General features: G+C 43.4%; 2 protein-coding genes across 5 annotated transcripts; both read right to left on the bottom strand.

Annotated features, from left to right (window-relative positions):
- Window positions 1–1050: 1050 nt before the first annotated feature.
- RNF175 (ring finger protein 175) lies at window positions 1051–68180 on the bottom strand. 4 transcript variants are annotated; one of them, XM_086346225.1, is made up of 9 exons: window positions 66856–68180; window positions 56818–56855; window positions 53434–53575; window positions 28617–28771; window positions 15387–15494; window positions 12055–12175; window positions 7373–7506; window positions 3787–3888; window positions 1051–1567 (listed from the first exon to the last, which is right to left on the bottom strand). In XM_086346225.1, exons 1-9 carry the CDS (start codon window positions 66904–66906, stop codon window positions 1447–1449), a joined length of 972 nt encoding a protein of 323 aa, XP_086202351.1. In that variant the 5' UTR covers window positions 66907–68180; the 3' UTR covers window positions 1051–1446. The 4 variants fall into 4 exon arrangements, with proteins under 4 accessions (XP_086202351.1, XP_086202352.1, XP_086202353.1 ...); XM_086346226.1 differs by lacking the exon at window positions 3787–3888; XM_086346227.1 differs by lacking the exons at window positions 53434–53575; window positions 56818–56855.
- A 41100-nt stretch (window positions 68181–109280) lies between these two features.
- SFRP2 (secreted frizzled related protein 2) lies at window positions 109281–117858 on the bottom strand. Its single transcript, XM_086346223.1, has 3 exons — window positions 117112–117858; window positions 114653–114733; window positions 109281–110461 (listed from the first exon to the last, which is right to left on the bottom strand). The coding sequence occupies exons 1-3, from the start codon at window positions 117608–117610 to the stop codon at window positions 110157–110159; spliced, it is 885 nt and encodes a 294-aa protein (XP_086202349.1). The 5' UTR covers window positions 117611–117858; the 3' UTR covers window positions 109281–110156.
- Window positions 117859–121896: the final 4038 nt, after the last annotated feature.

Raw genomic sequence — 121896 nt, 5'->3', positions numbered from 1 at the left:
TTTTTTAAATTTATTAAGTACAATTGATTTATAGTGTTGAGTTAATTTCTGCTGCACAGCAAAGTGATTCATTTATACATATGTGTCCATTCTTTTTCACATTCTTTTCCATTATGATTTATCACAGAATACTGAATATAGTTCCCTGTGCTACACAGTAGGAAGTTGTTGTTTATCCTTTCTATATATAATAGTCTGCATCTGCTAATCCCAAACTCCCAATCCAACAGTCACCTGGCCCCCCTCCGCACTGGCAACTCCAAGTCTGTTCTGTCTGGGAGTCTTTCTGTTTCATAGATCAGTTCATTTGTGGCATATTTTAGATTCCACGTATAAGTGATATCAGGATATTTGTCTTTCTGATTTACTTCACTCAGTAGGATAATCTAGGTCACCTATGTTGCTGCAACGTGTTGCCCGTGTTTTGGCAATAGACGTGTTTCCTTTTTACTTCATTCAAGTGTAATGTCGTCAAGTGTTGCAGATGTCTGGTGTGATGTATAGTGGTGACTATTTAGTAAATGACCAGTAATTTAAAATGAATTAATTTGAGGGAGTTAAACGTGGTAATACCATTCTTAGGTTAATTTGTTCTGACTTCTCAGTTCTGTTCATTTTTTCTCTCTTGTTGGATTGGTTCATTTGTTCAGCAGATATTTATTAGTGCCTCTTATGTGTCAGATGGTGCCCAAGTGCTGCAAAGATAGTAGGGAACAAAACATAAAATCCTCTGTGTTCATGGAGAGGAAGAAAGACAGTAGACAAATGAGTCTATGATGTGATTTCAGGTGTTGAAAAGGGCTGGGATGGAAGCGAAAACAGTATGGCCATGGAAAGAGTGTGTGTGTTTACGTGTAAACAGGTGGCCCCGAAGAAGAGAGGGGTGCGCTCCCTCAGTCACCCGTGCGTGGGCTGAGTGTGCAGCAGCCCCAGCGGACCCCGCGCGGCTCTGGCCCATTGTATGGACAGCAGCACCCGGTGCTAACGGAAGGGCTCAGTGGTACCAAAGCTGCCGCGGGGTAACAAGAACAGAGACCAGAAAAGACCGTGTCCTTAAACCATAGATTTAATGACTCTACTTCTTTGAAGATGTTCAACCGATAAGACGGCATTTGTTATAACTCAATAAAATTGTATGTGAGAAGCACTTTGCAGACCTCTGAAACCCATCCCAGGTGAGATCACTGTAAGCCAAGCTCGGGATGGGATGTCCACGGTGGGTGGTACCAGAAGTGCCACAAGCCCAGATGAGACAGTGGTTGTAACCGGAAGGATGCAAGGCCTCTGTGTTTATTCCACTGCTCAGCTTCTGCTTAAATTCTTTCCACACAGACCCAGTGCCAGCTTTTATTCAGTCCTCTGAATTCTTGGGATCTCTAAAAATTAAAAGAGTGTTAGAAAATATTTCCACATGCAGTACATCGCTTCTGGGGTAAGCGTGCCATGTTATTCCAGCCCTAGTGAATAGGTAATGCCTTGGACGATCCCGATGACCACGGGTTGCCAGGCCACCAGGTAACGAAGCCAGTCCAGGATCTGTCCGTATAGAAAGTGTGTGCGCTCCCAGCTGAATCTCAGTTAAGGAGGTTGCACTACATCTAGCCACATAGCAGAAATAGTCACTGTTATTTATACTACATCTGATTTCTAAAAGTAAAACGGTCTACAATAAAATCCCCAAATACAATCCCAAAGAAGAATAAAAGGTAAGGGTCACATACTGAAAGAAAGAGGAAGCGGGGGATGATGAACGTGGAAAACGAAGGACGATGAAAACTACCGTTGAGCGAGCAAAAACAGCTCTGGGCTATTCTGCCCTCGTTCATCAGAGGGAACTCACTGCATGTTAAAAAGGAAGGCATTAGTTCACTGATAATACATATCCTATCCTGGTCCCTTGGCTAGACTGTGCTGAGGGAACTTCATACGTAGTATCTCTATTAGCCGTGTTATACACGGAAAGGCAGACTTTTCATACGTATCGTTTATCTTACACTGAATCTCAATGAGGAGTGCATGTGTTTCTTTAGCTGCCTTGGAAGAATGATGCTTGTTGTTAGATGCTCCATTCAGAAACACAGTTCTGTATTTCACAGAAAAAAAAGTACATGTAATATTCAAAAGTTTATTCTCTCAAGACCGTTTCGTTCTCTCAAAGAAATCAATTGTCTTTTATTATTTAAATGATCGTTAAGGTGACATTTATGACCACATTATCACCCATTTTATGACAAAGACGCATATACTGAGGTTTCACAAGTGAGTTACTAGTCGAAAGCTGTTCTGGCTCAGCCTAGTGAGGAGAGAATGTGCATGACGGCCTTCTGCCGGGGCTGGGGCTGTTCTTGGCCAGGTTCTGAGACAAAAGCCAGCTGGGAGGGAGCTGAGTGGGTTCTCTGTGCCGGGGTGTGGCTCTGAGACCCAGGGCCCACCTGCGCTGCCGCCCCTGCGGCTCTACTGACAAGTCCTTCCTTACCTGCAGCTCTCAGCCACGGCGGCGCTTCTGCAGATAGCCACTGGTGAACCTGCACAGTGAGGGTTGGTGAAGAGTCAAGGGAGCAGGGATGGGGGATCTCCTTTAGCACTGTGAAAGTCGGGTGACTGGAACTTAGAAGGAATACGGTAAGTCCCCTGCGTATGAGTGAGTTCCGTTCAGAGAGTGCTTTCATAAGTCCAACAAAGTTATCTAGGTACCCAACTAACATCATCATCTACATACTGTACTTTTCACACAAATAACACATAAAAATCAAGCAAACAAAAAATGACACATTTTTAATCTTATGAAAAGTACAGTAGTACAGTACAGTGGCTGAACAGACACACGAGCTAACTTACATGATTGGACATGCAAAGGCACATTCCCATCCCTGAAAGTTCATGGCTTGGAGGTGCATACGTAGGGGACTGACTGTCGGAAGGCTGCTGCTGAGGAGCTAAGAGGGAGTTCCTGGCAGGCTGTGGCCATCCCCTCAGGGCTCTTCCACTTAAGGGGGATGCGTTTTAGATCTGTTTACCCCCCTGGAAGAGACACTGTGGTCTTGGGCGGGTGGGGTGGAGGGCCAAGGCTTGTAGTCAGCGCTGGAGAGGGACACTCCCTTCCTGTGACCTTAATGAGATGTGAGTTTATTTGGTCGGGGGTCCCTGCTGTCCATAAAAATCCTGTTGTTGCCATTCACTGACCAAATCTGTAGTAGGTCTTCAGTCCTTTCAATATTATTATTACTTAGGTTAGCCTAAGAAAAGATGAGATACAGCAAGGAATTAAAGAAGCCAAAACTCAGGGGGAAAAACCCTACTAATTCTGGAAATAATACAATTTTGTACACCTTAAAAATACTTTTCTATAGTTCACAGTTGGGGCTTTTAAATTTTCTATTCTATTTCCCTCCGCATCCACTCATCTTATCCACCCGTTATTTATCATCTGTCTCTCTGCCTATCTATCATCCATTTATCTGCCTACCTACTTATCTTATCCGCCTACCTACTTATCTTATCCTTCCATACATTCATATTATCCATATTTGCAATGTCCCATCACATTTTCACTAAAGCCCTTATAGTGGAATAAGTGGAATACAAAGAGTAGAATATATCTTTTTTGGCATTTAACTTAGCTAGAATAGTAACGCAGACATGGGCAAGAAAAGGGACAAGTCACTTTGAAATAGGTAGTTAGGGAAAACGGTGTTTTCTGCCGTACCTGTAGTGATGATAAAGAAAGTTTAGATTAGAGAATGTGTTGCCAGAAAATAATATTTCATAACTTCATAAAAAGGATACGGGTTATTGATCATCCTCTTCAAATCGACCTTCTCTTTGCAGTAAGGGCACGTCTGCTTTTTACCAACAATACACCAACCTCGGATGCAGAATTCATGAAAGCTTAGGGATCTTGTTAGGGAAGATACTGAAAGGCAAGGTCTACTTCATGACGATGTGATGGAAGTGATCCCGCCTGTTGGGTGGAGTGGTGGAGGCAGAAATGGCTCTCGGTCATGACTTGGTTGTGTCTATTGCTTTCCTAGAGCCTCTGCAGGACAGTGGAGCCACCAAGGACAGTGAGCTTGAAGTCAAAGCCTATGACCTTGAGGAGTTTACTGATCTTCTTAGCCTTACATGTTCTGACCTCAGATTCTGTGATTAAATTAGACAAAGAATGTGGATGTGCTTTTTTACAGGATGTCTTATGCAAACATATCCTCACTTTTTGTGCATATCTCTGCATTTATCATAGCATCTCCCCATTTAGCTTTTTGCGCACCTACCCACTACCATCTATGTAATGAGATTCAGTTCAGTTCAGTTCAGTTCAGTCGCTCAGTCATGTCTGACTCTTTGTGACCCCATGAATTGCAGCAAGTTCAAATTATTTGTGGTCAAATATTTGTACAGATATTTCTATTAGCTTCATAAGTTTTTTCTCAAGTTTTTATTACTGATAAGGAGCCAGTTATTTTGAAATAGAATATATAGAATCTAGGCACTTACAGATTCATTTGTATACAATCCCTTTTGATGCTTTGTCCCCAAAATTGACAATGAACCGTATGTTTTCCCTCAGCACCAGGGACTGAGTCTTACAGAGCCTGAGTCAAGTCACTCTGGGTCATGACTTTTTGTGTACTTACATATCTCTCCTGGGCAATGTGCTACCTGTGGGACAGTGACTCATTCATCTCTGTGCTCAGCACCTTAAGCAGTGCCTTAGTGCCTGTTTGGGGGCTTCCCAGGTGGGACTAATGGCAAAGAATCCACCTGCCAATGCAGGAGATGCAAAACTCAAGTTGGATCCCTGGGACAGGAGGATCCCCTGGACGGGGTAATGTCAGCCCCCTCCAGTGTTCTTACCTGGAGAACTCCATGGACAGAGGAGCCTGGTGGGCTATACTCCATGGGGCCTCAGACAGTTGGACATGGACATGACTGAGCGACTAAGCACACACACACACACACACACACACACACACACACACACACGCCTATTCATTGAATGAATATTTGAATGAATCATTCAAAACCAATTACTATTGCAAACTTATTTTCCTTGGGTTCCACAGCTTATAGATTTGAGTAAGATCATTAACTGGGGCTTTTCTGGTGGCTCTGTGGTGAAGAATCTGCCTGCCAATGTAGGAGATGCAGGTTCAATCCCCGGGTTGGGACGATCCTCTGGAGAAGGAAATGGCAACCCACTCCAGTATTCTTGCCTGGACAGAGGAGCCTGGTGGGCTACAGTCCATGGGGTCACAAAAAGAGTTGGCTATGACTTAATGACTAAACAACAAACACAATGATTAACTATGAGATTCATCGTGTTGATTTCTTTCTATAGTCACTGACCCCAGGTGGCTTTCCCTGATCTGCTACAGAACCCATGTAGACGTTCCCTCACTAACGGAGGGCGTGGAGGTGGAGACAATCAAGGCCACGCAGATGATTCCTCGGTATTAGATTGGTGTGCGACCAAGAGTCCCCATTCTTTTATGTTCTTGGAACTGGGGTCACTTTTGCATGTTTGGGTTAACATAAAGTGTATTATAACAAAGATACTAAGTCAAAACCTGTACAGTTCTTCATTCAAAAGAGCTGGTGTATAGCCCCATACCCTCCAGATAGGTATGGCATTCAGGGCTCATTGAGCAAGCATTGAGATGTTCATCTCCTCTTTAATATCCCCTTTTATCTTCAAAATCTCATATGCAAAGCCTTCACCCCAGCAGAATTTCTGCAGAGCAAGACTCAGATTCCCACCCCTTGTTAATATGATTCATGTTTGCCCACTCCTTGCTAATATGACTCATGCTAAAATGGGCCATTAATAATACTCCCTGCAAAGCAAATTTAAAGGTGACTACATTTTCGATTACATATGCACACATGTACAACAATCCCTAAGGGCTTTTAAAGATGGAGAGAGAAAATATTTCCACTTGCAAATGGCAGAAGGGGCTCTGTTCCAACATTTGAAAACTAAATCATATTTAAAACTAGGACCAGACTTGGAAAATTTCTACTAAGAATGATAGGTTTTTGGGAAATGTATCACACTGAAAAACCACATAGAATCCCACATGGGATATCTTTGTGTTTCTTACCTTAAAATGTTAAGACTTAAATGTTGGAGTAAAGGCTCCTATTACAGTTCAGATGCATTTGGTCCAGTTTTTTACTCTCAGGATTGAATAAATGGAATCTGTCCAGATTAAACAGAATCAAATCATGAGTGCTGCATGTCTATGGTGTTACTGACTGAGTTTGGTGGGCTTCAGAAGCAAGAGGCAGATGGTTTGATCACCTTATAATGCCAGAGCTTTGAACTGACTGAGTGCCCAGCAATATTATAAAATTGATATTGTACTATCAAATAAAGATAAATGATGCCTTCTTTTCCCTGTATGAAGAGAAGAATTAAAATACTGATTGTTGGTCAATGCAAACACCACTGTGGCATCCAGAGTTACGTGCTCAGGCGGTGCAGCCTCGGCCCAGGGCTCTTGATGCCAGCATCTCTCAGCACATGGAGCCCTTCCTCACTGTTGCTGGAGTCCCAGAGGGTGCTGGTTTCCAGGGCCAGGCTGGTCTGGCCCCCAAAGATCCCTTCTCCTGTGGATAGTGATTTGGGGCACAACCCATAGGCCAGGGAATCAAATGGTCCAACTGTAATTTAAGGTGTCCTCTTTTCAAGACCAAAGCTGATACTTGGCTTTCCCCATCACCACTGTGGACACAAGCAGGTTCCTGAGAATTATTTCCAGGTAAAACACGCCACCATTAATACCGTAGATGTGTAGCACTCATGATTTGATTCTGTTTAATCTGGACAGATTCCATTTATTCAATCCTTAGAGTAAAAAAACTGGACATTGTCATTCTTGTTCTTGTGAGATTCAGACAAGGGCTCCGCCAGGCAAGTCCTGAGCTCTGCCCTGCAGCTGAAACTGCACTCTGTTCTTCACTCCCCACCCTCTCTCCCCTGGTCCTCACTGGCTACCTGTGTGCTTAAGGCTTCACCGGCTCTCCCAGCCAGCCTCTGCTCAGATGCTGCAGCCCTCCTGTTCGTGTGGCCTGAAGACTCCTTTTAAAAAAGCAATTACTGGGGGAGGAGGAGGGTGGGGAGGAGGAGGGAAAGAGGTTTACCGCCTGCTAACTAAGAGCAGTTCATTATTCATCAGGGATCAGAGAGAGTCTCAATAAGAAAATGGACAGGAGCATAAAGGCTTGGGGTTTGGTGAAGGGAGCTAAGCAAGGCAGAAGGAAGTGGGGAGAAGGAGGAGACAAAGGAGGAGGAGGGTAATGGGACAGTCTTCCCTGATTTTCCATCTCCCGGCTTGAGGAAGGCCAAATGGCCTCCCGTGAAAAAGGATACACATGCTTGCATGAAAGCTGGTAGGTGTTTTCAATGAGCCCTTCCTCATCAAGTTCCACAATGATCTTCTGCCCACACACGGCGCAGATGTCGTCCGACAGACTCCTGGTGGGCATCCCACTGCCGCTGTAGAACTGTTGGGGGACAGGCCCAGAGCACACATCATTCTGTGAACACAGGGAAGCCACTGGCAGCTGGAAGACATAGAGGCTTCACCGTTTCTCTGCTGCTTTAGAACTTGAAACGTGTTTTCCCATAGAACAATGCTACTGTGGGGTGAAGGTTTCCCAGGCAAAACCCCACTGAGCCCCAAAGCACATCGCTAATTGTAACCACCTAACTTCTCCACTGAGGAATCCTTTAAGAGGAACAGTTTTATCGAGGGCTATAGTTCAGAATGACATGGGAAGCTTTTTAAATTCACCCAGAACCTGACCCTTCTCCTTATTCTCCTGAGACTCTGATTCCCAGATCTCAAGTAATCCCAGACATCTATGTATCTTTTAATTAACTTTAATATAATTAAAATTTTAATCAATTTAAATAAAATCCCATCTGACTATAGGGAGTATGAAGACTAATCCCATTAGAAAGCAGCGCATTTAGAATTCTAACTTGGGACATTGCATCTCCCCAGGGCTGTGGATGAGGAGCGATTCCTAACATTGGCAGCACATTAGAATGTCTAAGAAGCTTTTTTAAAAATAAAAGATTTATTTTATAATTGTTTTAGATACAAAAGATACAAAGATAGAATAGAGTTTCCACACCAAGTTTCCCCTGTGATTAACATTTTACATTTAGGGTGGTACATTTGTTACAATTAATGAACCAACACTGATGCATTATTATGAAATCAAGTCTATACTTTGTTCAGATTGCTTGGTTTTTCTCAAATGTCCTTATTTTGTTCTAGAATCCCATCCAGGATACCATTAATTGTCTTATCTCTTTAGGCTTCTCTCTTTTTTTAATTTTTTAGGCTTCTCTTGGCTTTGGCAGTTTCTCAGACTTTTTTTCCCTATGATTGACAGTTTGGGGGTGGGGGCGGTGCTTATAGAATGTCCTTCACTTGGATTTTAGCTAATGTTTTTTTCTCTTGATTATGCTGAGCTTATGAGTTTTAGGGAAGAAGAGAACAGAGGTGAAATGCCACCCTTACCACATCGTGTCAAGGGTGCGTGCAGTCCACATGATCCATCGTTGCTGATGTTGACCTTGATTACTGAGTTTGAGGTAGTGTTTGTCAAGTTTCTCCACTCTACAACTACCTTTTACTTCTTTTACTTCTTTCTACACTGTACTCTTTGGAAGGAAATCACCATCACCACGAGCACTTCACACTTAGGGAGTAGGGAGTTAGGAGTTATGGTCCACATCTGTATCAGTCAGAGTTCTCCAGGGAAATGGAACAGAGGATATGCATGCATGTGGGTCGGGGGAGAGTGGGCAGAGAGGGAGAAAGGGGGAAGGGAGAGAGAGACTCATTTTAAAGACCTGAGGCTGGCAAGTCTGGAACCTGGAGGGCAGGCTAACAGGCCGAACTCTGGAAAGAGTTTTCAGACTTGAGGCAGAACTCCTTCTCTGAGAAACTTCAGTTTTTGCCCTTAACGTCTTTGACTGATTAGCTTAAAGACCCATCTATATTTTCAAGGGTATTTGCTTTCCCTTAAAGTTAATTACAGCTACAAAATACATTCAAAGCAACATGTAGACTCATCTTTGGTCAAACAACTGGATACGAGAGCCTAATCAAGTTGACACATAAAAGTTAACCATGCAACCTCTTAAAGGTGGAATATCTCCATAAATTATGTGGAATTTGTCTGAATAGATTTGTCTGTTCTCATTTATTTATATATCTATCTATTCAATCATTCACTTATTTCACTGTGGACTCATGGATATTTATTCTAAACTTCGAGTTATAACCCAATACTATTTACTACGAATACTACTGCTACTGTGTTGCTCAAATTGTTTCAGCCTTGGCTTCTGTGTCTCTTTGACATAGCCTCATCATTGTGGGTTTTTTCTTGTGTGGGCTTTTTTTGAGAGCCTCCTTACTTTCTGGCCCTACAAAATACTCTAGGTTCATATTGTATGTTCCCTGCCAAGACCCAGAATCAGACGTTCTCCCAAGGAACACTGTTTCCTTTTATTATAGACTGGTATTAGAAAACAAGATCGGAGCACTTTGTGTGCTCACTGCTACTAAGCTGTCATTGCTTCCAGGGCTTCTTAGTTGACAAAGCAAGGAAATATATCTGTATACTCTAACCCATGTGTATACACATATCTATAAAATATTTCTCTATATATCATCTACATTAAGATACTTATAATCTATGTTATATGTATCTTCCCTGGTGGCTCAGACGGTAAAGCATCTGCCTGCAATGCGGGAGACCTGGGTACGATTCCTGGGTCGGGAAGATCCCCTGGAGAAGGAAATGGCAATCCACTCCAGCACTCTTGCCTGGAAAATCCCATGGACGGAGGAGCCTGACAGTCCATGGGGTCGCAAAGAGTTGGACATGACCGAGCGACTTCACTTTTAAACTTTCACTTTCAATCTATGTTAAGCTAAACACCAGTTCAGACTGATGTCTCTGATCCATTCACAGATCATTCTAGCCTTCTCTCCTTGCGTGTATATAGCCTTCTGAGAGCAAGAAACATAGCTTCCATGACCAGTCTTCCATTCATTTGGAGTCCAGTTCCAGAATACATGCGCAGTGGTATCAGGGTATCCCCATAGCCCTGAGGGGAACTTACTTAATGGAGTGCAGTGCTTACATACAGTTCCTTTTGCTTTTAATCTTAGATCTCCACTCATTTCAAAGAGACTTAGGTCAGCACTTCCCCTGTCCCCCCGACTTCAGAGAGGTTATTTTACACATTTGTAATACAGTTGAATTCTCTTGTCACAGTCCGCATTCTATCCTGGCATTTCCTGACATCCTACATGACTTGTTTTAGATTTGCACACTTAAGGTTTAACCTTTCTGCTATAAAGTACTGTTGATTTTGACAGATGCATAGTGTCATGCATTCACCGTTAGAGTATCATACAGAATAATTTCACCACTCTAACAAATTCCCTGTGCTTCACACATTCAGCCCTGCTCCCTCCCTAAGCCTCTTGGCAACCACTGGTCTCTTTAGCATCTCCACAGTTGTACCTTTTCCAAATTGTCATATAAGTGGAATCATAGAGTACAGACTGGCTTCTTTCACTTAGCACTATATATTTACGACTCATCCAACTTTCTGCATGGCTTAATAGCTTATTCCTTTTCCTAGGGAGCTTTTAAAACAAAGCAGATGCATTGGCTCCACTCCCAGAGTCTGACTTAATTAGTGTGGGGCTCAGGCACTGGTGTGGTGCTTCCTCTTTACCTCTGTCACAAGCACATGAATAAGTGCATGTACAGACGTGCACACACACACACCATCAGTTGAAGTCACTGGTGGTTGTGCCAATGGCTTGAGACAGTACTTGGTGGTTGGAACGAGGATGGCAGGAGATGACAAGACGTCATAGACTGGTGGGATGGAATCAGGTGAGGAATCTCTGTAAAGCTGGGGTTTAAAGACTTTGTTCTTTTGCTAGGTTAAGTCTTTTCTTCCTGGTCCACTGGAGAACAGAGGAAATTCAACTCTTCCTCTCCTGTCCACAAGCAGGCACAAGAGGCTTTGGAAATTTGTAGAAGGGGGATGGCTCTGGTTTCTGTTGGAGGCACTGGGAGTGAAAATGCTCCCTTCTGTGCTTGCCTTAGACCTCACTAGAAAGGCAGCTGTCTTAGAGATGACACAAGGCTGGCCATTCCAGCATTCCACCACAGAAGTTGGACTCCAGGCTCTAGAGAAAGAGTAAGATGGAGTCTACAGAGATGGGGAAGGGGAGGTGGGGGATGAAACAAAGGCCTTATCGACTAGGTCCTGACCGGTAAGTGGAGGGGAGAACACAGTCCAGAAGGCCAGTCTTTCCTCGCTGCTCACAGCGGTTTCTCCATTTCATACCTGGATGTGTGCCAAGAGACTGGTAGAGGACAGAGATGTGGAATTTCTGAAACCACTGGTCACACCCGGAACCTTTGGGATGTAAGTTTTTAAGAGATGCGCGTGTGTTAGACCACAGATGGTTACTCCTAATATCTGCATCTGGAATCCATCTTTCCAGAAAGTGTGTCCATTCTGAGTTTTAATTTTAAGAGCGTTAAAAAAACTATTAGTGATTTTTTTAATTCCAGGGGACAATACACAGTCAGAACACATTTAGCACACATTTTATCTCTTCTATTTCTTCAAATGCTGTATAATAACTGATCTTTATGATGATTATTACCCTGAGGTACTTATTGATTCTGAAGTGCTTTATGTGCATCAAATATGACTTTTATTTGCATCGGCAGATAAAGGGTTTTTGTTATTGCTGAATTTTTACTAATTCTTTATTTTTATTTTTTAGATTAATTTTTACTAAACCTTTAAATGTTGGCAATTGGAGTATGCTAGATATGGTTACTTCCAGATAATTTGACACCCGGAGAATCCAAGGAGCAGTTGGGCTGATAGAACCAAAAAACACCTATTTCTTAAAATGGTCACAAATGTGTAAGATGAGACCATTTTTCTACATACCAAAAATGATTTCAAAGAATGAAAGCAACGCTTACCCCTAGAGTAGAAGCCATGTAGTCCGAACAGATCTCTGCGAAGTCTCTCCCCATTACTCCATAGTAGAGGCCATAGAACAAGGACACGATGCCAAAATCCATGGAATCTCTAGCTTTGATTCTATTGAAAACAACAGCCAAGGGAAGTAAGAATGGGCATCTTGTGGTGGTGGTGGAGGGGGGGTTGGTCTCGGGAAAGACTGCAGCTTGGAAAGTATTTCTTGCCATGGTATCTAAGAGAACCTTGAGTGTATTTTCCTTCATTTATTTGTTTAGTGTTTCTTTTTTTTAAGTGAATTTAAAATTCTCTCCATTCCTTTATGTTTTACCACTCAAGGCTAAGTGGACGAAATAATTCTTGAAAGAGTGTTTAACGTCTTCTTTGGACTGCAGTGCTGAGACAAGCCAACTCTAACCAGAGGTTCTCAAGCTTGGCTGTCGGTGGGAAAACCTGGGCAGCTTGTAAAAAACCTCCATCTGCAGGCTGCACCCTGGGCCAATTACATTAGCTCTCTGGAGGTGGAGCCCATGCAGCAATATTTTTGGAGGCTCTCCAGACAAGGATGATTGCAGTGGGGAGCTAACATGAAGAACCTCTTTAATAGTCCAATGGTTCTCAGCCCTAACTGTATGTTAGGATTACCTGGGGGAGATTTTAAGTATATACTAATACACTATCTTCTAGGGCTCTAATTTAAGTGGCTTGGGGTGGGGTCTGGACAGTAGCTAGGGCTGAGAAGTTTGATTCCTGTGATCAAACTTAGATTTTACAGAATGCTTTCAAATACTTAATCTTACCTAAAAATATTGGAGATAGACATCATTAGCCATACTTTGGTTTGAAAAATGGGGACTTAGGAAAAATGATTGCTTAACCTGACAACTGGTACAGGGATTAAGCTCACATTTTGATGTCATTTGTTACTATGCCATAGTGCCATGTATTAATAAAAAAATTTTATTTTGCAAGTTGGATATTTCAAATACACTAGGATTCTCTACAACAACTCCTATTTCTTTTTTTTTTAATTTATTTTTAATTGGAGGATAATTGCTTTACAATGTTGTGTTGGTTTCTGTCATATAACAAACGTGAATCAGCCCCTTCCCCACCCCCGCCCACTGCCTTCTTTTTCTAAAGGTCAAGGTTTCTTTAAAAAGTGAATGATTAGCTCCTGCTGTAATATCTGGATCTTAATGATCACGCTTTCGATTTGCTCCCTCTGCAAGAGTCACTAATACTAGCAATGGAAGTTGGGGATCTGCCTGAGGCAGGAAGGAAGTGGAGAGAGGAGAGGAGGTGGGGGTCTGTCTCTCTCTGGAACCCTCTACTGGTGGTTTCTGTGCTCTGTTAACTTGAGGAGGGAATGGTACAGCTGTGCAGACCTGGAGGGCGGAGGTCTTTTGGTGTTGTGAACTGGGCATTCCAACACAGTGGGCAGCTTCATCCTTCCAAACTGGGGCAGTGATGAAGAATGAAGATGACCTTTCCTCTATGCCCAGGGGAGCATGGATTTATAGTCTAATTGATAAAAAGTGTAGCAACAAACTTGTAGTTCCAGAGAAAAGAATCTCAATACAATTGTGTTCAACGACAATTAGTAGTGAAAAAAATAGTTCCTTCCCATCTGAGGGCTTCTCTGGTGGTTCAGCTGGTAAAGAAATCACCTGCAATGTGGGAGACCTGGGTTCCCTAACCCCTGGGTTGGGAAGGTCCCTTGGAGAAGCTACCCACTCCAGTATTCTGGCTTGGAGAATTCCATGGATAGAGGAGCCTGGCAGCCTACATACAGTCCATGGGTTTGCAAAGTCAGACACAACTGAACGATTCTCACTTCATTTCCCATCTGAAGGGTTAGGTTCTTCATACACCTCATTATAGGAGAATTCCTGGATAAGGATCTTAAAATCATACAGATAATATTTTGGGGATAACTACAGTCCCAAGTGACTTCATAAAAGTAAAAAAATATTTTACACACATTAAAATAATATAGACAGTATGCTGCAAGAATAATTCAATGTCTTTCTATAGCTTAAACAAACAATAATAGATCTGTACAGCTGTATTCTATCCCTTTCTTCCTAGGGAATGGTAGGAGTTCCCTCTCTGAAAATTGCATGAAATATTTATGAAATCAGATTGTTGTGTTGCCACAGGAAGAGCCCTTCCCCCCAGGGCTGGGTCTCCATCAAGTTTCCTTCCTTGTTTTATGACTTATGGGTAGCTAACTTCTGCCTTTCAAATTTCTAAGGTTCCAGAGATTTAGAGTAATTTTTTTTTGGTCACGTGGCCTGTGGGATCTTAGTTCACTGACCAGAGATCGAACCTGCACCCCCAGTTGGAGTCCCAACCACAGGACCACCAAGGAGGTCCCAGAGTTAGAGGAATTTTGACGTGAGACATATTCCAGGGATTTTCATTTGAGTGGTTTTCCACAGCTGGTATGTCCACCATCCACAGTGGTATGTCTCACACTTCCTTTCCAACACACAGGTTGATTACAGCTCTGCCCCTGAGAACCTCACTCACAGCACATCTCAGCAGCCATCTTCCCAGTGGAAACATGATTCTGAGTCATGGATATTATTATCCCAACTTCCTTTATTTCTCCCTAGACTTTGTTGCCCCATTACCTCTTCACTTCTCTTTCACTGTCTAAGTACTCAGTTTCCTCTTTTACTAAATGCCTCCAGCAGAAGAGATTTAGAGCAGAAACAAAATTCTAGAGCAGTGCTGTCCAATGGAAATACAGATTGGACATAATTAAAAATTTTCTTATAGCCACAAATAAAAGGTAAAAAGAAACAGATCAAATAATTTCACTAAAACATCCAGAGTACTGTCATCTCATGTAATCATAAAATGATTTTCTTATACGATCTTTGAAACTCAATGTGTATTTTAGACTTACAGCACCTCTTATTTCATATTTTACATGCTCAGTATTTACATGGGTTGGCAGCTACTGTGTTGGATAGCATAGCTTTAGGGGTTTAAAGAAGAAAGATATATAGAGGGATATGAGACTTAAGAATTTTGTAGAAGGGAACTTTTTAGCTCAATAAAAATTGCTCTAACAAATATAGGCCAACTTTTAATGACGATGTCTTTAAAGCTTATAATTTTTTAAAAACTTTGAAATCTGAGTGTTATTTTCCTTTTACTAGTGTCCCCCAGTGGCATCTATGATACCAATGATAGCCCTATAAACAGTGCGTCCCTGGAAAACTGCAGGGCCAAATGTGGCTTCCAGACACTGAGAACTTGACCAGGTTAATGCTACAAGTAAGTGCTAAGAGACATCAATATCTTAATTGGAGATACTTACCTGAAAAATAAATGGAATCCACACATTGTAAATATGATAGCCAAATAACCCACAACACCAAATGCACAGCTGAGTTTGTAGATTAGAAGAAACCATTTGTAAACCAATCTGTGGAGTGAAAAATGGGGAGACGCACCAAACGTGATATATTAGAAAATATTTTCTCTTTTTCAAACATTGTTATAAGTCAGTTTTTAGTTTCTAAAATTCTGTTCATTTTACAATACACAGAACATGAATATATCGTATCAGCTAAACTCCATGATAATCTAGAGTTTTAATATACTACCAACAAGCAATATATAGACAGTACTATCATGCAGGTGTGTTTCTATGTATATATCCGTATATAAATTCATTGTGACTTACGCCCTCATGTAAAGGTGACCTTCGGGACTGGTTATTCTACATGGGGCCCTGTCGACCTCCCTCTCTTCTTTTCTCATTTGACCCTATATTGGCTTACAGTGGCTTTGGCAGGAGTCTCTGAAGGCAAGCGAGTGATGCGAGATGTCCTCCCCGGAGCCTCTCGCTTCCCGCCCGCGCTGCCCCTGCCCTCGCGCGGCCTCACTCACGCGGCCCCCGCGCAGCCCTGGAGCAGGAGCCCTGCGCATTGTTTTCTGTGCTACGTGGACGGGCCCTGTGTCCGTCCCACACTCACCATGGTGGCTTTCAGAGCTTTCCCCCTTCCCACAGGGTCCACATGGAGAAGCGAGAGGGTGGGGATGCAGGGCAAGGATGGAGCGGATGTGGAAGGAGCCGTGGACCTGGCTGCTTCCCCTGCTGCCCGCAGTAAAAGCTCTTAGGAAAACCGCCCGAAGGGCCGCATGGCTGCTTCCTGCCTGAGAGAGCCTGGGCTGGGGCTGGGGCGCGGCTCCATTCCTGGTTCGGTACCAGGGCCCTGCCTGTCAGAACACACAGGGGCTGGAAGGAGGGGGGCTGGGGGCCCGGAGCAGCAAAGGGGGTGCTGGCACACTGCACACGAGCATAGGGCTCCCCGTTTGCCCTCAGCCCTTTCCCGCCTCCTTCTCTGGAACCCCTCTCCTGCATTTCTCCCCAAACTTCATTCAGAATCTCCCTCTGGAGACAGGGCCCCACGCTTTCGCCTCTGACCCCTGGCACCCTGTCCCCAGATCTCACCTTCCCTGGCTTCCTCCCTGTTGGAGCCATTGCCGCAAATGCTTATGTATATTATTACTGATGCAATGTTTCAGCGTTCTTTTATTTACTTATTAAAATTTTTATTGAAGTATAGTTGACATATGACTTTATATTACTTTCAGGTGTACAGCATAGTGATTTGATATTTCTATGTATTATGAAATCACCTCCACTAGGAATCTAGTTACCACCTATTACCATACAGTTATTATGATTTTACCAACTATACAGGCAGACCTAGCTTTATTACACTTTGCAAACACTGCATTATTGTTATTGAACAGAAGGTTTGTGTTAACCCTTTGTTGAGCAGGTCTGTAGGCACCACTTTTCCAACAGCATGTACTCACTTTGTGTCTCTGTGCCCCATTTTGGTAATTCTTACAAGATTTCAAACTTTTACATTATTATCATATTTGTTTTGGTGATCTGTGATCAGTGATCTTTGGTGTTACTGTTATAATTGTTTTGGGGCACCACAAACCACACACATGTAACATGGCAAACTCAACTGATAAAAGTAGTGTGTTTTGACTTTACTGCTTGGTCTTCCCCCCACCTTTCTCCTTCTTCTCAGGCCTCCCTATTCCCTGGGACACAACGAGATTGAAATCAGGCTGATTAATAATCCTACAATGGCCCCATTGCTCAAGTGAAAGGAAGAGTTGCATATCTGTCACTTTAAATCAAAAGCTAGAAATGATTAAGCTTAGTGAGGAAGGCATGTCAAAAGCAGAAATTGGCTGAAAGCTTAGGCCTCTTGCATCAGTGAGCCAAGTTACGGATGCAAAGGAGAAGTGCTTGAAGGAAGTGCAAAGTGCTGCTCCAGGGAATGTACAAATGAAAGTGAGACAGCTTTACTGCTGATATGGAGAAAGTTGTAGTGGTCTGGATAGATCAAACCAGCCACAACATTCATTCTCTTAAGCCAAAGCCTAATCCAGAGCAAGGCCCTGCTGCTGCTGCTGCTGATGCACTGCTTCAGTCGTGTCCGACTCTGTGTGACCCCACAGACGGCAGCCCACCAGGCTCCCCTGTCCCTGGGATTCCTAACTCTCTTCAATTCCCTGAAGGCTGAGAGGTGAGGAAGCTGCAGAAGAAAAGTCTGAAGCTAGCAGAGGTTGGGTCATGAGATATGTCAGGAAAGACCCTGTCTCCGTAATAAGAGTGCAAGGTGAAGCAGCCAGTGCTGATGTAGAAGCAGCAGAAAGTTACCCAGAAGATCTAGCTAAGACAATTAACAATGGTGGCAACAGTAAATAGAGGCTTCTCTAGTGGCCCTGCGGCAAAGAATCCACCTGCCAAGCAGGAGACATGGGTTGGGTCCCTGGGTTAGGAACATCCCCTGGAGAAGGAAATGGGAATCCCCTCCAGTATTCTTGTCTGGGAAATCCCATGGACAGAGGAGCCTGGTGGGCTATAGTCCATGGGGTTGCAAAAAGTCAGAAATGACTTAGTGACTAAACAACAGATTTTCAACATAGACAAAACAGCCTTCTATTGGAAGATGCCATCTAGGACTTTCATACTTAGGAGAAGACAATGCCTGGCTTCAAAGCTTCAAATGACAGGCTGACTCTCTTGTTAGGGTCTTATGTAGCTGGTGACTTTCAGTAGAAGCCTAAGATTTGAAAATCTTAGGGTCCTGAAGAATTATGCTCAGTCTACTCTGCTTTTGCTGTATAAATGCAATAGCAAAGCCTCGATAGCAGCACATCTGTTTGCAGCATGTTTACTGAATACTTACTAACCCCCAGGGAAAAGATTCATACTATTGCTGCTCACTGACAATGCACCTGGTCATTCAAGAACTCTGGTGGAGATGTACAGTGAGATTAATGCTTTTATGCCCGTAACACAACATCCATTCTTCAGCCCATGAATCAAGGACCGATTTTGAATTTCAATTCTTATTAGTTAAGAAGTACATTTCATAAGGCTACAGCTGTCATAAATAGTGATTCCTCTGACGGATCTGGTCAAAGTAAATAAAAAGCCTTCGGGGAAGGATTCACCATTCTAGATGCCATTAAGAACACTTGTGGTTCATGGGAAGAGGTCAGAATATCAACATTGACAGGAGTTTGGAAGAAGTTGATTCTATGCCTTGTGAATGACTTGGAGGAATTTAAGCCTTCAGTGGAGGAAGGAGTTGCAGATGTGGTGGTTAGCAAGGCAGCTAGAATTCAAAGTGGAGCCTGAAGAACTGCTGCAGTCTCATGAGGAAACAAACGAGGAGTTGCTTCTTATGGATAAGTAAAGGAAGTAGTTTCTTGGGATGGGATCTACTCCTGGTGAAGATGCTGTGAAGCCTGCTGAAATAACAAAGGGTTTAGAGTATTACATAAACTTAGTTGCTAAATAAACAGCAGGGTGTGAGAAGACCGACTCCAATTTTGAAAGGAGTTCTATGTGGGTAAAATGCTATCAAACAGCACCACACTGTACAGAGAAATCATCATGAAAGAGTCAATCAATGCAGCAGACTTCACTGTCTTATTAGAAGAAATTGCCACAGCCAACCCGACCTTCAGCGATCACCAATCTGGTCAGCAGCCACCAACTTGGAGGCGAGACCTTCCACCAGGAATAAGATTACAACTCCTTGAAGGCTCAGGTGATGGTAGGCATTTTTTAACAATAGAGATTTAAAAATAAAGAAATGCACATCATTTTTTGGATATAATTCTGTCACACACTTAATAGTGTAGTATAAACATACGTAGTGTAAACTTTTATATGTACTGGGAAGCCAAAAAACTTGTGACTTGCTCTGCTGTGATAGTCACTTTATTGCAGTGCTCTGGAACCTGACCCAAAAGGTATGCCTGTATACTACGTCCCTGAAACTTCCTTGTTTTGTAACTTGATGTTTGTGCTTCTTAATCCCTTTCACCTATTTCATTCCCCTACTCCCTTCCCCTGTGGCAACATCTATTTTATTCCCTGTATCTATGACTCTGTTTCTGTTTTGTTATGTTTGTTCATTTGTTTTTATTTTTTTTATATTCCACATGTAAGTGGTATATGATATTTGTCTTTGTCTGACTTCTAAACTTAGCATAACCTTCTAGGTCCATCCATGTTCTCAAAATATGCAAACTTTGGTCCTTTCAATGGCTAAGTAATATTCCATTTTACATGTATACTCCCTCTTCTTTATCCATTAATCTATTAAGGAACATGCTGCCATATTTTGGCTATTGTAAATAATGCTGCAATGAACAGGGGGGTGCATACATGTTTTTAAGTTGGTGTTTTTACCCAAGACGTACCCCAGAGAAGAACTGCCGATGGTAAGGTAATCGTATTTAAACATTGTTTTTTTGTTGTTGTTGTTATTGCTGTTTTTTAGGAATCTCCACAGTTTTCCATAGTGACTCCAACAATTTACCGTCCCATCCACAGGGCACAAGGGCTCCCTTTTCTTCACATTCTTGCCAACACTAATTATTTCTTGTCTTTTTGATAATCATGATTCTGACAGATGTGAGATAATATTTTTTTGTGGTTTTGATTTCCATGTGATTTGATTTCCCCAGATGACTGATGAGCATCTTTTCATGAGCCTGTTGGCCATTTGTATGCCTTCTTTGGGAAAATGTCTATTCAGGTCCTTGGCCCATTTTTAAAATGAATTGTTTGGTTTTCTAATATAGAGTTGTATGAGTTCTTCATATATTTGGAGATAGACCCCTTATTGAACATATCATTTTCAAATATCTTCTCCCATTCAGTTGGTTACATTTTCATTTTTGTTGATGGTTTCTGCTGCCGTGTAAAAACTCTTTAGCTTGATGTGGTCCCATTTGTTTACTTTTGCTTTGGTTGCCCTTGCCTGAGAAGACAGATCAAAAAATATTGCAAAGACTGATGCCAAAGTGTGTCCTGACTATGTTATCTTCTAGGATTTTTATGGTTTCAGGTCTTACACTTAAGCCTTCAATCCATTTTGAGTTTATTTTTTGTATATAGTATAAGAAAATGGGGTCGTTTCATTCTTTTACACGTAGCTGTCTGGTTTTCCCAACACCATTTACTAAAGAGACTGTCTTTTCTTCATTGTATTTTCTTGCCTCCTTTATTGTAGATTAATTGATCACATTAGTGTGGGTTTATTTCTGCACTCTCTACTCTATTTCATTGATCTAAATGGCTGTTTCTGCCAGTACCATACTGTTTTGATTACTATAGCTTTGTAGTTTGGTTTAAAATCAGACAGTGTGATACCTCCAGCTCTGTTCTTTCTCAAGATTGTTTTAGCTATCTGGAGTCTTTGGTGGTTCCATACAAATTTTAGGATTATTTGTGAAGAATGCCATTGGTATTTTAATAAGGATTGCATTGAACCTGTGGATTGCCTTGGGTAGTATGGATTTTTAACAATATAAATTCTTCCAGTTCATAAGACCGGTATATCTTTCTATTTATTTGTGTCATCTTCAATTTATTTTATCATTGTCTTAGAATTTTCCAAGTATAGGTCTTTTACTTCCTTAGGTAGGTTATTCCTAGATATTTTATTCTTTTTGATGCTGTGATAAATGGGACTGTTTCCTTAATTTCTCTGTTTCATAGTTCATTGTTAGTATATGGAAATGCAACATGTTTCTTTGTATTCATTTTATACCCTGCAACTTCACCAAATTCAATAATGAGTTCTAGTAGTTTTCCAGTGGCATCTTTAGGATTTTCTGTGTACAGTACTATGTCATCTGCACACAGTGGTACTTTTACTTCTTCCTCTCCAACTTAGATTTATTTCTTTTTCTTCTCTGATTGCTGTGGCTAGGACTTCCAAAACCAAATTGAATAAAAGTGATGAGAGTGTATATCCTTGCTTTGTTCCTGATCTTAGAAGATAACGGTTCAGTTTTTCACTGTTTGAATATGAGGTTAACTGTGGGTTTGTCAGTGTTTATTATGTTGACACATGTTCCCCCTATACCCACTTTGTTGAGAATTTTTATCATAAATGGATGTTAACTTTTCTCAAGTGCTTTTTCTGAACCCATTGAGATGATCATGTGATTTTTATCATTTGTTTAGTTAGTGTTCTTTATCATGTTGATTGATTTGCGGATGTTGAACAGTCCTTGCATCCCTGGAGTAAATCCCACTTGATCATGTTGTATGATTTTCTTCAATGTATTGTTGAATTTGAATTCCTAATATTTTTTGAGGATATTTGCATCTATGATCATCAGGGATACTGACCTGTAATTTTTCTTTTTTGGTAGTGTTTTTGTTTGGTTTTGGTATCAGGGTAAGACTAGCCTTATAGATTGAGTTTGAGAGTGTTCCCTTCTCTCTCTCTCTTTTTTTTGAATAATTAGAGAAGTTTAAATGTTTGGTAGAATTCCCTGTGAAGCCATCTTGTCCTGAATTTTTGTTTGTTGGAAGTTTTTTGATTATTGGAGAAGGAAATGGCAACCCACTCCAGTATTCTTGCCTGGAGAATCCCAGGGACAGAGGAGCCTAGTGGGCTGCTGTCTATGGGGTCGCACAGAGTCGGACCCCATAGACGGGGTTTGTTGGAATTTTTTGATTACTGATTCAATTTAATTACTAGTAATTTGTCTATTCAGATTCTCTATTTTATGTTGATTCCGTCTTGGAAGACCATATATTTCTAGCTATTTATCCATTTCTTCCAGGTTGTCTAATTTGTTGGCATATAATTGTAGTAGTCTCTTATGATTGTATGTTTATGGTTGTAATTTCTCCTGTTTCATTTCTGATTTTATCTGGGCCTTCTCTTTTTCTTGATGAGGCTGGCTAAAGATTCATTAATTTTGTCTCAAAGAAACAGCTCTTGGTTTTGTTGATCTCTTCTATCTTTAAAAGTCTCTATTGCATTCATTTTCTTTGCTTTTTTATTATTTCCACTCTTCTACTAACTTTGGGCTTTGCCTGTTCTTTTTTCTGGTTCCTTTATATTTAAATTTAAGTTATTTGAGATTTTCCTTGTTTCTTGAGGTATACCTGTATTGCTATAACCTTTCCTCTTAAAACTGATTGCTGCATCCCGTAAGTTCTGGACCTTGTGATTCCACTTCCATTTGTCCTGAGGTGTCTTTTGATCTCCTTTTTTTATTGCTTTATTTACCCATTGGTTGTTTAGTAGCGCATTGTTTAGTATCTATATGTTTTTCTTTTTTCCAGATTTCTTCCTGTAGTTGATTTCTATTGTCATACTATTATGATTAGAAAAGATACTTGATATGATGTCGATCTTCTTAATTTATTGACACTGGTTTGACATATGGCCTAGCATGTTATCTATCCTGGAGAATGTTCCATGTGCACTTGAAAAGAATTTGTATTCTGCAGTTTTTGGATGCAATGTTGTATACACATCTATTAAGTTCATCTGATCTAATCACTTAAGGCCCATATTTCCTGACTGATTTTCTACCTGGGTGATCTATCTATTGAGATAAATGAAATATTAAAGTCCCCTGCTAATACAGTATTGCTGTCAATCTCTCCCTTTATGTCTGTTAATATGTGCTATATGTATGTAGGTGCTCCTATCTTACGTGCATAAATATCCCCAAATGTTATATTCTTTTCTTGGACTGACTCCTTTATCATTTTGTAGTCTTTGTCTTTTGTTTTAGTCTTTGTTTTAAAGTCTATCATTTCTGATGTAAATATTGGTATCCTAGCTTTCTTTCACTTTCCATTTAGAAGGAATGTATTTTCCATCTTTTCACTTTCAGTCCCTGTGTGTTTTTAGATCTGATGTGTATCTCTTGAAACTAGCATATAGATGGGTTTGAGTTTTTAATCCATTCAGTCACCCTATGTCCTCTGATTGAGTATTTAGTCTGTTTACATTTAAAGTTCTCATATATATATATTTACTGCCATTTTGTGAATTGGTTTTTGGTCATTTTTATAGTTCCTTTCTCCTTCTTTTATTCTCTTCCCTTACAGTTTAGTGATTTTCTTTAGTGTTTGCTTAGAGTTCTTTTCACTTTATTTTTTTGGTATATCTATTGTGGGTTTTTGGTTTGTGGTTCATGAGCTTCATATATATGCTGCTGCTAAGTTGCTTCAGTCGTGTCCGACTCTGTGCGACCCCACTGACGGCAGCCCACCAGGCTCCCCTGACTCTGGGATTCTCCAGGCAAGAACACTGGAGTGGGTTGCCATTTCCTTCTCCAATGCATGAAAGTGAAAAGTGAAAGTGAAGACGCTCAGTCGTGTCCGACTCTTCGCAACCCCATGGACTGCAGCCCACCAGGCTCCTCCATCTATGGGATTTTCCAGGCAAGAGTACTAGAGTGGGGTGCCATTGCCTTCTCCGTCATATATATGGACCTGTGTATAAATATATATATATATATATATATATGGATTTGTTTTGAACTGATGCTCACTTATTTGAATGCATTCTAAAAGTAGTACATTTCTACTCCTCTCCAGCCCATGTTTTATGGCTTTGACATCATATTTTATACCTTTTTGCTTTGTGTATCCCTTAACTATTTATTGTAGTTATAATTTATTTTACAGACTTTGTCCTTTCATATTCATACTAGTGATTGATTTATTGCCTTCACCAGTGGATTTACCTTTACCAGTGAGTGTTTTCCTTCATATATTTTCATATTTCTAGTTATGGCTAGTTGTTCTCCACTTAAAGAAAACTCTTTAACATTTCTTGTGAAGCTGGTTTAGTGGTGATGAACTCTTAGTTTTAGCTTATCTGGGAACCTCTTTACTTCTGCTTTGATTCTGAAGGAGAAATTACCTTGTTGGGAAGAGTATTCTTGTTTGCAACTAAAAAAAAAAATCCTTGTAGCACTTTAAATATATCCCGACACTCTCTTTTGGCTTGTAAAGTTTCTGCTGAAAAATCAATTTATAGCTTTAGGGGGGCTCCCTGGTATGTCACTCATTTTTCCTTGCTGTCTTCCAAATTTGCTCATTATCTTTAACTTTTGCCATTTTAATCATGGTTTGTGTTGACATGGATCACTTTGGGTTCATCATGCTTTGGATTCTCTGTGCTTCCTGGACCTATATATGTTTCCTTCCCCGGCTTAGGGAGTTTTTCTTCAAAGATGTTTTCCGTCATTTTCTTTTTTTCTTTTCCTTTTCAGACTCCCATAATGTGAATGTTAGTATACTTGAGGTTGTCCCAGAGGTCCCTTAATGTATCCTCATTGAAAAAAGTTCTTTTTGTTGTTGTTCTGATTCATTGACTTTTACTGTCTTCCAGTTGCTGTAGGAAGGCGGACCCCTTCCAGGGCCCGAAACTGGGCTCTTGTCTAACACTTGGAAATGAATTGTCTGAGGAGACACATGTGCTGACAAAGCAAGAGATTTTACTGGGAAAGGGCACCCAGGGGGAGAGCAGGAGGGTAAGGGAACCCAGGAGAACTGCTCTGCCGCGTGTTGGTGGTGGCTTATTAGTTCCGTATTCCTTACCAGGATCTCCTGTCATAAAACAACTCATGCAAATGGTTACAATGGTACCTGGCCAGGGTGGGTGGTTTCAATCAGTGTGCTTCCCCTAACACAGTCACTGATCCATTCTTCTGTATCATCTAATCTGCTATTGATTCCCTCTAGTGTATTTTTTTGTTTCAGTTATTATATCCTTCAGCTCTGATTGGTTCTTTTATATTTGCTAACTTATTTGTTGAAGTTCTCCCTCTGTTAATCCATTCTTCTGAGATTTCTGAGCATTTTTATGACCATCACTGAACTCTTTATCAGACAAATTGCTTATCTCTGTTTCATTATTTTTTTTTTCCTGGAGTTTTATCTTGTTCTGTTCTTTTGAAAAAAAAAATTACTTTGTCTCCTCCTATTTGACTTTTTGTGTTTGTTTCTATGAATTAGGAGGCGTGGCTTTGGCACCAGCTTTGCTTTGTGAACTATGTTTCCGGGCAGCTTGGCAAGCTGGTTTGCACTGGAGTGGGCGTGGGCTGGGGATTTCCCAGGGTGTGCCTGGAGCCAGTGTTCTTTAAAAAAATGCTGTGCTTCACTGAGTCCCAGTTAAAAGGGATCTTATGAAACATGATTTAAACGAGGATTTGTGACCTTGTCTGAGAAATGACTTGTCATTTACATTATTTCTATGGTGAGATGCTTTCTCTGCTTCAAGCAATTGACGTACCACCATTATCTAGACAGCATTTTCCTATAGGTGTAATCCTGTCCCATCAGGGAATTACCTGGAGCAGGAAACTCCCAGGGGCTGCAGAAGGTGTCTCCAAGGACTGTGAGGTTGTGTCACCTGTAACAGGGGCCAGAGAGGACTTGGGGGGTCTTCCTGCCACAGCAACTCCTTGGGCTGCTGGTCCTATGACTTGGTGCTGAGCACTGTGGATCACTGTTCAGTGCACGAGATAAAGGCAGAAGTTAATGCTGCCACAAATGGTGACGTGGGAAAAGTGGCTGCTCTGAGAGGATCTTCCCTCCACCCTCACAGCACCAGTTAGCACCAGAGTGGGCTTCCTTCAACTCCACACATATTCTCTACCTCGAGGGTCCCTGCTCACGGCTGTGCCAGCATTAGAGCTGTGTCTGCTTACTAACTGTTTGAACTGCAGGGTTTCTCTATGCAAAGCAGCCGGTTACCATAATTAAGCCGCAACATGCTCTTGGGGCAGGGGCTTTGCACTCCAGTAGTCTGTGGCTTGATTCTGGGCTCCCTGACTTACTGCCTGCGGGACTGTGGCCCCCTGCTTAGCTTTTCTTCCTACAATTTCTTCATTTACGAAGTGGGGGAGGGGGACAGGTAACACCAGCTCCTAAATCTGTCCTAAAGATTATGTGAAAAAATGTAGTCATATTTAAAAGAACTGACATGTTAAATGTTCAATATGTCATATCATTGTAATAGATGTGTTATGTTTTCCAAACCTACCCTTCCCTGCCCCCACTCAAATCTTCCTGTTTATTGGCAGTATGAGTTTGTAGAGCCCAGAACTCCCTTGCTATTCACAGTACACTGAAATAGATACGCCAGATTAGACACTGTGCTCGTGTCAGAGCAGCCTCCACAAGGGGAAGCTTGGCTTTGGGCTGGAACTGATGTGATCGGTCCCAGCTCTTTGTGGCTGACCTGTGGCCTGTGTTTGAGCCTGAATATTGCTTGACAGAAACCTGACTGTAGTAGAGAGGAAACCCACTTCCCTTTCTCTGTTCTCTCTCCCACAGCAGGGCCTTGGTGCACTCTGGAGAGGAATAACCAGTTTTTAAACTGCATTGGTACTAGAGATGCCTCTTGGGTTTGCCCTCTGCACCATGCAAATCTGCTCTGACCAGCTTTCCTCACTTGTCATGAAGTCCTCCACTTCCAAATGGGACACAGTGAGACTCACCTATAATGTGATGAGTAAGCAAGCATCCATAAAGACCCTTAGGGCATACTATTTCTCAGGACCTGGAGCTCCTTTATCCAGACTACTTTTCTGGAAGGAATGGAGCCTTAATATGATACTCCCATTGTCTCTTAAAATGTTAGTGGAGCATCTTGGCTCTCAGACTGTGCCAAGGCTAGGAGCTGAGGGGCAGGAAGAAGCTGGAGGAGGAGCAGCGGAGGGCAGGGGGCTCTGGTCATCTGAGATATAGGAGCAATGAAGCGTCAGGAGGTGTTGTAGGTGTTTTAGGCATAGGAGTTCCTCTTCACAGGCAGAGAAATAGCTCAGTGTTTAGCTCAGGGAATTCATTAAACAGTAGAAAAATGACGCTTTCTCACTGAAACAAAATGTGAATTGCATTCAGGAGATGAAAACAAGTACATTTCAGTTCATCCAAAACATAGATCTCTTTCACAAGTCTTAAACAATTTATAAAGTATATAGCGTTTTGTAAGAAGGAGAAAGGGTACTGTATGCTCATTTGCTGATGGGTAAGCCAGGCCCGACAAAGGCTGTGTAAAGCCCTAAACTGGCCAGCTTAGAAGGTTTCTTAATATCACCCTAAAGCTGTTCCCTAAGTGGGATTAAACTAAAATACGCATAAACGTGAAATTCATTTACTTGAACGTCAGCTTTCATCATTACATTTATTTATCTGGTTTCTCTCACTGAATATATTTTCCTTCTCCAAAGCAGAAGTAAAAGTTGATATCTGCCTTTCCCACTTCTCTAGAGGATTACAAATAAGCATGCGAATGGCTAAATAATCATAAAAATATTTCATGGATACTTCTGACTTATTCTCCAACACAGATCAAAATCTGACATTGTCTTATTGCCATTGAACACTACACATTTTCTCTTTATCTCAGCAGTTTTATCTGAATTGGATTCAGATCTTGTCTACAGAACACAGAGAGCAAGAACTTGTGGACACATTATGAGACTATAAACCCTTTGGAAAGATTAGTGAATGATCCGATGGAATTATATACATTTCCAGAGGTTGGCAGTGGTAACTAAAGTGAGTGCTGGAATATTAAAGCCTCATTTGTTATGTGAGTAATAGCTTGTCTGTTGCTTATGATTTATCAGATGTGAAATACATACATAGCTGTTGGAAGTACAAACTTCTAACTCTTACTTTATGATAAAATGTCTGTGACCTGACTTAGCATAGAACCCTATAAAACGCTGAACTAAAAATCAACATGCAAATAGTGCTCTAGAAAATTTAAACAACGGTTTCACTTCTCTTCCTCCTGGCTTTTACTAGCTATTGTCTAAAACAATAAAATTTACAGGCATGTCTGAATCCCCATTAAATATGAATGTGAACACACAACAGTAGAGCAAGTCTCCAAACAGTTTTGCAACAAAGGGTCAAAGAGATATAATACCCTACTCCCCATCAGATCAGATCAGATCAGTTGCTCACTCGTGTCCGACTCTTTGCGACCCCATGAATCGCAGCACGCCAGGCCTCCCTGTCCATCACCATCTCCCGGAGTTTACTCAAACTCATGTGCATCAAGTCCGTGATGCCATCCAGCCACCTCATCCTCTGTCATCCCCTTTTCCTCCTGCCCCCAATCCCTCCCAGCATCGGAAAAAGGAAATTAAATATACTTTCTAATGGTTGAAATGAAGGGTGTGCTGAGGAAGGAATGAATGAAATACATACCGTGGTGTTCTCCCTGAGAGGGGTTTTCGGGTAGCTCTGAAGAGGATGTAGCTGGTAATAACTGAGAACATCCCCCACATAGACAGAAATCGCCACCAGTAAAGTTTTATCGTGAAATACAAAGGGACAACCCACATCTGCAACAGGGTCACCAGCTGTCAGAAAGATGAACAGAAAGTCTCCTTCAATGACTGAGGGCCAGACAGCATGTCTACTATTGACTCTGGGTTAGGGGTTGGGGGAGCCACCTTCACCACCCTGTCTGGGACATGGCACCTGGTTCACCACCCCACATGCAGAGCTCTGAAGGGCACAGTTATTTGAACATTCAGATGGGAAATAATCCAAAATATCCATCTTCCGTCACCTCCTGCAGATATTTCAGATGGAAGGAACTTTAGGCTGAAACAGCTCTGTGCTGTTGGACAATGCACTTTAGTCGTAAAGTTGGGGACCACAATGCCTGCCTTCCTGTGCTGATTCAAAGTGAAAGTGTTAGTTGCTTCGTTGTGTCTGACTCTGTGACTCCATGGACTGTAGTCCAGCAGGCTCCTGTGTCCATGGGGTTTTCCAAGCAAAAATACCCGAGTGGGCTGCCATTCCCTTCTCCAGGGGATCTTCCCAACCCAGGGATCGAACCTGGGGCTCCTGCACTGCAGGAAGATTCTCTACTTTCTGAGCCACCAGGGTGGGACACAAATGGCATCACAGCTGTAAGGGCTCTGGAAACATCCTGGGCTGCAGGGAGCAGGGGCTACAGTTACTCCCACGGCACATATACACACGCACAGCGATGGCAAAGGAGGAGGTGGTGTCAGGGCATGTCGCGTCAGGGACCCGCCTGCCTTCCGTCCCAGTGCACTGTGTGGGGAAAACCCTTGCATCCTGACTGCGGGGTGATCTTGTCCCTGATCACTGGATCTGTAGACCACCATTTGCTTCTCGTCTTTTCTCTTCAGTTACTGGTGCCCTTTCCAGGCTGTTCCAGATGGGAATCAAACTCCTTCCTGTCCCTTCTATGTGTCACCCCTTTGTGGCCTGTGACGCTGACCTGAGTCCCAGTAGCCTTCAGAAGGTCCCTTAAGTTGGCTGGCCTCAGTTCTGCATGGCAGGAAGCAGGACAGACTGAACTGATGGGCTGTGGGTCAATGACGTGATACAGTTACCACAGTGATATTTTTACTCTACAGATCAGGCCTAATGCCAGCTACTCACCTCCTGGTAAAAAGCAGATTGGTTGGAGAAGGGAAAGGCTACCCACTTCAGTATTCTGGCCTGGAGAATTCCATGGATGAAGTCCACGGGATTGCAAAGAGTCAGACGCGACTGAGCGACATTCATTTTCACTGGAACAGTAGCAATAACCCTTGGTCTTTTATGTTTTAGAACATTCGACTAACTGCCTGTATTTGCTCAGCACTAATATATGAGGTGGACGGCAAAGACATTTGTCTCACGTGTGGAGTTAAATTGGTAATACTCTGTTCAGGAAGATTCTGAGCCTGGGTCCTGTCTGAGCAGTGAAGATCAATTAATTATAATCATGGTCAATTAATTATGTCTGCCAGGGATGTGGAAAGAGTTGTCAGAGCATGCGTGTCACATGCCTGTCATCTGAGTATAAAAAAGACTAATGTTGTTTGCTTAATTTCTTCATCTTTGTGATTAAAAATAGGCGGCTTAGAAAAAAGTTTATGGGTATACTTTTGGGTCCTTTAATAAGAATTTTGTTACAATAGTCTCAAGGTCAATAATCAGAATTATTTGATAGAACTTCAAGATGTAAATGAAATGCAGCCTTTCTTCTTTCCATGTCATATAAGAAGACATTTTCCAGGCCTTTTATTCTTTTTTTTTTTATTATTCTTTTTAATCCTTCTTGAATGAGCTGGATCTGAAGTCTTCTTAGAGTTGCTCTAAATTTTCTTTCAAATTACATACAAGATGGTGGAGTAAAAGGACATGTGCTCATCTTCTCCTGTGAGAACTCGAAAACTGCAACTTGCTGCTAAACAACCATTGACAGGAAAATTTTGGATTCTTTTTTTGGATCCCACCAAAAAAAAGATACACCACATCCAAGGGTAAAGGAGAAACCCCAGCAAGATGGTAGGATTGGCAAAATCGCATTTATAATCAAAACTCCAGCCTGCCAGACATGCTCAGAGGGCCCAAACAAAACCTTGTGCACGCCAGGACCCAGAGACCCCACAGAGACTGACCTGCTCAGCCTCTGGCTGAGGAGGCCTTACCAATAGCTGAGAAAATAAGAGAAGCAAAAGGCAAAGGAGAAAAGGAAAGATATATCCATCTGAATTCAGAGTTCCAAAGAATAGCAAGAAGAGATAAGAAACCTTTCCTAAGTAATCAATGCAAAGAAATAGAGGAAAACCATAGGATGGGAAAGACTAGAGATCTCTTCAAGAAAATTAGAGATACCAAGGGAACATTTCATGCAAAGATGGGCTCAATAAAGGACAGAAATGGTATGGACCTAACAGAAGCAGAAGATATTAATTAAGAAGAGGTGGCAAGAATACACAGATCTTCATGACCCAGATACCCATGATGGTGTGATCACCCACCTAGAGCCAGACATCCTGGAGTGCAAAGTCTGGTGGGCCTTAGGAAGCATCACTACAAACAAAGCTAGTGGAGGTGATGGAATTCCAGCTGAACTATTTCAAATCCTAAAAGATGATGCTGTTAAAGTGCTGCACTCAATATGCCAGCAAATTTGGAAAACTCAGTAGTGGCCACAGGACTGGAAAATGTCAGTTTTCATTCCAATCTCAAAGAAAAGCAATACCAAAGAATGATCAAACTACCGCACAATTGCACTCACCTCACATGCTAGCAAACTAATTCTCAAAATTCTCCAAGCTAGGCTTCAACAGTACATGAACCAAGAACTTCCAGATGTTCAAGCTGGATTTAGAAAAGGCAGAGGAAGCAGAGATCAAATTGCCAACATCTGTTGGCAATAGAAAAACCAAGAGAATTTCAGAAAAACATCTACTTCTGCTTTATTGACTATGCCAAAGCCTTTGACTGTGTGGATCACAACAAAATGTGGAAAATTCTTCAAGAGATGGGAATACCAGACTGCCTTACCTGCCTCCTGAGAAATGTGTATGCAGGTCAAGAAGCAACAGTTACAACCAGACACGGAACAACAGACTGGTTCTAAATCGGGAAAGGAGTACAACAGGAATGTATATTGTCACCCTGCTTATTTAACTTATACACAGAGTACATCATGCGAAACACTGGGCTGGATGAAGCACAGCTGGAATCAAGATTCCTGGGAGAAATACAAATGACCTCAGATATGCAGATGACACCACCCCTATGGCAGAAAGTGAAGAGGAACTAAAGAGCCTCTTGATGACAGTGTAAGAGGAGAGTGAAAAAGTTGGCTTAAAACTCAACATTCAGAAAACTAAGATCATGGCATCCAGTCCCATCACTTCATGGCAAATAGATGGGGAAACAATGGAGACAGTGACAGACTTTATTTTCTTGGGTTCCAAACTCACTGCAGATGGTGACTGCAGCCATGAAATTAAAAGACACTTGCTCCTTGGAAGACAAGCTATGACAGCGTTTTAAAAAGCAGAGACATTACTTTGCCAACAAAAGTCTGTCTAGTTAAAGCTATGTTTTTTCCAGTAGTCATGTATGGATGTGAGAGTTGGACCATAAAGAAAGCTTCAGTTCTGTTCAGTCGCTCAGTCGTGTCTGATCCTTTGTGACGCCATGAACTGCAGCATGCCAGGCCTCCCTGTCCATCACCAACTCCCGGAGTTCACCCAAACCCATGTCCATTGAGTCAGTGATGCCATCCAACCATGTCATCCTCTGTCATCCCCTTCTCCTCCTGCCCTCAATCTTTCCCAGCATCAGGGTCTTTTCCAATGAGTCAGCTCTTCGCATCAGGTGGCCAAAGTATTGGAGTTTCAGCTTCAGCATCAGTCCTTCCAATGAACACCCAGGACTGATCTCCTTTAGGATGGACTGGTTAGTGCTGAAGAATTGATGCTTTTGAACTGTGATGTTGGAGAAAACTCTTGAGAGTCCCTTGGACTGCAAGGAGATCCAACCAGTCAATCCTAAAGGAAATCAGTCCTTTAGGAATATTCATTGGAAGCATTGATGCTGAAGCCAAAACTCCAAAACTTTGGCCACTTGATGCGAAGACTCACCCTGATGCTGGGAAAGATTGAAGGTAGGAGGAGAAGGGGACAACAGAGGATGAGATGGTTGGATGGCATCACAAACTCGATGAGTTTGAGCAAGCTCTGGGAGTTAGTGATGGACAGGGAAGCCTGGTGTGCTGCAGTCCATGGAGTTGCAAAGAGTCAGACATGACTGAGCGACTGAACTGAACTGAAATCTTCTTTCAAAGAACACTACAATTGTTATTATATATGTGAATTTGAGAGGAAGGAATGGCAACCCACTCCAATATTCTTGCACGGAGAATCCCCATGGACAGCGGGAGCTCAGTAGGCTACAGTCCATGGGGTTGCAGGGTCAGACGCAACTGAGTGAGTAAGCACAGCATGACATAGCATATGCATTTGAACAAAAATATACACAGTGAAGGGCTTTCCTGGTGGCTCAGATTGTAAAGAATCTGCCTGTAATGCAGAAGACCCGGGTTTGATCCCTGGGTTGGGAAGACCCCCTGGAGAAGGAAGTGGCAACCCACTCCAGAACTCTTGTCTGGAAAATCCTATGGATGGAGGAGCCTGGTAGGCTACAATCCATGGGGTCCCAAAAAGTTGGACACGACTGAGTGACTTCACTTTATCTTGCTTTTTTTATACTTGGAGAAAATCTGAAGTAACTGTTTGGAGAGTTCAGAAAAAGATATCTTACAACATACTTTTTTTGTTTATAAATTTCAGGCAGTACTTTCAGGGAAGAGTAAATATTCATTACTTCTGCCTGAATTAATCAGATCATTGCTTTCATTTTCCATCCTATTTTGTAGGTATGGTCAAAGCTAATGGATGAGTTTGCACCTTTATTTGTGAAACTGAGATAAATACGTATACATGTATCCAAACAGGTAAAACAAGTTTTACTGAAGGAAGCAGAATAGTTTTCATGAGGGCCAGAAACCACATGCTAGGTAACCAGGACTTAAGATATGTTTCTTTTAGCGCTCAGCAGCAACAACTTTTAAGATTTTTATGTGGACCATTTTAAAAGTCTTTCTTGTATTTGTTACAATATTGCTTCTGTTTTATATTTTGTTTTTTTTTTTACTTAAGCCTGTGGGATCTTAGCTTCCAACCAAGGATTGAACCCACGTCCCCTGCATTGGAAAGGGAACTCTTAGCCACTGGATTGCCAGGGAAGTCTCTGACTCTACTATTGATAATGACATTGTGCAATCCCTCAAAAAAATCTCCTCAGTATTTAGGTCATTCATTTCTTATAACTGATCACCAAGATTGTTATCTATGGTAAATTATAGCTTTTGGCTTTTTTAAGTTCATTATTCTGGCATTAAAGAAGGAAATGGACATGAACCCCATCTTTCAAAATCTGATCATCTGTCATTTGCATTTTTCATCTTTTTGCTTTAAGTTATGATTCACCTTTACATTTACCCTGTAAAATGATGAATTAAAAAAAAATGAATAACTAAGATTCAGTTCATTTTAATTTAGAGAAACTATCATGCTTCTATATTTTATACTTTAGATTATAAGTCAAAATTTATAAAATTAATCTATTTCCTCTAATCAGTGGTACTATGCTCTAACTATAGTTTGAAGCAATGACTGGATTATATTTTTATAAAGCTAATTCTTTCCCTGTAGAGCTATAAGTCCGACCCATTTCTAGAAGATGCCAAATTTCTCTTACTTGATGCCTGGATTTAATTAACAATAAATAACAATGTTCAATTTATAGACATGCTACTTTTTAAAAATAGGCCTTGGAGATGAGAAATAAAAGGAAAGTAAAAAATCATTATGATGTATTATGTATGCAAATATTAACTTCTTGACTATCTTTAAAGTGGAATACTCAGAGCCATGTTTTCTCAACATGCAAGGGGAAAGGTCAGAAGTTTGCATTATGAATTCAATAACTGCATGAGAAGTCATTTTGAAATGATGGCCACATTTCAAAGCAATTTAAAAGATTCTTTATCAATTTCCAGAAGAGTTAGACCTGCTCATTTTTAATAGTAACTGCCACATGTGAAATGTAGGAATGTCGTGGCTCATAAGTAAGCACACGAAATATGTGACACCGAGGCGCATACACGCAGAGGAGGAAGCCTGGCAGCTGGGACACATTAATAATGCCAGAGGGGTCAGCATCCGGGCACGCGTGGATGAAACACATCTGCATTCCTGGCGAAGGGCAGCCCATGCATCTGGATCGCATCACCCTGCCCTCCCCACCCACACATCACGGCAGGAGCAACTTCCCGACTAAGATGCTGCTGAAAGGCACCGTGTTTGTTGTTGTAGCCCTGCACATAATGCAAATGAAAAGAGCTGCTAATTATGTCAAAACAAAGGAATCTTTTCATTTGTCTAGTTGTACAGAATGTTGAATGACTCACACAGTGTGAAAGGAGAGAAAAAAAGGGAAGAGAAAGTCATGTGATGCTGTTTGCACTGCAAATCCCAAACTATCTGCAACCATTTGTGGGTGTGTCTGTATGTGTTTGTATGGGTGGGGCTGGATGCAGAGCAGAGGTGTGCCCAGAGGGGAGCTGAAAAGTATCATGAGAATAACTGATGCCAGGAAATACTGCTGCTACCAGTTCAAACAAGTAGAAGTATGGAATCCTGGCATATGAAGGGCTCTCAGAAATTCACTGGGTCCATATTTCTATCTTCAAGTCAATTGACTTGATTTTGCCATTTAAATTCTTAAAGGCGATTCTGCATATATATATATAGCACACAATATATATGCTATATATATATATATGTATATCACACACACACACACACACACACACACATATATATAGTGGTAAAGAACATGGCTGCCAATGCAGGAGACAGAAGACACAGGTTCAGTACCTGGGTCGGGAAGATCCCCTGGAGGAGGGCACAGCAACCCACTTCAGTGTTCTTGCCTGGAGAATCCTATGGACAGAGGAGTCTGGCGGGCTACAGTCCATAGGGTCTCAAAGAGTCAGACACGCCTGAAGTGAGTTAGCACACCTGCAAATGCAGCTATGGATATATTAGTGTCTTGTCTCATTTTTAAAAGATTCGAACAGATAGTACTTTACTGGTACAATAATATGTTCTAGTGTTTCACAGCTAGTATTAATAGGAGTAAGTTTGATTTAAATAGAGCAACTTTTCAGTCTGTGGCAAAGTATTTGCCTGTGTATTGAGGCAAGTTAACAGTAGGATGAGATGGCTGGATGGCATCGCCGACTTGATGGACATGAGTTTAGGTAAACTTCAGGAGTCGGTGATGGACAGGGAGGCCTGGCGTGCTGGGATTCATGGGATCGCAAAGAGTCGGACACAACTGAGCAACTGAAGTGAACTGAACTGAACAGTATGTTCGAAGACAAAATTCTGTGTATTTCGTCATCAAGCTTTCTACTGATTTGAAGAGCAGTAGAAAAATTCTATTTTGGTGCCCCACCCCCATTTCTTACAGCTATGAAAAATAGGATACATAAAAGAAGGTGGAGAGGGTGCTGTTGAATGAAACTTTATTTTTAATTAAATGCTGTTAAAAGCATTTGGAAGTAATTTAACTTTGAGGCTTTGCCTCTGTTTCTACCATATCAACACTAGCAGCTGCAAAGAGAAAAATTCAAATATCCAGATGCTCAGTTGATACTGTGCTAAAAATGTGTTTGGAAGAAGGAAATGGCAACCCACTCCAGTATCCTTGCCTGGAAAATCCCATGGACAGAGGAGTCAGGTGGGCTACAGTCCATGGGGTCATAAAGAATCGGACACAACTGAGTATCTGAGCATGTTAGGTGAGGACCCCTAAACTTCCCTCTCTCATTACTGGGTGGGTGTTCACCTGTTTCTGCACATTTCAGCATGAACCTGGCACAAGAGAGATTGCTTTAGACTGAGAATGCCCGACTGCTCCCCCGAAGGTGTGTGGGAGCCTGGGGCTTCTTGCAGGGGAAGTGATGCTCTTGGTTATGGGGGTTGGACTCCTTCGGTGCTGCCTTGAGCCAAGGATGGTTAGGGAGGGGAAGCGCAGCATCAAATTAAGGCTGCAGTGGCTGGCTAATAGCTTTCTTATAGATCAGTAATCAATTAGAATTAAAAACCGAGAAACGAAAAGAAGAAAAAATAATAACATTAAAAACCCAGTACCATTTACATTAGCACCAAGAAAGAAGAAGAAAGGAAACAAAATATTTACGTATAAATCTAACAAAATATGTACAGGATCTCTGTGAGGGAAAACTACAAAGTTCTAGGTCTATACGTACAATGGAACATTATTTAGCCTTTAAAAAAAAATTCTGAAACATGCCACAATGTAAGTGATTCTTGAAGAAACTAAGCTACATGAAATAATCCAGGGGCAAAGGACAAATTCTGTAGGATTCCATGTATATGAGATACCAAGAGTAGTCAGATTCACAGAGACAGAGGTAGAATGGTTATTGCCAAGGATGGGAAGGAGGGAATGGAAAGTTACTGTCTAATGGGTTGCGAGTTCCAGTTGGAGAAGTTGAAATTCTGGACATGAATGGTGGTGTTGGTACAACAACATGCATGTCTGTAATGCTACTGAACTGTATATTTTAAAACATTAAATTTCATCTTATATATGTTTTCTCACAATTAAAAAAAAGGACCAAAAAGTAAATAAATAAAGAAAAATGTGTCTGAAACTGTCAGATATTAAGCAGAATCTCAAACAAAATATCAGACCTTTCCTATTTTCTACTCACATGTTTTGGCATCACCTAGGAGCAGTTAACGGGATATTTTCTTTTTTAAAAATTTATTTGTTTTAGTTGGAGGACAACTACTTTACAGTATTGTGGTGGTTTCTGCCACACATCAGTATGGATTGGCCGTAGGCATTCCTGTGTCCCCCCCATCCCGAGCATCCCCACCTCCCTCCCCGCCCAGACCCTCCAGGTCGTCACAGAGCACCAGCTCTGGGTGCCCTGAGTCACACACCAAACTCACACTGCTTACTGTTTTATACATGGGAATGCATATGTTTCAATGCTATTCTTTCAAATCAACCGGCTCTCTCCCTCTCCCACTGAGTCCAAAAGAATGTTCTTTACATCTGTGTCTCCTTTGGCTGCCTTGCACGTAGGATCGTTGGTACCATCTTTCTAGATTCTGTACATATGCATTAATATATGGTATTTGTCCTTCTCTTTCTGTGGATAGACATAGCCTATTCACTCTGTGTAATAGGCTCAAGGTTCATCCACCTCATTAGAACTGACCCAAATGTGTTCCTTTTATGGCTGAGTAATATTCCATTGTGTATATGTACCACAACTTCCTTATCCATTCAATCTGTCAAGGTTGCTTCCATGTCCTGGCTGTTGTAAATAGTGTTGCAATGAATATTGGGGTACATGTGTCTTTTTCAATTCTGGATTCCCCAGGGTATATGCCCAGTAGTGGGATTGCTGGGTCATATGGTAGTTTTATTCCTAATTTTTAAAGGAATCTCCACACTGTTCTCCATAGTGGCGGTATCAATTTGAATTCCCACTAACAGTGTAAGAGGGTTCCACACTCTCACCAGCATTTATTGTTTGTAGACTTATTGATGATGGTCAACTATGTGTAAAAGAATGAAAGTAGAACACTTTCTAATACCATACACAAAAATAAACTCAAATGGATTAAAGACTTAGATCTCAGACCAGAAACTATAAAACTCTTAGAGGAAAACATCAGCAGGACACTCTCTGACATAAATCACAGCAAGATCCTCTGTGACCTACCTCCTAGAGTATGGAAATAAAAACAAAAATAAACAAATGGGACCTAATTAAACTTAAAAGTTTTTGCACAATGAAGGAAACTATAAGCAAGGTGAAAATACAACCCTCAGAATGGGAGAAAATAATAGCAAACAAACAACTGATGAAGAATTACTCTCTAAAATATACAAGCAGCTCATACAACTCAATACCAGAAAAATGAACAATCCAATCAAAAAGTGGGCAGAAGACCTGAACAGACATTTCTGCAAAGAAGACATACAGATGGCTAATCAACTTTATTTTCTTAATAACCTATTTCCTTTGCTTTAGGTATTTACGATAAGCTGCTCTGATGTACACAGTTCCTACAGAAATACAACTGAACCCGTCTAGAAGAATTAAATGAGCACTTCAGAAGACAGACACATTTGTTAAAAACTGCATCTGAAAAAGTTCTGAGCTTTTGGATTTGTCTCTTGCTGCTGAAGAACACGGTTCAAATTATGCAGGAAATAATGTGAAAGTAATAATACTTTATGCATAATAAATAATACTTTCAGGGCATAAGTTTATGTAAAATAATAATACCTTCTGGGCACAAAGGTGTTCACACATATTATTGTGTGTACTTCCTACTTCTTTCCTAACTTCCTCCGCTTTTAAAAAAAATCTGTAAACTCCCACTCCTGCCATTTTCCACTGATTTACAGAGTTGTCCATCCCAGTACACATAAATAGGACCATCAAAATTTTTTAACCCATAGCCCATGGGAAACAACCTTGTCAACAAGTGATCACGTGCAGCTCCTATTGCCTTCATCTTATGGACTCCTCTAGTTTCCAAAGGTAGGGTGATCTCAATTTGTTTCCAAGACAAACCATTCAACATCACAGTGGTCCAAGTCTATGCCCCAACCACTGATGCCAAAGAACCTGAAGTAGAACAATTCTGTGAAGACCTACAAGACCTTCTAGAACTAACACACACACACACACACACACACAAGATGCCCTTTCATCACAGGTTAGTGGAATACAAAAGTGGGAAGTCAAGAGATACCTGGAGTAACAGGCAAAGGCTAACAAACACCCTCTTCCAACAACACAACACAAGAGAAGCCTCTACACATGGACATCACCAGATGGTCAATACTGAATTCAGATTGATTATATTCTTGTCTTGCAAAGACAAGACCTGGAGCTGACTATGGCTCACATCATCAGATCCTTATTGCAAAATTCAAACATAAATTTTGGTATGACCAAAATCAAATCACTTATGATTACACATTGCAGGTAACAAGTAACAAGTCAATTCAAGGCATTAAATCTGGTAGACAGAATGCCTGAAGAACTATGGATGGAGGTTTGTCACACTGTACAGGAAGTGGTGACCAAACCCATTCCCAAGAAGAAGAAATGCAAGAAGGCAAAGTGATTGTCCAAGGAGGCCTAACAAATAACTGAGAAAAGAAGAGAAGCACGAGGCAAAGGAGAATGGAGAGTTCAAGAGAACAGCAAGAAGATATTAGAAAGCCTTCTTAAGTGAACAATGCAAGAAATAGAGGAAAACAATAGAATGGGAAAGACTAGAGATCTCTTCAAGAAAATTAGAGATACAAGGGAACACTTCATGCAAAGACGGGACAATAAAGGACAGAAATGGTACAGACCTAACAGAAGCAGAAGATATTAAGAAGAGGTAGTAAGAATACACAGAAGAACTATATAAAAAAGATCTCCATGACCCAGATAACCATGATGGTATGGTCAACTCACCTAGGGACAGACATCCTGGAGTGTGAAGTCAAGTGGGCCTTGGGAGGCATTACTAAGAACAAAGCTAGTGGAGGTGATGGAATTTCAGCTGAGCTATTTCAAATCCTAAAAGATGATGCTGTTGAAGTGCAGCACTTAATATGCCAGCAAATTTGGAAAACTCTGCAGTGGCTACAGGAATGGAAAAGGTGTTTTCATTCTAATCTCAAAGAAAGGCAATACCAAAGAATGTTCAAACTACTGAACAATAGCACTCATTTCACATGCTAGCAAACTAATGCTCAAAATTCTCCAAGCCAGGCTTCAACAGTATGTGAACTGAGAACTTCCAGATGTGTACAACATCGTATCTTGTAAGCTGACTTTAGAAAAGGCAGATAAACCAGAGATCAAATTGCCAGCATCTGATGGATCATAGAAAAGGCAAGGGGATTCCAGAAAAATATCTACTTTGGCTTCATTGACTATGCTAAAGCCTTTGATTGTGTAGATCACTATGAACTATGAAAAATTCTTCAAGAGATGGGAATACCAGACCACCTTACTTGCCTCCTGAGAAATCTGTATGCAGGTCAAGAATAAACAGTTAGAACTGGAACAATGGACTGGTTAAAAAGTGGGAAATGAGTACATCAAAGCTGTATACTGTCACCCTGTTCACTTAACTTATATGCAGAGAACATCATGTGAAATGCTGGGCTGGATGCATCACAAGCTGGAATCAAGATTGCCAGGAGAAATATCATCAAACTCTGATATGCAGATGATACCACTCTAATGGCAGAAAGTGAAGAGGAACTAAAAAGCCTCTTGATGAGGGTGTAAGAGGACAGTGAAAAAGCTGGCTTAAAACTTAACATTCAAAAAACTAAGATCATGGCATCCAGTCCCATCACTTCATGGCTAATACATGGGTAAAAAGTAGAAACAGTGACAGATTTTATCTTTGATGGCTCCAAAATCTCTGTGGACAGTGATTGCAGGAATGAAATTAAGATGCTTGTTCCTTGGAAGGAAAGCTATGACAAAACTAGACAGTATATTAAAAAGCAGAGACATTACTTTACCGACAAAGTTCAGTATAGTCAAAACTATGGTTTTTTCAGTAGTCATGTATGGATGTGAGAGCTGGACCAAATGTGAGAGCTGGACCATAAAGAAGGCTGAGCACTGAAGAATTTGATGCTTTTGAAATTTGGTGCTGGAGAAGGCTCTTGAGAGTCTCTTGGACAGCAAGGAGATCAAACCTGTCAATCCTAAAGGAAATCAACCCTGAATATTCATTGGAAGAACTGATGCTAAAGCTGAAGCTCTAATACTTTGGCCACCTGATGGGAAGAGCCAACTCATTGGAAAAGACTCTGATGCAAGAGAAGGGGGTGACAGCGGATGGGATGGTTGGATGGCATCACCGACTCAATGGACATGAGTTTGAGCTAATTCCGGGAGATAGTGAAGGACAGGGAAGCCTGGCATGCTTCCATGGGGTCACAAAGAATCTGACATGACTTAGTGACTGAACAAACAAGCAAAGGTTTCCAAAGGTACCCAGAACAGCACATTTCCCCCTAATTTCCTTCAATGAGGTTGTTTCATAAACTTGTGATGCACTTTCTCTTCACCATCTGCATTTCTCCCTGGGATTCCCCAACCTCCAAAATGATTTTTTTAAATTTGCATACTTTTAGGTCTGCTTTTTGTGCTACACAGTTCAATCAGATCAGATCAGATCAGATCAGATCAGTCGCTCAGTTGTGTCTGACTCTTTGCGACCCCATGAATCACAGCACGCCAGGCCTCCCTGTCCATCACAAACTCCCGGAGTTCACTCAGACTCACGTCCATCGAGTCAGTGATGCCATCCAGCCATCTCATCCTCTGTCGTCCCCTTCTCCTCCTGCCCCCAATCCCTCCCAGCATCAGTCTTTTCCAATGAGTCAACTCTTCGCATTAGGTGGCCAAAGGACTGGAGTTTCAGCTTTAGCATCATTCCTTCCAAAGGAATCCCAGGGCTGATCTCCTTCAGAATGGACTGGTTGGATCTCCTTGCACTCCAAGGGACTCTCAAGAGTCTTCTCCAACACCACAGTTCAAAAGCATCAATTCTTCGGTGCTCAGCCTTCTTCACAGTCCAAATCTCACATCCATACATGACCACAGGAAAAACCATAGCCTTGACTAGACGGACCTTTGTTGGGAAAGTAATGTCTCTGCTTTTGAATATGCCATCTAGGTTGGTCATAATTTTCCTTCCAAGGAGTAAGCGTCTTTTAATTTCATGGCTGCAGTCACTGTCTGCAGTGATTTTGGAGCCCAGAAAAATAAAGTCTGACACTGTTTCCACTGTTTCCCTATCTATTTCCCATGAAGTGATGGGACCAGATGCCATGATCTTCGTTTTCTGAATGTTGAGCTTTAAGCCAACTTTTTCACTCTCCTCTTTCACTTTCATCAAGAGGCTTTTGAGTTCCTCTTCACTTTCTGCCATAAGGGTGGTGTCATCTGCATATCTGAGGTTATTGATATTTCTCCCGGGAATCTTGATTCCAGCTTGTGTTTCTTCCAGTCCAGTGTTTCTCATAATATACTCTACATATAAGTTAAATAAGCGGGGTGACAATATACAGCCTTGACGTACTCCTTTTCCTATTTGGAATCAGTCTGTTGTTCCATGTCCAGTTCTAACTGTTGCTTCCTGATCTGCATACAAATTTCTCAAGAGGCAGATCAGATGGTCTGGTATTCCCATCTCTTTCAGAATTTTCCACAGTTTATTGTGATCCACACAGTCAAAGGCTTTGGCATAGTCAATAAAGCAGAAATAGATGTTTTTCTGGAACTCTCTTGCTTTTTCCATGATCTAGTGGATGTTGGCAATTTGATCTCTGGTTCCTCTGCCTTTTCTAAAACCAGCTTGAACATCAGGAAGTTCACGGTTCACATATTGCTGAAGCCTGGCTTGGAGAATTTTGAGCATTACTTTACTAGCGTGTGAGATGCGTGCAATTGTGCGGTAGTTTGAGCATTCTTTGGCATTGCCTTTCTTTGGGATTGGAATGAAAACTGACCTTTTCCAGTCCTGTGGCCACTGCTGAGTTTTCCAAATTTGCTGGCATATTGAGTGCAGCACTTTCACAGCATCATCTTTCAGGATTTGGAATAGCTCAACTGGAATTCCATCACCTCCACTAGCTTTGTTCGTAGTGATGCTTTCTAAGGCCCACTTGACTTCACATTCCAGGATGTCTGGCTCTAGGTCAGTGATCACACCATCATGATTATCTGGGTTGTGAAGCTCTTTTTTGTACAGTTTTTCTGTGTATTCTTGCCATCTCTTCTTAATATCTTCTGCTTCTGTTAAGTCCATACCATTTCTGTCCTTTATCGAGCCCATCTTTGCATGAAATGTTCCTTTGGTATCTCTGATTTTCTTGAAGAGATCTCTAGTCTTTCCCATTCTGTTGTTTTCCTCTATTTCTTTGCATTGATCACTAAAGAAGGCTTTCTTATCTCTTCTTGCTATTCTTTGGAACTCTGCATTCAAATGCTTATATATCTTTCTTTTCTCCTTTGCTTTTCGCTTCTCTTCTTTTCACAGCTATTTGTAAGGCCTCCCCAGACAGCCATTTTGCTTTTTTGCATTTCTTTTCCATGGGGATGGTCTTGATCCCTCTCTCCTGTACCATGTCACCAACGTCATTCCATAGTTCATCAGGCACTCTCTCTATCAGATCTAGGCCCTTAAATCTATTTCTCAGTTCCACTGTATAATCATAAGGGGTTTGACAAATGCATAATGTCTTGAATCCAAAATTACAGTACCACACAGATCAATTCTATGGCCTTAAAATACCCATTTCACTTGCTTAGACTTATCCTTGGGCAGAGGAGTCTGGTAGGCTGCAGTCCATGGGGTCACTTAGAGTCGGACACTACTGAGCGACTTCACTTTCACTCTTCACTTTCATGCATTGGAGAAGGAAATGGCAACCCACTCCAGTGTTCTTGCCTGGAGAATCCCAGGGACAGGGGAGCCTGGTGGGCTGTTGTCTATGGGGTCGCACAGAGTCGAACACAACTGAAGCGAATTGGCAGCAGCAGCAGCAGACTTATCCTTTTCCTTCCCTGAGCAGCTTATTTTGTTTGCTTTTGCATTTGGATGTCATGTAACTGGAATCAGTATGTAGCCTTTTCATATTGGCTTGTTCCTCGGTGTCTTTTTGGGACTCGATAGCTTAAATCTTTTTCTGCTGACCAACATTCCATTGTACGGAGGTGCCACAGTTTGCTCATTTAGCCACATTTTAAAGCAGCAGAACCCAGGATTTTTGGTACCAGGGACTGGTTTTGTGTAGGACAGTTTTTCCATGGACAGAAGGTGGGAGGGGGTGGGGGTGATCTCAGGATGACTCCAGCGCGTTACATTTATTGTGTGCTTCATTTCTTTATTATTACATCATTTCCAGCTCAGACACTAGATCGTGGGAGCTGAGGATCCCTGTTTTAAAGGACATCTGGATTGTTTCCAGTTTGGGGTGATTATGAATAAAGGTGCTGTAAATATTTTCATGCAGCTTTTTGTGTGAGGGTAGGTCTTCAGTTCAATTGGGTAAATCCCTAGTGAATAATATACTATGACCTTGTGTCCTGCAACCTTGCTATAATAATAATTATTATTATAGTATATAATAATAATATACTATATAAATAATGTTACTTATAAATAATATATTTATAAATATATACATATATTTATATGCATATAAATAATATGCATTTAGCTTTGTGGAAGACTGCCCAACTGCTTTCCACAGTGGTTTTATCATTTTGCATTCCCACTCAGTGGGAGTTGCAAAGAGTTCCTGCTGCTTCACATCCTTGTCAGCATTTGGTATTGTTAGATTTGAGCCATTATAATACCCTTATATTGGTAACTAATTGCAAGTTATTGTTTTAACTTGTAATTCCCTAATGACAAATGATGATGGGCTTCTTTTCATATGCTTATTTGCCATCTGTATATCTTGATGAGCTATCTTTTTAGATATTTTGCCATTTAACTGAGTTGCTTTCTTATGATTGAGCTCTAAGTATATTTTGAATATATATTTGAATTTTTTTTGAATATTTTGAATAGCAGTCCTTTATTAAGCATGTATTTTATAATTACTTTCTCCCAGTTTGTAGCTTGTCTTTTCATTCTCTTAACTGAATCTTTCACAGAGCACTTTTTACTTTAAATAAAATCCAACTTACCAATATTTTCTTTCCTAGATCTTGCTTTTGGTGTTATATCTAAAAACTCACCAATTTTTCCATTTTATCTTCTGAAAGTTTTACAGTTTCACATTTAGGTCCATGATCCACTTTGGGTTTATTTTTGTGAAATATGTAAGTTCTATGTCTGCTGCTAAGTCACTTAAGTCGTGTCCTACTCTGTGCGGCCCCAGAGATGACAGCCCACCAGGCTCCCTATCCCTGGGATTCTCCAGGCAAGAACACTGGAGTGGGTTGCCATTTCCTTCTCCAATGCATGAAAGTGAAAAGTGAAAGGGAAGTTGCTCAGTCGTGTCCGACTCTTAGCGACGTCATGGACTGCAGCCTACTAGGCCCCTCCATCCATGGGATTTTCCAGGCAAGAGTACTGGAGTGGGGTGCCATTGCCTTCTCCAAGTTCCATGTCTAGATTATTATTATTTTTTGCATATGAATGATCAATTTTTTCAGTACCATTTAAAGTAAAAGTATCCTTGTACCAAGAAAAAATATCCTTGCTCCACTGAATTGCCTTCACTCCTTTATCGTGGATCAGTTGACTATATCTATGGGGGTCTATTTATGGGCTCTCTCCTTTTTTCCATTGATCTATGTGTTCTTCCTTTCACCAAAACCACACTGTATTCATTACTACAGTTTTATAGTAAGTCTTGAAGTAGGGTAGTGTCAGTCCTCCAACACCGTTCTTCACTGTTGTGCTGTCTATTCTAGGTCATTTGCCTTTCCACATGAAGTGTAGAATCAGTTGATCAATGTTCACAAAACAGTTTGCTGGGATTTTGAATGGGATTACAGAACCTATAGATCAAGTTGGAAGGAATCAACATCTTGAAAGTATTGAACTTTCCAATCCAGGAACACTGATTACATTTGCATTGACTTGAGACCTTCTCAGTTTTTGCATATAGCTCTTGTGAATATTTTGCTGGATTTATAAATAAGTATTTCCTTCTTTGGGTGCTATTGTAAATGATATTGTGTTTTAATTTCAAATTCCAATTATTCATTGCTAGCATATAAGAAAGTAATTGACTTTTTCATATTGACCTTGTATCCTGCAACCTTGCTATAATCACTTATTAATTCCAGGAAATGTCTGTTGATTTTTTGGGAGTTTTCCATATAGACAGTCATGTCATCCACAAACAGAGATGGTTTTATTTCTTCCTTCGCAATCTATATACCTTTTATTTCCTCTTTTTTTGTCTTATTGCACTAAAGCTAGGACTTCCAGTACAATGTCGAACTGGGGTGGTGAGAGGAGACATTCTCGCCTTCTTCCATATCTTAAGAGGAAATTATCCAGTTTCTCACCATTAAGTATGTTAGGTTAGGACAGGTTTTTGTAGATATTCTTATCAAGTTGAGAAAGTTCCCCTCTATTCCTAGTTTGCTGAGAGTTTTTATATGAATGAGTGTTGGACCTTGTCAGACGCTTCTTCTACATCTATTGGTATAATCATGTAAATTTTCTTCCTTATCCTCTTGATGTGGTTGCTTACATAAATTAATTTTTAATTGTTGAACCAGCCTTACCTACCTGGGACAAATTCCACTTGGTCATGGTGTATAATTCTTTTCATGCATGGTTTAATTCAATTTGCTAATATTTTGTTTAGGATTTTTATATTTATGTTCATGAGAGATGCTGGTCTAGAGTTTCTTTTTCTCATAATATCTTTATCTGGTTGAAGTATTAGGTTGAAGTGCTGGCTTCAAAGAATGAATTCTGATGTATTCTTTCTGCTTCTAATCTCTGGAGAGATTGTAGAGAATTGGTATCATTTCTTCCTTACATAGTTGGTAGAATTCATCAGTGAAATCATCTGGACTTGGTGCTTTTTGTTTTGGAAGGTTATTAATTGCTGATTCACTTTTTAAAAACAGACATTAATCAGATGATTTATTTCTCCTTGTGTGAGTTGTGGTATAGTTTGAGTTTTTCAAGGAATTAGTCTATATGTGGGCATAGGGTTGTTCATAATATTAATTTATTTTCTTTTATGTCCATGAGATCAGTAATAATGATCCTTTCTTCTGTTCTGATATTAGTAATATATATTCTCTCTCTTACTTTTCTTGGTTAACTGGCTAGAGGTTTATTAAATTTATTGATCTCCTCAAAGAACTAGCTTTTGAACCAGTCTTGAACTCCTCCTCTCAGCATGACTTGTAATTTTTCGTTGAGAAGTTCTTATTCAGGCTCTTATTTGGGTATTAAGAACCTTTAGTGTGGGGTTCTGTGTTAATCTGGCTGGACTAGCCCATAGGAGTGGGACTATGTTTGATATTTGCTCTGTGTCAGACTCTTCAGTTTCCATTAGTACACTTGTTTGTGTCTCTCTTTTCGTCTTTGGTTTCCCTAAAAACTCATTGTAGTTTGTGTGGCTTGCAGCCCTTTTAGCCATAATGCACTGTTATACTGGACACCAGATGATGGGGTCCACCAGGAGGCAGTGGAAGCATTCTATCATTCTGTGTTTATCTTTCAGTGAGCTCCATCCCTGGAATATGACCTTCACAGGTGTTTCTGAACTTTTTGTTTTCCCATTAGGTGAGACAGGAAGGCTAGAAGGGCCTGGGGTTGGGTCATTTCCCTTTTTCTCCTAAGGCTAAGGCTCTTATCTTATCGGCTTTCTCTTATCGGCTAAGGCTCTGATAAATTCTTAGGTCTTTGTGGTGGCGAACACTTATTCAAAATGATTAATTTTCCCCTGCAAGCCTGTTGGAAACACAAAAATTTTCCTTGGCTTTTTACCATGAGAAGACCTGTTGGGGTTCCAGGAGGTAAAATCTACAAAAATATGAGGGGTCCCTAAGACTGTGGCCCCTGGAGGTTCCCGCTCTCACACTGGCCAGAACTCTGCTCCCAGCAATTCTTCCAAGTTACCCATTGAGCATTTCTTCCAGTCTATGGCTCTGGCAGCTTCTGTTCCCAATAAGCAGATCTTGGTTATGATTCCCTACATGCATCTGTTTTTCCAGATTTAGGGGTGATGGCTTTTCCTGGGAAACAATTTAAACAGGGACAGATTTTATTTTGGGAGGCTCCAAAATCACTGCAGATGGTGACTGCATCCATGAAATTAAAAGATGCTTGCCCCTTGGAAGAAAAGTTATGACAAGCCTAGACAGCATATTAAAAAGAAGAGACATTACTTTGCCAACAAAGGTCTGTACAATCGTAGTCAAAGTTATGATTTTTTTCAGTAGTCATGTATAGATGTGAGTTGATATCAGACTGAGCACCGAAGAACTGATGCTTTTGAACTGTGGTGCTGGAGAAGATCTTGAGAGTTCCTTGGACTGCAAGGAGATCAAACCAGTCAATTCTAAAGGAAATCAACCCTGAATATTCATTGGAAGGACTGATGCTGAAGCTGAAGCTCCAATAATTTGGCCACCTGATGTGAAGAACTGACTCATTGGAAAAGACCCTGATGCTAGGAAGGATTGAGGGCAGGAGGAGAAGGGGACAACAGAAGAAGAAATAGTTGGATGGCATCATGGACTCAATGGACATGAGTCTGAGCAAGTTTCGAGAGATGGAGAAGGACAGGGAAGCTTGGCGTGCTGCAGTCCATGGGGTCACAAAGCGTCGTACACAAGTGAGCGACTGAACAACAACAATTTTTCCTATGACCTCAGTTCTCTGATAAGTCCAGGAGAAGTCACTGATACTCAGCTTGTTCAGCTTTTTCCCTTGTAGCAAGTGATGATTTCAAGCTTTTTATGTATCAGAGCTGAAACCAGGAGGCCTTCCTATTTTTTAAAATGCCATCTTTTTAAAGATCAGAAAACTGAGGCTCACTGTGGTAAGCTGAGCAACTAGAGTTGTCTGACTTCTAAGCCAGGGCTCTTCTCTTCACAGCCTGCCCCTCATTCCTGGAAATACATCTCATAGAACCAGTCCAGGGAACACTCCCAGACAAAGCAGATGGCAGAGTAGGGGGGTATGGCAAGGCAGGATACACAGATGTGATATCTGAAAAAAACATTACATTCAAGTCTCCTAATGGAGAATGTAGATTAATGGGGGAGGGGTGGTATTCACTTTAGCTTTACAAAAGCATTCAGAAAAGCATTCTTTTATTAGTACACTGCTTTTACAGTGTATGGTTAAATTTACACAAATGTTATTTACAAGTCATAGCCCTTGAATGCATTCAGAGTCAACTGATGGTACTGAACATTCACTGTGCATCTAGAAATTCTCACAGGGAGATGTTCTCAGTCCCGAGTCTGGAAGGTGGGCTCTTATGTGCATGACGTGCTAAGTTGCTTCCGTCGTGTCTGACTCTTTGAAACCCCAGGGACCGTAGCCTGCCAGGCTTCTCTGTCTATGGGATTTTCGAAACAAGAATACTGGAGTGGGTTGCTGTGACCTCCTCCAGGGAATCTTCCTGACCCAGGGATCCAATCTGAGTCTCTTATGTCTCCTGCATTGGCAGACATGTTCTTTACCACTAGCGCCACCTGGGAAGCTCCTCTTATTTGCAGTGTTTACATTTTGCAGATAAGGAAAGTGTGATTCAGAGATATTGAAGGAATATCAATAGCCTTGATGTAAGAGAAAATAACTAATGAGGTTGGATTTTTGTTTCCTCTCTGCAACTAATTAGTTATGTGACCTTGACCAAGTTATTTAATTTCTCTGAACTATATTTCACAAAGGGAGTAAAAATTATCACCTCCCAGGGTAAGTTAGATAATGTACAAAAAGCACTTAATCACAACTGTAATAATATGTAACAGTTACATATAAATTTATATATGGTATTTCATATATATTTTATAGTAATAATTATTATGGAGTAACTATTATAGTATATTATTATATTATACTATATTATAGTAATTATAGTTAATATGTTATATATAATGATATATTATTAATGTATTGGTGAAGGTTACAGCATCAATTCATGAAACTTCATCAAAAACTTCACTATATGGTCTCTTGTAAAAAGAGCCAGGAGCTTCCTGAACCTTATAAACATGTTAAAAGCTCTAGTTCTGGTAGGTCCTACATAATCTTAAATGCCAAAAGAAACAAGTTAAAAGTGTGCTTAGTCACTCAGCTATGTCTGACTCATCATGACCCCATGGACTGCAGACCGCCAGGTTCCTCTGTCCATGGGGATTCTCCAGGCAAGAATACTGGAGTGGGTTGCCTTGCCCTCCTCCAGGGAATCTTCCCAACTCAGGGATCGAACCCAGGTCTCCTGCATTGCAGGTAGATTCTTTACCATTTGCGCCACCAGGGAAGCCCAAGTTAAAAGTTAGGTTATATGTTAAAAACAAGTTGGGTTATTTTTGGATGACAAGGCTGTTTAGGTCAGCTTTTATGGAAACATGTCCATCAAATTTCATACGAAAGATGTTAACCTGAATAGGCCGTTAGATCCAGGTTTTTGGATACAGTTCATGCAAACCACAGTAAGAGAGCTGGAAACCAGTGCTGGAGTCAGCTACAGGCGCTCTGGGAACTATTACCAGCCCCAGTGTTTGCAGATGTCACCAAGGGCTCCTGAGATGGCCGAGTTCTGATGACGGCTCTGGCAGTGAACCTCCAAGAAGATACACAGAGCAAGGGGTGAAGCCAAAGCATTGGCATGGGAATGGTCAGCCTCACACGCTGGCTCTTACCTTGAGCCAAGACTGTCATCAGAGACACACAGGGTCTCTCCACCTGTTCCTGTGGGGCCATGCAATAACAGTAGATGGACTATGATGGGCAAAGAAGTAGAGAACATTCTAGAGGCCAGCTGTATCTTGTGCTAACCCAGAACGGTTCCTTTGGCACCACCACAAGACCCAAATCTGTGCTTGACCACTGAAGGCATCCTTAGGCTCCTGGCTTTGTCAGAATGGGTCACCCTAAGAGATGCAACAATCACAGTCACCTGGTTACCTCCAAGGTATCCTCAGGACCACAGAGCACATCTGAGCAGACATAAAATAGTGCAGCTGTGTGGCAGGACACAGTAACAGCGCCTCAGGGAGAAGGGGAGTGACTGCGGGAGCCCAGTTCTAGGGGGCAGAGCACAGGCAAAAGCAAGGTCCCTGGAGAGGCGTTCTGGGCAGTACAGCTTGTGCAGTGGGCATCGGGAAGCACCTGGGGAGGCCACTTCCGCCGGCCGACAGCTGTAGCCAGCCACCGAGGCTCAGAACCGCCAGCAGCAAGTCCTCCAAGGGGCCCCTGACTGCTCATGGGCGGCTGCGTCGCTGGTGCAGCCAGCGTGTGAAGCTCCACAGTGGTGGAGGCAGCGGCAGCTTCAGCTTCGATATGAGCAACCTCATCAGACACGAGGACGGATCCTTTCTAGCATGAGGTACCTCAAAAATCACCAAATAAAAATGGCAGAGGAGTGGTGGGATACAGTTCAAGTCAGTTGGCTCATGTGGTGTTTCCTTTCAAAGGGGATTTCTAAGTAAATCTACATCTGTGTCTTCGTGGAAACTGAACTCATACCAACTCAGAGGTAATTATCAGTTATAAAGGAAGGATGGAACAGGGCTACAAACCCTTTCCTTAAGAATCCAGGTTTCTTTTTAAGGACTCTGGAAATTCTATGCTAGGTATTTCCATTTTGAAGATAAGGAAACCATATATTTAAGGGGCTTTTTCTTTGATATGAGACAGAATAACTAATGAGGTTTGATCCTACTCTCCTTCATTGAAGAAAATTCATTCAAGTGGAATATAGAGGGTGTTCATTTTAATCTACAGGACAGTGGTGACATGACAGCACACGGATGCATTTGTTTAAAAAACAAACGGAAATCTCCTGAGATTCCCCTTTCTAAATAAAATGGTCAAAATTAACTTAGATTTACATATTAGAGGAAACTCAGAAGAATTCTTTTCAGTCCCATGCTACGTAGGAAACAATTTTTATGATAGGCGGAAAGAAAATAAAATACTTGTCTAAGCCAGCACTTCATTTGTCACAGGCAAGTTTTCTGACACAGTGACCAGTCTGAGACCCAGGGCCACGGACAGCGTGAATAGCGTGAACAGCGTCTCCCCACCCAGCCCATTCTCAGGCCTGCATCGCTGGTTCTCAGAGTGCCATCCCTGGACCAGTAACGTCTGTACCACTTGGGAACTCGTTCAACGTGCAAGTTATTTGGCTTACATTGAGTGAAAAAACTCTGGGGGTGGGACCTGGGCATCTCATTTGACGAGTCCCCCAGCTGATTCTGCTGCACCCGGGGCAGTGAGCAGCTCTGCTCTCAGCATGGCAGCGCCTGTCTCAGTCCAACAAGCCCAGGCCACGACTGAGGCCATGAGATGGGGAGGTTCCAGTGGGCGTGCCGGGTGGGAGGGGTCTGTGACAACAGGGTCCTGCTTTTCCACGCCCCCCTGGGGACAGAAACCATCCACGCCAAGACAGTTTAATGCTGATGAAACCAAGTTAGACAGCCTCAGCCTTTTGTTTCTGCCATTCCTAATCCTCCTGTCCTGGGCCATTGGCAGAAATAGTTCAGCCCAAAAGGAAAGTAGGCTTACTTAAGCCTGGGTTTCTCAGCCTTGGCCCCACTGGTGTTTCTGTCATGAGGAGCTGTTCTTGCGTGTGGAGCGGCATCCCTGGCCTCTACTGCTACATGCCAGTAGCCGCTCCCTTCCCCGCTTCCCTCCTGCTAAGGCGTGACAATCACAAATGTTTCCAGATGTTGCTCAGAGTCTCCCGGGGGCAAAACTGCATGGGGCTGAGAGCCACTGACTTAAACCAAACCATTTCCTTCAAAGTGGTAACAAAGGAGGGATGTGTTGGGAAGAGGCGCAGGCTTCCAGCGGCCCCAGGGGTGACTCACGTTGTAGGAGCGGCCGTGCCTCTGTCTCCACTGCACCAGCACTATCTGGGCAACGACCAGGGCGCAGAGGAAGATCAGGACCATCTCCACGTGCATGGACTCGTGTCCCCGGTGCATCTTGTACATCCTCTCCTGCTGCAGGCTGCAACCAGCAAAGGCGGTCAGCTGAACAAGCCCTCAACTCTCGGACAGTTAGCAAAACAAGAAAAATAGGCAGGACTCATGAGAAGCAATTGGGAATTTCAAACTGGGGGTTTTTGAAGCTTTGATTACAAAGTTCTCCTAAGTTCTCAGGTCCCCCCTTTCTCCCAGGCTTGGGGGAAGGGACAGCAGAGAAGAGGAGCCTGAGTCTGTCAGTGAAACCAATTCCTTTCTGCCTTTAGCTTACCCGTGTGCTTTTGGCCTCAGCCTTGTCCTTTCAAGGTGAGCAGTGGGGACGGAAGCTCACTGGTGGGCTCTGAAGACCTGGGTTCCAACCTCCCATCTGCCACATCATCCCCTTGGGAAAGTCAGTTATTTTCTCTGCACCTCAGTTTCCTCATTTTCAAATCTAAAATAATGATCTCTCTGTACCTCACAAGATAGGTGCTCTATAACTGTAGAGCACATATATATGATATTTTATTTGTATCTGTATGAACAATAGTCTTCCCTGGTGGCTCAGATGGTAAAGAATCTGCCTTCAATGTGGGAGACCCAGGTTTGATACCTGGGTCAGGAAGATCCTCTGGAGAAAGAAACGGTAACCCACTCCAGTATTCTTGTCTGGAAAATCCCATGGACAGAGGAGTCTGGCGGGCTACAGTCCATGCGGTCGCAAAGAGTCAGACACAACTGAGAAACTAACACTTTCACTTTCATATGAAGAATAATACTTACTATTATGTTGTATCATATGAAATTGCCATTTTTGAAAGTAAAAAAGCCCTCCAATCAAATATTGGCAATTTCAAGTAATTTCTAACATTCTTAGGTAAAAGGAGATGGTGCCTATGGAGAGAATACTATTTGTGGGGCTACGGAAAACCTCGGAGTTGTAGAAATTATTTTCATCATAAGGAGAAAGAAGAGGCCTAAGTATTATCTTAGGCACAGACATTCAGAGGATGACTAAATGCTTCCGTGTTTAGCTGGACTTTTAATTTTATACAGTGGTAGATAAAACCACTGAAGTAGCAAGTCACCTGGTTTAACCTCCTACAGAGCAGAGCTGCTTGACCGGGACTGTGACCTGGAAATCACTGAGGAGCTTTTAAAAATCACAGTGTCCAGGCTGGACCCCACAGCAATGGAGTGACCATTGCTTGGTGTTCTAGGCTTAACTGGGTTCCCTCAAAATTCATAAGCTGAAGTGCTAACCCCCAGGACCTCAGAATGTGACTGTGTTTGGAGAAAGGGTCTTTAAAGAGGTAATTAAGGTAAATGGGGTCATTAAGACGGGTCCTAACCAACATGACTGGTGTCCTTATGAGAAGGGGAGGTGAGGACACGGGGAAGACCGTCTGGATACACAGGCAGAAGCCAAGGAGAGAGGCTTCAAAAAGAACCAAAGCCTGCGGCCCCTGGGTCTTGGACTTGAAGCCTCTAGATCTGTGAGAAAATAGGTTTTTGTTGTTTTAGCACCCAGTCTGCCTGATCTGCTATGGCAGCCTTAGCAAATGCATAGAGATTTCCAGGATGCGATTGAGGCATCAGTAATTTTCACAGTTCCTCTTATGATTCTAAAGTGCAGCCTAAATTGGGATCTACTAACCCAGAGGAAGAGAGAGTGGTTCAGGAATTAGGTAAAATGGAATAGTATTTAATATGAACCTTGACAATTACTTTATAACTATTGGTTAGCATCATCTTCTACCCCAAGTGAGGCACTATCAGTCACAGAATCTCTTAGTTTGCACTTAGTTAGGGCACTGATCAGAAAGCACTTCAGGGTAATATCCTGTGACCTTTTAAAGCCACTTATTGGGTACCTGGTTTGGGTCTCTCTCTACCAGCATTTCTACAGAGCTACCTCAGCAAGTGCTCCATCCAAATCCCAGGGGTGCCCCCTGCTGGAAAATGCACAGAAATGAGCCCACAGAGCCTCCTAAATATTTCTGCTTGCTGCTGCTGCTGCTAAGTCGCTTCAGTCGTGTCCGACTCTGTGCGACCCCACAGACGGCAGCCCACCAGGCTCCTCTGTCCCTGGGATTCTCCAGGCAAGAACACTGGAGTGGGTTGCCATTTCCTTCTCCAATGCATGCATGCACGCTAAGTCGCTTCAGTCATGTCCAACTCTGTGTGACCCTATGGATTGCAGCCCACCAGGCTCCTCTGTCCCTGGGATTCCCCAGGCAAGAGTACTGGAGTGGGTTGCCGTTTCCTTCTCCGTTAACTTACTAACTTGTGCTGTTAAAGCGCTGCACTGTTTGAACCTCCTGTGTTCCCAGCATTTCCATGAATAATTAATAATTTCTCAACTATTCTCAAACTGCTCAGAAATCTATCTTCTCAGATAAAATCTGAGACTGTTAGTGCTGGGAGGTACCATAGATGTGCTGAGACCCCTTCATTGATCAAATGGAGAAGCTGAAGTCCATATTAGGTAAACAACCTGAATAAAATTATGTGACTATTGGTCTCTGTATTGGAAGCTGAGCTTAGGAGCTGAGAATGATTTCTAGAAGCTCTTTAAAAAATATATTCATTCTTCTGAAGAAATGGGAAGTGAAAAAAATAAAAGGGTACAAGCACTTAGTTATAGTTTTTACATTCCAGGTCCAAAATAACTATTTAACACTCTGTGTAATACATAGATAGAAGAGTGGGTTTGTCATCAGTCGAATAGGACTTGCATAGATATCAAACAAAATATACTTTATAACATTAACGATTTTGTGAATATATGGTGAAAATGCATCTTAGATGGTTAACCTACGTGGAAGTACTTTGGAAAGTATAAACTAGTGTAGAATGTAACAGATATCATCTGTTTTGATTAGGAATACATGCATAATTGGTGACGATAATGCAAAAAAAAGGAAGAACTGTTTCATTTCATTCGGTGCCCACAGGAGTCCAATGGCCCCAGAGTAGGTACCATAACACAGAAGAAATAGCCTAAAAGGAAAACAAGATGTATCTTGTGCCTAAAAGGACAAGGACATATAAGGACATATATTGAAGGACATATACATTTGTGGAACAGCATGTAGCCCATTGCAGAAGGCAGATGAAACCCCTGCAGTTTGGGTCTATACAATCATTGCGCATACATGGCTTTGCTAACCCACCTTCTATCCTGGGGAATTATAGTAAAATGATGGCTGCATTTAATTTCTCAAACTATTACAATGGAAATCTAATTTTTAGTATATCAGCTATTAAAAAATACAAATCACTTACTTCCACTCATCATCCGCGGAAAGCTTTGTGTGAGAGATCTGAAAAACATAAGAGATCCCTTCTCAAAATTTTCTTGTTTCCTTAGCTTCCATTTTACAGCATTACATGAGAAACGCAAACCATGAAAAATACTGATGTTTCCTAGTACTGTAATAGTTTAGAATGAAAGCTGTAACAAAATATTTAATTACGGAACTAAAAACACACACACATACACCCACACAAAACAGGAATCAGGTCACTATTAATAAATACTTGATTCTGCTCTCCAAGGTCAGGAAACCAAATGAAGCTCCATGCCTGTGGTTTTCTTTGGCAATTCAGTCAAAGTTGTAGGAAGTGGTCTCCCAACAGGCAGTGCCACCCTGGCTTCTGGTGTAATCTATGAATTAGAGAGCTTGTGAAAAACATTTGTTTTGCTGATGCCTTAAATGATGCCAGTGAGAACTTGGAGATGACATTCTCCAGGTTCAAGGATGTAGAGTCAGAGCTGACCAGCTTCTCGTTTGGAGCACTGTTGTGTCCTCCTGTTCCTTTAAACCCTTAAACCCTGATCACAGGGAAGGGGGCAATCTGGCCCAGCCCGTGGGCTGGGTGGGAGAGCATACAGACCATTCCCAGGAAAGTGCTTGAGACTGACCTACAGGGTGCACCCACGTGCTGCTGATCCACTGTGTGGATCACAATAAACTATGGAAAGTTCTGAAAGAGATGGGAATACCAGACCACCTGACCTGCCTCTTGAGAAACCTATATGCAGGTCAGGAAACAACAGTTAGAACTGGACATGGAACAACAGACTGGTTCCAAATAGGAAAAGGAGTATGTCAAGGCTGTATATTGTCACCCTGCTTATTTAACTTCTATGCAGAGTACATCATGAGAAACGCTGGACTGGAAGAAACACAACTGGAATCAAGATTCCCGGGAGAAATATCAATAACCTCAGATATGCAGATGACACCACCCTTATGGCAGAAAGTGAAGAGGAACTCAAAAGCCTCTTGATGAAAGTGAAAGTGGAGAGTGAAAAAGTTGGCTTAAAGCTCAACATTCAGAAAATGAAGATCATGGCCTCTGGTCCCATCACTTCATGGGAAATAGATGGAGAAACAGTGGAAACAGTGTCAGACTTTATTTTTTTGGGCTCCAAAATCACTGCAGATGGTGACTGTAGCCATGAAATTAAAAGACTCTTACTCCTTGGAAGGAAAGATATTACTAACCTAGATGGCATATTCAAAAGCAGAGACATTACTTTCCCAACAAAGGTCCATCTAGTCAAGGCTATGATATTTCCTGTGGTCACGTATGGATGTGAGAGTTGGACTGTGAAGAAGGCTGAGCGCCGAAGAATTGATGTTTCTGAACTGTGATGTTGGAGAAGACTCTTGAGAGTCCCTTGGAGTGCAAGGAGATCCAACCAGTCCATTCTGAAGGAGATCAGCCCTGGGATTTCTTTGGAAGGAATGATGTTAAAGCTGAAACTCCAGTACTTTGGCCACCTCGTGCGAAGAGTTGACTCATTGGAAAAGACTCTGATGCTGGGAGGGATTGGGGGCAGGAGGAGAAGGGGACGACAGAGGATGAGATGGCTGGATGGCACCACTGACTTGATGGACGTGACTCTGAGTGAACTCCGGGAGTTTGTGATGGACGGGGAGGCCTGGCGTGCTGCAATTCATGGGGTCGCAAAGAGTCAGACACGACTGAGCGACTGAACTGAACTGAACTGAAGGCTAATCTTTGGAAAGACATCATTGTATAACTTTCATGGAGAATACAGACAGCTTAACCTCTAGTCCAGTAGCATCAAAAGCTAAAATCCCCAATGATGGCAAAGAAGAAAAGGCCTTGTGTAATAAAGCTTTTATTACACAAATCAGACATTAAACAGGTTTTCTTTTTTCCCTCCTTTGTTTTCTTGAAATCAGCTCAGTTCAGTTCAGTTGCTCAGTTCAGTTCAGTTCAGTTGCTCAGTTCAGTTCAGTTCAGTTGCTCAGTCATGTCTGACTCTTTGCGACCCCACGAACCACAGCACGCCAGGCCTCCCTGTCCATCACCAACTCCCAGAGTCCACCCAAACTCATGTCCATTGAGTCGGTGATGCCATCCAACCATCTCATCCTCTGTTGTCCCCTTCTCCTCCTGCCCTCGATCTTTCCCAGCATCAGGGTCTTTTCCAATGAGTTAGCTCTTCGTATCAAATGGCCAAAGTATTGGAGTCTCAGCTTCAACATCAGTCCTTCCAATGAATACCCAGGTCTGATCTCCTTCAGAATGGACTGGTTGGATCTCCTTGCAGTCCAAGGGACTCTCAAGAGTCTTCTCCAACACCACAGTTCAAAATCATCAATTCTTCTGTGCTCAGCTTTCTTTATAGTCCAACTCTCACATCCATACATGACTACTGGAAAAACCATAGTTGCTCCATTGTGTCCAACTCTTTGCGACCCCATGGTCTGCAGCACGTCAGGCTTCCCTGTCCATCACCAACTCCCGGAGCTTACTCAAATTCATGTCCATAGTGTCTTGAGATGGCAGAAGCAATTCCTCTGTGTGTGTGTGTGTGTGTGTGTGAAGCAATTCTGACAGATGGAAAGAAACAACACTATCCATAGTTCAGGCTAGGAGTCCTCTGACTCAGTTTCCATAAGACATGTGTGCCTTGGTCAGAGACTGGAGCGGTTCCTTATAAGGGGGATGAAAGCTCCGGGAGACACAGCTTAGCTGAGGTTTAGGCAGGTTTAGGACTTGCTGGGTGATGGTGGAGAGGAGGTGGTTGGGGCAGCAACTGCTGCCTGCAGCTTCCCTGGGGCTCTCTGCCACTGGCTGATCCTACCAGGCAGTCCCTGATATCCAAATGAAGGTTGTGGCACTTGGGCTCAAGGCAGCCTTCCAGTGGCAGCCCTCAGGGAAAAGCAGGGCCAAGTCCCCTCCTTAGTGGGATATGGCCAACTTGACTGGCTTCTGCTTTGGGAATGAGCCTTGTAGCCACACAGACCCATCCAGTACCAAACACTGAGCTGACTGGAGCTCTGGGTAACCCAGGCGCATCACCAACCTGTGCTTGTCTCCATTTCCTTCTCAGAGGCTGAAGACTGACGTAAAAACTGCTCTTATCTACTTCACTGCAATATTGTGAATATAAATAAGACATTAGATGAGAGTTTTCTAAGAAGGTGCTTAATCCAAGGGCCAGTCATCTTAGTAAAAGTTGCAACCAAGACTTCATGGGTCCCCTTTTTGCTGTTCAAGATCTTTGGCTTCACAGTGCTTTTTGTTCAAATTAGCTTAAAACAGGGAATTGGGTTTTTAGTTGAGAAGATACACTTCCTTTGACTTTTACAAGTAATGTAGCTTTGGGTATAAATGTGTAACTACCCACCAGATTCCAAGTCTTGTTTTTTTTTTTTTTTATTGAAGTATAGTTGATTTACCATATTATATTAGTTTCAGGTATACAGCATAATGATTCAGTATTTTACAGATGATCCTCCATAAAAGTTATTACAAGATAATAGCTGTAATTCCCTGTGCTATTCAACATGTCCTTGATGCTTATCTATTTTATACATGGCAGTTTCTCTCTCTTAATCCACACCCCTAATTTGCCCCTCCCTACAACCACCAGTATGTTTCCTGTATCTGTGAGTCTGTTTCTGAAGTCATTTTAAATGAAGTATGATAAATTGTTCTACTGAAAACGAGGAAAGCGTAGGGAGTGGAAATTGCAGCTGAAACGATTTCTGCTAAATACAATTAAGAACTTCCTTAGATCAAGTGATATTGAAACAATATTCTTTTTCTTAGAGAAAAAGCAAACTACGATGGTGGTACAATTAGAGACACCTCTTTTCTAGTAATGGTTTCCTATAGTACAATTTCTTTTTTCCTAGGTGGAATCTGTTTTTTGAAAGATTTTTTTTTGTGGTATGTTATTATGTAAGCTCATCCAGGGGCTTAACAGGACTTATTTTGGAAACTGAAATGACACTAAAATTCATCTGAAGGATAAGCATAAGGATATCCAGGAAAATTCAGAAGACTAGGGGTGCGGTCTGTCAGCCACTGAAACCCACAGTACAGCCACAGAAATTACCTGACAGCCTACGGGCCCAGGAACAGGAAGACAGTGAGTGAGCAGAAGAACCCAGGAGCAGACCTAGCTACAGATGATGAGCGAGCTACTTCAGAGGAGTGAGAAAGAAACAGACTGTTCAATAAATGGTGCTGAGACATGGAACTCTACTCAGGGTTATGTGCCAGCCTGGATGGGAGGGGTTTGGGGGGAGAGTGATATACATATGTATGGCTGAACTCCTTTGCTGTTCACCTAAAATTATCACACCATTGTTAATTGGCTATACCCCAATACAAAATAAATGAAAAAAAAAAAATGGTGCTGAGACCATTAGCTAGTCATTTGAGAAAACTGTAAAGCTAGATCCATACCCGGCTTCGAAATAGATTCCAAAAGGATCAAATATTTAAATGTGAAAAGGAAAACCTGAAAAGTGCTAGAAGAAATACAGTTAAGCATTTTAATAATACCTCAGTGAAGAAGGCATTTCTAAGTATGACATGGAACTCAGAAACCGTAAAGTAAAAAAATCGATGAATTTTGAGGACCAAAAATAGATTAAAATCACCTGTATTTGAAAGATAAACTAACATATGTGAAGGCAAGTAGTGACTAAACTGAATAGAAAAAGAGCTTTTACAGTTTAATCCAAAAGAGATAAAGCATTTGTAAAGGGCAAAGCACATGAACAAGAAATTCATAAAAGAGGAAATACAAATGGCTCATTTATGCAAAGATGGTTTAACTCACTAGTGATAACTCTGGAAAAGCCCTCCTGAAAGCAGACATTCTATGCTGAAGACCCTCGGGAGGGCTGACGGGTGGAGGAAGCCTAGCACGTCTAGAAATGTGGCTGCAGCCGTGTTGAAAATAGAAGGCTCAGTCAGTGTGAGACTGTGTCATTCTCCACCCCACCCCAGCCTGGGGGGATTCAATGGGGCTCAGAGACCCAGGCTCTGGCAGGGAAGGGGGAAGCATTTAAAGTCCTCGTCTGGAGGGGAGATTCCAGCCTGGTCTTCCATCAGGCCCCACGGGCACTTCCCTGCTCTAGAAGCCTCCCCCCTACCCCCATGCATCTCAAATTTGGAAACACAGAGGCTTTTTTTTCCCTCTTTTCTAACTCAAGAAAATATTTTGCGGGAATTCCCTGGTGGCCCAGTGGTCAGGACGCTGTGCTTTCAGTTTGGAGGGTGCCGGTTCAATCCCTGGTTGGGGAACTAAGATCCGGAAAAAAAAGAGGGCCAAAAAAAGCAGAAATATTTTGAAAGCTTGAGTAAAAATTGACTGAAGATGGCTGGTATAGGGCTGATGCTCTCAGGTGGACTGGGGAAGAAGGGGAGAAATAAACAACAGCCTGAGCCCTGGAAAATCCAAGATAGAGTTTTTAATTTGCACCCCCAGCTCCACCCCAGGCCATCCAAAGCTGGTGTCTCAGTGGACCAGGCCCCCGTCATAACCACACTGCCTCTCTCCCTCCATCCAGTGGGTAGTTTGGAAGCAGCTATGAACTGCCTGGAAATCCTTAGCGTGAGAAGTGAGGAGGTGAGCTGTGCAGTGGGTTGCTTCCTATCAAGAGTCCTTGAGGCATCTGATGGGACCAGTCCTGGCATTGGTTTCTGTTCTGCAGGGGGATGAACCTGTCCCTCCCTACCCAACCCACAAAGATATGGCCTATTTCTGACCTCTGGTTCCTACGACTGTGATCTCATTTGGAAAAAGAAAGAATCTTTACAGATGTGAATAAATTAAGGATTTGGGGATAGGATCATCCAGGATTTAGGATGGGCCCTGAACCCTGCAGTCGATATAAGAGAAAGTCGAAGGGAGATCTGACACCTGGAGAGACACAGGCATGGAGAAGGAAGCCATGTTGAGACAGAGGCAGTGGACTGGAGAGAAGCAGCTACAAGCCCAAGACACCTGGATTCCCTTGAAGTTGCGAGAGGCAAGGAAGGTTCACCCTAGAGTCTCTGGAGGAACCATCACCCTGCCTACACACAGGTTTTAGACTTCCGGCCCCCAGAACTGTGGAAGAGTGAGGTTCTATTTTTCTTTTTTTTGTAAAGACTGATTGCTTTATTTTTGGCTGTGCTTGGTGTTTACTGCTGAGCGTGCACCTCCCCTGGTCGTGGTGAGCTGGGGCTGCTCTTCGCTGCTGCGCACGGGTGTCTCATCACACTGGCTTCTCGGAGCACAGGCTCTAGGCATCCTGGTTTCAGCAGTTGTGGTGAGAAGGCTGAGTTGTTCCTTGGCATGCAGGATCTTCCCAGACCAGGGATGGAACCTGTGTCCCCTGCAATGGCAGGTGGATTCTTATCCACTAGACTGCCAGGGAAGGCCTATTTTTTTTCTATTTCTATTTTTTCCCTTTCTATCAATATTTTTAAAATTTTTCTCTATTTAAAAAATTACTTTTTATTGGACTATAGTTGATTTACAATGTTGTGCTTCAGGTGTACATATTCTTTTTTAGATTCTTTTTTTAAGATTCACTCTTTTTTAGATTCCTTTATCATATAGGTTATCCCAGAATGTGGGCTTTCCTGGTGGCTCAGATGGTAAAGAATCTGCCTGCAATGCAGGAGACCTGGGTTTGATCCCTAGGCTGGGAAGATCTCTTGGAGAAGAGAACAGCAACCCACTCCAGTATTCTTGCCTGGAGAATCTCATGGAAAGAGGAGCCTAGAGGGCTAAAATCCATGGGGTTGCAAAGAGTCAGACACGACTGAGTGACTAACATTTCATTTTCATTTTTTTTTTTCAGAATGTGGAGTTCCCTATGCTATACAGTAGGTCCTTATTAGTTATTGATTTTGTATATAGTGCTGTGTATATGTCAATCCCAATCTCCCAATTTATCCCTTCAGTAAACTCCTCTTGTTACGGCAGCTCCAGGAAATGGATACCTGCACATCCAGCCCCGGCAGGTAGCCACTACACTCAGGTGAGCAAACCGCCGTGCGGGCAGGGAGGGCATGCCTCCTGTAAGCTCTGGGTCAGGGAGGCGGCACAGGTCCTGGTGGGCCTGCAGACAGGCCTGTGAGAGCAGCTTGGCTTATAATCTTTAGACACAAGGCATGTGGGCCTTTATCTGTACTCTTGCTCTAGGCCTGCCACCTGGCTGGGGATGCTGGCTTCCAGGCAGCATGTGGAAGAGGACGTCTCTGCGATACTGTCCAGGCCAAGAGAAAAGACTTACAGATGTGGACTGGCATCATCCTTCCTATGAAAAGGCCTGGCTAGGTCCTCCTCCAGTGCAGCCTACCCTTCCACAAGCTCTCCCTGCTTAAAGAGCTTCCAAACAGTGTTTTACCATCTCCCCTTTAACACAGGCAGACAGCCAAAGATGACCAAGCGCTGGAGACAGAAGAGGGTTCTGCACCCATGAGGACAAGGACCCCAGGCTTTAGAAATGGAAACAGACAAAGATCTTAGAAATAAAAAATTTGAGAACTGAAAATAAAAAATCTAATAGAAATGTTGAAGATAAATAATGAAACTCCCTCAGAAAGAATAAAAAAATTAAAAAAAAAAAAACCCAAAGGAGGTGGAAAAGAAGAAAGAAAATATAAGAAAATTAGAGAATCTGTTCAGGAAATCTCATATCCAAAAAGAGGATTTCCAGAATAAGAGAGCAGAGATGGCTAAAGTCAAGAAATGTAAAAGAAATTATACAGGAAAATTCCCATGGCTTGAAAGACACCTGTTTCGAAGGAAAGGACTCACCAGGTGCCCAGTAGAGCTGATGAAAAATGAGCCACATCAAATTACATCAGTAGGAAGTCTGAACATTGTGGTTCAAAAGGAAGGGCCTATACAGAGAGAAGACATGGGTCAAATGCAAAGGATCCAAACTCAGGAGTTACAAGAGAGATCCTCTGACAGGCTCCAGCATGTTGAGAAGAGCCTGGCAAGTGAGTTTGGGGATGAGTCCAAGTCTGGCGGTGAGTTTGGTGACGAATGGGTGAATGGTGCACAGAAAATGAAGGAACCAGAACTGAAGGGAGTGCAGAGTAGTTCAGGGTGTACATGTAGTGACTGGCTGGGAGTGACGAGCATTTGGTTAGAGTCCCTGACATAGGCAGTGAGTGAAGACTTAGCCAACGTGTGATGTCACTAATGTGAGAGGCTGGAAGAAGGCAAGTCACGGGCATGGGGTGGGGTGGACAGGTTGGTGGGAGAGTGTAGTTCTTTCTTATCCTCCGTAGCAGGGAATCGATCCAATAGCACTAGTGACTAAAAATCAAGAAGTGTTGTATGACTGCATGGTTGAAAATATGGAGCACAGACCAGAAAAAATGACTGAAAAAGTTGAAAATCATTGCCTCTGGGGAGTGGAAATCAGACGTGGGGAAGGGTGAGTGGAGTGGAGCTGCTGTTTTTGTGTTTTAAGTCTACAGAATGGTACAGAATTATTTGACTCTTTAAATTTTGGATGTTCAAAACATTGATAATAATAATAATAATAAAGCCTACCGACCATATTATCCTCCCCCTGGCCACCATTGTTAATGTCCCTCCTGAAGTCCCATGTCCCTTTTCAGCCTCACCTCCCTCCATTGCCTCAGCACACTCTCTGCTCCAACCAAGCAGAACTTTCTGTCCCTCAGTGCTTTTCCTGCACCCCCAGCCTCCCTTCTGGGCTGCCGGGGGCCCACCTCCTCCAGGGAGCCCTGCAGGATAGGCCCCTCCATTGGCAGAAGTGGAGACACTGGACATCTTGAGGGACATGCAGTTTCCTTAGAGCCTCTTCATTTTGGAAATGAACTCCCAAATGCATGCCTAGCTCTTTCCCTTATCTTTCCCCCTTCTTTAAGACAAGCCTTCTGAATTTCTACCAGGGTCACAGTGAGCGTTGCTCCCTCCCCCCTTTCCCATGCTCACCACTCCCCAACAATTTTCTTCACCTCCAATAAGTTGGTACTGCTGTTCCCTCCATCCAGAATTCCTCCCCAGTCATCACAAGGTCAGCTCTCACCCACTCTCCAAGGCCAAGCTTAATGCCATGCCCCTCACTAGCCTTGCCCATCCCCGCTGCCAATTGCAATCCCTTGCTTCTTAGAAATCTTACAAAGCTTCACTTGAACCTGTTTTGGGGACAGTAATTTCTCCCTACTCTCAATGAGTTCTTTTTGTCCTCCTTTTTCTGCTCTTCCAGAATGTGAACTCCCAGAGGAAAGGCCCACCTCTAATTGCACGGTTACTCCCTCCCCTACCCCAGTCCCCAGTACTTGGTCATGGCCTAAGAACTGTCAGATGAATGAAAAATAAATAAATGGATAGGGTTTTAAACCACCACCAGGAGGAGGAAGAACGTGACAGTCCAGTGATTCTCAGAGCTCAAGCAGCAGCACCCCCTGGGAACTGGTTAGATTGCAAATGATCAGGGTCTACCCCAGAAGTGAGTCTTGGAGACCCTGGAGATAGAAATCTACATCTGTGGGTACAGCCCTCCAGGTGGCTCTGCCCCAGTCTCCTGAGTGAGAACCACGGAGTCAGCTTGATGTACCCCCAGCATCCCTCAGCCGTCTGCCTCAAGGCCCCGGCCTTCACCGGGCCCTGGGGGTTTCTGCCAGGGAGCGGGGAGCGGGTGGGCAGCTAGTGTGCAGGGCGGGGAGAGGACAGGGCCAAGCAGGGTAAGGTTCATCCCGGAAAAGACAGAGTGGGTGGGGGGAGGGAAAGGAAGGAACCGGGGAGGACGAGAGAGGGGGAAAGGAGGGGAAAGAGAAGGAGAAGGGGAGAGGAAGAGGAGAGACAGAGGGAGATGGAGAGGAACTCTGCCTCCCAGAGTGGGGAGGAGTGAGGACAAGCCACAGCATCTTCCAGAAGGTCATTCGCCCCTCCACGGGGTGCGCGCGCGGGAGGGGGCCTTGGAGACCGACCTGTGCAACCGGCAGCCCCTGCGCGGGCCTCGGGACCGCGACCCGGTGACCCCGCCCCGCCCGCGCCCGTACCTGCTCGTGCTGGGGGGCCCCCTCCAGGCCCGGGGCCGCCCTCGCGGCCATGCCTCCGGCGCTCAGGGCCCGCTGCCCGGGTGTCCGCGTCCGCGGGTCCCCGCCGCCCCGCCGCCCCGCCCCGGGCAGTGCGGGTCAGATACCCGCGCGGGACCCTCCTGCGGAGCAGGGATGCTCATGCGGGCCACCGTCGCCGCTGAGGAGGCCCTCTGGGCCTCGGGGCCCTCTGCAGGGAAGCCATTCCGTCGGCCACTATCGCCGGGAAACCAGTTGCGCTTCCCCCAACCCCGCACCCCGCACCCCATCAGCCATGCGCGGGGCTGGACCCAGCGGCTTTGTTACCCGGAGACCAGGCGGGAGGAGATGAGAGAGTGAGAAACGGAGGTGAGAGAGGGGCGAGGAGGAGAGGCGCCCTTGTTTTCTCTTCAGTTCTCTCCCTCAGTGGAAGACAAGAGGTCAGGTGCCGGTCCCCATGTGGGGAGACCAGCATGGTCTCTGACCTCTGCGGCCGCCCAGTCCTGAGCCTTTCCCCCGCCTGGCCGCTTCTTGCTCAGTTCTCTGCAGCCTCAGTCATGGGGACAGATCCTGGGCAGAGTCCCATCGGCCCTTCCACAGTCTCTCCAAAGGAGAAGACTTCCCTGTGGGAGAACGTACACCCGCTTAGCGCCCGTGCTGCTGCAGGCCCCGGGCCTTCCCCTGAGGGACCACCCTCCGCTTGTCTTGTGCCCTTCGCCTTCTAAGAGACCCTCCTTTCCCCTCAGCGTGAGACCTCGCAGCCTGGACTTACACAGGGACAGCTGGAATACTTCCACAAGCCTTTAGGAACACTTGTGTCAATTCTGGGCACTCGACAAAGAGAGAGGACGCCTGAGGGGACAGTGTGGCTTACAAAATGTGGCTTACTCGATTCCAGCTTGTGATGGCTCCCGTTTTTTGTGATGGCATGTACAAGGAGATACCAGGGACACTGACCACAAGATGTGGACCCATCCTGGCCACTGTGGACCTACAGCCGGCAGGGGGAGGAGACAAAGATGCAGTACAATTCACCACGAGAAGTGCGTCAGCGCTCCAGTCTTGGTGCCTCAGAACCCTGGAGGGGTTGTTAAAACTCTGTGGCAGGGCTGGACCCCCGTTTCTGGTGGGTCTGGGCTGGGGCCCGAGAATCTTCCTTCTTCACAAGTTTCTTGTGGTGGCTGCCTACACCCGCAGGCTGCCAGGGTGTGATCAGGGTGATGCAAAGGCCTGGAGGCTGGAGAAAACTTTGTGAACTGGAGAATCTGAAATAAAAGTAACAGCTGACACAGATGTAAGGCTGACTAGGTACCAGGCCCTCTTCCGAGGACTTTACTGTGTTCAATCCTCATAACAACCCCCTGAGCAAGGCGATATTATCTGCAAATGGATAAAACCACCTCTAAAATGATAGGTGAGAACACTAACACAGAGAGAGGGGCAGGTGTTTGCTCAGCTTTCAGGGTGGTAGGCAGTGGGGTGGGGATTTGAACACTGAGAAGACTGACTCCATGGCTTGGGCCCATAACCACTCAAGGAAGGTCCTGGGGGACCAGATCAAAGTCTATGTAATTCATATTAAACAGTTTGAACTGCAGCCTAAGGCATGGGAAACCATTTCAGAGTAGTAAGAACATCACATTTCTAGATCAGCCTTTTGGCTTCAAGGGTGCGGAAGGGAGCTTAACTAGGACCCACTGCAGGAAAAACCAGGAGCCTGTTGCTGTAGTTCTAGCTAAAGGTGGCAGGGGAGTCTGTGGTGGTATATGGTAGTCTGTGCAGAGCCTGGGTGAAGGGAGATAGAGGCCTGTGGATAGAGCTGAATGACTTAGGCGATCAGTTCTCTAGGGCTTAAGTTATCTTCAAGGACGGTGCCCAGGCGAGCAGTTTGAGCAGCAGGGCACTTGGGGAGACAGGGCTGCCATCTCTGACAATGGAAACGTGGAGAGTGCAGCAGATTTGGGGGAACAAAGATAATGAGCTCATTTGCACATGGTATCTCTCTACCTGGCTCCTGGCCTCTCTTCAAGTGGCAAAGGCCACTTTTTCTCTCTAGCCCAGCAGGTCCTCAAATTCTAGATTCTTCTAAGTCTGCTCCCCTCCCACCTCCAAAAAAGACCAGAATTTCCTGTCCCTATAAATTCTGGCTCATTATCATAAGTCTCTCTGCTGTGAGACTCTCTTCCTTGGTTGATTGACACCCGAAATATCCACCTATTTCACTGGTGACAGAGGTAAACACAAAGGCAGTCATCTTTCTGGCTTCAGCTCCACCATCAAAAAGTCTTGTTTCTCGCCCTCTGGTAGGTAGTGGTAGATTGGCTGTGATCTATTTTCCTGTCACTGGGGCCTCCCTGGTGGCTCAGAGAGTAAAGAATCTGCCTGCAATGCAGGAGGCCTGGGTTTGATTCCTGGATGGGGAAGATGCCCGGGAGAAGGAACAGCTACCCACTCCAGTATTCTTGCCTGGAGAATCCCATCGACAGAGGAGCCTGGCGGGCTACAGTCCACGGGGTTGCAAAGAGTTGGACATGACTAAGTGACTAACACCTTGACCCGTCTTCATTCTCCTGTCGTACTGGGTTCCCTCTGTGGCCAAATTCCTGGTGGCCAGGAATTTGTTTCTCAGTCAGTTAACCACTCTGGAGTAGTTCACCTCATCAAATTATGTAATCTGCAACTTTGTTTCCCGGATCAAATGGTTGGCAGCTGACTCTGTCATCATTGAGGAAAAGAGGAATCTGTTGTTTAGCTGTAATCTCTCCAGCATGTTAGCCCTACTCTGCCCTTTCCTGTCATCTTCTGGTCTAGAATGTGGAGGTGAGTGTAATGATGTAGCGGAAATGAGCTAATATCATAAAGGTGATTGAAAAACAGTGGAGTCAAGACTAGCTATACAAATATGGTATGTGGTGTAGAAAGAGACAAACAGACCCATGGAACAGAGTAGGAAAACTCCAAGTGGACACACGCACTGGGATGATTCATCAGCAGGGAAAGTATAGACTAGTTGGTAATTAGCTTATCCATCTGAGAAAAAGTGACCACATATCAAGACAAAGCAGATAGTTTAAAAAGCAAAACTTTAAGATGATTTCAAAAATTATCTTTGTCATCTCAGTGTAGTAAAGATATATTAAAATACGACTCAAAAAGAACAAACCATAAAGGAAAAGATTCACAAAGTAGCCCATGCTAAAATGTAAAATTTCCATATGTGCATTTATCTAGCTGCTAAAGATTAGTGCACAGAATAAACAGCACTGTTAGAAATAAATTTTTTAAAATATCTTAATCCATAGAAAATGCTCAAAGGATATAAACCAATTGGAAGAGATAAAGTTATGAGATGTTTCTGTAATTTAAAGAAAATTCTCGCATTTATGTATATGAGTTAAACTAGAGTATGGTTCACAGGAATGCCTTGTATAGGTTAAATTACCAAATGCAATGTGGGTCCCTCCAGCTTTTTACCCACTCTGTGTGTGTGTAGTCAGTCCTGTCTGACTCTTTGTGAACCCATAGACTGTATCTCCCCAGGCTGCTCTTCCATGGAATTTTCCAGGCACGAATACTGGAGTGGGTTGTCATTTCCTCCTCCAGGGGGTCTTCCCCACCCAGGGGTGGAAACTGCATCTCTTGGGTCTCCTGCATTGGCAGGTGGATTCTTTACCATTGAGCCAGGGAAGTCCTCCACCCACTCTGTGTGCAGGCGTGCTCAGTCGTGTCTAACTCTTTTCGACCCCGTAGACTGTAGCCCCTCAGGCTCCTCTGTCCATAGGATTTTTCACTGACCACCTGTTCATTTTCCCCCTTTCTCAGCTGAGACCAACCAAACTGCCTTAGGCTGATGGTGCCACCTAGTGGTATGATCTTTAAAAAGACCTCTGCTGCTGCTGCTAAGGTGCTTCAGTGGTGTCCGACTCTGTGTGACCCCATAGACGGGCAGCCCACCAGGCTCCACCGTCCCTGGGATTCTCCAAGCAAGAACACTGGAGTGGGTTGCCATCTCCTTCTCCAGTGCATGAAAGTGAAAAGTGAAAAGTGAAAGTGAAGTTGCTCAGCGGTGTCCGACTCTTAGCGACCCCACGGACTGCAGCCAACCAGGCCCCTCCGTCCATGGGATTCTCCAGGCAAGAGTACTGGAGTGGGGTGCCATTGCCTTCTCCTTAAAAAGACCTCTAGGTTGCTTTATAAATGACCTTTTCCAAGTAAGTTTCTTTTCCCCCTGTGCTCCTTTCCTCTTTCTCATATTGTTGTAGCCACAAATTCTGGGAAACAAACTCACTCAGAAGGACAATGCAGATAGTGGAGTGCAGTTGATTACACTGGCGGGCCCAAGGCAGAGTCTCCTCTTAAAGATTCTGACCAGTTTTTCTGAAAACCCTAACTGTACGTGCCAAACTCACCTCCCCAGATTCCCTGAAACTAGTCTGAACAAAGGAAAAGAAAGATACAATCAAAGTTAACCTGTGATTCATATGCCTTAAGCCTAGGTAGTAACAGAGGACAATTATCAATAGGCCTGTGGTCGTACCCCAATAAGCATAATAGAATTTATGATTCTATACAGTTACACAGATAATAAGGGTAATCTTTTAGGCAACAGAAAGTCTATGTACGAGCCCTGGGGCTCTTCCATCCAGGGGGCCTGGTTTTCCAGTTGGTATGTCGTTTCCATAGATACTGGGTTATACCATTATAACCCAGATCAAAGTCCACAGTCCGGCCCAAGATGGAGTCCTGCTCTCAAGATGGAGCCTGTTCTGTCTGTTTCCTCCTTCATTCCCGCCTCTTGATGCTCTTAACTCATAGAATGAGCATCATTCATAGGGATATATTGCACCCTGACTTTCCGACCTCTAATTTGGAAGAACGACATCAACCTTTGGGTTACAAAGTTCATAATACGTTGTGAAGTAAAGGGTCCACAAACAGAACTATCAAGGCAACTATAACAATGGTAAATACAGTTTTCCACCCATCACCCTTCATCCAAGAAAGGACCGAAATCCAAAAAGGAAGATTATCATCAGATATAACTTTTACCTGACCTTCATGTCATCTAGGGTGGCTGATATATAGCCAGATAAATCAGGAATATATACACAACTTTCAACTTTGATTATAGCACAGGTCCCTCTTTGTACTGAAACTATGGTTAGTCTGAAGATGATACCAGCATGTCCTTGTAGCAGCAGTTGATTGTAGAACTTCATCTCTGTTTCTTCTTTAAGATGACCTTGGTTTCACGGGGATCAGTGGGGTCCTGTTGTGTAGTCTGCTGGGCGTCCTCCGGGTCTGCGTGGTATGCTCTCTTCACCCTCATGTGGGGGACCCAGGGAGTGACACCTGCATCTTTAACTGCAGTGGGGCTGGTTAGAGCAACAGTATATGGACCCTTCTAATGTGGGGCCAAGGAGTCGTGTTTCCAGTCTTTGACCACACCTGATCCCTGGGCACAAGTTCGTGAATCTGTTCCCCAAGGGGGAATGGCACCCTTTCTTATACAAACTTAGTTACCTGATTTATTACCTTACCCAGTTGTTCCATCTGCTGTGAAATCTCATCTCCCCTTACCTGAGGCAAATTTGTTGACACCTGTTTTATTATGGGAGGGGGCCTCCCATACACCATTTTGTACGGAGAAGAGCCATGGGACTGTGGGGTCATCCTGAGTCTGAGCAGAGCCATCGGAAACAAGTCCACCCAGGAACAGTCAGTCTCTAAGATCCACTTGGAGACTGTCTCTTTAAGTGTCTGGTTAGTTCCTTCCACCATCTCAGAACTCTGGGGCCTGTATGTTGTATGTAATTTCCACTTGATGTTTAAAGTTTTGCTTACTTGTTATACTAAATCAGCTATGAAAGCCGGGCCATTGTCTGATACAATGCTTGTAGGAAATCCAAATCTGGGGACTGTCTCCCTAAGCAGGCACCAGGCTACTTCTGATGCTCTTTCAGTCCGGGTAGGAAAAGCTTCTACCCATCTGGAGAATGTACATACGAAGACCAGCAGGTAATGGTAGCGTCGGTGAGGTTTCATTTCAGTCAAGTCCACTTCCAGATGTTCAAAGGGCAGTGTCCCTTTCACCTGAATCCCTGGAGGTTTCTGTCTGTGCCGAGAGGCAACACTGACCTGTGAGCAGGCAGTGAAGTTCTGAGATTTTGTCTTGCATAGGGAAGAGAGATAGGGAACCAAGAAATATTTTCAAATTAGCTCTTCCAGTTTATCATGGCCTAGATGGGTTGCTTGGTGTGTTTGGCTTACCAGAGTGGGTGCCAGCTCGTCCGGTACCAATAATTTGCCACTTGGCAATTCCCACCATCTCTTTTCAGTCTTGATGGCCCCTTCTGCTTTGGCTAGTTGGTTTTGGGCTTCAGTGTATTTTGGAGAGTCTAGCGTTAGCTCAGGCAGCTCTGCCAATATGAGAGCTTTAATAGGGGCTTTACTTGTCACCCCCAAGCCCTCGGCTGCTTTTTATCGGTCTTATCTGTCAGTCTGTTCCCTGAGCCCGGGGGTATCCTCTTTTTGACGTCCTCAGCAGTGTATGACTGCAACCCTTTCTGGTTCCCAGGCAGCATCTAATAGGGTCTTAATTTCTTCCTTATTTTTAATATCTTTTTTACTGGCTGTCAAAGGCTTTCTCCTTATACAGAGCCTCGTAGTGTAGCAAAAGCATACCTGGAGTCTGTGTAAATGTTTGTCTTCTTACCTTTTGAGAGCTGGAGGGCCTGGATTAGAGCATATAGTTTGGCCTATTGAGCGGACCAGTGTGATGGCAGACAGCCAGCCTCGACGATGGGTTCTTCCATGACTACTGCATATCTCGACAGTCATTGTCCTTGTTTCACCGGGCTGGTGCCATCGGTGGACAGGACCAAATCTGGGTCCAGGATTGGCTTGATCTCTCAAGTCAGGTCTGCTGGTGTATTTCCTTGCAATCATGTGAGGGCCCACCTTCCCCCACAGGAAGGACAGTGGCCAGATTCAGGGCCTGACAAGGCTCAGTAGTAACATGGGGGAGGGGGCGGGTCTCACATAACAGTCCCTGGTATTGGGTAATCCGGGATGTTGACAGCCATTTATGGGATCCCCTCGTAGAAAAGTGTTGACCTCATGTGGGACTTGTATGAACAAATCTTGGCCCAAAGTCAGCTTGGTTGCCTCCCGGACCAGTAAGGGAACTGCAGCAACTGCCCGTAAGCATCCCAGCCACCCAGTGGCAACACTGTCCAGCTGATTAGAGATAAGTCACTGGTCTGCCCATATCCCTGTAATCTGGGACAACATTCCCATGGCCACCTTGTCCTTTTCAATCACGTAAAGAGTAAATGGCTAAGCAAGATCTGGCAGGCCCAAGGCGGGTGCTGATGTCATTGTACTGGGTTTGAGTTCTATTACCAGTGGGACTTGTTTTTCAAGGCTGGGGTGGGTTGTCTTCCGCCCAGACCTGAGGGAATTGTTGAGTTAACTTTCTCTCTCGACTGTTTAGCCTGATGGTTTCCCTTCCGGGAGATCCTGCAACCTCCCTTCATCTTGAGGGGTTACTGAGACTAAGAGTAAATAGGTGGTTAAGCCCACCCAAACAGTGGGTCTTTAGCTGGGGGAAAGGTCACTTGTGTCCCCAGTTTAGACAGCAAGTCTCTTCCTAACAAAGGTACCGGGCATTCAGAGATGTATAAAAATTCATGAGTCACTTGGTGTCCCCCCATCTGACATTTTCATGGTAGGCTAGAGGCACAAAGGCTGCATTTATCACCATCTGAGACCCAGCAGCCTCTGGCTGGGTCTATTGGCGTCTAAAGTCTGTAGGCCTCACACAGTCTTTCGCAGAACTCAGAGGGTGATTCGCTTTCCCTTTGAATCACTTCGGAGAGTTTTGCAATACTCATAGCTTTTCGGGCCCCCATCTTGGGACCTTGTAAAATAGTCACCCGGTATCTCTCCACGTGGCCCCTCCCTTTCTCTGTGTTACAGTCCCAATTGGGGCTTTCATCGGGGGTGGCTGGTTCTGCCCACTGCTGTGGGTTTGCAGTACCCTCAGGTGCCATTTCTCTTAACCATTTTTTGGCCTCAGTTAGGATCCTGTGTCTCTCCTCAGTGCTAAAAAGGGAGCCTAGTGGTTGGATTATGTCATCCTATGTAGGGCAGTGGGTTCGAAAAATAGTCTCCGTTAGCCTAATGATGGCTTGTGGCTGCCCCGAGTATGGTGGAGCGTGTCTCTGCCAGTTTAATATATCTGTGGAGGAAAATGGCTGGTAATAACAGGCTACAGGGGGCTGATGGTAGTGCCCATGCGTCCTGAACTGGAGGCTGTTGTAGCTCTCTGAGGGGCATCTGTAGAGGGGTTCTTTCCCCCTGTTCCTTGGCGGAGTGCAGCCTCTGTCTAATTGCTGTGTTTTCTTCCCCCTTCCCATCAGCACTCGCTGGGAGAGGTGGATACAATCTAGGAGGTCTAGCTGAAGTGGAAATCTGGGGGCGTTGACCAGAGGTCTCCATTGCTGGGACTGGAGCCTGCCGAAACGGCAGCTCTACGAACTCCGGGAGAGCTGGTGGAAGAGCAGTGGCTGCTGCAGGAACTTCACCTGGCCCTGGATTGGGCAGTAAGGCGGCCTCCGGTCCTGGTGGAGCACTGGGAGGCAGACGTGTCATTATCCAGTATGGAGGAGGGGTCAGGTCATCCTCGTCCAAATCTGTAGAATTTCCTTTTTTATCATCAATTTTTGTGCCATTAATATTCTTCCCTTTCCCTTCTGGTTACAGAACCTTGTCCAAGTAGGAGGGTCTTGAGCTAACCCTAGCCGTGAGTCAATATCCGTCAATATATGGATATCGATCCAGGTGTCCTGGCTCTCCTGTGACTACTGTCTAGACTGCTTCCACTGTTTTTAAGTTCATGGTGTCCTCTGGTGGCCATCCTACTCCCACAGGGGGCCATTCGACCTCAGAGTATGTGGAGGCGGTTAGGCTTCATCTTCACCCCAGAGTCTCCTCCTAATCCCTTCTTTAAATTTTTAATCATGTACTCTAATACAGTTGCCTTAGATTCACTTCCCCCCCATCTTGCTTACCTTCTCGGACCTTCTTCTACTTTTCCTTTTCCTTCTGTCTACGAAGTTCTCAGTACCTTATGGACTTTGGGTATTTCCACTCAATGACACTTAAATTGCCATTCTGCCTCCTTCTTAATTGGGGTGAGAAGAGTCTTACCTGCCATATCCCAGAGGGAAAAGGGGGATCAGCCTGTCTTCACCTGCTGGTCAGCACAGCCAAACCGGAACACCATGTGATCCAAGACTGTTTCTCCCTTAACTTTTAAAGTCCATTCTGTCTTGGTGGGCTTGATCAGGTGTGGATGAAAATACACATGGGTTAAATATCTCATGTCCCAGGCTGTCTCCAGAAAAGCCAATTCATACTCACTTATGTAACCCCCTTTCTCTAGCCTGACAATTCCAAGGGGGTCAAGAATTTCACAGCAGTTGGGACACCTCCTTTGGGAGGGCAGAATACGAGCACACAGAAACCAAGTTTCTTCTCCTAAAAATCCCCTGGCAATTACTTGGTAATAATTTTCCCCAAGACGGCGTGGACACCACCTCCTAAATGACCTTCACAAATTTCCTTTCTAAGTCCTAACATGCTCGTCAACCTGTGTACCAAGCAATCGTTGCTACCTGCCTATTCCAGGCTCCTGTGGGTCTGCGCCCCTTCTAATCCCTCCCAGGGCGGTGATTAGACCCCTCTTCCACCCTACCATGTGGGTTCCTCCTCACCTGAGCGCTCAGTTCCCCTGCTGCCGTCCACTACCTGCTAACATGAAAGGTCCGGGCATTGAGAAGCAGAATCCTTCCAGAAGGGTGAGGCGCCTTCCCCCCTCTAAAAGATTCGAGCTGCAAGGCCTCGGAGTAGTCCCAAATGGGACTTGTCTCCTCAACGTGAGGAGTTTCCCGGCCAATGCACCAAATGTAGCCACGCCTTCTGGGAAACAAACTCACTCAGAAGGACAATGCAGATGGCGGAGTGCAGTTTATTACACCGGAGGGCCCAAGGCAGAGTCTCCTCTTAGCCAAGGACCCTGACCAGTTTTCTGAAAACCTTATATACCCTAAGTGTACGTGCCAAACCCACCTCCCCAAATTCCCTGAAACTAGTCTGAACAAAGGAAAAGAAAGATACAATCAAAGTTAACCTGTGATTCATATGCCGTAAGCCTGGGTAGTTAACAGCAGACAATTATCAATAGGCCTGTGGTCATACCCCAATAAGCATAATAGAATTCATGATTCTATTCGGTTACACAGATAATTAAGGTATTTTCTTTAGGCAACAGAAAGTCTATGTACGAGCCCTGGGGCTTTTCCATCCAGGGGGCCTGGTTTTCCAGTTGGTATGTCGTTTCCATAGATACTGGGCATATAGCTCAAAGTCCACAGTCTGGCCCAAGATGCAGTCGGGCTTTCAAGATGGAGCCTGTTCTGTCTGTTTCCTCCTTCAATATCCTTTTCATATTGATAGATAAAATCTGTATCTCACCGTTATTATTACAGTTAAAATGGATCATTCAGGATGTCTTTAACCATATGCAGTGTGGCCATGTGGAGGAGGGAAATGGAGGGACAGAGTCTAGGCACCTGGTTGGGGCTGTCCTCTGTGCTAGGCTGGTAATAGCAGATTCCGTCTAAATGGGGGGAAGGGAGGCAGGTTCGAAACCATCCGGGCATTGTGAGTAATCAGCAGCTTACCTGGTCTCAAAAATCAGTATTAAAAGGGTCACCAAAAGTTCTGCCTTTCAGCGATTCTTGGGGTCAGAGGTAGCCTGAGGCATTGATGGCGGCGATCATTCCTTAAAGGGCAGGGACCCCAAGGCGAGGTTCTACCTTGGAAGATGGAGTGGCTCAGTTCAGTTCAGTTCAGTTCAGTCGCTCAGTCATATCCGACCCTTTGCGACACCGTGAACTGCAGCACACCAGGCCTCTCTGTCCATCACCAACTCCCAGAGTACACCCAAACTCATGTCCATTGAGTTGGTGATGCCATCCAGCCATCTCATCCTCTGTCATCTCCCTCTCCTCCTGCCCCCAATCCCTCCCAGCATGAGTCTTTTCCAATGAATCAACTTTTTGCATGAGGTGGCCAAAGTATTGGAGTTTCAGCTTTAGCATCAGTCCTTCCAAGGAACACCCAGGACTCATCTCCTTTAGAATGGACTGGTTGGATCTCCTTGCAGTCCAAGGGACTCTCAAGAGTCTTCTCCAACACCACAGTTCAAAAGCATCAATTCTTTGGCACTCAGCCTTCTTCACAGTCCAACTCTCACATCCATACATGACCACTGGAAAAACCATAGGCTTAACTAGATGGACCTTTGTTGATGGAGTGGCTACCTAGAGATAATTAAGCTAACCTTCCAACCCAGCACTTCAACCTGCGTTCCCCCAGCTCCCTCTGGATGATAGGTTAGTCTTTAGGTGTTGACACTGGCCCCTTAGAATTGGCAGAAATCATGCAATTTTATCTGATTGCCGGCTGCCTATGTTCCTAACTCTAGTCAGTGTTTCCTAGTCCCTCACAGGGTAACCTTTACATTCTCCTGGAATTAAATCTGCTTTTGCTTAATCATTGTCCTCAAGACAAGTGAAAGAGACTCAACTTTATTCTTTAGCTCATTCTTTATTAGTATTGTAACATTATTGACTTTTTTTTTTTTTGGCTAAAATGTGGAGTATTTAGCTATATTATGGTTAAATGGAGTTTTGTGAGCTGGCCTATGGCCCCAATCACCATTTATAACATCTTTTCTTTGGGAAAGTGTATTCTGCCTTTCAAACCGTAGCCTTCCAAATGCACATTTGGAACACAATCCATTTGTGAGTTGGGAACTCTGTATTGATGTCTCTTGGCCCAGGGCAGCCCCACCACCAAACGACATGTGGTTTAAAGTTCATGTAACAGCTGGTTCATTTAAATAATGTTAGCTGGAGCTCAGCTTTCAGGTTCTCAGGTTTCTGGTTAATTTAAAATCGAGGAGGCAGCAGAGTGGCAGCGCTCAGAGACAGCATGTATGGGGCTCCCGCTCCCCAGAGAGAGATGGCACATCCCCCCTTTTCATGGTTTTCCCTGCAGGCTTTAGGACTCAGCCTCTTCTGAGGGCAAGCTTTTCAGTTCTGCTGAACAATTGATCCTGAAATAGAAGAACTCCTTTTAAAAACCAACTATACTTCCAAGGCTGGGAGTTCAGCTAGGGTCATTCTGGTTTATTGAGTGCAGGGGCCCTCTCAGCAGGAGGAAAAACCACATTTAAATCCTTGATGGGGATCCTCCCCCTCCCCTCCTTGTTTTCCTTTCGCGGTGCCTCTGCTAAGAAGTCTCATCTTTACTCATCTTTACTTGCTGTCCCAGGCAAGCCAGCCTCCTCACTGTCCTAAAAGACTTAATATTTATCACACACCTCCAGTGTGCCAAGCACAGGGCTAAGCAGGCCACTTGCCTAATATCATTTAATCCCCAAAATGACCTCCAAAGGAGGGCATCATATCTCTATTTTGTCAATGAACCCATTTATAGTAGAAAAAGGTAATTGTTTTATCTAAGAATGCAGAGCTGTTGACATTGCCCACCAGTGCTCTCACCCCTGGGTGGGGTTGGAGGCCCTGCACTTCATGGGGGTACCTCCAGGAAACCCCATCCTGGGGTGGAAATGGTCATTTCTAGTTAAAATCCAGGTATTGCCATCATAATTCCTCTGGGTATGTGTGTTAGTCGCTCGGTCATGTCCAACTGTTTGCAACCCCATGGACTGTAGCTCACCCACCAGGCTCCTCTGTCCATGGAACTCTCCAGGTAATAATACTGGAGTGGGTAGCCATTCCCTTCTTCAGGGGATCTTTCTGACCCAGGGATCGAACGTGGGTCCTTTGCATTGTAGGCAGATTCTTTGCCATCTGAGCCATTAGGGAAGCCTCATAATTCCTCTACTTCAGGTTAATTGCCAAGATCGTGTTGCACCTTTGTTCCATAAAAGTCACATTCCCGTGAAAGAAAGCAGTAACATTCCTACTTTCTCTTGACTTCAGATGTCTGTCCTATTTGGAAGTTTGGAGCAAGATCAGTTATAGAAGCAATGCCAAGTGAACATAGTTATTATTTTCTGGAAAACAAAGACTTCCCGTGTGCCTTTCTGGCCTTATGTACTTTGATCTCTACCTGCCATAATAGCTAAGACTTATTCTAGTGCCTACCAGTGCAAGGAACTTTAATGTATTTAATCCTCAAAATCACCCTGTGAGATAGGTGTCCTATTCTTTACTGTCACTTGCAATTAAGGACAAATAAGGGCTTTGGGGAAGATCCCCTGGAGAAGGAAAGGCTACCCACCCCAGTACTCTGGTCTGGAGAATTCCATGGACTACAGTCCATGGGGTCGCAAAGAGTTGGACACAACTGAGCGACTTTCAGTTTTCAAGGGCTTCTGGGTCATCCCTTATGTTTACAATGCCTGTACCTTTCCTCATGTGGATCTGCCCAAGTCCTACCCCTCAGCCAAGGGCCTGGACAACATTATTCTCTCACCAGGCTTGCCCAGATCCTGAGGGTGGGGTGGGGTGGGGGGAGCACAGCTTTCTCAACCCTGTGCTCTCAGGGCGATTTTTCATCTGCCTCTATTCCAGACAGCTTTGTTTTCAAGGTGCTGGCTTGAATGTCTCAGTCAGCTACCGACTGCAAAGGCTTGAAGAGTAGAGACCCAGTCTCACCATCTTTATTCCACCTTTGTATCTAGCACCATGCCTGCCCTGGAGCCTCATGGAATTAGTGCTTTGGTCATGTTTCCAGGACAGATGCTTTCCCTTAGCCCGTGGCCTACAGAGGTTCCTTCAGGAAGGGGAGGGAGATATTGACATTGTGGCCATAGACTTTGGCCATCCCCCCATTATAGGACATTGACATGGATATAAAATAAAAGGCCTAAATTGTGTCCTTTTCATAGCTCCATGCAGTTCAGAAGGTGTGTCTACTATTTCTTGTTTAATGATGAGGCATTTTTCACCAGATGGGGACACACTTCTGCCATCACTTAGAGATGAGATTGGGAGAAGGAAAGTTGTGTCAAGGTTAAGGCTTGAGTCTGTTTCATCCTGCCTGTTATTGTATTTTATGCTTGTCTTGAAGGAATGAAGTTTTGGTGTTTAGCCACATAACTGCTGAAAATATGTGGCATGTGAGTGTTGGTGATATAGTTGCTTTTCTAATTTATTCCATAAATGCAGTAATCCTAGCACATCATATAATAGCTGGAATAGTGCATCGATGAAAATAAAACACATATTTACAATATTTTAAAGTATCAGAGAAATGGAATATCAGTAGTTTTTGTTGGTTGTTGTTGATTTCACCTTTCTTTTGGTTGGAGGAGGAAGGATTTCAATTACACCAAGTAACTAGATGGTTATAAACGAACATTAAGGGCTGGGCGTATTGTCCAATTATGGCTATTTTAAGATTTTAATATCTTGGCATGAAATTACTTATGTATGTTTAATTTTTATGGCAAACACATTTTTCTGGGTTCTCAAAAAAAGGAAAATTTTAGAAGCTGCCCTAGATACAATAGTTAGTGGGTTACTTTGAGTAGAGTTAAACTTTCCCAGTTTAGGATTTTCCTGAAGATATTGACCAGAATGGCTGTTGTCATGGGCTGTAGTCTTCAAAGGCAGTTTCGCGTGGAGAAGGCATGTGTGAGCTCAGTGCACACCAAGACTTGAGTCCAGGTCCGGCTGCCACTACTGGCACTCGAGAAATGTTTGGAGACAGGGTCTTTCTCATTGCCCCTTAGCTGCTGTTGTGTCCTTATCCGAAGTAAATAGTCAAGGCATTATTAGTGTGAAATGAGGATGAAAAATCTCTTGGGAAGATGTCATCTGAGGGAAGAGTCAGCAAAGAGAATGGTCAGAACTGGTAACCCGATCCTGAAAAACTTGATCATGTACTGGATTTGGGGGAGGTTAATTATCCCTGTTTTCCAAATAGCCTGAGGAATGGAAAGGACAGCAGCCAATGGGGAACAACTCCCAGGGAGAGCTGTTCATAAAAGGAAGATAGTTGTGGAAGGTGAAGTTCAATTGGTTTAACACATGTTGATTCTGAGGCCTCGCTAAACCATGCAGGCAGGATTGTCCACAGTGAGAGACAGGCTGACTCAGGAGGAGTGTTAGGGTTAGAGACGGAGGCCAAGGTCACTCTGTAGAGTAAATGGCATTGTCTAGAAAGTCTGTAATGTGAACAAAGAAGGTGGCCTGGGAGTTTAGTTGATAGTTAAGACAATGGGATTTAGAATAAAAAATGCTTCAAGTGTTGTTTATAACATACTTGCTGTATTGCCTTAAGTCTTGAGATATCTGACTTTTTTAAAAAAATAATAGATTTCAGGTGTAATTCACATACTATACGATTTACCCTTTTATTATCTTTGTCTGGTTTTGGTATCAGGGTGATGTTGGCCTTGTAGAATGAATTTGTGAGTGTTCCTTCCTCTGCAATTTTTTGAAAGAGTTTTAGAAGGATAGACATTAGCTCTTCTCTAAATGTTTGACAAAATTCTCCTGTGAAGCCATCTGGTCCTGGGCTTTTGTTTTTTGGGAGATTTTTGATCACAGTTTCAATTTCAGTGCTTGTAATTGGGTTGTTCATAATTTCTATTTCTTCCTTGTTCAGTCATGGAAGATTGAACTATTCTAAGAATCAGTCCATTTATTCCAGGTTATCCATTTTATTGCCATATACTTGTTCATGATAGTCTCTTATAATCCTTTGTATTTCTGCATTGTCTGTTGTAACCTCCCCTTTTTCATTTCTAATTTTGTTGATTTGATTCTCTCTCTTTTTTTCTTGATGAGCCTGGCTAAAGGTTTGTCAATTTTGTTTATATTCTCAAAGAACCAGCCTTTAGTTTTATTAATTTTTCCTATTGTTTCTTTCATTTCTTTTTCATTTATTTCTGCTCTGATCTTTATGATTTTTTTCCCCTTCTACTAATTTTTTTTTTGTTGTTGTTCTTCTTTTTCCAGTTGTTTTGGGTGTAAAGTTAGGTTGTCTATTTGATGTTTTTCTTGTTTCTTGAGGTAGGGTTGTATTGCTATAAATTTCCCTCTTAGAACTGCTTTTGCTGCATCCCAAAGGTTTTGAGCTGTTTTCATTGTCATTTGTTTCTAGAAATTTTTATATTTCCCTTTTTGCTGGGAGCCAGCACAGGAGTTCCCACCCATGACAAGGTCATGTGGGAGAGCCCTGACGGACAAGGCAAGTCAGGGCTCAAGGGCCCACCCTGAATCTGCCTGAGCGTCTACCCCAAAACCAGAATCTGTCTGTTTTACTATTTTATGACTTTCACCAACTCCTCTGACATTAATGGGGAGCTATCCCTGATCACCTTTCTCTGAAGGAAATCAACTTCGAGCCCTAGTTAATTAGCCTCCTGGGCATAATAGGAGTGTTTCAATCCAAACCCCTCAGATGGCTCTCTAACTTGCCTGATAGGTTTATCCGGACTCCTACAGCTATGCATATGATTGTTTACAGTCTCCCAACCTCGAGAGGTACGGGAAGCTTAAGATATTAAAATAGTATAGAGCCTCTTGGAGACTTAGAAATTGTTAGAATAGAACTAGTAGAAGATTTCATTTTTTGAGCCAATGCTTGTTGCCAAGTTTCCACATCCCCTGTATTGTGTCCTTGAGAGTATATTAATTAATATAGTTGGTATATAGAAAAAATAAGTAGTGGCCTTGGTGCTAACAACTTTAGACCCTTAAGGTAATAAATTCTTTCCTTGTTGTAAACCCACTGCACCTCTGCCCTATAGGAATGCAACTTTGTCTAACACCTTCGGAGGATGGCGCCAAACTTTAAAATAATTACTCTTAGAGAAAATAAGTCTTATGGTTGACAAATCTTTATCAGAGTCATAAAATGTTAACAGGCCTTCTGGCCAAAAGATGATGTAAATCACCTAAACCATTTGTATACGATAAGTTTGCAGAAAAGAAAGCCTGGTCTCGATAAGGATCAAAGACTTTGCATGATTTTACACCCCTTATTATCCTCTATGCACAACTTAAGGTATATAAGCTCCCTTTGAAAATAAAGCTACAGGCCTTGCTCAAAGCTTGGTCTCCCCGTGTCATTCTTTCTTGCTTCCCTTTCTCTCCTTTTCTTCTCTGTTCTTCCTTCAGGGTGACTGACTTGGAGCGTAGGGGCTCTCTGAGACCACTTACTTGCCTGGGCTTCTAAGACCCACTCAAGAAGATGCCTAAGGTGGGGCACCTTCTGCTATTTGAGAGGGCACCTGTGGCCTCCGTGGTCAGTGCAAACCTGGTGTCACAGGTTTTACTAGTTTCCACGTAAACCAGTTAGTTCACCTCTGTCTCTTTTTCCTTTTATCTATTCTTTTCGCCAACGCCGTTCTCCCGAGGGAATCCCTGGATCCAACCGGGGCTGGACCCCGGTAAGTGGCGCCTGAACCAGGCTCCCAGTAAGGTAAGCCCCAAATTGTGCAGTTTTCAGATGGCTAGGACCCCTCTGTCTCTTTTTCCTTTTATCTATCCTTAATCGCCAATGCCATCCTCCTGAGGGAATCCCTGGATCCAACTGGGGCTAGACCCCGATACCTTTTGATTTCTTCAGTAACCTATTGGTTATTTAGTAATGTATTGTTTAATCGCCATGTGTTTGTGTTTTTTACAGTTTTTTTTCCTTGTAATTGATATCTAGTCTCATAGTGTTGTGGTTGGAGAAGATGCTTGATATGATTTCAATTTTCTTAAATTTACTGATGTTTGGTTTGTGACCCAAGATGTGGTCTATCCTGGAGAATGTTCCCTGTGCGCTTGAGAAGAAGGTGTATTCTGCATTTGGATGCAATGTCTTGAAGATATCAATGAGATCCATCTCATCTAATGTATCATTTAAGACTTGTGTTTCCTTATTGATTTTCTGCTTTAATGATCTGTCCATTGGTGTGATTGGGGTGTTAAAGTCTCCTACTATTATTGTGTTACTGTCAATTTATCCTTTTATATCTGTTAGTGTTTGTCTTGTGTATTGAGGTGCTCCTATGTTAGGTGCATAGATATTTATGTATGTCTTCCTCTTGGATTGATCCCTTGATCAATTATGTAGCATCCTTCCTTATCTCTTGTAATGTTCTTTATTTAAGGTTTATTTTGTCTATATGAGGATTGCTACTCCAGCTTTCTTTTCTTCCCATTTGTATGGAATATATTTTTCCATCCTCTCACTTTCAGTCTGTATGTATCTTGAGGTCGGTCTGAAGTGGGTTTCTTGTAGACAGCATATATATGGGTCTTATTTTTGTATCCATTCAGCCAGTCTGTGTCTTTTGGTTGGAGCATTTAATCCATTTACATTTAAAATAATTATTGATATATATGTTCCTATTGCCATTTTCTTAATTGTTTGGGGTTGATTTTGTAAATGTTCTTCTTCTCTTGTATTTCTTGACTATATAAGTCCCTTTAACACTTATTGTAAACCTGGTTTGGTACTACTGAATTCTCTTGATTTTTGCTTGTCTGAAAAGCGTTTTATTTCTCCATCAATTTTGAATGAGAGTCTTGTTGGGTACAGTAATGTTTGTTGTAGATTTTTCCCTTTCAGTGCTTTAAACATATCCTGCTATTCCCTTCTGCCTGCAGAGTTTCTGCTGAAAGATCAGCTGTTAAACGTATAGGGTTTCCCTTGTATGTTATATGTTGCTTTTCCCTTGCTTCTTTTAATAGTCTTTCTTTGTGTTTAGTCTTTGTTAGTTTGATTAGTATGTGTCTTGGAATGTTTCTCCTTGGGTTTATCCTGTATGGGACTCTTTGAGCCTCTTGGACTTGATTGACTATTTCCTTTTCCATACTGGGGAAATTTTCAGCTATAATCTCTTCAAAAATTTTCTCATACCCTTTCTTTTTTTCTTCTTCTTCTGGGACCCCTATAGTTTGAATGTTGGTGTGTTTGATATGTTTCCAGAGGTCTCTGAGGCTATCCTCAGTTCTTTTCATTCTTTTTATTTTAGCCTGTACTTCAGAAGTTATTTCCACCATTTAATCTTCCAGCTAACTGATTATTCTTCTGCTTCAGATATTCTGTTATTAATTTCTTCTAGAGTATTTTTATTTTCAGTAATTGTGTTGTTTGTCTCTGTATGTTTATTCTTTAATTCTTCTAGGTCTTTGTTAATTGAGTCTTGCATGGTCTCCATTCTGTTTCCAAGGTTTTTGATCATCTTTACTATTCTTTTTCAGGTAGTTTGCCTATTTCCTCTTCATTTATTTGGACTTCTGTGTTTCTAGTTTGTTCCTTCATTTGTGCAGTATTTTTCTGCCTTTTCTTTTTTTTTTTTTTAAAGTTATTGTGTTTGAGGTGTCCATTTCTCAGGCTTCAAGGAAAGTTGAATTCTTTCCTTGAAGAAGGTTGAATTCTTTCTTCTTTTAGGTTTCTGCCCTCCTAAGTTTGGTCCAGTGGTTTGTGTGAGCTTCACATAGGGTGAGATTTGTGCTGAGTTTTTGTTTGTTTGTTTGTTTTTCCTCTGATGGGCAAGGCTGAGTTAGGTGGTAATCCTGTCTGCTGATGATTGGGTTTGTATTTTTGTTTTGTTTGTTGCTTAGATGAGGCATCCTGCACAGGGTGCTACCGGTGGTTGGGTGATGCTGGGTCTTATATTCTAGTTGTTTCCTTTGTGTGAGTTCTCAATATTTGATATTCCCTAGGGTTAGTTCTCTGGTAGCCTAGGGTCTTGGAGTCAGTGATCCCACTCCAAAGGCTCAGGGCTTGATCTCTGGTCAGGAATGAAGATTCCACAAGTAGATTGTTATGGCATTTAGTGAGATTAAAACAAATACCCAAAAACAAGAAACCAAAGATGAACCCCAGACAAATGGCAGTTACAAAATCAGGCACATAATAATTAAAATAATGGAATATACACATATACATATACACATGTAAGCAAAATCAAAACAGTTCAACAAAATAAAGTACAATAGATTGACCTGGCAAACAAAGGAAACCAAAAATTATACCTACCAGTTAAAAACAAAACTAAAGCACAAACTGGAAAACAAAACTAAAGCAAGGTGCCAAGTGGGGAGTAAAGCAATGAAAATAAAACTAGCAAATATGTTGAGAGGAAAGGAAAGAAAGGAAATAAAGAAAAGAAAGAAAGAATAGATATGCAAAATTAAATGGAGGTAGATGAAGAAGATTTATATACATTAAAGATTAACTTCAAGGGGAAAAGAGCAGTAGGAAAAGCAAACAAATGAATAAATGTAGAAAAAATAATAATATGTTTAAAAAATTAAAAATTAAAATTAAAAAAGAGAAAAGAAAAAAATAAAGGAAGAAGAAAGAAAGAAAAAAGGAAAACTCCACAGAACTGCAAAAGCCCTATGTAGAGGCAGAGGTTTATAACAACAACAAAAAATGTGACTGAGGAAAAAAAAAAAAGCAAGCTCAAAACTTAATTAGATTTCATAGTGCCAATAAAATTGACAACTACAACAGAGTGGGGAATAAAGGGGGAAAAAAAGAAAAAAACAAACAAAAGAATCTACAGAACAAGTCAAAACATAAGAATAATATATGTTTTTCTTTAGTCACTGCTGTCAGAGTCCTTTCCCTCGCTGGGAGTCATAGTCCATCTCACCTCCCTAGGATGCCTCCAACACTGTGCTGATCTCTGGACCTTCTGTAGGGGCAGCTCAGATTCTAATCTGGTCTTACCCCTATGTGTTTTTGCCTCCAATGTCCACAGCTATCAGAACTAGTCTGTTTTCTTTTGTGGGAGCTCGCAATGATCTTTTACGTATTCCATAGACACAAAGTCTGCCTAGTTGATTGTGTGGATTTAATCTGCAGCTTGTACAGCTGTTGGGAAGGTTTTGGGTCTTCTACCTTAGCCACACTGCCCTTGTGTTTCAATTGTGATTTGCTTCCACCACTACATGTGGGTTGTCCAATGGGGTTGGCTCCTGAGGCTGCCCTGGAGGACTTGGGTTTGCCCCTGTGAGGGCCAGAGGTGATGCAGCTGCTTGGGGTTCTGGCAGCACCAGGTACTCAGGGGGGTTGGCGGCTAGGGCAGCAGGAAATATAGTGCTCTAGAAGGGTATGGCAGCCAGTATTGGCCAATACGCTCCAGTATTCTTGCCTGGAGAACACCCCTGACGGAGAAGCCTGGCAGGCCACAGACCACAGCATCGCAAAGAGTTTGACACGGCCAAAGCAATCCTGTGTGCATACATGCAAACTTTTTTTGGCCTGTGGCAGCTCTGCCCCAGTGAGGGTTGAGCGTGAAGGAGGCACAGCTGCTTGGCTTGTGGGGACCCTGGTGGTGCCAAGTGTGCAGGGACACGGAGTGACACCACTGTAGGAGTTATGGTCCTATCAGAGTCTTTTTTTTGAACCTCTTGTAGCTGGTGATCAGATGACGTCTTTGATCAGTCTTTCTCCATAGCTCCACCTGTTCAGGCACTTAGAGGGCTCCCTTGCTAGGGGTCCTTCTCTGTTGATCCGTGTGTCAGGCACATAGAGGGACCCCCCCCCCCCCCCCCCGCCCTTGACTGCAGTCCTACTCTGTAGACTGGCATGTCAGGCACTTAAAGGGGCACCCTGGGTGGGGTCCTACTCTGTAGTTCACTGCATCAGGCGTTTGATGGGCCAGCCTCTCTGTTGTTCAGATGCCCATGCTGGGGTGTGGGGAGAGAAAGGCTATGGTGATGGCTCCACCCCCTATGCATGACTCAGCAGTATTGCCTTGCTTCCATGGCTGCCTGGCTTTCCTCCCCAGGCATTTCCCACCACAATCTCCTCCCTCACATCCCCTCCATCCGTCTCTCCACAATCAACAGGAGACCTCACCCTGGGATTGCTCCACAATCCCTAAACTCCAGCTCTGCTGCTGGGCGTTCTAGGGGACCTACATCCCTGTTCAGGGTATGTATGGCTGTGGCAAGGACTGTCTGACTCTCATTCCATTTAGGCTGTCACAGATCAGCTGTTTCACTCTCAGCCTTAAATGTTTCTCCTCTGACTTAGACAATTCCCCTGATGTGGGGATCGGACCCCTGCTTCAGTTTCCCCAACGGCCAAGAGCAGGTCCAGTCCTGCTAACACGCCTGTTTTTTCCCCTAGTTCCTTCATCCTACCGAGTTTTGTGTGGTTCTATATATTCTTTTCCGCTGGTCAGGTACTCGTGTCTGCTCTCAGCTGGTGTTCTGCATGCACTTCTGTGTTTTGAAGGTGTGTTCCTGATGTGTCCAGTGGAGAGAGATGTACTCCATGTCCACCTACTGCTCCGCCATCTTGTTCCTCTCTCTGTATTAAGTTTTGAGATTGAGTCCTCCAACTTTGTATTTCTTTTCCAAGATTCTGTCAGCTATTCTTGGTCCCTTGAATTTTCATGAGAATTTTAGAATCAGCTTGTCATTTTCCACAAAATAGTGGCTGGAATATTGATAGAGGTTTTACTGAGTCTGTAGACCAATTTGGGGAAGTATTGCCGTCCAAGCAATATTATGTCTCCCTATTCATGATCATGGATGTCTTTTCATGTATTTAGTTCTTTCATTTCTTTCAATGATTTTGAAAATAATTTTCAGTGTAGAAATCTTGCCCTTCATTTATTAAATTTATTCCTAAATATTTTATTTTAAAAATTCTTTGGTAAATGGAATTGTTTTCTCAATTTAATTTTTGGATTGTTTAATGCTAGAGTATATAATTACAGCAATGAAATTAAAAGATTCTTGCTCCTTGGAAGAAAAGCTATGACCAACCTAGAAGGCATATTAAAAAGCAAAGACATTACTTTGCCAACAAAGGTCTGTCTAGTCAAGGCTGTGGTTTTTCCAGTAGTCATGTATAGATGTGAGAGTTGGACTATAAAGAAAGCTAAGTGCCAAAGAACTGATGCTTTCGAACTGTGGTGTTGGAGAAGACTCTTGAGAGTCCCTTGGACTGCAAGGAGATCCAACCAGTCCATCCTAAAGAACATCAGTCTTAAGTGTTTATTGGAAGGACTGATGTTGAAGCTGAAACTCCAATACTCTGGCTACCTGATGAAAAGAGCTGACTTATTGGAAAAGACCCTGATACTGGGAAAGATTGAGGGCAGGAGGAGAAGGGGATGACAGAGGATGAGATGGTTGGATGGCATCACCGACTCAGTGGAGATGAGTTTGGGTGCACTCCGGGAGTTGGCGATGGACAGAGAGGCCTGGCATGCTACAGTCCATGGGGTAGCAGAGTTGGACGGGACTGAGTGACTGAACTAAACTATAGAATTACAATAGACTTTTGAATGTTGATCTTGTACTTTGCAGTCTTATTGCACTCGCTTGTTCCAATAGTTTTTAGTGGATTTCTTAGGATTTTCTATATACAGGGTCATGTAATCTGCTAATAGAGGTAGTTGTTTTACTTCTTCCCTTCTGACCTGGATTGTTAGGCTCTTGCACTCTCTTCTTTTCCCCTCCCTCCACTCCACCTTTTCCCTTCCTGCCCCACTTCTTCCCCCTCCCCCCCCCCCCCCCGCCTTTTTACCTTGTTATGCTACCTAGAATTTTCAGTAATATGTTGAATGAGAGTGCTTAGGGTGTATATTATTTTTTTTCCTGATCCTAAAGAGAAAGCCTTCATTTTTTCCCCCTATTAAGTATGAGGTTAACTGTGGTGTATGTAGGTGATTTTACAAGGTTGAGGAAACTCCCTTCTGCACCTAGTTTATTGAGTGCTTTTATAAAAAATGTGCTGAATTTTGCCAAGTGCCTGCCTGCATTTATTGATAATATCATGTTGTTTTTGTCCTTCAGTCTATTAATAGAGTGTATTACATTAATTGATCTTTGTATGTTAAACTAAGCTAGCATTCCTGGGATGAGTCCTGCTTGATCACAGTGTATAATCCTTTCAGTATGCTGCTGGATTTTTGAGACTTTTTGCATCTATATTCATACAGTACATTGTTTGGTAACATTTTTTACTGATATTTCTTTGGTTGTGGTATCAGGGTAATACTGGTCTCATAGTATGAGTTGAGAAGTATTCCCCTCCTCTTCTATTCTTTTGGATAAATTTGTAAATGACCGACATTAGTTTTCCTTTAACAGTGTTAGCATTATCTAATTTATTGGCATAAAATTGTTCACAATATTCTCACATAATCACTTTTACTTTTGAAAGGTTGGTGGTAATAGGTATTTCATTCCTGGTTTTAGTAATGTGGGTCTCTCTCTTTTTGTTGGCTTTCCTGGTGGCTCAGATGGTAAAGAATCTGTCAGCAATGCAGGAGGTCTGGGTTCGATCCCTGGGTTGGGAATATACCCTGGAGAAAGGAATGGCTACCTACTCCGGTATTCTTGTCTGAGAATTCCATGGACAGGGGAGCCTGGCAGGCTACAGTCCATGGGCTCGCAAAGAGTTGGACGTGACTGAGCGACTAACACACACACACACACACACAGCTAAAGTTTTGTCAATTTTGTTGATTTCTTTGAACAATCAACTTTATTTTCATTTATTTTCTGTTCTCTATATTATTGATTTCTCCTCTTGTCTATTTCCTGCTAAATATTTATTTAACTGCATCTTATATATTTTGGTATGCTGAGCTTTCATTTTCATTCACCTAAATTTCAAACACACTTAGAAATGTGTTTAGTTTTCAACATATTTGTGGAATTCCCAAATTTCCTTCTGCTATTTATTTCTAATTTCATTCCTTTGTGTTTGGAGAACATACTTGGCATGATTTTGGCCCTTTCAAATGTACCAAGGCTTGTTATATGGCCTAACATATGGTCTATTCTGGAGAACGTCCCGTGTGCATTTGTATTTTGAGTATGAGGATTTGGGGGCTGATCAAGGAAAGATGAAACATGAGATGACCATGGTGTACAGTGAGCTTTTTGGGCAGTATTTGGACATGTTTCCATGAGAGGGGAAGAGCCTCACAGCAGAAGGCCTTCCAGAGACAAGGCCCGCCATCCAAAAGGGGAAGAGAGAAAGTGAATTCCCAGGGAAGAGAGAAATGGAGAGAGGGCTTATGTGTTAAGATGATGTCCCTCAGCAGCAATGGCGGGTCTCAGATTCAGAGAGCTCTGAGGGGCAGCAGTAGTTTGGAATCTTTTACACTCAGTGTTTGTCTTCTCTATGGCTTGCAGATATTGGGTGCAATTTTGCAGGGTATGCAAAGCAGACAGGCCCTAAATGGCTAAATACACACTTACTTTAGATATATTTAAAGTAATTGGATATGTAAGAATTTGAGTTTGGCATTGAGTTGATGGTGCCAACCTCTTGTGAAAAAGTAAATAATGTAAGGGCCAATATACACTAGCCATCTTTGGGCCACTTACAGAATAATTTGAGAAAAATATGTTTTCTGCTATTGCTTGATGGAAAGTCCTATAGATGTTTGTTTGTCTAGTTGGCTTATAGTGTATTGGAATCTTCTATTTGCTTTCAATCTTCTAGCTCTTTGTTCACCCCCTTGCTGAAAGTGGGTTTTGCAGCTTTTAATATTTTTGAGTTGTCCATCCACTTATCCCCTCCCCCTTTCCCCATTGCTTAGATAACTCCTTCCTATACCATAGACAGTTGTTCAGGATTCACGTCGATGGTCTGATCTGCTAAGCAGGGGTCTCTTTACTGGTTTCGGTTGGTAATTTTAGTTCAAATTTTACTTTCTAGTCTCTCATCGTAGACCAGTGCACACATTCTAATCCTCTGAAGGACAAGAATTTAAAGGAATGAGGCCAGGAAATATGAAGGGAGCATGCTCCACTCAGAACCTGTCCACTTTCTATATTAGCAGTGGTTGTTCAGATTGTTAGAAGTCCAACACACTAAAAATATTGTTAATGGTTTTCCCACATCACCCCTGCCCCCCAGTTCTTATTCTGAAAACAAGCAATCACTATTTATTTTATTGAAGTATAGTTGCTTTACAATGTTGTGTTAGTTTATGCTGTATAGCAAAGTGAATAAGCTATATGCATAGGTATGTGCTTCTTTTTTGGATTTCCTTCCCATTTACACCATAGAGCACTGATTAGAGTTCCCTGTGCTGTACAGTAGGTTCTCATTTGTTATCTGTTTGTTTTTTTTTTTTTGGAAAGTTTTGCATATTTATTTTTAAGTTCTTTCTACATAAAGTCATATTTTTCCCATCAGTACATTCTTTTTTTTTTTTTTTTACATTTTTATTTATTTTTTTTTCTTTTTTAAATTTTATTTTATTTTTAAACTTTACAATATTGTATTAGTTTTGCCAAACATCAAAATGAATCCACCACAGGTGTACCTGTGCTCCCCATCCTGAACCCTTCTCCCTCCTCCCTCCCCATACCCTTGTTATCTGTTTTATACACAGTAAGACACTAACATATTTTAAAAGGCATAAGTAAGCACACAGTGGTTTGGTTTTCTTCTCTGGTGACTATTTTAATGCTTTATTGAAAAATAAAAACCAAAATCAAAAGCTTTCCCTTGCATTGTCCTGTTTTTGGAACACTTGCTTGTTTGGTACCCTAAACACAATGTGTTGCCCGTCATAGAATTAAGCACTAACAGTGTCCTTTGCCCCTAGGACCTGAGTGGCAAGTGTCTGAGGCATGGCTACTGCTCTGTCCTCCCACACCCAGAGCAGATACTATCAAGAACACGTGTATATCCTCTTCTGCCAAATGACTGTTAATGTCTTTTGCCCATTTTCTAAATTTCTTGTTTGATTCTTTTTTTTTTACTGTTGAGTTTTGAGAGGTTTTTTTTTTTTTTTTTTGGTGGGGGGAGGGCAGGCCACGAGGCATGCAGAATCTTCTCCAACCAGGCATGCATTGGGAATGCGGTCTTAATCACTGGTCAGATATGTGGTTTGCAATGATTTAATCTGGAATTTATCTTTTCATTCTCTTAACAGGGTCTCCCATCACCCCTATGTTGTGGGATGATTGACAATATAATTGTATAATATTGAAACTGTACAATGTGATGATTTGATATACATTTAACAGGGTCTTTTTTTTTTCAGGAAGATAATTTTATTTATTTTTTAATATAAATTTATTTTAATTGGAGGCTAATTACTTTACAATATTGTATTGGTTTTGCCATACATCAACATGAATCCGTCACGGGTGTACACGTGTTCCCCACCCTGAACCCTCCTCCCATCTCCCTCCCCATCCCATCCCTCTGGGTCATCCCAGTGCACCAGCCCAGAGCATCCTGTATCATGCATCGAACCTGGACTGATGATTCATTTCACATATGATATACATGTTTAAATGCCATTCTCCCAAATCATCCAACCCTCACCCTCTCCCACAGAGTCCAAAAGACTATTCTATACATCTGTGTCTCTTTTGTTGTCTCACATACGGGGTTATCGTTATCGTATTTCTAAATTCCATATATATGCATTAGTATACTGTATTGGCGGAGAAGGCAATGGCACCCCGCTCCAGTACTCTTGCCTGGAAAATCCCATGGATGGAGGAGCCTGGTGGCCTGCAGTCCATGGGGTCGCTAAGAGTCGGGCACGACTGAGCGACTTCACTTTCACTTTTCACTTTCATGCATTGGAGAAGGAAATGGCAACCCACTCCAGTGTTCTTGCCTGGAGAATCCCAGGGATGGGGGAGCCTGGTGGGCTGCCATCTATGGGATCGCATGGAGTCGGACACGACTGAAGCAACTTAGCAGCATCAGCAGCAGCATACTGTATTGGTGTTTTTCTTTCTGGCTTACTTCACTTTGTATAATAGGCTCCAGTTTCATCCACCTCATTAGAACTGATTCAAATGTATTCTTTTTAATGGTTGAATAATACTCCATTGTGTATATGTACCACTATCCATTCATCTGCTGATGGACATCTAGGTTGCTTCCATGTCCTGGCTATTGTAAACAGTGCTGTGATGAGCACTGGGGTACACGTGTCTCTTTCAATTCTGGTTTCCTCGGTGTGTATGCCCAGCAGTGGGATTGCTGGGTCATATGGCAGTTCTATTTCCAGTTTTTAAAGGAATCTCCACACTGTTCTCCATAGTGGCTGTACTAGTTTGCATTCCCACCAACAGTGTAAGAGGGTTCCCTTTTCTCCATACCTTCTCCAGCATTTATTGTGTGTAGACTTTTGGATAGCAGCCATTCTGACTGGCGTGAAATGGTACCTCATAGTGGTTTTGATTTGCATTTCTCTGATAATGAGTGATGTTGAGCATCTTTTCATGTGTTTGTTAGCCATCTGTATGTCTTCTTTGGAGAAATGTCTATTTAGTTCTTTGGCTCATTTTTTGATTGGGTCATTTATTTTTCTGGAGTTGAGCTGTAGGAGTTGCTTGTATATTTTTGAGATTAATTATTTGTCCATTGCTTCATTTGCTATTATTTTCTCCCATTCTGAAGGCTGTCTTTTCACCTTGCTTATAGTTTTCTTTGTTGTGCAGAAGCTTTTAAGTTTAATTAGGTCCCATTTGTGTATTTTTGCTTCTATTTCCAATATTCTGGGAGGTGGGTCATAGAGGATCCTGCTGTGATGTATGTCAGAGAGTGTTTTGCCTATGTTCTCCTCTAGGAGTTTTATAGTTTCCAGTCTTACGTTTAGATCTTTAATCCATTTTGAGTTTATTTTAGTGTATGGTGTTAGAAAGTGCTCTAATTTCATTCTTTTACAAGTGGTTGACCAGTTTTCCCAGCACCACTTGTTAAAGAGATTGTCTTTAATCCATTGTATATTCTTGCCTCCTTTGTCAAAGATAAGGTGTCCATATGTGCGTGGATTTATCTCTGGGCTTTCTATTTTGTTCCATTGATCTATATTTCTGTCTTTGTGCCAGTACCATACTGTCTTGATGACTGTGGCTTTGTAGTAGAGCCTGAAGTCAGGCAGGTTGATTCCTCCAGTTCCATTCTTCTTTCTCAAGATTGCTTTGGCTATTCGAGGTTTTTTGTATTTCCATACAAATTGTGAAATTATTTGTACTAGCTCTGTGAAAAATACCGTTGGTAGCTTGATAGGGATTGCATTGAATCTATAGATTGCTTTGGGTAGTATACTCATTTTCACTATATTGATTCTTCCGATCCATGAACACGGTATATTTCTCCATCTATTAGTGTCCTCTTTGATTTCTTTCACCAGTGTTTTAAAGTTTTCTATATATAGGTCTTCAGTTTCTTTAGGTAGATATATTCCTAAGTATTTTATTCTTTTCGTTGCAATGGTGAATGGAATTGTTTCTTTCTATTTTCCCATTATTAGTGTATAGGAATGCAAGGGATTTCTGTGTGTTGATTTTATATCCTGCAACTTTACTATATTCATTGATTAGCTCTAGTAATTTTCTGGTGGAGTCTTTAGGGTTTTCTATGTAGAGGATCAAGCCTTTGACTGTGTGGATCACAATAAACTGTGGAAAATTCTGAAAGAGATGGGAATACCAGACCACCTGACCTGCCTCTTGAGAAACCTATATGTAGGTCAGGAAGCAACAGTTAGAACTGGACATGGAACAACAGACTGGTTCCAAATGGGAAAAGGAATACGTCAAGGCTGTGTATTGTCACCCTGTTTATTTAACTTATATGCAGAATACATCATTAAAAACGCTGGGCTGGAAGAAGCACAAGCTGGAATCAAGATTGCTGGGAGAAATTTCAATAACCTCAGATATGCAGATGACACCACCCTTATGGCAGAAAGTGAAGAACTAAAAAGGCTCTTGATGAAAGTGAAAGAGGAGAGTGAAAAAGTTGGCTTTTAAGCCAACATTCAGAAAACTCAGATCATGGCCTCTGGTCCTATCACTTCATGGGAAATAGATGGGGAAACAGTGGAACCAGTGTTAGACTTTTTTTTTCTGGGCTCCAAAATCACTACAGATGGTGACTGCAGCCATGAAATTAAAAGACGCTTACTCCTTGGAAGGAAAGTTATGACCAACCTAGATAGCATATTGAAAAGCAGAGACATAACTTTGCCAACAAAGGTCCATCTAGTCAAGGCTATGGTTTTTCCAGTAGTCATGTATGGATGTGAGAGTTGGACTGTGAAGAAAGCTGAGCGCCGAAGAATTGATGCTTTTGAACTGTGGTGTTGGAGAAGACTCTTGAGAGTCCCTCGATTGCAAGGAGATCCAACCAGTCCATTCTAAAGATCAGTCCTGGGTGTTCTTTGGAAGGAATGATGCTAAAGCTGAAACTCCAGTACTTCGGCCACCTAATGCGAAGAGTTGACACATTGGAAAAGACTCTGATGTTGGAAGGGATTGGGGGCAGGGGGAAAAGGGGACGACAGAAGATGAGATGGCTGGATGGCATCACTGACTCGATGGACGTGAGTTTGAGTGAACTCTGGGAGTTGGTGATGGACAGGGAAGCCTGGCGTGCTGCAGTTCATGGGGTCGCAAAGAGTCGGACATGACTGAGCGACTGAACTGACTGAACTGATTGATGTAGAGGATCATGTCATCTGCAAACAGTAAGAGTTTTTCTTCTTCTTTTCCAATTTGAATTCCTTTTATTTCTTTTTCTGCTCTGATTGCTGTGGCCAAAACTTCCAAAACTATGTTGAATAGTAGTGGTGAAAGTGGGCACCCTTGTCTTGTTTCTGACTTTAGGGGAAATGCTTTTAATTTTTCACCATTGAGGATAATGTTTGCTGTGGGTTTGTCATATATAGCTTTTATTATATTGAGGTATGTTCCTTCTATTCCTGCTTTCTGGAGAGTTTTTATCATAAATGGATGTTGAATTTTGTCAAAGGCTTTCTCTGCATCTATTGAGATAATCATATGGCTTTTATTTTTCAATTTGTTAATATGGTGTATTACATTGATTGATTTGTGGATATTGAAGAATCCTTGCATCCCTGGGCTAAAGCCCACTTGGTCATGGTGTATGATCTTTTTAATGTGTTGTTGGATTCTGATTACCAGAATTTTTTAAAGGATTTTTGCATCTATGTTCATCAGTGATATTGGCCTGTAGTTTTCTTTTTTTGTGGCATCTTTGTCAGGTTTTGGTATTAGGATGATGGTGACCTCATAGAATGAGTTTGGAAGTTTACCTTCCTCTGAAATTTTCTGGAAGAGTTTGAGTAGGATAGGTGTTAGCTCTTCTCTAACACCTAAATTCTCTAACTGAATTTTTGGTAGAATTCAGCTGTGAAGCTGTCTGGACCTGGGCTTTTGTTTGCTGGAAGATTTCTCATTACAGTTTCAATTTCTGTGCTTGTGATGGGTCTGTTAAGATTTTCTATTTCTTCCTGGTTCAGTTTTGGAACGTTGTACTTTTCTAAGAATTTGTCCATTTCTTCCAAGTTGTCCATTTTATTGGCATATAATTGCTGATAGTAGTCTCTTATGATCCTATGTATTTCTGTGCTGTCTGTTGTGATCTCTTCATTTTCATTTCTAATTTTATTGATTTGATTTTTCTCCCTTTTTTTCTTGATGAATCTGGCTAATGGTTTGTCAACTTTATTTATCCTCTCAAAGAAGAACCAGCTTTTGGCTTTGTTGATTTTTGCTATGGTCTCTTTTGTTTCTCTTTCATTTATTTCTGCCCTAATTTTTAAGACTTCTTTCCTTATACTAACCCTGGGGTTCTTCATTTTTTTCTTTTCTAGTTGCTTTAGGTGTAGAGTTAGGTTATTTATTTGACTTTTTTCTTGTTTCTTGAGGTATGCCTGTATTGCTATGAACCTTCCCCTTAGCACTGCTTTTACAGTGTCCCACAGGTTTTGGGTTGTTGTGTTTTCATTTTCATTCATTTCTATGCATAGTTTGATTTCTTTTTTGATTTCTTCTGTGATTTGTTGGTTATTCAGCATCATGTTGTTCAGCCTCCATATGTTGGAATTTTTAATAATTTTTCTCCTATAATTGAGATCTAATCTTGCCGCACTGTGGCCAGAAAAGATGTTTGGAATGATTTCAATTTTTTTGAATTTACCAAGGCTAGATTTATGGCCTAGGATGCAATCTATCCTGGAGAAGTTCCATGTGAGCTTGAGAAAAAGGTGAAATTCATTGTTTTGGGGTGAAATGGCCTATAGATATCAATTAGGTCTAATTGGTCTATTGTATCAGATAAAGTTTGTGTTTCCTTGTTAATTTTCTGTTTAGTTGATCTATCCATAGGTGTGAGTGGGGTATTAAAGTATCCCACTATTATTGTGTTATTGTTAATCTCCCCTTTCATACTTGTTAGCATTTGTCTTACATATTGCGGTGCTCCTATGTTGGGTGCATATATATTTATAATTGTTATATCTTCTTCTTGGATTGATTCTTTGATCATTATGTTGTGTCCTTCTTTGTCTCTTTTCACAGCCTTTGTTTTAAAGTCTGCTTTAAATGAGTATTGCTACTCCTGTTTTCTTTTGGTCTTTATTTGTGTGGAATATCTTTTTCCAGCCCTTCCCTTTCAGTCTGTATGTGTCCCCTGTTTTGAGGTGGGTCTCTTGTAGACAACATATATAGGGGTCTTGTTTTTGTATCCATTCAGCCAGTCTTTGTCTTTTGGTTGGGGCATTCAACCCATTTACATTTAAGGTAATTATTGATAAGTATGATCCCGTTGCCATTTACTTTATAATTTTGGGTTTGAGTTTATACACCCTTTTTGTGTCTCCTGTCTAGAGAAGATCCTTTAGCATTTGTTGGAGAGCTGGTTTGGTGGTGCTGAATTCTCTCAGCTTTTGCTTGTCTGTAAAGCTTTTGATTTCTCCTTCATATTTGAATGAGATCCTTGCTGGGTACAGTAATCTGGGCTGTAGGTTATTTTCTTTCATCACTTTAAGTATGTCCTGCCATTCCCTCCTGGCCTCAAGAGTTTCTGTTGAAAGATCAGCTGCTATCCTTATGGGAATCCCCTTGTGTGTTATTTGTTGTTTTTCCCTTTCTGCTTTTAATATTTATTCTTTATGTTTGATCTTTGTTAATTTGATTAATATGTGTCTTGGGTGTTTTGCCTTGGGTTTATCCTGTTTGGGACTCTCTGGATTTATTGGACTTGGGTGATTATTTCCTTCCCCATTTTAGGGAAGTTTTCAACTATTATCTCCTCAAGTATTTTCTCATGGTCTTTCTTTTTGTCTTCTTCTGGGACTCCTATGATTCGAATGTTGGAATGTTTAACATTGTCCCAGAGGTCTCTGACATTGTCCTCATTTCTTTTAACTCGTTTTTCTTTTTTCCTCTCTGATTCATTTATTTCTACCATTCTATCTTCTACCTCACTAATCCTATCTTTTGCCTCCGTTATTCTACTATTTGTTGCCTCCAGAGTGTTTTTAATTTCATTTATTGCATTATTCATTATATATTGACTCTTTTTTATTTCTTCTAGGTCCTTGTTAAGCCTTTCTTGCATCTTCTCAATCCTTGCCTCTAGGCTATTTATCTGTGAGTCCATTTTGTTTTCAAGATTTTGGATCATTTTCACTATCATTATTCAGAATTCTTTATCAGGTAGATTCCCTATCTCTTCCTCTTTTGTTTGGTTTGGTGGGCATTTATCCTGTTCTTTTACCTGCTGGGTATTCCTCTGTCTCTTCATCTTGTTTATATTGCTGTGTTTGGGGTGGCCTTTCTGTATTCTGGCAGTTTGTGGAGTTCTCTTTATTGTGGAATTTCCTCACTGTGGGTCGGGTTGGATGGGTGGCTTGTCAAGGTTTCTTGGTTAGGGAAGCTTGTGTCAGTGTTCTGGTGGGTGGAGCTGGATTTCTTCTCTCTGGAGTGTAATGAAGTGTCCAGTAATAAGTTATGAGATGTCAGTGGGTTTGGAGTGACTTTGGGCAGCCTGTATATTGAAGTTCAGGGCTGTGTTCCTGTGTTGCTGGAGAATTTGCGTGGTATGTCTTGCTCTGGAACTTGTTGTCCCTTGGGTGGTGTTTGGTTTCAGTGTAGGTATGGAGACGTTTGATGAGCTCCTGTCGATTAATGTTCCCTGGAGTCAGGAGTTCTCTGGTGTTCTCAGGATTTGGACTTAAGCCTCCTGCTTCTGGTTTTCAGTCTTATTTTTACAGTAGCCTCAAGACTTCTCCATCTATACAGCAATATTGATAAAACATCTAGGTTAAAGATGAAAAGTTTCTCCACAGTGAGGGACACCCAGAGAGGTTGACAGAGTTACATGGAGAAGAGAAGAGGGAGGAGGGAGTTAGAGGTGACCCGAATGAGATGAGGTGGAATCAAAAGAGGAGAGAGCAAGCTAGCCTGTAATCACTTCCTTATGTGTGCTCCACAGTCTGGACCGCTCAGAGATGTTCATGGAGTTATACAGAGAAGAGAAGAGGGAGGAAGGAGACAGAGGTGGCCAGGAGGATAAAGGGGGGGAATCAAAAGGAGAGAGACAGATCCAGCCAGTAATCAGTTCCCTAATTGTTCTCCACCTTCTGGAACACACAAAGAGATTCACAGAGTTGGGTAGAGAAGAGAAGAGGGAGGGAGGAGATTGAGGCGACCTGGTGGAGACAAAGGAGAGTCCAAAGGGGGAGAGAGCAGTCAAGCCAGTAATCTTGTTCCCAAGTAAAAATGGGTACTAAAGATTGGGTTCTTAAAGGTACAAAATTGATAACAAATACCAAAAAGCAAAGATTAAAAATCTAGAGTAGAGGTTGGATTTTCAAAAATACAATATTAAAGAAAAAAGAAAAAACAAAGTCACAAAAATTATAAAATATATTTATATTAAGTTTGCCTTAAAAAATAGGGTCTCTCTCTCTCTTTTTTTTGTGCAAAGTAATAGTATGTTATAAAAATGAAAATTAAAGGAGTAATAGAGGACTTAAAAATTAAAAAAAATAAAGAATGATAGTAAAAATATATCTAGGACTTTCTCTGGTATTGTTGTGGGCAGTGTGGGGTCAGTTCATTTTTGGGGAGTTCCTTGATCCAGCTTATATTTCTCAAGATCTATAGGCCCCTTCCTATGTAGTCGGTACTAACTACAGGGTTTTAATCTATTGCACCTGTCACTTCCAAGAAGGTTCCCTCTGTTTTAGCTTCTTCTGTTTGCTGGTCTCTTCAGTGTCTGATTTCCGCCCTGACACAAGGGGGCGGTGGTGGACATTTTTTTAGGCTAACTTGGAGAAGGAAATGGCATGCCACACCAGTACTCTTGCCTGGAAAAGCCCATGGACGGAGGAGCCTGGTGGGCTGCAGTCCATGGGGTCGCTAAGAGTCGGACACGACTGAGCGACTTCACTTTCACTTTTCACTTTTATGCAATGGAGAAGGAAATGGCAACCCACTCCAGTGTTCTTGCCTGGAGAATCCCAGGGACGGGGGAGCCTGGTGGGCTGCCATCTATGGGGTCATGCAGAGTTGGACAGGACTGAAGTGACTTAGCAGCAGCAGCAGTTGAGTCATGCTGTGGGGAGGGAGGGTCACTGCAAACAACACTGGTGTGCGCTTGCAGTGTCTCGCCACACTGGGTTTGCCCTTGCTCACGGCGTGTGTGCTTTCCCTGTTTTACACTGCTTAGGTTCCAGGTTGCTCTGCTGGGAACTGTCTGAGGCCGTCCCTGGGTTGTGTGCACTTCCCAGGTCTAAGCCGCTCAGGTTCAGGTACTCGGGTAGTCCTCAGAGGCTCAGACTCAGTTGGGCCTGTGTTTTGTGCCCTTCCCAGGTCCGAGCAGCTCAGGTGATCAGCTGTTTGGCGAGTGCAGTTGCTGTGACTTATTGCCTCCCCGTCCCTGCCGCTCAGTTTTCTGGGTGTACAACTGGCGCACCTTCTCAGGCGGATGTTGACCGTCCAGAATCCCAAGAAGTCTTGGTTAGCAACGAAGCCTGCTTGCAGTTTGATAGATAATGCCTCTCTGGGGCCGCAATTGCCCCCTTTTGGCTCTGGCTGCCCTTGCCTGCCTGTCACCGGAGGGGGATAGGCCGGCCTGCAGCCGGCTAGCTCTGCTCAGTCCTTTGTTCTGTGAGCGGGCCTGACGGTATCTTAGGTTAGGGCTTTTCGCGTGGTAGCTTTCCCACGGCTGGTTTGCTAGCCCAAGTTACTTCCCTCAGATTGCCCTCGGGGCATTCATGCCCAGTCCTTACTGTAATCAATGCAGCCCGCACCTCCCTGCCCAGCCTCCGCTTGCTAGTGGCGGATGCAGGCGTCTGAGCTGCTTCTCCACTGGGGGAGTTACTGTTGGGCACATAATCTGTGGGTTTTCATTATTTATTTATTTTTCCTCCCGGTTATGTTGCCCTCTGTGGTTCCAAGCCTCGCCACAGACTCAGCAGTGAGAGTGTTTCCTGGTATTTGTAAACTTCTCTCTTTTTAAAGACTCCCTTCCTGGGATGGAGCTCAGTCCCTACCTCTTTTGTCTTTTTGTCTTTTATATTTTTTCCTATCTCCTTAAGAAGACAATGGGCTGCTTTTCTGGGTGCCTGATGTCCTCTGCCGGCATTCAGAAGTTGTTTTGTGGAATTTACTCAGCGTTCAAATGTTCTTTTGGTGAATTTGTGGGGGAGAAAGTGATCTGGATCCCCGTCCTATTCCTCCACCATCTTAGGACTGCCTTTCTAACAGGGTCTTTTGAATAGCAAAAGTTTTACATTTTGAAGAGGTTCCATTTATGTTTTTCCTTTTATGGACTGTGCATTGGGTATCAAATTTAAGAACTCTTTGCCAAATCCTAGGTCTTTACATAATAAATGTTCTATTTATTCAAAAACTTCAATGGTTTTACATTTAAGTTCATGATCCACTTTGAGTTAGTTTTTGTATTCCATGGGAGGTTTAGATTCTTTCTGTTTTGCCTATGGAATATTCTGTTTCTCCAGCAGCATTTACTGAAAAGGCCATTCCTACTCCATTGAGCTGGTTTTACATCTTTGTAAAAAAAACTAGCTGGGTTCATTTATGGGTTCTGTGTTCCATTCTATCAATCTATATGTTGGTCCCCCCGACCAGTACCATACTGTGTTGATTACTGAAGCTCTATAGTAAGTCTTGGGGCTTCCCTGGTAGCTCAGCTGGTAAAGAATCTGCCTGCAATGCAGGAGACCCTGGTTCAATTCCTGGGTTGGGAAGAGCCCCTGTAGAAGGGATAGGCTACGCACTCCAGTATTCTTGGGATTTCCTGGTGTCTCAGGTGATAAAGAATCTGCCTGCAATGCAGGCGACCTGGGTTCCATCCCTGGGTTGGGAAGATCCCCTGGAGGAGGGCATGGCAGCCCACTCCAGTATTTTTGCCTGGAGAATCCCCATGGACAGAGGAGCCTGGCAGGCCACAGTCCATGGGATTGCAAATTGTCAGACACAACTGACCAACTAAGCACAGCACAGCATAGTAAGCCTTAATGATAGGAATAATGATTTTTCTTGCTTTATTCTTTTTCATAATCATTCTGGATACTCTACAGTCTTTGCCTTTCCATACCAATTTTAGAATAATGTCCAAAAATCTTGCTGAGAACTTGATAGAAATTGTATTAAATTAAACATATAGATCAGTTTGAAGAGAGCTGACATCTTCACCATGATGAATCATTCAATTAATGAACATGGTATGTCTCTCCAATTATTTAGGTCTTTTTTGATGTCATTCATCAGCATTTTGTAATTTTCAGCATACAGAATATTTATACCTAAATATTTTATTTTCTTTGGAGCAGTTGTAAATGGTATTGTGATTTTGTTTTGATTTCTGCTTGTTTGCTCTTAGTATATATAATACGGTTGATTTTGTATGTCAGTCTTATATTCCAGGGCTTCCCAGGTAGTACAGTGGTAAAGAATCTGCCTGTTAATGCAGGAGATGCAAGAGACACAGGTTCAATCCCCTGGAGAAGGAAATGGCAACCCACTCCAATATTCTTGCCTGGAAGATTCCATGGACAGAGGAGCCTTGTGGGCTACAGTCCAGGGGGTCACAAAGAGTCGGACATGACTGATCATGGGTGCATGCATGTGAGCGCATGCACACACACACACACACATGTATCCTAGCTCCTATCCATTCTTAGTTTGCCAGTAGATTTTACCATGAATAGGTGTTGAGTTTTGTCAAATGCTTTTTTTTTGGCATCAGGTGACATGACTATATGATTTTTTCTTTCACCTGTTAATATGGTAGATTACATTGATTGATTTTTGAATATTGAAACAGTCTTGCATAACTTAGATAAACCAGTGTGGTTGTAACATGTTATTCTTTTCACACATTGCTGGATTTGATTTGCTAATATTTTGTAGAGGACTTTTGTGTCTAAATTCATGGGAGATATTGGTCGATAGTTTCCTTTGTCCTTTATTTGGTTTTGGTATTTAGGGCAATATTAGCCTCATAAAATGAGTTGAGAAACACCCTCTCCTCTTCTATTTCCTGGAAGAGATTGTGCAAAACTGGTGTCAGTTATTCTTTAAATGTTTGGTAAAATTCTCTAGTGACACTTCCCGGCTCTAGAGATTTTGATTCTTAGTGTTATTTCAATGTGAATTTATCTGTGCCCATAAGAACAAGTGAAAGGTCTGGAGAGTTTGGGGTCTCAGTTCACGTTACATTCACATGTGGGCGTGTCACACTGGACTGTGATCACATGAGAGAAACCATTGTGTGCTGGTCATTGTTGGGACCTCCGCACTGACGACAGCACCTGGTACACAGTAGGTGTTCAAGTGAGCTTGCGGAATAACTGAGTCGACTCGGTACTCTGTTGCAGACTGGAAGCCTGATGCTGTTAGAGGGCGGCATGGAGGCACCTGAATTCTTTGTGCGAGGTGGAAAAATCTTCTGGGAAGAGTGGAAGAGTACCGAGTACTTACGGTTCCACTTATCCCTCTTTGCTTAAACTACTTCTGATCAGGCAGTGGTTGGCTCTACCACCTGGAGCAACCCAGTGTGCTCCAGAATTTGAGGAGCATGGGGAGCTGGTGAGACAGAGGGGTGTGTTGGGGTAAGAGTAGTTGCTGCAGGCTGCTGCAGACTGATGCTCCTTCCTAATCAGGGTGCCTCTCACACAGAAACAAGCTCCGAGAATCACACTTTAAAACAGAGGATACACAGGAAATGAGAATGGATTGAGCTTAAACATAATTTATAGAGTAATAATTCTTGATTGCCCATAAGTAGTGTCAGGCTTGCAGAAACTACTGACTTTTTAGGTGTCTCTGAATTTCGAAAGCTACACCAAGGTACTTGCCACTAGGACTGTAGTTTCTAGTCCGCTAAGTGGTTTGTTTTAGACTAGAAGATTTTCTGTCAGAGCTACATTTCTGTGTGGTGCACAAGAAAGCACGTGCACGCATGAGAGGGTGCACCAGTTTTTAGGTGAATTTCTACTGGGGAGCCAGTTAGTGGTGCTAAGTTCTCATGCCTTGCTCATTTCATAGCATAACAGACTATCTGGGTTGTTAAATTAGTGACGATTATAACTACATTCTGGGACATCTTGTGACAGCTAAACTCTTTGATTTGTTCTTCTAACACTATATTAATCGCTATCTGTATCAATAAGAGCTTTTTTTTTTAGCAGCTTTTTATCTGCATTATTTTCTGGACAATTGTAAACAGCTTCAAAATATTTTATTATGTTGAAGGCTATTTATTTCTGAGCCAAATGTGAATTCATTTGTTTGTAATTTGAGACTATGGGGCATTTATTGATTATAAAGGCAATGGGCCTTATGCTAGGCTTATTTGTAGTGTCTGGAAATCACCATCAGCATGGTAATTGTGCAGTGTTGATTGGCCAACATGTCAAACTGATGATAAACACTTTCTCCTTTATGCCATCCCTGGGCTTGTCTATACTCTCTTTTAACACAGCATGTTGGGATGATTTGTCTGCTTGTCTCTCTCTCTCACTGGATTCAGAGTTCCTTTGGAGAATGAACCATCTCTCTTTCTAGAGCGCCGAGCACAATTCCTGACTCTAGACTAGAAGCTGAAGGAGGACAGATCGCTGTGCGTCCACCACCTGGGACAGCACCTGGGCGTGCAGGTGAGCACTCAACACTTGTCGAATGAATGCATCAACGCTGATAGCTGGTGCGCTAGAAAAGTCTTTGCTGAGTTAATAAATTACTTTGTATTTGTACAGTGAGTTTCAGGGGCAGAAATCACATTGTTTCATAACCCAGAGGCAGTGATTGCACCCTAAAATACATATGCCTTGACTTGCTTTCCAAGGTGACCCCTCCCCCATCAAGAATATTGAAAACCAAGTAGTAAGCAAGATTTGAAAGGCAAAAAATCAAATTATCATTTGATAAGAGAATAGAGAATGAAGACTGGAGGGTACTGTTAGATAAAATGGACCTCTTTATCCTTTTTAACCCTATGAATTTCACTGCACATAGATAGGACCTTCGAGCACGTAGGAAATGTTGCCCCACAACTCTTATAAATGTGTTCCTGTAGAACAACTCATTTCTCAAATTATGTAGGAAAGGGAGGAGGAATCACACGTGTGGTAGATATGGAGCTTTTATATCTTTAAACTTTTCTGATCTCCTATGTGGGATATCTTGGCAGCTTATTAACAGGTCATGAATCATCTTAGGAAACACAAAAATCCAATGTCTTCTGATTCCTTGCTTTTTTCCAGAATAATGGATGAACATTCATGTTTTCACCTGTCTACAAAAGAAATCTGATAGTTGAAAAACTAAGGAAGAATACAACAGTCATGATTATTTCAAAAAGAAATGAGCCATACCTATATTTGAATCATCATGCAAAAGAAAACAATGAAACAAAATGAAAGATGAACCAAAAATCTATGTGCTCTTCCAAGCATGTCTTGTTGGCTCAGTCTTGACAAAGATGGGAACAAAGGGTGTGGGGGATTGGAAAATTCAAAGAAGGGTGTGTAAGGCAGCAGGCAGGCATCGGAGTGCCTACTACCTCCTCACATCATGACCGAAGGAGGCAATGTCTGGCAACAACTAGGTCTATGGAGCCCCAGGGTCCGCATTCTTTAACGTGGGCAGGCAACATCTGTTTTGATTGGACAGGGAACATTCAGATAGGTCAGCATCTTCCAATTGTTTCTTTCCACTCTTTTTGGATGTGTTATACTTATTTCCACTTTCTAATTCCTAAAGCGTCTGTCTACTGTTCTTTTGTCTTTTATCTTCTCTCTCTCTCTTGCCTTTTCCAGAATCCCAAGTTTCCGGTTTCAAATGTTTACAATGAGTCGTGGCCTTAATCATGAGTGTCCCTCATTTAGTCCATGGATGCCTTGTAGGAAGAGGATTGTGTTAGGAGTCTGTGGACTCAGATGAGAAGCCGAGTCAATTGGTAACCCAGAAGAGGAAAGAGATTGCCCAAATTGTGCAGCTCAGCTAGGCAGTGGGGCTCTGTTGCCTTTTGGAGCCACCAGAGCTTGAAGTGCTATAGAGAGATCATGGCTGTATGTGCAGCAAACTTTTTAACTAAATCAACAAAATGCTGTCACGTAAAGGCTTTGCAGGAACACCACTCAAAATTTCGGATTTGTTGAGGACACTGTTGATCTTGTGTATTACCTGTCCTTATATTTCATATAACTTACATTATAAATGTCATTGTACTTGTGATTATTTCTCTTCTTTTACTCTGTTATGTCAGCTCCATAAGGACAAGGAGCTGATATATGGTTCCCCAGCACTTAGAATGGGGCCAGACATGTAGCAGATGTACAGTGCACATTTGTTGAATAGAGATGTGCCACCCTGCTCCTATAATCCACCCTGGATTGAACAGAAGACAGAATTTGTCATCTGAAAGACCTGAATTTCAGCTCTGAATCAGCCTCATGTTAGCCTTGGTGCCTAATCCCTTTGAGCCTTAGTTTCTTCACGTGTTTACTAGAACTTCTCTGGAGCCTCCTAAAATAAAACAATGAAGCATTTGGATGGATGTATGGATGGAAGCCCTTCTCATTTTCCTGTTCTCTTTTCACCACCCCCTCCCTACCTACTGCCTTTCAATGGGTGCTCTTCAAACCATGGCTCTGTTAGAATTTAAGTGGGGAAAGAATGAACACTGTTGCAATAGTGATTCTTTTTCATTATAAAAATCTGCAGAAATGAAAAGCACAACGGCCAAGCTCGTGAACCTCAGGTTCAGGCTTGTGTTGCCACCAGGCTGCCACTGGATGGCTGAAACCAGACCAAAGCAGGCAAACCTCTGCCTCCCTGCAGGGTCTGCAGTAGTAGAATCTGTGTGGGGTGTGAGACACAAGCAGGGGCCAGGGGATGGGTGGTGGAGAGGTGAGGTGCTTTCTGAGTCACACAGGAAATAGACACTTCAAACCGCAGGAGGGCTGGGCCTCGGGAGGAAGGAGGTGATCACTCTCATTCAGCTCCCTTTCCAGTTCCTCCCACTGAGAAGACAAGACAGAAGACAGGGAGTTGGTAAAACAGGATGTAAAGTTTATATACAAGAATATAGTGTTTATCTGAAATATTTACAGTGTTGGTTAAAGCAATATTTTTACAACTTTTTGGGGTCAACTACTATGTATATTACAGGTAAGCTACAATGGTTTAATCTGCAAAATTAAGTAAAAAAGTGTTTTAAACAAAGTTTAAAGTACTCGGGTCAATCATAAAATTGGTCTGTTTTGCCTTTTATTTGAAGAACTCATGCTACGGTGGTTAATGTGGTTTTTATAAATGGAAGTATTCTACCTGGAAATGCAAAACGCAATACATGCTAGTTGTTAAGTTCCCAGCAGGGATGTTAAATGACAAATGACTTGTTACACAATTCAGGTGCTGAGTATCAGGCTGCAGCCGAGAGAGGTGCTGAGATAACAGCCAGCTTTATCTCAACTGGGTTTTGGACCCACAACAGAAAAGGGAAAGTTCGGGCCATACAGAAAAGTGAAGCTGTTTGCACGTTAAGGCAACCTCAGTGGAAACGGACCCAAACCAAACCACCAAAAAAATCAAGCCAGAGTCACAGTTGCACCTACGTGAAATAGTTCTTAACTGACCTTTTCAAAAACTTCATAAAAATCCTTGTGATTTTATTAGTTGGAATATTTCTACAAGATTTCGGTGGATTTTTCCTTTATGTGAAGACACCTATCTGTTCCTGAGGCCTCCTGGGGCCTTATAACTCAGGAAATGCTGGGGGTGCAAACGTGCAAAAGGCAGGGGAAGCCGCTCCAGGCCGGAGCCGGAGCCGAGGGACTGTGCTTGGGAAACCACGCTGAGGTCCCAGAGCAGCGGGGGCGGGTCGGCGGGGCCCTGGGAGGGGTCCGCAGCGAGGCTGGCCTGGGACTAGCACTGCAGCTTGCGGAAGCTGCGGGAGATGCGCTTGAACTCTCGCTGCCCCTTCTGCCACCGCTTCACCGAGGTGATGACCAGCTCCCCACCCAGCTTCTGCCCCATGACCAGGTAGGGCGCGTTGATGTCGTTCATCTCCTCACACGTGCACTGCAGGCTGTCTTTGAGCCACAGCACCGACTTCTTCAGGTCCTTCTCGGACACTCCGTTCAGCTTGTAAATGGTCTTGCTCTTGGTCTCCAGGATGATTTTCGTGTCTCTATTGATGTAGGTGATCTCCTTCACTTTTATCTTCAGTGCTGCGAACACAAAAGGGGGCAGGATCACTCCAGTGATAAGGAGGGCATAAATCCCCCCCGCGTGTCCTAGACTCGCCTGGGAGAGGGAAGAGGAGCTCCTTGAGGTCGACGGGGGCCGCAGGCAGGGGGTTGGGAGCTGAGGGCAGCAGGTGGCTCCATTTCTAAAGCCTCAAAGCATTGATGGAGCACTTTGTTTCAAACCAGCCATCCTTTAAAAACTCCCCTTGTGGACTCAATTGATTTTCCCTCCTTGCCCTGTGTTCCTGTGTTTGTACGGAGGCTGCATGTGGAGTGTGCTCTCCTCGACAAATGACTTCCCCTATTGGAAAATTCACCATGAAAAGAAATGCCTGACTTAGGTGAAACACGATCCTTCTGTGGCTGTAAACTTTAAACTCAATTTATGACGTTGGAGAGGTTTTTGGACAAACCTGTAAGGAAATTATATCACACAATCATTGTTTTCTAAAGAACAGACTACAGGGAAGGAGAATTGATCTTACAGCTGCATTTGATTTGGTAAAGTAACTTGGAGAAAAAATATCCAAGACTCTTTTTAAGAGCACAACATGTTTAGCTGTAAAAGTGTTTTTCTGAAGACCTCATCCTCATATGCTATCATTTGCCTGTCCAAGGCTAAGGCATTTACAGATCATATATGCACTGCTTCCAAGATGGATATGTAGACTCATTAGAATGCTAAGACCTAAGGTAAGTGGTTTACTATAAAAGACACATTTTATAGTCATGAACAGTATGCTTTGGGAAAGAAAACCCTACAAACATACATGCTGGAATTAAATTTCAAGACTCCATGAAGTCAGGGAAGGGATAGAATTTTAAGGTTTACGGGATCATCTAGCTAAGCTCTCTTGTTGGTACACCAAGAATCTGAAATCCAGAGAAATTCAGTGATTTACAAGAGGTCACCCAATTATGCTGTGCCCTAGCTGAGCCTAATTCTCAGAACTCGAGTCCCCAAACCACTGGGATCTTAGCCACAGTATCAAATCTCTTGTCCTGGCTGGTGCATTCACATGCTCAACTATAATGTGTTAACGATTGTTCCATAGAGATTATATGCAGGTGTGACTTCCTGACTCTGATGGAGTTTAGTGCATTGTTTAAGTTAGTAATAGAGGAAGAGGTTTTTTGGTGAGAAATCGCTGCTCTGGAGATTTCTTTCTTTCTCTGTCAGAGGAATTAGACTAAGTTGGCTTTTCCAGCCGAGCAGGAAACGACTGAAGCTCAGCCAGGTAAATCAAGCATGCTGGGACTTGGCCAACCACTGTTTGTCTGAGATGCATCTGGGTCATAATATTGGGTGCTCAGGGTTTTTTGTGAGATGAATCACATGGCAATGTCACATGGTCCTATGGCCTCGGCCTAAGGGCTGGGAGTGGGAAGGTATATGGTGGGAGAAGTGATTATCATGCTACCTGGGACCCTCATCAATAGCACAGACAGAGCATGTGTGAGATTTTGCCTGGTCAGACTAAACATTCTTGAGCCCAAAACATCAGAAAAATCATCACTTTTAATCAGAGGGAAGACTTATGACTCATCTTTCTCTAGCTATGAAATAACTAACTTTTTAAGAGCTTACCATGGGAAAACTTCAGATGTTTCCTTCCTGGGTTTTCTGCTGGGACCAAATATAGGGAATCAAAGCTCTTAAGTAACTTTTCGTGCCCTGGATGGAAGGTATGAGGGGGTGATGCAGGGTGTGTTGGAGACAGAGGTGATGATATTGGGTTGGCTAAAAAGTTGTTTCCATAATACGTTATAGACAAATCTGAACTAAGTTTTTAGCCAACCCAATACTGTCTGGACCAACAAAAGGTTGCATACAGAGGCAGGCAGTTCTGATCTATTCTTTCTTCACCAGTACTTTCCCTACTGAAATCAGGAGGTCTTCTCCATCTTTCTTGTCCTTCAGAAGTACAGTGGGGAGATTGTCATGCTTTCATGGGTGATTCAAGTTAAATACATCAGATTTCTACCTTGTTCCTTCTACCCTTTCATTACTCCCCCATACTACATAGGTGATGTGGAAAACCACTTATAAACCAGTATAGGACTCACCCCATACAATTTAAGTTTATTATCCCCCTTGGGACAAAATGAACATGAAGAAATAGAAAACAAACTTGTGAGGTATCTGCATGTGTGATACCATAAGTGTAATGACTTCCAAGTTGTTCCAAGGTAAGAGAAAGAGAACATTGGGACAGACAGACAGACAGACACACACACACACACACTTTTTTTCACAGGTCTTGATGCAGCATCTTTAGGAAAGAGATCTTATGTAAGGTAAACCACTAAGCAAGCAGGTAATGTGTGTGTGTGTGTGTGTGTGTGTGTGCGCGTGCACGCGCGCATGTGCACGCATGTGCCTGAGCCCTAATTTCAATTTTTTTGGAGCTTCACTATATCATAGAAGTCAGGAGAGAGATCTGTACTAAAGCTAGTGCAAAGGCTGTAAGCTGCCAGAATAAAATGCCATACATTTTTATATGAACTTTATTTAAATTATATTTTAAAAATTTGCCCTTAAATCCTGAGCATGGAAGCTAAGAACCGTGTTTTGGGTAAGGCTCTGGAGCTTTGGGATTGCTGCTGCCAACATGCCTGGCCATCTCCTACTCTGAGAGTTTTTTGTCTTTGAGTATAGACATCCACCCCCATCCAACCCTATCATCCACTTGTGGCTTTTGCTGAGTGGGAGAAGTAGCTCAAACTGAGTTGCCTCCTTCCTTCCCCTTCCTCAGCTGTGTGAAGCTTCTCCTATAGCTATGGGTGTCCTAGGAGTAGCTAAGGTTAAGCACAGGACCCTTCCTGGAAGTGACCTGGGGTTGTAAGGGGCAGTGATTAGTGGTTTCCAGAGTTTCAGGGACCTGGCCAGGTCTGAGACTTCTGGCTGGTAAGTTGTAAGGCGAGGGTGGGATGTCATTCCTCCACACTATGCACTGGAGTGGTTTCTGTCTCCAGGGTTTAGCTGAGTATGTAGAAGTGTTCCTAGAGGTCTGTTAGAGTCTGTTATTATTTGCTAGGACAGAGACCACATCTGTTTACCAGTAAGTTCAACCTTCTGCTTGAATAAATACTTTTAAAGGGCATCAACCCTCAAACGCACCAAGAAATGCCTGCTCTTGGAAGAGGAGGAAAGCATGAATGTCTCAGGAATCTGGGTGAAGTTCTCTGCCACCCCAGCTCTGAATTTAGTGCTGATCTTATGTCTAGCTGGCTCCTTCGATCCCCACAGAGGCTGAAGGACTCAGAGGAGGTGCTGCTGAAGCTCTGAGTGGACAGTCTCCTCTTTCCTCTTAGAGTTCTCCCTTAAGGGAAGTGATTTACACACCATGGAACTTGGGAGTCCCTGAGCACTGTGTCATCACAGCACCTTACATGTATCTTGCCAAAGTAAATTCCTAGCTTTTTTCTTTTCCAATTCAAGGAAACTCTTTCCACCAAATTATTAACTAGTACCTTGGATATACTCACGGTCAGTGGAATACGAGAAGCAGAGCATCATGTTTGGCACTGGACTAAATTTCTATTTGGGGCCAACTTAATGTCTTGAATCTGTTTTACTGAGGCTAATATTTACATGTTTCCATCCCTGGGACACGTGTTTAAGTGACTAAAAGAGAACATGGGCCAGGATTATGCTTGCTGGCAAGAAAAAGCCAAAGTGAAGTGAAAAATGTGCCATTTGAAATTCATGATATGAACAATTCTCATTTATTTGATTGTTGCTTAACAGAGCAATGACTCTCACCTAAGAAAAGATATAATTCAATACAAGATAGTTAATGTAGAGAGGAAACTAAGATAACCTGTTAGATGATTAGCTCAAGGAAAGATGAGCCGTGATGCTATTTTACCCAAACTTTATCTAGTAAAGGGCTTCCCTTGTGGCTCAGCTGGTAAAAAATCCTCCTGCAATGCAGGATACCTGGTTTCTATCCCTGGGTTGGGAAGATCCCCTGGAGAAGTGAAAGGCTACCCACTCCAGTATTCTGGCCTAGAGAATTACAGGGACTGTATAGTCCATTGGGTTGCAAAGAGTCAGACATGACTGAGTGACTTTCACTTTTACTTTATCTAGTAATAGTAACATCTTAATGAATTGTTATCTTTAAGCTGTTCTGGAAAATAAAACTTTTGCTGGTGGTGTTTACTTACCAAAATCATTTTTACAAAGTGTTTCCATTATGTCGTTGTCATCTTCGTTTTTAGTTTTGCAGGCTTCACATACCTTTGGAGCTAGAAACGTGAAAAATTAGTAACTTTGCTTGAAAGGAAACAGCAGATGGCATTTGTAAACAACTCACTGGTAGGGGCTTCTTCAGGCAAGAGGAACAATTGTCCTGTAAGACCCCTAACTCTGCCTCATTTATAAAGAGGGACCACTCATGCCTAAGAAAGTGTCCCATGCCTCCCCTTTTTTTTGACAGGCAAAAATGCCTACATACTGTGTACAATATTCCCAGTGGTGGAGTGTGGGGGCGCGGCTGCAGGTAACTGAGACAGGCTGTAGCTTTTCGCTCTTCCTCCCACTCCTGGGACAAACAGTCTCTGAAAAAGTTAGCCCCAAGGCCTCTCTGAGGAGAAAGCACTAAAAGACCCTTGAAGGATTTTGGAAAACTAGCAACCACCAAGGATGGCCAAAAGATCATCTTTCTCAGCTGCAGGCCACCAGTGCAGCCTGGCCTCTGCTGGCTCTTCAGCCAAGCTGCTTCTGGGAGGGGGCGGGGGGATGGAGTCATCTTGAGGGAGTTTCAAGTCTGGGCTGGGCGAGGTGGCTAGTGTGGTAAGGCTGCATCTGAGCTTCCCCTTTGGAAGCACACCTCACTAGCAGCTCCAGCCTGCTCTACCTGGGCCTGCGTCACCTCGTGCTTTCTGCCAAGCCTGTGCTTGAGTTAGGCAGCATTTACTTCACTGTTACCTTCCTCCCTGGTGCAGGTTCTTCTTTCCTCTCTTTGCCTGTTTCAGATGCTTGAAAACAAGCAGACAAAACAACAACAAAGCCCAAACAAACAAAAACCCAAAGCTTTTCTAGAAGCCAAAGTAAGTTGAAGCAAACTGTTTCAGGGGTCTGACCAAACCCAGGAATGTGCACTAGCTCAATTATGAGATAGCCAGCTAACGGCTCTTCTAGAAGAGTCTGATTCCTTGGGAAAAGGGAAAGAAGAAAACATTCATTTTCTCTCACATATAAATGTACTAATACTGTCTTTAAAATTTAGGTGAAAGTTCATTAATATGAAATTGCGTTTTCACAGGAAAGAAAACCTGTATGACTCATTTTGGAAGTTATTTATCAATTTGGAGAAAGTGCAGAGCAGATTTTGAAAAATGCAAACTTTTACTGTGAAAGGGGAAATTTTTTTTTTGAGAAATGTAGTATATAAAGTTGGTGCAGATTGTGAAAAATAAAAACAAAAGCAACATACATAAAACTGCCCTTAACTTCTCTCTCTCAAACAAAATGAAACTTTTCCAATTAGGAGCTCTAAGAATGTATATAAAATGTTACTAACCTGTATTGGTTGGTCTGTGGTATATGTTGGACAAATGTTTGAAATATGCCAAACATTTGCAATAAATTATAAATCTAACCAATAAGATGATTGCAGACTCATGGTGCCTGCCAGGAAAGATTGCTAAGCAACTTTGCATTTTCTTTAACTAATGATGGCTGTAGGAAAACAATTAGAGATTGAAAGGGAGATGCTGCTGGAGCCCTGAAAGGGATTAGGAAGCCCCCTTTCTGTCCCGGGGGACCTAAATCAGCTCAGACACATTGTATATGTTTTCCTTTCAGGAAGAATATCAAGAGCCCATGAGGTTTTCATTGCTTTGATGGTTTCTGCGCAGGAACTCCCCCTCTGTTTTCTAAAAAAACTTGGGAAATTCTCTTTTGCACGATTTTCTCCAGTTAATTAAAACCACTCCTAAGATAAAAGCTGATTAGTGATAGAAAAATGAGTTCTGGAGATTCCCTTTGTGCTTCTTTCTTGGACACCTGGGCACTTACAACCAAAGCTGAATTTTCAGCACACATGAGCCAGTCCTACTTTTTATTTTCAAAGCCTGAATGGCAAACAGAGAGTACCTTAAAAGACTATCTGTTTGCACATTTTGGCGATCGTGGCTGTAGGGAATGTCCCTGCGTCTAGAATCCTGCCCAGTGGTAAAAACGTGCTGCGTGAGATTCAGGCCAGGGTGTTCTGCCCAGCGTGCTCACCCGCCAACTCCTCCACGGAGGGCCACTTCCAACTATCTCAATTGCGGCCCCCGTGCTAGGATCTTTTGAAAGAATGGTGCATGTGTCTACAAAGAAAAGACCTCTTTCAGTTCTACATTTTCTCCGCACCCCGACCCCGCCCGGCGCCTCCCTTTTCAACTGTTCCTATGAAAGAGCAATTGGTATAACAGGGGAAGGGAATGAGAGACTTGGGTGTGTGTATATATATATATTTTTGGTGTGTGTGTAGGGGTGATTATCTCAGTTTTGTCACGCTGACAAATCAGGGCAAGGAGAGCGTCTGCCCCGCCTGGGACTGGCCCCCTGTCAACGCAACGGGATGCGGGGTCTTCGTGGAGCTGGTGGTGGGGGTGTAATAAGGAGGAGGGCCTACCTTCCTCGGTAGCCGGCAGGAGGTGGTCGCTGCTAGCGAGGGGGATGCAAAGGTCGTTGTCCTGGGGGAAGCGGTCGCAGTCGAGCATGTCGGGCCACGGGAAGCCGAAGGCGGACATGACTGGAGCGCAGCGGTCCTTCACCTGCACGCAAAGCGAGTGGCATGGCTGGATGGTTTCGTCCAGGTCGTCGAGGCAGACGGGCGCGAAGAGCGAGCACAGGAACTTCTTGGTGTCCGGGTGGCACTGCTTCATGACCAGCGGGATCCAGGCGCCCGCCTGCTCTAGCACCTCCTTCATGGTCTCGTGGCCCAGCAGGTTGGGCAGCCGCATGTTCTGATATTCTATGCCGTGGCACAGCTGCAGGTTGGCCGGGATGGGCTTGCAGTTGCTGCGTTTGTAGGGGAAGTCGGACTGGCCGAAGAAGAGCCCGCGCGCCGAGCCCAAGCAGCAGTGCGAGGCGAGGACGATCAGCAGCAGGGAGCCGGGGCCCTGCAGCATCGTGGGTGCGCGACCCCCCGGGGGCGGAGGGAGCCAAGCCGGTGAAGCGGAGGCGGCGGGGGCCGGAGCTCTTCCCGGGTCCGCTCGCAGCGCTTGGCGCGGCTCCGGGGCCTGGAAATCAGCGCCGAGACGCGGGGCGCGCGAGGGACTGCGCGGGCGAGGTTCTGCGTTGGGCTCCGCGCTGCAAGCCTGCGCGCAGCTCCAGGTGGGCTCCGACCGGGGGGAGCAGAGTGAGCCGCAGCTGGGGCCCGGCCAGAGTTTTCTTGGCCTTTTTTATGCAAATCTGGAGGTGGGGGGCGGGTGGGGGGAGCAAGGGAGGAGCCAGTGGAGAGTAATCCGAGGAGGGTTGGTCACTACTCTCTGCGTCTGGTTTTCCGTTGAGAATGCCCCTCACGCGCTCCCTGGAAGGAAATTCTGGCGGCGCCCACCGACCCCTGTTCCCCCCCGCCCCGCAGGACGCTGCCAAGCGCGCGCTCTAGGACTGCTGTGAACAACAAACAAACAACAAATAGAAGAGCCTGGCAGTTGCGCCCCAACAGTGAGCGTGCAGGGAGCGGGCTGCGGGAGATGGAGGGACGCGAACGGCGGCCTTGTGGCCAAGTCCCGAGGGAACGCGCACTGCCCCCCGCGAGGCCCGGGACGGGGGTTGTCTGACCCCAGCCTGAAGTTTCTGCTGGGCCCGGGGCTGCGGGGCGGAACTGCATTCCCGGCGGCCGCGAGCCAGCTGCGGGCCCTCTCTTTGTGCCCGCAGTCCACGCCAGGGTCCGGCCTGCCCGAGGCCGCTCGGCGAGGCTGCTTTCCTCTCGGATCCCCAGCCGCGGTTCCCAGTCTGGCCCACCCGTGCAGAGTGCTCCCGCCTGCCCTTTCAAAAGGCAGAGAATTTATACAAGTAGAGTCGTCGGAGCAAAACTTTTGCATGAAAAAGGGAATGTCAATAAAACGCTGGGGGTGTTGTTGTGTTGGGGCTAAGTCTGGAAAAGTTTGTCACTGTGGAAGCGCCTCTACAGATTCTCGTCAGAATCACACATGACTGCCCACCATTTCCCGGTTTGGGAGAAGAGACCTGCCTCCCCTTCCGAAATGAACCGGAAGACTCAAGACCCAAAAGCACCGCGCGCTCTAACCCGCTCTGTACCTGGCGGCGGGCACTCAGGGGTATATGCCTTCAGGGCACAGTTTGGGAAGGCTGGTGCTGGGCACAGAGGGCTGGCAGAAAGTGCGCCAGGTAGGCAGGCAGGGAAGGGGTAGGGGGCAGGGAAAGAAGCTCTGCCTTGACACCCACGAAGCCTTGGCAGAGGTCGCTCCTTCGTCCTACACAATGCCCGCGGGCACCGTGCAGGGCGCCAGGTGTACGGAGGCGAACCAAGAGGTCGGTCTGGGCGCCCGCGGAGCTGGGGACTCCAGCTCGAGGAGGACTCCAAAGAGTAAGTTCACAGCTGTAACCCGGGCTAGGGGGCCTCAGGAGGAAGGCGTGTGTGTGTGTGTGTTGGGGGGGCTCCTTTCTCCTAATCGCCCCAAGTTTCCCCTTGGGGCTGGTTGATCGTCTCCGCCCCCTAAGCCCCCCTTGGCAGTTTGGCGGTGCAGGTCCAAAGAGAGAATTCCCGGAGAGCGGGCCGCCACGGGTCTTTCATATGGAAGGTGGGCGCATTGTTATTCCTTCCCAGCCATCCAGAGCCATCAGTAGGCTCCTTCCTCAGCCTCTCTATTTCCCTTCTTCCGGAAGATGCTTTGGCTTTGGCGGCCTTCCAGGCCCAAGTCGCCCGCCACTGCTTAGAGGAGGGGGTTAATGTGTGGGTGGCGAAAACCCACTTAGTGTTTTCTCCTGGCCGTGAATACAGCAGGAACATCGCCACCTGTAAGGAGAATATCTTTTGATTCTGACCCAAACATCTGGGTCCCTAAAGACCAGTTTGCATCTTTTCTCCTTCGCGCCGGTGCTCTGCAGGGGAAGGGCCAGCCGCGGCAGCGGAAGGCCGCGCTCCTCCGCGGAAAGGGTCCTGGGTCTTTTCGGGTCTAGCTAATAAGCCCCGCTCCCCAGTACAAAGGACTTTGAAAAATAAACCTCAATAAAACAGAAGCACACTGAACCTAGCAGCTGATCGATGCCTCAGTTCTAAGAGATGTTAAGACTTGGGCCCGGGGCTGGGATGATGGCCCTCCCACCTCCACCGCCCCAAGCCCCAACGCCCTCCCCGGGGTCGCCTCCGCTTCTCAGAGGCCCTCGGCGATCAAAAGCCTGGGGAACAAGGAGCTGGAAGCCAGTGGGGTGGTTCGAGGCGGTGAGCGGCCGAATGCCCGGGAGAGGCTGGGGACCCAGGCGCTTCTCGGCCCGTGCGGCCGGAGGCATTGTTTCGAGAGCCCGCGCGGCCCCACTGGCCGCCAGGGGGCGCCGGGAGCCGCAGGAGGGTCCGCATCGCCGCGGCGCCTAGCGTCGCTCTCCCGCCTGCCGGATTCGGGGTCGCTGCCCCTCCGCGCATCCCGCCACCCGCCCCAGACCTCACCCTCGCGGCCTGCGTCTTCCTTTCCCTTCGGCAACTAGTTCGCGCCCGGCCTAGCGCGTGTGCGCGTTGACAGTGGAGCTCGCCGGACAAGCAGATTGCCGGCGAACAGGGGAATAACCTCTTATAAGGCCTGGACGCGGGCGCTGCCCTTCGTCTGTGCAAAAAACGCACGAACACGGACGCTTGGTGACCTTGGCAGCGCGCTTCCCCAGCCCGGGCCTCTGTGCCGCCGCAGAGAGATGGGCGCACGCGGGGCAGCCCGGCGACGCCTTCGGTGACTCGAACTCCTCTGTGCTCCGTGCTCTCCCTTGGGCCTACGGGTCTCCTATCCATGCAATTTATCAAAACACGTCAGAGGCTTTTCTTTTCCACACGGAGAGTCGATGTTACCTTCCTCACCAATCCACAACCCACTCCTCTGGGGTCCAATAAGTGGTTGTCAGTTTTAGGAACGGAAACTATTCGCCCAAACTCAGGGTAAGTAGTGGTGGGTGTCCACTCCTCAGAGGGCCTCCCACCCTCGCCCCACACACACACACACACACACACACACACACACACACACTCACACACACAAACTCAGGGTAAGTAGTGGTGGGTGTCCACTCCTCAGAGGGCCTCCCACCCTCGCCACACACACACACACTCACACACACACAAACTCAGGGTAAGTAGTGGTGGGTGTCCACTCCTCAGAGGGCCTCCCACCCTCGCCACACACACACACACTCACACACACACACAAACTCAGGGTAAGTAGTGGTGGGTGTCCACTCCTCAGAGGGCCTCCCACCCTCGCCACACACACACACACACACACACACACACACTCACACACACAAACTCAGGGTAAATAGTGGTGGGTGTCCACTCCTCAGAGGGCCTCCCACCCTCGCCACACACACACACTCACACACACACAAACCCAGGGTAAGTAGTGGTGGGTGTCCACTCCTCAGAGGGCCTCCCACCCTCGCCACACACACACACACTCACACACACACAAACTCAGAGTAAGTAGTGGTGGGTGTCCACTCCTCAGAGGGCCTCCCCACCCTCGTCCTCCCCCTCCCCAACCCCGGCCCAGAACCACATCCCACCCTAATGCTGTAGGCCTGAGAGCCTGAACTTGGCCCTCTTTTTCTGTTAGTTTTCTGTTGTCGAGGCACTGAAGAATGTTGAGGCACAAAAAAAGTTCCTGTCAGTCTTTCCAGAGCAATTCAGCGGCTTGGTTCAACCTGTACTGGTTGGAAGAGTTTCTGGGCAGGCAGGACCCTCACTCTGATGCTCAGAGCTTCTGCCCTGAGTCGAGGGCGGCGGAGGCGTTCTCCCAGCCCGGAGCCGCCGGACCCCTGCGTCTGCTCTCCCTCGGCGGGGAACCCGGGAAAATGCGTCCCCGCCACGCCAGCCCCTCGAGAATAGATAGGAGAGTAAAGAGAGTTCGGACGAGAGGGGGTGCAGGCAAGAAGCGGGAGAACTAATACTTGTAATAAGCCGACGTCTTAGTTTCTCCTGACCTAGCACCGGTGGAGGGGAACCTCGAATCGAAAACAAGCTTCTTAGCCTCCACTGTCCATACCACTGACCCGCTCTTCCTCTACACTGGGGAGCTTGGCTTTCGACTCTCCTTGTTAAAATGCACGGCCTCTTGGGACTTTAGCCTTTTACACCAACTCAAGAGTGGGGAAGAACGCCCCGCGCCGAAGCCCTAACAGGCCGGCTGAGTGCCTTCCCTGTACCCGGAAATCTCACTGCCACTCGGCAGGTGGGTGTGATTAGTATCAT

Source organism: Bos grunniens, chromosome 17 (genome assembly GCF_055505025.1).
Source record: "Bos grunniens cultivar Pamir isolate PY7600 chromosome 17, Bosgru_T2T1.0, whole genome shotgun sequence".
In the NCBI taxonomy this organism is placed as follows: domain Eukaryota; kingdom Metazoa; phylum Chordata; class Mammalia; order Artiodactyla; family Bovidae; genus Bos; species Bos grunniens.
The sequence above is the reverse complement of the archived record's forward strand: the minus strand, read 5'-3'. Positions and strand labels throughout refer to the sequence as shown.

Bases quoted from the DNA above. Each gene is read 5' to 3' on its own strand.
- RNF175 (XM_086346225.1), bottom strand. From the start codon at position 66,906: ATGGCCGCGAGGGCGGCCCCGGGCCTGGAGGGGGCCCCCCAGCACGAG. The intron at 53,576-56,817 runs GTAAGTGATTTG...TGCTGGTTGCAG, and splicing joins TCCGCGGATGATGAGTGGAA to CCTGCAGCAGGAGAGGATGT. The intron at 1,568-3,786 runs GTATCCTTTTTA...ACTGAGATTCAG, and splicing joins AAGAGGATGATCAATAACCC to CTGGGAGCGCACACACTTTC.
- SFRP2 (XM_086346223.1), bottom strand. From the start codon at position 117,610: ATGCTGCAGGGCCCCGGCTCCCTGCTGCTGATCGTCCTCGCCTCGCAC. The intron at 114,734-117,111 runs GTAGGCCCTCCT...TCACGTTTCTAG, and splicing joins CCTGCCGGCTACCGAGGAAG to CTCCAAAGGTATGTGAAGCC. The intron at 110,462-114,652 runs GTAAGTAAACAC...TTGTGTTCGCAG, and splicing joins ACTTTGTAAAAATGATTTTG to CACTGAAGATAAAAGTGAAG.